This window comes from Styela clava, chromosome 1, assembly GCF_964204865.1.
Source record: "Styela clava chromosome 1, kaStyClav1.hap1.2, whole genome shotgun sequence".
Taxonomy (NCBI): Eukaryota; Metazoa; Chordata; class Ascidiacea; order Stolidobranchia; family Styelidae; genus Styela; species Styela clava.
This window is the reverse complement of record NC_135250.1, coordinates 29,928,679-30,066,631: the sequence shown is the minus strand read 5'-3', so window position 1 is coordinate 30,066,631 and position 137,953 is coordinate 29,928,679. Positions and strand designations below refer to the sequence as shown.

Below are 137,953 nucleotides of genomic sequence, written 5' to 3'. Positions count from 1 at the left end.
GCTGGCGTGTAGAATAGTAGAGAGCCGTTTTTCGCTCTGCTAGCTTCGAATTTTCCCGCCCTGCTACGCGTTGAGGCTTTCCCAATTATATGAAAAGGTTTTTCTAAAGCGGGGGCACGAGTATGCTCCCCCATTTTATGGAAGAGGGGCGTCCCCAAGATAAAGGCGTGGTAGATTTTTTCCTTTTGGCAATAAAATTATTTTTGGTACTCATGTAGTATGTGAACCAAGATGGCGGACACCGGAACATACTCGTAGTATGTGTACCAGATTAGAGTTAGGCCATATTTTTAATCCGATTTTTCCCTTTTTAGTTCTATTATGAGTTTGAGGACTAGCCAAGTGACTCCCGTAGTATTTGTACATGAAACTGGCCTAACCCCAACCTGGTACACACACTACGTTCCGGTGTCCGCCATCTTGGTTCACACACTACGGGAGTACCTTATTTTTAACTTGTGTTATGTATTTGTCTGACCAACAGATATATGGATATGTACATATGTACTTACCAATGCTAAAAATATTATATAAAAAGGACAATACTCTCAGAGCACAGATATTTTTGAAATAAATGAAAGTAATAGCCTTTTAGCGACAACAGCAAGTAAAATTTCTCAAAGTAATTGGTCCAGTAGTCTGAAAGAAAGACTGTGTTTTCATAACGATAACATTTTAACAAGACGATGCATAGGTCATGTTCAATAACTAGGAATATAGTACTCGTAGGTTGGTTTATATAATTCAACAATGTTCCAAGTACTATGTACCTATTGGGTAAAAGTTCTTAAACCTCGCAAGCTTTTCAAAGTTATGGGTGATCCGAATCTCACCTTTTCTTAAATTTCGAGTGCTAAGTTGAGACACTGTAATCTCGAGTCCTGTCGTGTTGCTGCAGTTTTGAATCACTAGGAGGGAAATGAAAACCTATCCATTGATTGGTTAAAGAAATCAACAATTTTGAACATCTTGTTATTTGACAAAACGTCGCTAGTGGGCACTAAAGAGTCGGTATGAACTGGGTTCTGGCAGAGAGATGTCAGAGCGAGTTTTAATATATTGTTTGTTGCATTGTCGCATTGCTTTGTGTTTTTTTTTTAATGTGCTTTGCTACTTCGGATGATATTTTACACTCGATGTGAGAGCAATCCGTTCTTCGTACCTCCTGTGGAACCCTTCTGAAGTTTGCATTTTGTTCATGTGCCAAATAAACTCAACTCATGACTTCTTTAATTCTATTACAAATTTCATCTAATTTTATTGATGACAAGTTTTTTTTATATTTTTCTTTGAGTTTTGACAATAAAATATAGTCAGTTCGATGAGAATTATAAACATGTAGAGCGAATTCAAATACTGATTTCTACCTTGAATAGCACTCTCAGGTTCCGCCAGTTCCCTCCAAATATTCCGCAAGTTTCCATTCAATTCCGAGAGTCTATATTGTTAGAATATATTTAAATACCCATTAGGTTTTTCCAATATTTTCAGGCTTGGTCCGATTTGAAAATGATTTTCTTCCACCAGTATTAGGTTTGTTGTATATTTATTTATGGTTTATACATTTTAGAAAGTAAAAATTACATTATTGCAGAGGATTTCTCGAGCCACTGGAATGTTGCTTTGGGGTTCTGCTTCGTCAAAAAGGACCTAAAATCATTGACCTAAAATTAGTAGGAGCGCATTACAAAATGGTCGGACTGTCGATGGTTGGTCGTATCTATCAGTATATTTCTTATTTAGGAAATTACATGTTTACTTGCTACTTATGAGCAAAAGTATTTGAGGATCAAGCTTAGCTTAAGAATCTATGCAACGAATGGTCGTCACACTTGTTTGGAATGCAATTCATAATACAGAGTTGATAATGTTGGCTTTCAAAATAGTCGAACTTTCAATAATGGGTTCTGATCTATCAGTACATGTTAATTTTCATGTTTGCTTGCTATACGCGTGAGCTGAACTATTCAAGGGTCAGATGGGTGTACAGTTCTGTATAGGTTACGAATGATCGTCACACTTGTTGTTTGGCATGCAATATATATATTTAATTAAGGAACGGTGGACTATTAGGAGAAGCAAAATTGAGGTTTTACTACTGCCGAGCCCAACATAAAGGGGCCGCGCAAATGTAATAAACTCTTTAAGCCATAGATACGGACTTATTCGCGGACGAATGTAGCCACTAGGGCTGGGCATTTCGAATCGAATTGAATAGTAAATTATTCGAATCGGTTCAGAGCAATATTTCAAATCGCCGCCATCTTGTTTTTTTTCTTACCGTCAATGGTCGACGTGCATTTTTTTTTTATATTGGGGCCATATTTTTTCAATGCAATTATGATATATGACTATTTTCTGTAGTGAGTAATTGATAAAACGTGTTTCTTATTGCGTGTAAACGCTCAGCAATCTATCTAAGTGATGTATTTTACGTTTTCAGTAATTCATATGTTGATAGGATTAATTACAATATAAATTCGATTACAATTATATATTTTCCAAGTATTCGAGTTGATTCGAAAAAAATATTCGATTCGATTATGAAATCATCAGGTATTCGAAAATGCCCAGCCTTAGTAGCCAGTAACCTATAGGGTTCTGCAAACCGTATGAAGACATGTGTAAACACGAACTCACCAGAAAGTAGGACTATAAATACGCGACATTATTATGAACAGTTCGTGCAAGTGACATCAACTCTTCTTAGCCCAAGGCAATCAGTATTTCATAAAATGTTAGAATACGACGTAGTACTCAAGATAATCAACTAATAGTATTATCACAGATCAACAAATATAATCATTCGCACGTAGTACAAGCAATGATAAAACTGCAATATTGACTCATTAGTCGACCGCTGAATTACTCATCGATTTTCAGCCTATGAACAATGACGATTGTGACATCATAAGAATGGTCGTGAGAACGAACGACCACCAAGCAAGATATTTGTTCTAGAAAATAAACTCATTATGTCGTATCAATACAATAAAGTCACAGCTATCAGCAATGTCGTAATGAAATTTATGAAACCTGATTACCTTAGGTTGTGTAAATACAAGAGACAGATAGTACCGTAACAAAGATTTGTGCAAACTGATTCCTACCCCTGATTCCACAGGTGAGCTTTAACAAAACTTCTTTTATTCTATATATGATTTTTTTTTGGGGGGGGGGGGGGTAAGCTCATTAAAAAAGATGTTGTCAATATCTTTAATATTTGAATAAACATATAAAATCGTGGAATTAGTAATGTGACATTATTAAAAATAAAGTCCCCAAACTTATCGGAAATTGTTAACTCGCTTATTGTGGATCGACACGCCTTCGCAGATTTCCGGGGCCGGATGTTGCTTTTAGTGATTCATTTAACCTCAACCATTTCAGGATTAAATAATTCATGATTTGACAAAAATTAAAAAATAAGAAAAGCTCATTTAAGCACGAAGTACTGATAGATTATCAAGTTGAAGCAAGAAGAAAATATCGATACACTGAAAATTAAACATTTTTCGAGTGAGCCACTACATTATATTTTTTATTTAAAGAACATAGATATGCGTTTCGATACATACTGAAAGTCTTCACTGAACGCGAATTAAGCATATTGATAGATTAATTGTTGTCAACTAATATCTTACCATAACTGTATCACCATGCTCTTTCCTGATAACTTTATTTGCACCTATTTGGAAGAATATGACCGGAAGGAAGAATATAAACGATAGTAAATTTACTTTGGAAGATTATCAATGTGGGACTATAAAGCCTATACAAAAAACATTTCTATTTCTTGTAATTTTTGGTTGCACTTATTTAAAATTAGTTAAATTTAGACAAGTCTCCTTACTTGACATTATTATTTCCCATCTCCCTGACATTCGTTGCTGACTCTGTCGATGTTTTTTTCTCAAATTCACCACGTGGACATTTTGACGATAAATTGCTCATCGAATCGAATACTTTGGGAAGCATTTAACTTTGTGTTTAAATATAACAAAACGTTCAATGATGTGTTGTATATTTACATTTAGTAAGCTGATCTTCTGTGAAGGCGTTCCGAAAACATCCGTCTGGCATCTTGGAAAAACAAATATTTAAGCCAAATCACATCAAATATGTGGCATTATAATAAACAATGTCAAAGGCTATTTATTCTTCGAGCAAATTATGTTTATATTTATGTAGCATTAAGTGGCTCGAGAAGTCAAGGTTAACATATTCAAACTGTCAGTCAGATATATAAACGAGTCACTGGGTCTAGACCAGTGGTTCTCAACCTATATTTTCTCGTGGCCCACTTTCGTTGCACTAAAATTCTGTGACCCACTACCTTTCTCATGCAATAGAAAAACTACAAGAAAAACAAAAATTTATTTCTGCAAAGATAGACTCTTTCACTCTAATGATAATAAGGAGAACACCTTGTAACAAAAACAGCAGCATACTCATTGCTACTACAATCGATATATTCAACCATATTCAATGGGTTCGTGTCTCTGTGAGCCATGGTCCACTGGTTGAGAACCAGTGGTCTAGACTAGACTAATTGAACGGTGTGAAAAAATGCGGTTGTATTCCAACCCCCCTGAATTATTTCACGATTTCGAAGCGCTTTTGTTTTATTTAACCAATTTCGGATCCATTGCTGCTCCCTGTTAAGCAAAAAGAGGGGATAAAATAAAATTATCAAAAAGAGATTTCTATAGTAAAAATGCGGTATCAGAAGAACCCGCAAGTTATTTTGAATATATAAACTCAACAAATGAAAGCGAAAGTATAAATACATTATAGACATTTTGCTTCATTATTCATTGTAAATAATACCCAGTAAAAGCCATTGCTCGTGGGCCATAGAAAAGCAGAGAATATTAAACAATACGTTAAGCACGTTTCTCGGACTAACGACAAAATACTTGTCGAAAATATTGGTTAATATCCTTGTAAGTGATGATGTACTATGATTTATTTTGAAAGTTGTTTATCACAAACAAACAGACGGATAGGTCAATTTATAATCCAACCCGAGAATTTGAACTTTCAATAGCTCACCAGTATTTACAAATGAGGTTAGGGATAAATAAGATGATGCACTTGCACTTTCGAGTTAATATGAGGTCACAATTAGATATAGTTACGTCACAATTATTTCAGAAAAATTTTCGTGACGTGTTTTGATTGTATACTCAATGCATTATTTTCGAAACTCATTAAATAAATAACGATAGAAACATTTTATTTAAAAAAGTTTCATAATTTGATAATAATACTTTTCTGCGAAACATGGTGATATCCGCGCACTGACGGTGGACGAAAACAGATTTACATAAACTGAAATGGCAAAAAATAATTTATAATTCTCATGGAAAACAATTGAATTGAGCTCCCATAGTAAATTTAGTTTAGGCCAAGCATATTCTGACTTTTCAAGTTGTTACCAAAGTTCACCGCGACTCTTAATCTTCGTTTACTAAACATTGAGCGTGACGAGATTTTTCTACATGCGGTCTGATTGCCGAGATCAGCGTGCTGGATTTCGCTAAATTACGACCAGATTACAGATTAATCTTTTTAATAATAAATAAAACATGGATCGGATATGAATAGGTGTGTCTTTTCCGATTATCATGCACCGCCATTTTGTTTTTGAAACCACGTACTAGTGTTGTTAACTCATCAGACATCAGACTGACCCCTTTTATTTTATGCCAAGTGTAAATGAATGCTTAGAAAGGAAACATTTTATTATTCTAAGACAGTGGTTCTCATGCGGTGGGTCACGCCTCGCAAAGGGGCGTAGACAATTTTCTGAGGAGGCGCGAGGATAAATATATATATACAGCTCAAAAGTAGGTATACAGTTATTTTTTATTACCTTCCAAGCAGCTAGAAAATTAATGTAAAATTCACACTAGATTTATTATCTAAGAAAATAAGCAATTTCTGTGGTACTTAACAAGTAACATAAAGTGAACTGCAAGTAGCTTCAAAGCATATAAAATAGTTTAATAACTGTATACCTACTTTCGGGCCACCCTGTATAGATTCCCGCCTTATTTTGAATATTCACATTTCTTTATTGTTTACATTTTTTTCAATATACACACGTATTTTGAATTAAACATACCTTCGTCCGACTATATGTTGTTTGTAGCTTATTGTTAGCTAGTTATTTTTAAGGTTAGGCGCGAGACTTGGAAATTATAAAAGGGGATGCGGCTTGAAGAAAAGTTTTGAGAACCACTGTTCCATGATGTTTATTTAATTCTTTTTAAATGCATCATGCAATGATTTTGTATGAAACAAGAAGACAATGTTCGAATAAATGGACATGGAAGTCGCGCATAGGTGCAGAGGTATGACTATAAAACGTATAGCTATTAGCGACTTTATTCATAAAATCGATCGCTTCATTAATTGTTGAGAAGTGCACAACTACAGTTGAGGAAATTTTCAAAAAATATTGCTATAAAAATTACAGCTATTAGCAGTTTCATAAATAACATCAATAGCTTCTTTTATTGTAGAAAAGAGCACTTTTTCGGGAAAACTACAGTTTTGAAAAACGATCCATCTTTTTTGTTCACAGCAACGTTCATATTTATAGGGCTGCCGCTGATCTCGGCAAAAGATTCGAACTTCGGACAAAAGTATGTTGCCACCACTCATAACTACTTATTCTTACTCTTGTTCGCAGATCGATATTGTTAAATTTCTTGTTGATAAATAAAAATTGCAGATAAAATTTATTAACCAATGTGGATACAAAACGAAGATGGTCATTAACACTAAACCTGCACAAAACTAAAATACTTACCAATGTCATTAGATGTTAAAAAGCTATAGTTATTATTAATCAATTACCAAGTTCGACATTTTTAAATAGTTTTTATGGTTTTTAGACAAGCATTGTTTCTTCATAGTAATTTTCTATCAAGCAAATCGTTTGTAATTTTATCTGAGATAATGGGTGTAAATTTTGGACAATTTATTTTTTTAATTGCTCGTGCGATCAGTAATTATTACTGTCTGCACTTATAACTGACGTTTCTTGTGGCCACAATCTATCATTATTCAAATATTGTATTTCACTCAAGCCAACACTAATAACAAATTAGCAAAGATTCCTTTATTCCTGGTAACTAGTAACGTGACAACGGCTATATTGTACATAATTACTTCATTGTTAGTTAACCAGATGCCAGTTTTCAACGACTTTTTAACTCCGTGTGATAACAATAGGTGTAGTGTGATAGGTGTAGTGTGACTTCCAGAGTTTTCAAGAATAATAAGCCCATTCTCTCCAAGCTATCTATTATCAAACAATTTTTAATTAAACAATTTTCATTTATTAAATAATAAACGTCAAAATATATTTAATAAATTTCTTATCTTTAATATCTAAGAAGAAAATTACACAGAATTCACTAAATTGTTATTCAAAATGAAAGATAACAAATCTTTATATATATAAATCTTACCAACGCTTCTCTATATGTTATACACAGATGGCTTCCAGAATACATGTTGTGGATTAAATCTCGGAATTACACTGCAGAAGGAGAAAATCAGGCAATTCTTGGAAAATCGAACAGGTGACTTGGTAGTAATTTTATTTTCTTTATTGTGTGGTTTTCCTCCTTCAAAAGGATCATAGGATTACATACGTATCGTTTTGTAATTGTGTTGTTTTTCTTGTTCTTATTTTTCTTGTTGTTTTTATATAAAAAAAATCGCTATTCATTAACTACCTGACCAATTGCTTTGACATTTTCAGTGGTCAAAGATCACTTTTATTTTAAAACTTTCTCTAGACTCGACGTGATTCGTTTTCAACTTCAAATTTTGTGTGATGACCCCCGTACCGTAGGGTAGACTAGGTAAAGTACTGTATTAGATAAAGTAGACTACCGCTTCACTTTGGTCTTCGTGTCCATTTATTTGAGTATTGCTCTCTCTCTATCCGAGTGAGGGTGAAGGTACTCAATCTTACATTGGTACATTAGGCGTGCTTATGGTATCAACCTCTTTTCTACTGCCTTGATAACAACTATACTTTCCAAATCGTGTCATCTGAACTTTTATATTTTACACTTCTGAATGTATCCTTTAATTTTGTTTTAAATAAGGCCTTGTGAAACGTTTCACTTGATAAAATATCCTGGAGAAAACGCCACTCTTGTGTAAAGTTTACCATATGTGTAAAATTCATCTACTGTTGTCAGTCTGAAAACATTGCTTTATTATAATTCGATAGAAGTAAAACAAAAATCTATTTTACGGCTTTGGGACCCATATGGTTGTCAGTTGCACTTTTATGCGTTAGGCTTCATTGTTAACGCCATTTTGAGCTCACCAAAACGGCTTGGTTTGAAAATATGTAACCATTCAATCGCTCAACGTTAAGGTAGAATTACGGATTAGTGTATATGTATATATTGTTTAAGCTAGCATTTCAGAAAAAGATGAAGGAATGTTGTAATGAAGTAAAATTTTGAGTATATATTGCGCACATTGATGGCAAATAGTAGATTTAGAATATTCGTTACATTTCCTGAGTGACTGTGAGGTACGTGACTCTCGTCAGAGCTTGTTAACCAAGCAAGTTGCCACAAACCTTCATTTGAGGAGAAGAAAGGTCTACGTGAATTTTACCATGCCTCAAAATTAATAACAACATCATTGGTTTCAATACGTTTTAATCTGTAAGTGTAAATCTTATCGCTCCGAGTCATTGATAACTTGTGGAAAACGCGGTTCTTTTAGCAAACAGTAAATTACTTTCGTAATGTGTTTTATTTGTGAGTTATGATTTCGTTCATAGGAATCTTATCTTACCACCTTCCCGTGTCTTATTAAACCGCCCGAGATCGTGCTTCCAATCTTATTATTGAGAAAATAAATGTCCAACAGGAAAAGATAGGAATATTGCCTACCTAAGTATCAAATTATAGATGAAAACGATTTCTAAAAATCAGCAATTACATACATTCTACATGATGCAATCACATTAAAGTTTATTTATCTTAATTCAAAATAAAATGATTTTGTTTAAATGTGTCATTTGTAACTGGCGAAATTTAGCAGGAAGTCCAACGCTCAGCAAATATCATGTTTTTGACGTAAATTTGGCGTTGAGTAAGACTCTCATCAGCAAATATCCAAATATAGGGACAAATGAAAAAGCATTTCATTGGAAATGTATCCAATTCAATTAGAAATTTTTCAAACCGGCGAGAATGAAATTTCAATAGAAAATATTGGTCAAGCAGCATGTAAACCAGTGGTTCCCAAAGTTGATTGACCAGTGACCAAAATTAGAAGCAGAGGGCTATTCGCGGGCCAGAAAAAGGAAACGACCGCAAAGGACTGATATACTGGTACCGGCACGTATAATCAATATACTGGTATATTTGACTTGTTACGAATATAAACGTGCCTAAACAGTGATAATGACGTGATAATTGGCGGTATGTGAAACGCAAAATGAAAAAAAAAAAAAAATTGTTGAGCTATTTAAGTTAAGTTCGGCGGGCCATATTAAATAGTCACACGGTCCGTAATTGACTCGCGGTCCGAGGTTTGAAAACCAATGATGTAAAATTGTAAATTATATATATACTATCAAAATATATATCACCAAATTTATATAGTGAATTACTGAAACAACCCCTTTATATAACAGTATCAATAGGGCTTCTGTTTAAATTTGCTATCGTTCTATACCAGAATTACTTTCTTTCTCAAAAGTAAAAGATGTTTAATTTCTCAGTAACTTACCAGAACAATGATGTTCTTATTTCAACCATTACGTAGTTAAATACCTGATCTCACTGTGGTGATTAGGTAAAAAATTCGCAAAAAAGAGCAATAGTAATTGCTAAATTAGTCTTCATTAAATATGAATGTCACTTGTCCATTTTTGTTAGTTTATTGTCACACCGCACGATTCGTAAGTATAACATATAGGAAGCGATGCTTCCGATTGGGAACCACGAAACATTTTTTATTCAGTCTCATTAAAATATTTTAATTCAAAATGTTATAAAAAAAAATATATAATAATCGTTCGCGTCTTAGAATTCGAAAACTGGAGAAGAAGTTGAAAACTCCACATTTATGACTCGAGTGTGGCCCACGATCGATTCCAGTCAATTCCAATACCTGTGTGAAAATTGTTAGGGCTTCATATTGGATAATATGTGAAAGAATTAATACGACAAGGTTTAAATATGCAACGAAACGACGAATATCGATTGATATAATCTTTCCAAATTTTCCTTTGTTATGGTTACCATACACAAAATGAGACTAGAATATTTTGTCATATAATTTCTGAGCACACTTCGTTCGCACTCTTGTTTTGCAAATTCATTTTAGATAAGATTCGAGTGCAGATATAAAATTATGACATCATCGCAGATTGCCCGTGACTTTTGGTTTTACCAAGCTTTTCAATCGTATAATTCAAAATTAAGTGCTTGGTAATTATAGATTAATTGAAGCAAGATAATGCGTATTTAGATAAATTGGAGAAATCTTGTAGATGCACTCCGCGAAATTGAAACTTGTAATTAACAGGCCAACGTGACTTAATTACCGCATTTGTTAAACAAGATTCTTCTTCCCGATAGTCGGGTTTTTCTTGGAATATTTTGAAGAAGGCCCACTGCAAAATTAGTATATTAGATAGAAATCGATTTGGACATGATGCCTTTGAACTGGCGCAGAGGAAAATTTTTGATTGTGTAAGTTTATCCAAGATGTGTCAAAATCGGGGTAATTTTGTATCATACGGCCTATTTTTATACGTGCACCTGCCCAAGTTGTTGACACACGTGCTACAATTGCACGCACTTTTATGTTTGCCGCAAACAAATTGCTGCAAAAATTATGTTTCGAATTTGTCGATCTCTCGCATGTCATTTGGGTTCTCACATTATTTTAGATGGTTAAATTACACTAAATTATACGTCTACGATAAATCTAAATTGCCAAGAAGGTACCAACAAGGCAATTTATTTCTTATCGCATCATCATATATGTAAACAAACATTGGCATTAGTATGTCAATGATATCGAAGCAATGTGAGCTTTAAAAACCTTCGTTTACAGATAAAACATGAACCATATTATTCAGAAATCAGTACAAGAGCTGATAAAATGCGCGGAATGTTAATTTCTCAAATTGATGTTTTGTACTTTTTAAGAAGGGTAAATTGCAAACAGGTTTTCAAAATTATACTTAATATTTTGCACCTGGAAAAACTCGAGTTCATATCTTACAGCAAAGTCTGTGCCTTTACAGATGTCTAATCACTAAAATTGAAAATAAACAAATTATATTCTAGATCAGTGATTCACAACCTTTTTGTTTCGAATGAGACAATTTTTTTTTCAAACTCGACGACCCAAGGACATGCTCAAATACTAAACGACTACTTACTTGATTACTAATATAAAATAATCACTTAATTTCATTTACTTACATGTAAAATAAACAATAAAATTCACTAGAAAATAAAATTAGTAATGTTTAGTTTTCTGTTGAAAAAACAAGCGACCCAAGAAAATTTGCAGGCGACTCAGCTTGGGGTCGTGATCCATAGGTCGGTAAACACTGTTACAGGTCAGATATGTTAACCTAAAGATATATTAAAATGTCAAAAAAAAAACATTCAATGAGAATTCCAGAAATATGACCTAATGAGCAGTTACGCATAGAAATTCGACGTTGGGCAGACTTTAATATTTTTTTAATTTATCAAATATATTAACGGTAGTGGGTTCAAAAATGTTTGAACAAATGCGGATGTTTGAACAAATCAGTCTTTAACCTGATCCAAAGTCAAAAATTCTATCGCTTTTAAGTCAGTACACCTCTTGGCATTCAAGTGGACGGCATAACGTCGCTCAGAAATCAGTATCCTTTATTTCTGAGTAAGTGCGCATGGCCTGAGCGAGGTATCTTGGCCATTTTGTCAAGTCAAGTACTGGGAAATTATAAGTCAAATATCGTCGAAACTAACAGGCTCTACAACAATTTTATCTCTATTTTAATTTCAGTTTCCGACTTCGAATTGCATTTATAAGTGGAATGTTACAGATGTGAAATATGCCAAATATTTACAGAAAATTTGAACAAAAAATGTTATCTACAAAATAGTCATAATTGGCTTCATTTTGGTTGAGTTCAGATATCCATCTGTTATATAATCTGAATAATTTTTAAGTGATTTCAAAAATTGGCTTATTTTAAGTGACATCTTGGGAAAAAAAACGAAAAATTCACTTTTGATAATATAATACAAAAATTGCTGGTATCAATCTGCGACAGCACCATATAAAAAAAATTCTTGGGTCATACTCTGTCCGTCTTCGTGTGGAAATTCAGCTTCACACGCTTGAATGGAATAGCGTTCAAAAAAGTTTGCGAAGGCGGCCATTTTCAAAATTGTTAAATCTGGTCTGCACATCCGTTCAGTTTTGTCATCGGGTCATTTAGACACTTTGAGCAGCATTTTATACGTCACCAAACCTAAAGGGGAAAACCCCTTTATTTATAACAAAAATTGCCAAATTAGTTTCATTTTCATGAGTATTCTAGGCACAGAACTGAAGAATTTTTGCTAATTCGAAGATCTTTTATATAGTTTCTTATTACCAAGACCTTTAGCTCAGCTACCAATTTTTATTTCAACTTCTATTATCAATAAATATACTCCACAACAGTGGTTCTCTAACGGTTGGGCGCGCCCCACAATGGGGGCATAGACAATTTTTTAAGAGGCGTCAAGCTATTTAGAAATAAAATTATTTGTCAGATTTGATTTTTCCCGCTTTATTTTGGATATTTACAATTCAATATTTACCTTCCACCCACGTATTTTCAGTTTTTTTTTTTTTTCGAATAAGACATGACTCCACCTTACTATTTGTTATTTGTTGCTTATTGTTAGCTGAGGAGCGAGACTCGACAAATTACAAAAGTTTGAAAACCACTGCTCTACAATATATTTGTTCGTTTGAAATGTTAAAGATGGCAGACAGGTCTGTCTTTTAATGCCATATGGGAGCGCAATATTCGTTAAAAATAGTACCATTTTGGATGGAGCGTCATAGGATACAGAGAAAATTTGATAAAATTTAAAAATAATAGCATTCTAGAGGCTCCAACCGTTTCCGAGTGCCCAAAATTTGAGATTGGTTATTTATTAGCGTAGAATAAAAGCGATTTTTATTTTATAAAAATTTGGCTATATATCAAGTTCAATAACTTTTAAATCTGAGATACAGCGTTTTCAAATATCTTGTTTATATTCCAAAAAAATTCTGAAGCGAATGGTTTGCCCATAAACTGTATATAATATTAAACTTTGGATGTTCAGAGTTTTATAATAAATCCTTGTATACTAAGGTCTGAAATTAATGGTTATGGCGTTGCACGCGAGGATATTTTCCAAATGTCATTACAGGAACAACACATATGTCGTAATATATTTGATAATCATTCTAACTAAACTGAATCGAACAAATTCGCGGGGTTTTCAACCCATTATCTTGATATGCAAAAATTCCGGCGCTCCAGAAGTGTATGTACCAGTATGCAGGTAACTAATTTTGTTCGCCTACTTTAGATCAAGTTTTGTAAAGCGACTGGAATCTATGGGAAGGGAGTATATTCACTTGGCTAACACAAAAAGTCCCCAAACTCGGAATAGAACTAAAAAAAGAAAATCGGAGTGAAATTATGCCCTATCCTTAACCTGGTACACACACTACGGGGGTACCAAAATTTCTACAATTGATAGTTGGTTGGGGATGTATGACGTCTATCAAGACAAAAAAAAACATCACGTGATAAACACAATTTAAGACAAAGGCGTGTCATTGTTCCGCTATTTAAAACATAAAATCGTGTCTGAATTCATTAATGACCTGACATTTTATTTGCGATGACAATTAAAATCATTGTCATTTTGGGCGGAAATAGTAACAAAAAACTATGGGCGGCATCTTTAATCAAAGATAACACACGACCGCCTGCGGTTAGTAAGGTAAACTACATAGCTACAGTGATTTTAAATTGATAAGGTGGCGGGTATTATAATTTATGTATGAAACAGGTTGCTAATAATATGCTTATTTAGCAGTTTATAAATAAGCTGTTTATTTCTTAATCAACCCGTCATGCAATTTCTGTTAAAGCTAAAAATGTTGCGGCCTCTTAGTCAAGCTGGTGCAGATTTTGCAAACTCAGAACTGGGCCGTTTTTTAAAAGAATTTGAAACTGGGCAGTATTTGCCTAGGAATGACATTCCTATTTTCGATGACAATTAAAAATCATTGTCATTTTGAGCGGAAATAGTAACAAAAAAGATGGGCGGCATCTTTAATCAAAGTTAAGACGACTAACTACATTGATTTTCAAATGATAAGACGGCGGTTGTTATAATTTTTGTACAAAACGTGTTGCTAATATTATGCTTACTGAGCAGTTTATCAAATAGACTATTTATTTACTTACCTATCCAGTCGGTGGGAAATGTTGACAGGTCTATGAAGCACTACTGACTCGGTAGTTGCGTAGATACGAATTTGTTAAAGCTACAGATTGTGCAAACTTTTACTCTGACTAGCGCAGACTCGTTATACTCGGATCTAAATTTTTATAAGTGGACGGTATCATCAAATCGTGCTAAATTCATCATGACATTTATATTCACAATGACGATGAAAAACATCGCAATTTTGTGCTGAAATAGTAACAGAAAACTATAGGCGGCATCTTTAATCAAAGATAAGACACGACCGACAGTGGTTATGTTAGTAAGATAAACCACAATGATCTTACATTTGATAAAAAGGCGTTTGATGAAGCTGTTATTGGGAAAGACTATGTCAACGCTACTGCTACGCTAGATAAACTTTTCCTATACCATGAAAGTAATATTAGGATAGGATTTACAAATTTATCCCGGGAGAGCGGAAAGTGGATAAGACGGCTTACTCAAGTGGCGAACCTCGACCTCTTGTCTGCTTACCAGTCCATGCCGGGTATGGGAGCAGTTAGCAAGTAATTTGTTTTTAGATGCATTTACTTGGTCATGGGGGAAGCCTTAACCGAACAGCGGTTACGTGAACCACCCTACGGCGGCGAGGAGTCCAGCAATCCTATCTTACATAATTAACTTATGGACTCGTGTATGTTACTCATTTATACATAATATTACCAAACTCATGAAATCGTTATTTATTAATGTGATTGCTGTATGATATAGTTACCGCTCCGTATAAACACGCCTTGATTCTGGTTTGTTACATGAAAATCCGGAAATGACATCAGAAAGTTGCCATAAATCGATGTATTTCAGCATGACACGATCTTTGGTTTACTAAGTACAGTACACAATAAGCGTAATACACAATATTTTGTACTTTATAAATCTTTCCTCGTTCCGTGCTGAAATGCATCGATTGAAGGTAATTTACTTCAGATGTCAATCATTTCCCGTTTTTGTGAACGTAACAAACCGGAATCGAGGCGTGTCTTTACCAAGCGGATACTCTATCATACAACAATATCAATATTAAATAGCGAGATCGTGAGTTTTGTTATATTATATATAAATGAGTGGTGATAATGAGTGAACAAATGTTGTCTCTATGAATATAGCAAATATAATAAATTGAAATTTCTTTAAAGAAATAATCCTTTTTCATCATGAAATGTCATGTCACCAACATTTACTCAATTTTGGCTTTTATTCTTAATAGTAAAGACAATAGAAAAGGGAAAAGAAGCAATTTAAACGCAGGAATAATATTTTCCTTTTTATAGTCTGATGCTTAGCTCACCAATTACGGCAGTGTTACCCACCTGTGGGTTGCGACCCAAAATTAGGTCGCCTAAAAATTTTCTTGAGTCGCTTGTTTTTTTTAACAAAAACCTAAAAGTTATTACTAATTTTATATTCTGGTAAATGTATACGTGGTAGTTTGACTGCATAAAAACTTTGCAGCCTTCATTTTGTTTTGTCTAAGTACAGCCACGCCACAAAAATCTCGTCGAGGGAAAACTAGCGCAGCTTTCTCGCTTTGTTTTATATTAGTCATTTAATTTTGTGACCATAAAATTACTACAGGCCCATGCCGTTCAGTATTTAAGTATATCCGCGGGGTCGCGTGATTTTAAGGGATCATTTGAAAAAAAGGTTGGTAACCACTGACTTACGGAATGTAATTAATTGTGTGGGTTATGCCGAATCAAACACATGCCGGCATTTCAAATCAACATAATTTTGTTTACCGGAGTGCTCGAGAATTTGATAACGCCTACCACGATACTTGATAAAGGGTGGAATTGAAAAGAAAATGGACGTTGCTAATTGACTATACACAATACCAGAAGGCAGGATTTGGTTTTAATTAGGCAACAACAATACAAAATATCTGTTTATTTATTGCCACGCCTTTCTTGCGTCTTTTCAAACAAATGCTCATTGACGTAAACCGGAGTTTGGCGTCGAATCGGCGCTTATGGCGTGGACCAGTCACGTTTACGGATACGCATTAAAATTGTTAAATTTTTCAGAAACGGAAGATGTTTCCAACAGGTACACCGAGACAATTGTTGTGCATATTAATGGATGGCACTCGTAAACAAACACAATATGTCTTTCACTATAAGTATATTACACGCCTATTTGCTGAACACGATTTCTGAAGTACAGGGTGTCTAAAAAGAGACTTCGGTAAAAATAAAATTAATCTGGTTAAGATATATTGAGAACTGACTTATTAGTAACAATAATGTAATTGTAACTCATAATTAAAATTATTTAGGTTGTAATGGATAAAATATCAAATAAATTTAATATTCACGTTTTGAGTTTCGAAAAGAAATTGTTTTGTTTCAATTCTGGTTAAGATATATTGAAATCTGACTTCGAAACAATAATGTAATTGTAACAACATCCATTCTATGAACACTCAGTATATATCATGATATTGGGACTCATGTGTCGATAATGGCCGTGAAGATATTTTGAAACGTTGCTATTCTTATTTATAAGTTTAGTGATTTGTACTATACACGCAAACACGTGACTCTAGGTCGTTTCTTGTATATTATCATTGAAGTCGGAGCCAGTTGTCCGTATTGAAATTTTACATTGTTTAATATTTAATGTGATGACATGTCCGCTACTCCCACCAACTATATCCATTTCATTGGCTCAATGTTCCCTAGAACCTGTCGGCCTCCGAAGTGGCAGGCAGTGCTTTCCGTGTTCATTCTGGGTATTATCTGAAATATATGGTATGATTTTCATTAGTAAATTACATGGCTTCGAAATTGTTCTTTGATCGTATTGACACGATACGCTTCGTGTGTCGCACCACCATATTTCAGCGCCTATCACCCTTTAATAATCGGATGCGTGTGACTGTTCTTTGGATAAGCCTGATAGAGATGTTCAAATATATGGGCACGATGTCCTAAAATTATACAGCGCCTTTTAGATGAAAGTATCAGATCTCACAGTAAATTTAGCAAAGTAAGAGTCCATGGCAAAAAATACAATCTTTAACCACTGTAAGTTTCGAAGCGATTGCAAATCGATCCATTAGTGAATTAGTTCTTAGTAGTAGTACAATCCTTTATGTAAAATACGAATAAGAAGCGGTACTGGTTCATTTTCATCATTGCGAATAGACTTTGGAGAAAGTAACATGTTCGTGAATTTCGCTCAGTTTAATCCACAGATAATTAGAATGATTTAAAGTAGCAATGGCGAAAATATCAAACAAATTTGATAGTCACATTTCGAGTCACGAAAACAAATTGTTTTGTTTATTTTGGGATCAAATTGTTCAGTCGTTTCTCCTGCTTTTAGACATAATATGACTGAATCAGATTATCATCACCAATTCAAAATAGATTGTTTAAATTAAGAACGCAATTCATAAAATTTGATCAACGCTATTATGAATATTGCATAAGGGTTTAGCCACACAAAGTATTTATTCAATGTATATATGAACATTTAAATATAAGTTTACGACACATCGCCGCATACTAGATTTCACTATAGATAACAAGTGCGGAATAATATCTTGAACAAATTTGAACGCTCGATCGAATGACCCTATTAATTACCTATTATAATTAATTTATTTGTAAAATTATTTATTTGTAAATACTGTATAATATGTTATTATAGGAATTTTAAATTAGAATTGATAAATGGCGCAAAAGATGAAATAAGCGCCATAAAATATATAACAACAACAAACCTATGCGCACGCTGTAAGATAATATATCTCAATATACACTGAATATACCTTCAAATAGTTTTAAGTTGGGTTAGGTCCAGGCCTTCCTATAGAACGAAATGGGTACGATTTAGCTGTATTATAAAAAATGCAATTTGTATGTAATTCTGGGTCATTTTTACGCAAGAGAAAATGGATAGCAAGAGATAGTCGCCAAGCACGGTCGATGCTATTAAATATTCAACGTCATCGCTCCATACATCTTTAGGTATTTCTGTAGTGGCGAACCAATATGGCGGACACCGGAACGTAGTGTGTGTACCAGGTTGGGCCATAATTTCAGGTACATACTACTGGAATCACTTGGCTAGTCCCTGAACTCATAATAGATCTAAAATAAGGAAAATTGGAATAAAATTATGGCCCAACCCTAACCTGGTACACAATACTACCATCCAGTGTCCGACATCTTGGTTCGCATACTACAGGAGCACCCATCTTTGCATATTAAGAATACTTATTTTGCACACTAGGTCGTCGAAAAACATTGTTGAAAAACATGTGTTTATAGTACAATTATAACCCTCCTATACTTCAGTAAAGAGGACCCTGTTGGAATTTTCCCGTGCCGACCGTTTTCTGAAAAATAACTTCTCTAAGTGCTACATACCAGCCCCAGGGCCACGTGAAAGAAACCTTGAGGCTCCAACATTTCATAACACCAAAAGTTTGACAAACCTTGCTAAAACATGCATGATCTGTGTATGTGTGAAAACATGGTAGAATTAATCTGCTCTTGGACACGCAGTGAATTGTTTTGCTGAATTGTTGTTAAAATGGCGTTTCCGTAGCCTGCGAGCCAAAATGGCGGACACTTGAACATAGTATGTGTACCAGGTTAGAGTTGGGTCATGACTTCATTTCAATTTTCCTTCATTTTAGTTCTACTACGAGTTCGGGGACTAGCCAAGTGACTCCCGTAGTATTGTACCTGTAATTGTGGCCTAACCCTAACCTGGTACACATACTACGTTCCGGTGTCCGCCATCCTGGTTCCCATACTACAGGAGTACCGAACAAATAGTTTGTATGCTCCACTATGAGACCAGCAGATTTCAGTTATTTAGTGGGGAAAAGTCGCTATACGAATATTACTTCTATTTGTTTTAAATTTCGAATCACAACTGTATATTTCACCAAGAATGTTGTAGTTTCATTTGTGATCGTGGAAACACTTTTCATGACGAATAGGGTAGGGACTCTATTGTGAGTCTGCCGATCATCAAAATTGATGCTCATCGGCAGTCGTTAACGATATGGATGTGCGCCATTCACGTCATATATTCGAATAAACCGGTTTTGGAGAGTTGTTATTAAATTAGTCTTGATAAGCAGAAATACGACACATATCAATCAAAGTCATTTCTATGTGAAAAGCGTACTTTGTATTGTTTGATGACGATAGAGATTTGTTATTTATACTAAAGCAATTCTTACTACCGGAACGCAACTTTTTCGTGGGACTATATATTTATTGGTAGGAATATACAATAAATTTGTTTCTGTTTGCCTATTTGCGTCAAAGGAAAGTGAAAGTTTATTGCTTTCAAATTAATGTAAATATGCCTAAATATTGAGGTATCGAATTCGAACGATTGTGAATAACGGCTCCGCTACATTGAGGTTATAATAAGTGCTATGAGCCGGTTATACATCTTGGAGAATTCTAAAGACAGGCCGTAATCGTTTGCAACTGCCATTCACGAATTTGAGGTGGAATCAACTATTCAAATGTTTGATGTTGAACCCTAATAGCATACCTTGCATAACGAAAGGATCGAAAGGAAAATGTATATTCTAAATCGTCTAATTTATCGGTGCTCAACCAGTAGGCCATCCCCATAACTGGGCCACGAAAACATTTTCAGGTGGGCCACAAACCTATTTAAAATTGTTGGAGTTATTGCTTGATATATCAATTAAATTTGATTGTAGTAGCAATTAAGGATGCCAAGTATGACTACTTACAACAGGGGTCTCAAACTCGCGGCCCGCGGGCCAATTGCGGCCCGCGGGATAATAGTTTGTGGCCCCCGCCTTGGTATTAAAGTTTAATATTAGTGCGGCCCGCAATTCACTTAGCTCAGTTAGCACGATTAATGCTTTTAATATAACAGCATTTCCCAAACTGTGTTCCGCGGAACATTACGCGAGCATCTCCCGGAAGTTGCGCGGAAAAAGAATCGAAAATACATCTAAATTGGTTGCAATGGCGATCTGAGAATCATGAAGTTGTTGCCCAACTGACCGTTTAAGAACGCGTCACCGTCGGCCTAAAGTGGACTAACTAAGTTAGGGTGGTGGCGTTTTCGTTAACCGTCGGTTTAGCTTTTTGACTGTTAATTTCATTATCAAATTTACAGTACTTCTTTTGGTTTTGTTAATGACAAACAAGTAAGTCTAAAGAATAAAGACCAACTGTTCTTCCTCCATCTCTACCTGGTTTTACTTTAAATGCTGAAAGTTTGTCGCGCATTTGCATCTCGCCACGGTGAAACCATTGGGAACCGCTACATTGCACCGTTTTTCTTTAGCAATTTAATCCTTTCATTTTTTGGTGTTCCTCGAGGAGATATAAAAAGTGTAAGTGTTCAGTGGCCGAAAAAGGGAAACTCTCACGTAGGGCAAAACAAAATATTTTATAATCAATCCCCTGAAAGGAATATGCAGTGCGGTAAACTACCAGTACCATACCTGTAGGCCTGATATTCGATCGCGGGGCCGTCTGAAATAATTTAAAAACAGTGTTCCATGATTTTTGACGTCACAATCACTAACACTTATGTAACCATGTTTCCCATGCGGCGAAACATCACTGTCCATCGGCTAAATGCTTGATTGAAACATCAGCGCAACAGTTATTACAAGTACAACAGTACATTTACTCTGCCCTAGCGGCCCCCAAGTAAATTGAGTTTGAGACCCCTGACTTACAAGTATTCGATTCTTATCCGATTACTAAATTATTGATTCCGAATTATATAGATTCCTCGACATATCTTACCGAGAAAACATACTCATCTAAGCAATACCATATGAAATCGAACGAGAGATCGATGTTCGAATATATAGACGGACAAGAAGGCAGAAACAACAGTGTCGTAACAACTCTACATAGTAGTGAAGCAGTTTATACATATTTGTAAAGGAATTGCCACAAAACGTTACACATTGTTTGCAATCCAAGTTTTAACCTCGAGAATCGATTCTAGTCGATTCCACGAAGAATCGATTTTGTAATCGAATCCGGGCTTGATTTCGCCATCCCTATAGTAGCAATGAATAATGATGCTGTTTTTTATTTAAATTATTCAAGTGGATGTGTCTATCTTTGTGAAAAGAATTTTTTTTTTCGCAGTTTTCTCCATTGCATGAGGAAGTTAATTGGCCACAGAATATTCATGCAACGAAAGTGGGCCACAAACGAAAAAGGGTTGAGAACCACTGCGTTAGCCCTACCGCGTTAACCCTATTAGATTCAGTAGCATTGAAAGCCTTATTCTCAGCGGCGACCTGAGAAAACACCAGGCAGAAAAAATAACTCATTTAATATTATTTTGATAGAAAGTAGAATACATTTATTTATAAGAAAGTGGTTATAAATGAAATGCAAAATTGCTGGTAACGGAATATTTATATTTTGATTTACATTTCCAGTGTGATTCATCATTCAATATTTATTGTATATATATCTGAGGGCGTGTTTGGGCGATATTTCCTGTTTTAACGATTATTTAATATTTGCGGTTTTGTAAGTATTACATACGTAAAAATAGTAATTTCGGCGCGAAGGAGAAAACTTCAGGAACCAATAAACATTTAATGAAAGATGAAAGCCGTTAAAGAATTTCCGGCCACATAATTATCAAATTGCGACTCCGGGCACATCTGCAGTTATGACCAACCTATATGGTTTTGGTCCATTGCCACGCAAATAATAGTTAATGTGCAATTTAGTTAGGTTTATGAGAGTTGAGTAAATATTTTGAAATGGGAAGAATGACGACGTGACTTTACGTTATATAAATTCATAAATATTGTTCATTTTAAAGATACGGAATTTAGGTAACATCCACAGTGCGTAGTTTTCAAACAATTCGCCAATGACGAACTACAGCCGCGTGTGACAATTTATTTTATCGGCTCGGAAAATAGTATTTGTATTCAAAAATTTCATAAAAGTAGCCAGATGTATTTCGGATCATTTGACGGAAATGGCGCACAGATCATTAACTTTTTACGGTAAAATGTCAGGTTAAGGGATGGTCAAAACATATTTAATGACGCTAGTGAGTTTGGCTGCTGTGTAAACTTCAATATAATAACAATATAAAATTCCTATATTATTTATTGATCATTTCAAGTTGAAAATACACGCGTAAAAGTTAGAAAGTCAAAAACGCTTTTGAAATTATATTTCTGAAATTCTTTTGTGCGCTTACGCATCAGGGAGAATCTGATTTGGGGTCAATGGTTATGTACGTGTCGAACCACGTATTTGTGGTTCATTGACATTTCACAACAAAACCTAACCGGTGGTGTTAAATCTGATAACGTCGCTTATATCGGCCATCATTTATAAAAGGTGACGAAAGCTAGTCAAGCGATGCAAACGTGACGTAGGACATCCATTCTTTAGTCATAATATGAATGAGATATCAGATTAAATTGTGTCGTTCACCGTACAATATGACGTCGTCTGTTTGCACTGTGGTCCATAATAGATCGCTAAGGGATTTAAACCCACTTAACATTCTAAAGTTTAACGTTTCTCCACCACGAAAAGTGCTTAAAGTAATTTTTATTCCAAGTGATACCAATCTCGAACAAAATTCCAAATTTTGATGACGAAACACGGTTAGGAGAGGATATATTAGGAATGGAGCATTATTGATATTGATTGCTTTTAAAATGTTATAAGTCTGCGGTTCTCACTTCCCATACTCACATACTTTGTACACACGAGCATTCAACTTTGTGTTTTGATTACGAGGGGGTTGCGCTGACTGCACGGTACATGGTATCGTAGCTGCAAAAATTTGTCTCAGCGATAAGATTTTTTTGTGTTTTCCTTGACTTATTTTGTAGTTGTTTCGTTAAATTTTCCCTTCGCTTATTTTGGAACTATACCTCTCTCACTATGCATAAAAACTATTTTATTCGTCCAATTACCAATACATCCTTAGGTAGTGTTATGCTTGAGTCGCAGATCTGGTTTGGTACAGTTGAAGTAGTTATATTGTATGCATAAATTAGTTTTATAGTAATAATAAAGAACTAAAGAATGTTAGTACCACAGTAATTAAATACGAAACTCCTCCCCAATAAAAACAAAATTCTTCCCACGCGAGAATTCCTCCACGATAGGAAAACGTGATTCCAAGTGACTCAGAAGAACCATTTCAATACTGGAATTTTTCAGTTACCGACAGACGCGTAATGTGTCCTACACGGAGTTAAAGAGGTTTCATTGTTTTTACCTAAATTATGCGAACAAAGACGCTTGAATTTATTAAAATAGTGGTTTTCCCCTCCTGTAGTATTCGTGCACTTTACTCATAGGGCCACCAGAGAAAAGCATAGAAGAATAAGTCGTTCGTCTACCCAATAATTAAATGACCCAACATTCTTAAAAGCCACGGCATTCAATTCAAATAACATTCAAGAATGTTTAATCATTGCGCCTTGCGCGAATTGTTAGAAAATTGAACGTTTTTGTTATCCTCCAGTATTCTTGTCTTATAAATAGCGCTTAGAATGAAATGAGGCGATTTCTTTAAAATAAAATAACTTAAATTTACTATATTTACAAATAACTCAAAGACATTTTGATCATATAACAGGAGGTATTTTGCGATGATCTAGCGGAACAATATTTAGAATATATTGCGTAACCGCGATATTGAATTCCCAAAAAAATTTATTATTTATAATTTCGATTCTGTTATGAAGTCAGTTCTTAATATATATCTTATCCACATTTGTCGATGTTTAAGTATTTTTACTTTATTTATTACATCTGCGTGGGCCAAAACAATATATATATGGTATATATCAATAAATTCCCTTTACCATTTTAAATTTTCTTAATACCCAATGGACACTATATTTCAAGCAGGTGCTACTGGAACAAACTTCGGGGCGAAACTCAAATAATAAGAAATTGAATGGTCCGTCATTTTTATCACTTCGATATCGTACAAATACACAATTTGACCAGTTACAATTGTATGTATTTAAGTAGCTCATTTTTCTAACATACTGAAAATAGACTTTGCGAAAACCGACTACAAAATGGGCATTTTAAGGTGAAGGAAGGGTCAACAATTAATATCAGCCTAACATTAGAATAAAACAAAACGGGGATGTAAAATGATATTTCGGAGCAAAAACAATACTGGTTCTCGAGCAGCGACGCTCCCGAATAAGCATAATAAGAGTAATTAACCATAGATTAGTAAAAAATCGAACTATTCGAAGGTTTACGTCAAAGTGTCCTATATCACAATTTCATTGTTCGGAGTGTCTACCAAGTGATATAGAATATTCAAATCGCAATAACGTACCAATTCAAACCTAATATATACTCTGGAACATGAAAACAATGTCGCGCGAAAAATATGTCTATCGGATATGTTGCTGTCAACTATAAATCGATTCTTGCCTCTTTCTTTTACATACTCTCTTACGTGTACCGGGCGGAATAGCAAAGCTTGAACTCATCTGGGGATATAGTGTCGCAATTTTATTCCCTTCTATCTAGCAACCGCAATCTTCTTTGTTCAAATTAAAAGACAAAAGTTCACAATGTTCGACTGCGACTCGACTCTGAGATCAACCCGTACCTTTTTTACGTTCAGAGGAACCAATTAGAATAATAATCACACTTACGTCAAACAACAACAAAACAAGTCGAAGGAACACGGGAAATATCTTATCGCTAAGACAGACACATTCGTGCTGCTGCGATACCGTGTAATGTCTCGATTACGCATGATTAGCAGTCAGCGCAACCCACTCACAGCCAAAACACAAATTTGAATAACTCGCATGTAAGAAATATGTGAATATGTGTGTAAAAATATGTGAGTATGTCCAATCGCTTTGAAAATCAGACCCAAGTCTACATGACAGAATAAAAGCCCTGCACGTGAGAGAGCATTCAATCGGCAATTGTGGCCATTATATCCATTCAACCCAGGTCAATATGTCATTAAGAATTAACATCAAGAAAAACGTAAATATCAATCTTGTATATCAACACTACAGACGTGAAATAAAGATTTACCTAACGTCAGTCGGCAGAAGATTCCGCCCAAAAAATACTCTCGCTCCTATGCAACTTGCGTGGACATACGGAAGCGTCTGCGCTGACAAAGAAAAGCATTAATAGAGGTTGCACATCATCGCTCGTACGCAAACGAATTTTAAATCGTCCGATTTGAGGCTTGTTGTTTTGATGCGCATGCGATATTGAGAGTGTTGTATAAATAGTTCGATCGAAAATGAAAGTTTGCCAATCTAATTTACTAATCAAATTTAATATCGTAATGCGAAATGTCGCAAATATAAACTTATTAAAATCACTCAAAATATAATTTCGTGTATTAGATTAGGAAGGCAATACCAAATGAAGATGATTGCTGCACAATGTCGCCAATATTAAATTGTTTCAATTTACCAAAATATAATTTCGTAATAATGCCGAACCCAAAAGATTCCGTTTCTTCCAAAATATTAGCATTTTACAGATCAGTAAATGATTTTACTGGGCCGTGTTTGGTGGTTGAAGGCGTGAAAATCCGTATAAAATATATTATTCCGAAGCGGGCTATAAAGTTAAGAATTTGCAATGATGGCCTTATTAAGTTATCAAGTTTTCTGAAATCTGTTCGTTCCTTCCATAGCCCGATAAATAAGTTTCTCCTTCGTAGTTTCCTTTGAAAAATTCCCGTATTCAACAAATGTTACAACTCATGAGTGTCTCGAGAATGTCGTATCGTATCTCTTAAGACTCCCTTCCACTCAAAAACAAGTATGGGGACAAGGAGACAAGGATATTACAAGTTAGACAAGTCCAAGCAGATAGGGCAAATATGGCAAAGTGGGTCATGAGTCACGTCATTTTTGGAAGACAAAATATGTACTCAAAAGCTTATTGGAATAAACACCTATTGTTCCCGCAGTTGCTTATTCACTTTTCTTCGCAAATTATGAGGAAACAGAACATCTGGAATAATTCCCACCTGCCTCAGTAAATGTATTTATTATCCTAGTTGTACTATATAGTCGTATGACAAGGGTTGGCACTATCAGTGATGGCCGCAGTTATTTGAATTTTCTTGAAATGATTGGAAAAATTTACATCTTTCGTCAGATTATGGTGGCCTTTGGTCTGTAATTATTCAGTCGAAATATAGACGTAACACACGAAGCCGAAATTGATACACATTGAGAACGAGCCTTTTACAGTTCATGATAGAAAGCATGATTTTCGATATGAAAATACTAGGGGACTTTTTATTTTTACCGAACAGTTTAAATACAAAATTTTCATTTGAAAAATAACAATGAGCTGAACAAAACTGAAACACCACAAAAACAAATTCAACAAATCATCGTTAAGTTCAAAGGGGAATTTTCCGAATTTAAATGAGACATTTTTATCGATAAAACATTAAAAACCGGCGTCAAAAATTATATTATAGATAATAAAGGTTTTATAAAAAAATTTGTATGGTATTCAAACTCAAAACTGAACCACAAATTCATGTTCCGGCATACAATTCAATGATTCAGTAGCACGGTAAAAAATGTAAGATTTGTTTGACTTTTATCAGTAGAATATTAGAAACCGACATAAAAAATTATCGATAATAATAGACTTCTATAACAGATTTTATAAAAGAAATTTTGTTATTCAAACTCAAAACTGAACCCGAAATTCCTGTTCCGGCGCACAACTCGATAACTCAGTCGTACGAAAAAAATTTATAAGATTTGTTTGACATTTGTATTAGTAAAATATTAAAACCCGGCGAGACTTTATGGAAGTCGTCAAGTCAGGAGGGGAATTCACTTTGCTAATTGATGAAAGTATTACGTAGGTCGATATTTGAGAAATAGTACCCAATTAAAAAATATAGGTGAACTCTAAACACTTGTATTATTCTAAGCATTTTTATGTTACATAGTACATACATTTCTATATTTCAGTGCGTGTATTTGTTTTATAACGCCCTTCAATATACATACATCCAAAAACGTTTTTATAAAAGTGAGTGAAAGTGTAGAATATTCAAAAAATTGTGCTCAATTGAAAGTATATGTAAATTCCGAATATTTGTATTATTTTAAAGTTGTTCATGACACAAATGACAAGCGCTTACAAAACAGAACTCATGAAGTATTTAATTGCTTATCCGAAAAGGAAATAAATTTATTTGTTACTCGAACTTCTGTTTATCTATGATTGTACCCGAAAGATTCAGTAATCTACGACGCTATGCACAAAAGTTTTGTTCTATCCAAATGACCCGGATGCTGTTATTTGGTCACCCTGTATATATACATATTTATGTTTTGGTTTAGTTATTTTCTTTTGATATTGAATACACATAAATCTATAGCTTTACACAAAATTACACATATATATTTATTATTATACACCTTGATTGACACATGTCAATAGTTTCTCCAAACGTCAAAAATTACAATGTTTGACAAACAATTCCAAGAAATGAAGACCTGACGCCTACGCTAAATGCTTTTATTGTATTGTGATTAAGAAGAACTATATTGTGAACAGATTTTATACTGTAGTTGTTTGTTTATTATATAACACAAAAAAGATTAACTTCTACTCATGAATTGCTCAATTGTTGTAATAACTAGAAGAATACGAAAAGTGAAACCCGCGTGGAATTATTTATGTTCTAAAAGTTTGCCGATATATCAAATTTTTATATTTTAAAGGTAAATCATTTGAAAAAACGCACCATTTTGAGCAACTTAAGTGACAGTTGTAGTTATATTAAATATGCATGTTGTCCGTTTAACAATTTCATAGACAATATTCAAGGTATTAGATATTCGAAATCAATTGTACGGGATGTATTTGAAAGAATAAATTATTCCGTATTAGAGAAAAACACATGGTAGCTACTTAAAATATGAAAGAAAATGGAAATTATCAATTTTGTCAATTTTCTTAATTTAAACTTCATTACAGTCCGACGCATTGTAACGTTAAACAAGCTATTTTCTTGCTTTATTGATTTCTTTACAAAAAATGACTAGACTAGCTACTTAAAATATGAGAGACAGTCTTAAATCGTCCATAGAATGATGATCTAAAACAGTGAAGGTATTGAGACAACGCTAAAACTCTTACGTAACGTTTATGATAACAATTTTTTGAGTAAAAGCTTTGAATAGATTACTTACAAAGCTAACATAAAGAACATTTGTTTGTGTGTGTTAAAGAGCTGTCGAAGTGTCAAGAAGGCATTGACGATAATCTAATTAACACTATTAGTCGAAAGTGATAGCCGGTCTACGCTAATGTCTAAAAATACCAATTGCGTATTCGTTTTCTAATGAAGCTTTATTCTATTCTCTTGTACGTGAAAATTAACACGATTTTACCTATGATAAGAACTAATAACGAAAAAAATATGCCGGAATCATATCAAATATCACGCTGCTCAAAGCCTAAATAAACGTGGCATTACATACGCATATATCGGCGAACGAAATCTGAGAGTGACGCTGACAATTAATGTTGCATAAAGTATAAAAATAGAAATTTCGCTCTGTTACGGCTCGTTGCCGACCAGACACACTGTCTTGAATTAAAGGTTACATCACTTCTATTCGTCGTTCACAATCACCTAGGGTAAATTTAGGGCGTGAGGCAACATGAGAAAAGAAGTCCTCGCTTTAAGAATGACAATTGACCTATCACATACTTAAAAGAATTAACTTATTCGTTTAAATTATCACATGTAATAATGGCGCTCCAGAAGTGTGTGTACCAATATGGAGGTAACAAATATTGTTTGACTACTTCACATCAAGTTGTGTAAAGAGACTGAAACCTATGGGCAGGGGGTATATTCACTTGGCTAACACAGACACTCCCCGAACTCGAAATAGAACTAAAATAAGAAAAATCGGGGTAAAATTATGGCCTAACCTTAACCTGGTACACACTCTACAGAAGTTTCGTAATAATAATGTAATAAATTATATTGAAATATTAAGAAGCGTGTGTTTAACAATTTAAAAGCGACAGACACGATGAAGAAATCCCACATATTTTTCTCGTTCAGAAACTGATTTCCAACATTGACTCAATACTTCAGGGTGTGCATAAACTCTCTTTGCAATTTTAATTTTTTTATGAAGTTATTTTTTTGTTGTTTTTTAATCAGTGATTGTTGTTTAAGTATTTCTACTTCATTTAATACATCAGTTAGAGCCAAAACAATATATGGTATCGATAAATTTCCTTTGTAATTTTAAAAATTATTAAGACTTCGTGGACACCCTATTAATGTCTTAAATAGCAATTGTCATCACGAGTATAGTTTACAAATACAGATATTTACAAATTAAAATATATCACTGAAAATTAACTAAATTAGTGTACGTAAGCTCAAAGCTCATAAAAAGCTTTGAAATTTGGGGTATTTCACTGTACTTCAATATTGTTTTTGCTTATTGTGTTTTGTTTATCGGGGTTACAAAATACCAAACAAAATAACTTGTCAATTATGTTTCTCTGTAATCATTTGCGTTTTCAAAAACCAAACAATTTTTAAAATAAAATAAATTATTTCCGCGCACAATTTCTCAACAACCTTCACCACATTTGATTACAATTTCTGCAAGCCGGCAAATTTTGCATTCTCAAAGCTGTCTTTCAATTAAATCATTGTTCGCTGCGAAAACGCCGGACACGGCTAAAAGTTCGAAATTGCGCGGAACATGACCACCGGCGCCGATCCCATGCATGACATTTTACGTATTGTTATAAGAAAGATAAGGCAGACAACATTGATAAGGCTAAAATCAGTGATAAATTTTGCCTTTTGGTTTTCGCCTGTGGTTATTTGGTCGATTTCAAAAAGTAAATTTCGAAAGAATATTTATTGAATGTTTCAACTAACACGAGGTTCAATTAAACGGTTTTTATTTTACCCTTCGTGTTTTAGGTTGTACCATACGGCTATGATATCAAGTAGTTGAATTAGAGAAATAAAAACTATAAAATGGGTAATATACATTTCGACATACATTTTTTCAAATCGTGAAATGAGATCACGCTATTTTGTCACAATTCAGAATGTTTAGCGTTCAATATCACATTGGAAAACACACGCCCAGTCAGGAATATAAGGTGGGGTTTGTGTCTCAAAAATGTGTGAGATAAGTGTGCCAAAAAAGGGACTTGCTTTGAATAATTGTGGGATACCTGGGGCGGATTAATATGACCCCAAAAGTCATTTGAATATCCCCCTAACATGGACACGGGCGGCGATACGGTAAAAAGCGTCTTGCAATTTTATATTTTCCTGTATTTCGTAATAGCATGTTTTCAAATAAATCATGTTGTTATGGACACTACCATAGAACCAAAATACCAAAAGTAATGGCACACCCGCAGTGTGTGTAGCAGGGTATGATTAGGCCATCATTTTATTCCGATTTTCCTTATTTTAGTTTGATTACTAGTTCGGGGACTGTTTGTGTTAGCCAAGTGAATATACCCCTGCCCATCCATAGGCTTCAGTCCCTTTACACAACTTGATGTAAAGTAGGCGAACAAAATTAGTTACCTCCATTTTGGTACACACACTTCTGGAGCGCCAAAATATTGTTTACAAGAAATTATATAAAAAAAAAAACGTTATTTTCAAGGGAAACTACCGTTGTACTATTTTGAAATTTTGCTGTAAAGGTAATCCTAAAAATACATCCGCCAAACAGTGAACGATTACATCACAGATTAAAGGATTAAGTTTCCCGTAATGAGCCATGACTAAGTTGTTCTGATAACATCGTACAAACAACAAACAAACAAATTTATAAATTAACCTATATTTTGTGGTAGATTATGTAATCATTTATTGAGTGAGTGCTGTGACACGAATGATATATCAATTATAAAGAACGTTGTGAAATTATTCATTATTCGTGAATTAATATATACTAAACGTACGGCAATGAGAAGAATTGATTTTTATATCTACAAGTGTTATATTTACACCCTAATACAACGAGTTTATCGCGCCGTTATTATGCAATACAATACTATCTGGACAACACAATACTGTTTAATAATTATGACTACATGAACAGTATATACTATATCTACAAAAAGTAATGTTTACACAATAACGCAATACGGGGTTTCATGTCATATTATACACAACACCAACTTGACAACACCGAAAGAAATGCAGGAATAGGAACCATCGTATCGAAATTAATTGGCCAGAATAGTCATTGCGATACATACCGTGGTTATTAGGACGCTCCACGGGTTGGCGACGATTAATATTTCGAATATGCTTTTGCTAGTGAAAAGATAAAATAAACGCATTACTGCAATTGTAAATTTATAAATCAATGGTTGGCACTCCCAAGACATTGTCACGTTCTATTTAAATTCTTGTAGTGAAACTGTTATATTTACTGAAAACTGCAATATTAGCGCATAAAAACAGTTTCATAAAACATATAAACTTGTAAGCTAACTCAGCACAAATTTAATCACGCAACGAGCTGCGTTTTATTTCAACTAAGACACAGTATTTTAGTTAGAAACGCATTATTTTTATTTCGATCTTTTATGATTTTGATTGACGAAACAAATAGAAAATTATACTCGAAGTTTTTTTCCAATGTTTTACTTCAGTGTTCGCCCGTAACTTCTCTCAGAGATCAATCTCCCGAGTGAGTGCGCGCGCCTTTGCTTGGAGAAAATGTCCATAAGAAAAAAAGCCGAATAATAACCAATATTAACGATCATTGTATGAAAAGCTATCTCAATATGGCCAATAAATTCTTAAGCGACTGGAATGACTTTATATGTTTGAAAAGAAATAGAATCTAAAATAATTTGGGTCAATTTCTACGTAGTTTTCGATTCGTAAATTAATCTTAATTTCAAAAACGACAGTGAACAAATGTTAACACATTATGGCATCAAGAAATAAGCGTTTTGATAGAAATTCATATATAAACGTGCGACCTATTTTCACATCAATTCAACTTCGATTCAATACTTATATTTCCTCAAATACTTATTGTTTGAAATTATTTTTTAGTTTATAAGATTTGAGTTTGATAAAAAGATTTGCATATGCAATCCGAATCTCAAAATACTAAAATGAAAGTATTATAGTTACCAATTCTTTTTACGATTCAAATTAGAGTTTTCTAAATTTAGTTTGAATATACAATGTTTATTTGATCATTTGTTCTTTTTATATTTCGACGCGATGTTCAAGAGAAAGTCGCAATAAAATTGATTGGGGTCGCATTTTTCAAAATAAATAAACTAGAAACAATATCAATTTCATGCCCTGGCAAGCGATCTAAATTTAAAAAGCTTTATTTTTAGAAACGAGGTGTATATAATCTGACAAATAAGCTCAAATTGAGCGATAGCGTAATCGTTTGTGTGCGCTTATCCGTAAATTTGCACGCTGAATTCTCTCGTTTCTAGGCCGAAAATCACATAGAACTTTAATCAAATATTTTTTCTCGTTTAGTGCGATATGATCTACGAAAGTGCGATAGTATAAATGTGACGGACAATCCATTGAAAGTCATATTATTGCAAAAACAGCGCAGTTGAATCGCATTGGAGAGTATCTGAGAAATTCCAAAGCGCAAATTATTTATTGATTATCATGAATACACGTACACAAACTATGGAAAACCAAACAGAAACCAGCGACTCCTGTGTGGGAGGAAATACTACCACGTTTTCAAGCAAACGTTTCGTTATTTCTAGGAATTGGATATTTATTATTGTCACTGTTCTACATTTGCTCGCATTATGTGCTGAAGCAAAACCAGCGAATTACTGGAATACAGAAGTGTCAAGAAGGTAAATATATCACATTCTTGAATTTAATTTCCGAATGTAATAGGACTTTCATTAAAAGAAGGTTCGAGTTGATAGTAACTAGCTGAAATTATTTTCACTCATCGCATTCTGAAATTTTGGGTGATAAAGATCACGAAACAATTTGGCCGTTTCAACTTTGATTGTGCATCTAGTTCCTTTCTGAAATTGGGACGTTTTGATTCGCTGAATTCTGTGAAACGAAGCATTCGACATATTTGTGTTGTTTGAAATTCACGATTTAGAAACAATTATCCAAACAACATATTAGTTTTAAAACTGAGGTCAGTTTTTATATTAATTTCAAAACGTGCAAAAATACACCTATGGTCGATAAAATACTATACGAAAATAAGATGATTCATCATACCAAATAAACATATAGTAATACGCCGCTCGGTGTAAGTACATTGACCTCTCGATCAAAACACAAGTTCAGTAGTTTGAAAAAATAGAATTACAAAAAAAATTGTAAAGGTCTTTGACACTTTCGATACAAACTAAAACTAGGGTGGTTAAAGTCTATTCCATTCATTTTCATTTCAATGTCTTACTGCTTACTATCGAGTTTTTGAATGAAAAATTCTTTTTGCAGGCGGCATCATCCACAATACATTTGTACTGGTAAACTAAGAAGAGCGTGTGCAAGAGTGGCAACAGAATGTCTCATCCCTGTTCCAACAAATAAAAAGCAAGAGATCGTTGATTTGGTCAGATCCGCAGCAGCTGAAATCGGTAAGTTTCGAAATTACTTTCGTGTAAAATACATTGAAAACTCCTCAGCATTTAATAGGAGAATCAGCGATTCTCGATTATTATATCGCTCACTTTTGTCGAAATGGAGTATAAACCGGGCGCCATAGTTTGTCTATAGTTTCGGAAGAAGTGTACCGTATTAAGGTTTGCAGCGCTAGGGGTGTAGAAACTGAATTTTAATATATCAACAAAACACTTGTCAAATTACTACATGCTAATTTCATATCATTGAATTGATCGTCATTCTCGGTATGACATTTAATATCAACGATAATGTAATAAAAAATATTAGCGGAAATGATAGGATCTTTTTATTACCTAACCATATCCGCAAACATTATGAGTTAATAATGTAAAACGATGACACGAGAATACATTTGAATGAAATCGATAGTACTTGAGAAGCGAACCTGCTTATGTTTGAAAAAACTGATGCTTATCTAGCTTTTCAAAAAACTTGTAATTTCCAAACGTTTCGAGAAAAGATGATATGATATATAATAAAAATGGCCAAAAAGTATGGAGGTATTATTAAGCTTAACTTTTTAAACTCAAAGTATTGTAAATACAAGTACAAAAATAATAATTATATTTTAATATTTATTCCAGGCGAAGCCGAAAGACGACGAGCACATCATGAAATTATTACAAGCGAAGTCGAATTGTCGCCTCTACTCATTCACCGTCTCCACCAGCTTGAGAGAGAGGCAAGACATATCGCACATGATCATGCTTATCATGTCAAAGTGTCATGCAAAAGATGCGACCAATTATGCTGGGTGTGAAAAAGACCCCACGTAGAATTCTAAGCAAAAAGAATCGCGAAATTAGCTCATTCTATTGACAATTTTGCTGATAAAAAGAAACGAAAATGTCCGTTTCACAAAGAAAATGTGTTTTCACCGGGAATGCATCTCATAAAATACGGCGTCGCGAAGAGACGTCGGCGGAGAAGAATGATTGAGTATCGAACCAGTAACCGGACGATATATTTCAATGCATAAAACTACAGGAACATACAAAGTGATCTGATGAAACTGACATAAACTCTGGATTTAAAATCGATTCGGAAATAGTCATTTGCAACCTAAAAATCAAACAAATTGGAGTTCCTATTTGTCGCATGTTTTGAAGAAACTTTTGTCGCAAATACATGAATTGGTTTCGTTGTTCTGCCAATATCAGTATGAAAATGCTACAATTTTGCGCCAATGTCAAAAAAGCGAAACCTAAAATTTTAAACTTCATAAATATTTATTTTACTTTAAATTATCAATCATAATTAATAGTATTTTCCACATTTATATTAGCGCTTATGCTTTTTTCAGTTTCTATAGCTTCAATACTGACAAAAGGTTTCCTTGCCTTAATATTTGCGTTTTGTTTGTTATTTATGTTTCAAATGCGTCCAACGCAACTAGTTACTAATCTATATATTATATACTGTGAAATTCGCTGATGCTTTTAGTCTAATAATTTTTATTATCCTAGCTATGTATTTATTATTACTATTTAAGTTATTTTCACTTTTATACGCAGCACTGTGGCTTTTGTATGCTCCATCGTCGATATCAATAAATTATACTTTTACAAATTGTATGTGGTGTTTTTTAAACATTCAAACCCTGAAGAATGAGATTATTTTATTGCGATTTTTCACAACCTACTTCAGAACAAGTCTCTGAACAAGAATGTTCTCATATGAAATGTGTTGATATTTTCAAAAATATCAGAATCTATGAAATTTGGTCATGCCCACTCAATTTATTACACCCGGGATAATGCGGTGTAATCTGCAATGCCAGAATATTTAAATAGAACGGTCAAATTCGCGGGTCCTCGGCCTAACAGGGAGATAGATTGTTAATGAATGTATCATTGGTAGATAGATAAAAGGGAAAAGATTAATCAGTTCGATTTTTTGGAAGTCAACTGCAACAGATTTTGTCATTCCGGAAACGATTTATAGGGTACCTCCCTCTAAAACGAACCTAGGTCATTTGGAACATATTCTACGTCTTCTGTTTTTAAATTTTAGGTCACCCTGTACCTGATATAATTGATAGATAATTTAACATTGATTAATTTTTCAGAGTGCGACCTAGTCAATGCCTAATAACAAAAGCAAAAAAAATTTCTAAATTTTATTCTTCATATATACCAAGTTTTTCGCCAAAAAACGAGGTTCTATATTAACTTGAAGAAGCCTTCAAACCTGAAGTGTATATGTATGAATGTATAACGCATAAGCTTTTATTGTACAATTTGCGACAAATGTAGCAAATCAGCACCTTCACAGGCGTCATGACGTGGCGAAACTATACTACTGCAGAACGCGAAAATGTAATTCAATTCCTGCAGTAAACAGATTGGTGCTTTGTATAAGGATTTGTACTTGAGTCATACCTGACTCATCATACCACATAAATGAAAATAATGACGTAATTTCGATTCGTGGAACTCTCAACTTGCAATGCTACGTTCAACAATCATTTAAAACATCGGGTTATACGCCAAAATATAAAAGGTAGATAGGACACGTTATTCAAACATGGGTAACATGTGCCCATGCTTTCCGATGTGCCAATTCGAAAAAACATCCATTGCATTGCATCATTCGCATTTTTTTAGGTTTAGGCTGTTGATGGGCGCCAGATGCTTCCAGCTGCAATCCTAGTAGTAACATAAAAATAAACAAAGTCAGAATCCTAGGAGACGCCCTTAATATTATACCATTAGAAGGGATACGCCATTTAAACATGGGTCACATATGCTCATATAAAGCCCATAATGCTTTCTGGCATTCCTATTTCCGAACGTCCATAATCTGCAAGCTGAAATCCTAGCAGCAAAGAGTGAAAAATAAACAAAGTAGGAATCTTAGCAGGAGACGCCCACAGAACTATGCCGAATTTCCACAACAATATTTTTTGCTGCATTTGAATTTTTTATTTGAATATTACTATCAGTCCATTACTTTCAAAACCTGTCATTTAAAATAGAACACAACAAGCCTATAAACAAATATACATGATGAGGTAGATAGCAAATTGTGGAATAATCAATTTGTAAGTTTCGAAATTACCGGTAAGTCATTTTCAATTACTTGATATATATTCGTTTCAAAATTAAGATGATCGAAAATATATAATGTTCTATTTTTATTAAACCAGAGATGAGTATTGGTAATATTCAATTAAAACTTCCGATTCATCTAATAAATAGAAGGTCGTTATATGCCAGTGGCTGATTATACATGACCTTATTCGAAGCAATCAGCGTATAAATATTTTGATCGTTATGTAACTTATGCTCATCTATCAGATTGTTTCAAGTTGACCCATAGCAGCGCATAAAATTTTATACTTGCTATAAAAAGTACGATCTCGTTGCTCAACTTAATTCAAATTTATGATATGGATAATAGCCAATCGGAGATGGCTTTCCAATGAAGTTCAGTAAAACCAGTTTCTTGTAATCAAAAACAAATCTCATTTTTCGGAAGCTGCAACTTGAAAATTGTTATGTTTATAATTAAGCGGTAATACAACAAGATATTCGTGTTTACGGATGACAAATCTATCTAAACAGTCGTGGTTACTCATCAAGGCTTGTTTTTGTTCTCAAGTTTGAGACTTGTAGCTTTGTTTATTGTCCAAATCCGGTTGATATCTAGCTAATGCTACACGTTGCTCATTTCACAACGATACTTTTGTAAGTGATTGATCTTCAGATAATACCGGATCTTGCCAAGAAATCGTAATGATTGGATAAAATCGTTAAATCCATCAAAGATCCGATCATATCGTGGGACAGTTAAGAGCGATAACTCGAAACGCTCACTTTTATTCTGGTGGAATTGATAACCACTGATTGAGTTGTGATCATTTCAGTTGTGTGGTATCCAATTGATGATAAAATAATTCAGAATAATTTACGGACATGCATACCAACTCTCCGAACGAGGCGAGCTTTAGAGACGTTTAGAGCTCAAAAAATAAAAATGTCTGGAATTTTTTACATTCGGCATAACAATTCCATAGACTTTTGACTATAATAAGAGGCTATGAATAACTTGAGTTATTTTCTATGTGTGCATTTCAACGGCAACTGATCCCAAGCTTTATTAAAGTCATTGTACTGATAATAAAACGAAGGAATTGCCACGCCAATCGGGGGTTTGTATCCTACCCGAAATGTTTTAAACACCATAAAATACGTACGGAAGCAGTGCTCGGTTGTGGCAAATTTGGTAACGCAAACGTAATTTAGTAATTATTTAAAAACATCACTAAATTATTTTCGAGATGGCATAACCGGGAATCAAACAGTTATGGATAGACAAATTTAAACAGAGATTAACTGAATGATATACGCGAGATTACCTCAACTGTGGAACCACCCGCCCCCCCCCCCCCCCCCCCTTGAAATTAAAAAAGAAATTCTGTAACATACATAGCAATTTTACATTGCTTGAAACGCTTTTTAGACCCCAAGGACTCAAATAGGCTGAACCTCCATAATATAGAAACGCAATGATTAGGTAAAAGTTCAGAAGCCGCTATGATTTATATAATAATACTTTCCTCGTTTAGAGATCGTGCGAGATGTGGTCGCGTGGTTGCTCAAAAGTAATGCGATAAGTCTGCCAAACGTCGATTTATTTATCCGTACTCTTCAAAAGTGATGCCGTAATCTGTTGGAATTAAATTCGCTTGAGTTCATTAGCTTATCAGAGTAAAGTAGTTTATAAACTACCGCGGGCGTTCAATTCGTTGTGAAGTTTACATGACATTTAGGATTTATGGAATACTAGCTGCAATTTGATTGTCATATTTATAACATAATCTATCTAGAGAAAGCATAACTTTTGTGCGAAACGTCCTAGATTACTGGAACTTTTCGGTACAATCATAGACAAACAGAAGTTTGAGTGTAAACAAATTTAAGTAATTTAATCCATCTTAATAGAAGTAATTAAGAAATTTACAGGTTCTGTTTTTAGGTCACCCTAAATTATCGTCTTCCGGTGTGTTGTGGCTCATTGATTGGTTAAAGAGCCTGTGTAACAAATCGGACATCGTAAGTATGTTATGATTTTTACATTTTTAATCTGAAATTGAGAATACAACGCTGTTCCTTTCTAATCCTAGCTACTCGTCGCACATCCTATCGTACTTAGAAGCGAAGTCGCGAAAAACTTCAATGTCCTGCGTGTATTGTTGGACAATCACTGGTGCTCCAGAAGTGTCTGTACCAATATGGATGTAACTAATTTTGTTCGCTTACTTTACATAAAGTTGAGTAAAAGGACTAAAACCCAGGGGCACGGGGGATATTCACTTGGCTAACACAGACAGTCTCTAAATTAGTAATATAACTAAAATAGGGAAAATCGAAATAAATTTATGGCCTAGCACTTCCTTGTTACACACGCTACGGGAGCAACCAATCACTAAGCCAGATTCTCGATGCAAAAAACGAATATCTTGTATTACATCGAATGCTATAATCCATGCTGTCACGCGCTTCAGATTGCGATGAAAATTCAAATTTTCATATCATTCCTTACCCTAACTAGATAAATACTAATTTGTTTTTAAAAGGATGGCGGGGGTGTTTTTCTCAATTCTCACACTTTTGTATTAGTGGTGGGGGCTTTGTACAAAAGATCCCAAAGAACTAATAATATACAACGGACAAAGGTAGACTTAAGTTTTCTTCAACTTTTTGAAATCGCATACACAAATGAGAGTTTTAAGTAATTTTCTTTCGACTGTCTGTAATATCGACAGCGACCTGGTAATAAATAGTTTATAAACGTGGACCATAGGTTCTCAAAGTGCTCCATACGTTTTACATATGAAGATACTGACTTGGCTAATTTTGTAACTTTTAAAAGAAGCAATAACGGCAATAATAAATATTGACAGCGGTAAATACATCCAAGCCAATGAATAAAGTAATTTTAATTTACTCATAAACATTAATCGGTAAGTAACAATGTGTTTTTTTGTTTATATTTTTTATAAATCTATTGTGGGCTCCGTAACTAAAAGTCTACCTCCTCAGGGGCTCCATAACAACGAAAGATTGAGAAACCCCGACGTAGGCAGCAATGTTTTCAACGACCGATGCCAAAACCTTTGATATTGCAAATGTTTACAGATTTTTTTCACCCAAATACAACAAATCTGGCGCGAAAAAGATGCTTCAGAGGCTCTTGCAAGCAATCGCTGTTAAAAATCTCTCAAATTTTCTTAAAAAAAATCAATGCTCATTACTGACACTTTGCGGATGAGATTGATACCATTTATACTGAAGTGTTTACCAGGACTATGAATTCGGAGTTTCGCATGTTTTTATTAATATTGGACCCATAACGTGTTTTTCAACTCCCGAAAAGTCAATTTTTTTTTTTGCGGAGTCGGAGTCGAAATGCTTTTTGATCTGAGACCGAAAATTTTGTACCTCCGTTCGCAGTCACACTTGTTTGTATTCGTGTTTGTGGCAACGTAATAGATCAGCAGACCACTCTTATTTAACAACTAGGCTATTATCGACTCATTTCCACCTAAACACACAGTATAAAACTAAGTGTCGCACAAATAACTGATGTAAACAGATAAGACTTCGTGAAGGATACTCCCGAAGTATGTGAACCAAGATGGCGGACACCAGAACGTAGTATGTGTACCAGGTTGGAGTTAGGACATAATCTTATTCCAATTTTTCTTTTTTAGTTCTAACACGAGTTCGGGGAACAGCCAACTGACTCCAGTAGTATTTGTACCTGAAATTACGGCCTAAACCTAACCTGGTATACATACTACGTTCCCGTGTCCGTCATCTTGGTTCACATACTTCGGGAATACCTCGTGAAGCACAAAGAGGTCTAAATAATAATAATACATTAGTAATTTAAACACCACGTTTAATGGAAGAATAACAAGGGACTAGTTAAATAAATTAAAAGGCACAACGCATTTGCAAAAAATGTAATGTTGCCAAATATTATCACAGCGAGTATATTTTCACAGAATCCACAGTTTTGTGCGCTTTTATCTGCAGTAGACGTAGGTACTGAGTTCTGAATAATTACGTTATTTAACATAGATTTCCCATCATTTCACCGATGTATGAGAGTCTTTGCTTGCCTGTGCTCTTGACTTCTCTTGCCAGCATGATGCTCAAAAATGTAATCTTCAATGTAGTCAGGTATTATATAATGCGATTAAATTAAAATGAAACGTAACGCCTTGACTCGAACTGCAGTTTGAGCGTATTTTCCCATCAAAACCACACAAGCCGTAGACCTATCTTTCTAAAATTTCTTATAGTAAGATCACGCGAACCCACTCAGAATAAAAAAGTATCTGCCTCAGAAATATTATTCATACCAACCTGTGCGTATTTTACTGGTACTCTCGTAGTATGTGCACCCGGTTAGAGTTAGTCCAAATTTTATTCCGAGTTTTCTTATTTTAGTCCTTTTACGAGTTCGGGGATGTTCTGTGTTAACCAAGTGAATATACCCCCTTCCCACAGGTTTCAGTCTCTTTACACAACTTGATGTAAAGTCGAACAAAATTAGATACCTCCCTATTGGTACACACACTTATGAAGTGCCCGTTTTTTACCAGTACTTCGCTGCTTGGGGTCCCGATGTGGGCACTAAATTACCGCGGTACCCGGTACAAATTAGACTAAATAATGACGTCTGGTAATCATTAATACTAAATTACTGGCGAAATTCACCTCGGCGTGGCAGGTAAGAGTAATAACAGGTAACGTATTAGGTATGTGTTTGCCATCTCACCTCTAAGTATCGCGCGCAGATTCCGCATACCGCGAAAAATAATTATATGCGAGGATGGCTGGCTGAACTTCTCGCCATTGTAGGGTTGGTTCACGTAACCGCTGATCAGTTACGGCTTCCCCCACCATCAAGTCTATGCATTGCAAACAACCTGTTAACTAATCCCATACACGACATGGACTGATAACTAGACGAGAAGATGCCTATTTCTTTGTTCTCCTCGGGATAAATACAAAAATGTTATTCTAAGGTCGCGGATGTTGCTATTTTTGGGGTTCAACTCGAATCGTAGACTATTTTACTATAGTTGACTGGATAGACCAGTGGTTTTCAAACTTTATAAGTCGGGCCTCTTTTTATAATATTCTAAGTTTCGCGCCCCACCGCAAAAATAACTAGCTTACATTAAGCTACAAAATAGCCAATATGGCGAAATGGAAATTACGTGAATGAAACCAAAATAAGATCAAATCTGACAAATATTTATATTATTAATTAACTTCACGCCGGCTCAAAAATTGTCTACGCACCACTTGGGGAGGCACGCCCAACCGTTTGAGAACCGTTGGGATAGACCTACTCGTACCATGGACCTTTCCCCGACCTTTGATCCCCGAAAAATTCTTCCTATACCTAACCATTGCAAAATTTTCGGGGCTTATTTTGAGAGTGGTTTCGCGAGTTGGGGCCTGTCAAATGGAGTATATGTTTCAAACCATCATTATGATTCATCGCATACAACAATTTGTTTTTTAAAAGTACCGGTAAATAATTCAAGCCTAGTCTATCACAGCTATTCTACACTAATTTTTTATTACTGCAATTAAATTAGAACTCCTAAGAAGACTGATTTATATTTAAATTTCCGAAACTCAACTGAAAACTAACGAATAGAATTCAAAAACGCCAAAACGAGGAAATGTTTACGATCACGCTTGACAATCTGTCTGAGTAATAAAAGTGTCTGAGCGGATGCCAAAATGGGGCATTGTTACGACACTTTTTGCATCTTGCTGATTGGTCAATGTCATGAAATAAACAAGGAAGTCGATGTTCGGGGAAAGGGAGGCGCAGTTCTCACCGTCACCACTTTATGGTAGCTCCTGCCACGAACGAACTGCGGCAGCTCTTGCCATGGTTTTGTAGCGCTGTTCAGTCTTCAGTAATCGGTATTAACGGTATATTCATAAATTAATGTACCAGATTTTATTTGATCATGCGGAATTATATCTACTTAAACTTAACCTAACCCAAAGTCCGTCAAAACTGTATCCACAAGAAAAACGTTCCAATTTACCCAATATTTGTCACCATAAGGGACAGCTCTGTCTTTACGGCCCACCTGCCGTGGTTACGGCAGCAAAATTTTTACCTGCCATTGGTTTTCAATTTGCTGCCGCGGTAACGGCAGCTCGTCATTGGTTTGTGGCAGCTAAAAAGTCAGTCGCAATAGGTTTGGCAGTAGCGGCCATGCTATGGAAATACCGCCTTGGTTTTGCGGCAGCTGCAGACGCCACAGAATACATGAACTGCACTCGGGGAAAGGTCCATTGCACCGGTACTAATTTAACACAGCGAATAAGCGCAGCGCAGTCACCATATTCAGCGAAATATCAAATAAAAGCTAACTCACATGACACTCATGTACTTTTTCACGACCTGTGACTTCTAATGTTTGCATGTGGACGAAGTAATCAAAAAAATATCCAACCTTACTAACTGCCGAAACAGAGAAATAATGGCTGCCTGACTGAGTTGATAATATAAAGAATATAGATGCCATATTACACACGATTTGGAACATATATTCAGGATAAAATTAACACAGTTTATGTTAATGTTAGAAATATGTTACGTACAATAGAAATTTAAAGTTTCAAAATCAGATATATTTTTATATGTATGCTATTCCTTAAAATATTATCGATTAACTGATGCAAAATAAATTACTCCATTCAATCTAGCAACATGCAAAATATTATTGAAAGTCTTCATTGTGACACATTGGATTATGACGTAATAGTAGATATAACGCCACTAGCAGACGGTAGAGATATTCAAATGATTCAGGTCGTATTGCGTAATTTTCTAATTACAACGCTTGAAATATCATAATATATTCTTGAATTTGTGCATTAGTATATTAGTGGTTAGATTGTTTGACTTAACTTTTTGTCGTCGCAGGTTAAATATATCAGGTCCAAACCGCATGCCACCACCTAACTCAGTGTGTGGAGTCATGGAGCTGTGACATTTCGGTTGAGCTGAGCTTACCACGTTAAATGAAGCGACAGGCGACAAAATAATTGACAAGGTTAATTGCAAAATCAGGAGGAGACAAAAACTCGGACAATGATTAAAAATCCAGAATTGAACCAGAAATATTTAATAGGTCTTATGTATGCCTAGGACGTTACAATGCAACTAGCCTTTGTCTGCAACAACTAGAAAGCCTATGTTAAATAATGGTGCGACCCTCGGTTTCACCCAGTTATTTGTATCTGGCTTTCCTGAATTAAAGGTTGCAAACCCATGTAATAAATGAAATATTAATTCATTCCACTAAAATATAGAGCACACATATATAAGGCAAAAATAAAACAATAATGAGAATTAGATTCAAACAATTTGTCAAAAACTACAATACCGTACTGGAGTTTCACAATTTCTCAAATCAGGGTAGATTTCTATCAATTGAACGAATGAAAAGTCCTCAGCTAAGTGTCGGATAAGTTAATGATAGATAAAATGTTAGATGTCTCTAAATTAATATATGCGATGTACAAAAACGAATGAATAACGTAATTCAAATTTTAGTCTGTGACGGGAAATAATGTATCAGTATAGCAGAACAGAATACTAATAAGCAACCCTTCCACACTGGTGCTTTCAAGAAACGGATTGCCAACTGCTTCATAATTGGTAATATAAAATTTAATATGGCTACAATTCCAATAGCATTTACTAAATGAATCGAACCATTAGTGATATATTTTGAAGATTGGTCCAAGTTTTTTAACCACAAAACGACATGGTAAAAGGGGCCTATCATGTGGGCGATCAGTAAGGTCGGTTTTCGTAAGTTACAATCAGGTAAAACAATCACGCAATAAGTCAATGTTAGTATCACATGTACGATGTAAATTTTCAACATTTCCAGCTTTACGTTTGTTCTGTAGACAGTTCCATTTTCGTGTTTCTAAAATTAAAGATCATAATTCAACATTAAAATTATCGGCCAGAACACTTTTTTTCACTCTCCATATTTCCTTTTACCGCAAAGGAATTGTACTGGTACAAGCTGTCCTATTTTGGGGACACGAAATGGACCTATTGATCGTTATGTTATTATGTTGTTGTATCATGCATATTGTGCATAATATATTATGCATATACCGTATATGTTAACCAAAGAGCAATGCCCAAATATGTCAAAAACAATCATCAAGTTGATTATCCTGAATTTCGAAGAGATTTTCATCACATTTAGATGTAAACGAAGAAAGTTATTGGCTATTGTGCAAAAAGTTTTTAAACTGTAGAAACCTGTACTGGGACTTCCGAGACTGAAACTGGAACTTCTTCAAGTAAACGGATAATTGTCAAATTGGTCCGAATAGGATTCCGATTAGCGGCTGTTATGGCGGGATGAACTTCACGACAAGTTGGACATTTCGTGCTGTAAAGAGACAAGTATTTAATCAAATTTAATAAATCTCGAATATATAGACACAAATGACAAAAAACGGCCGATAGAATGATATATACAACCAGTGGTGTGTGTTGTCAGAATCTTTTGAAATGTATTCCATAAAAGTAGTTCCGATCCGGGGACACGAATTGTTGGAACCTAATGGAATTACGAATCTATCACCTAAAACATTGTAAATACCCTTGTAATGATAAACAGGGGAGGGGGAATGGCTAATTGTAATGACGGGGGCACGTAACTTTTCTCAGAGATGAGTCTACCTTACTTCTGAGTGAGTGCGTGTAGCTTTACTTAGAGATGTGTCTCTTTTACTTCTGAGTGAGTGCGCGTAATTTTGCTCAGAGATGAGTCTACATTATTTCTTGGTGCGTCCGCGTGACCTTTCTTGGGGCACCAGTAAATATTGGTAGTCGCGAGACTTGAAGATACGATCAGGCACTTTTTTCATAAGCTGTATGAATGAGAAAGTAATGTCTCACCTATCCGTTCTGACGAGTTTAAAGATGCACACTTTGCAAAATGTGTGCTGGCATGGGAGCACTTGTGGTTCTTTTGGACCAGTCGTTTCAAATTTCGTTCCACAAGAACAGCACTTCAATATTTCATCCATAGCTAACTACGAGGCTTGGAATTTATACGTAATATTCTAAAAAAATACATAGTTTAGGTTTCATGGAATCTGCCAATACTAGATGTACACTTAGTCGCAGTGGCGCGTTGTAAGCGTACAAATTTATTACGTAACGTAAAGAGTGTGTATCTGCGTTGCTTCTCTCGTTTTTGCGTCAACGTGGTACGTCATTTACGTCGGCACGTAGTTATCTCGTTTTTTCGTTGGAGCTATGTCGAGAGTCATTATTAGTCTATTACAGTGGTTTCCAAACTTTTCAAGCCACTCCACCATTTTAGAATTTCTCAAGTCTCGCGCCCCACTTCAATAATAATAATGAAAATAAATTACGAACAGATAGTAAGGCGAAAGTATGTTTTATTCAAAAAACACGTTGAAAATATGTAGATGGAATGTAAATATATATCCAAAATAAGGCGGGCAAGATCAAATCTAAAAAATATTTTCATTTTTTTTAGTTTAACGCTCCCTCAAAAATTGTCTACGCCCCTTGTGGGGCGCGTCCCGCCGTTTGAAAATTACTGGCCAATTACAATGATTGCATAACCAAATATCTGTTATCAAAATTTGATTTTCTTGTAGGTGGAGTGGGAGTCGAAAGTTTATACAACCGGGGGTTGTGGTCGGAGTCAAAATGCTTAGGCTTTGCTGTCAGATGAAATCATATACATACAAAGCCTTGAACGTTCTCAGCATCTGATAAGCGATAGGGGTACATCTTATGTAGCTTCATTTACATTTACCCTGGATACATGGATGCCCGGTAGCCCGCTATATATGGGGTCATTCATATGGCAATGGGAACATATAGGGTGTCCATAGAGTAGTCCCTTTACAATTTCAATTTTGGTATGAAGTCAGTTCTTAATATATCTTAATCAGGTTCGTTGTTTTTTAATCAGTAATTTGTTTTTAAGTAAGTATTTTTACTTCCTTTATTACATCTGTGAGGGACAAAACAATATATGGTATCGATAAATTCCATTTGCATTTTTAAAAAAAATCAAGACTCTACAGAAAACCCTATGTATCTATCCTAGATCCCAAACCGCTCCAAATGGTGATATGCGACCATATATCCATTCCTATTCCTAACCAGGTGTTTATTTGGCAGACCAATAGTCCTCTGTAGAGGAGGCCATTAATTAAAAATGGCGATTGGGATCCATTCTTACTAATATCAACCTGCTGTCTGTAAGATAGCCCATTAGTCCCCAACTAAAGAGTTCATTTAAATGATAATTGAGATCATAAATACATCCCTCTTACTAACCTGCTGTCTATATAGCAGCACAATAGCGCTCCACAAAGAAGGCTACTTAAATGGCGATTGGGACCACATACCCATCCCTATTCCTAACCTTCTGTCTGTATGGAAGACTAATATCCCACAACTGAAGAGTTCATTTAAGTAGCAATTGAGGCCATAACTACATCACTATGCCTGACTTAATGTCTATATGGAAGCCCAATAGCACTCTACAGAGGAGGCCATTAAAATAGTGACTGGGACCACATATCCATTCCTATTCCTAACCTGCTGTCTGTATGGAAGCCTAATAGCTCACAACTGAAGAGTTCATTTAAATGACATTTGAGGCCATAAATATATCCCTATTTTTAACCTGATGTCTAAGTGGCAGTGCAATAGCGCTTTACAAAGGAGGCCACTCAAATAGCGATTGGGACCTATTCCCAATCTGTCCTTAAAATAGCAACATAATAGCACGCTACGGAAAAGGCCATTTAAATGGAAGATGTGACCATATACCCATCCACATAATCTGGTATTTATGTGACAACCCAGTCTTTTCTAATGCAGAAACACTAGTCGCGATATGTTAATGTTTGACTCTTGTGCGAATTGGAGATGAGATTTCAAGTCGTACTTGCTTATGAAACAAACAAACGGCGTAATAAAACAAATATACAGTGTAACAAAGGTAATGAAGGATAGAATAGAATATACCTATTATTGTTACATCCTTGGGGAGAAGAAAGGCGATAAGACGGCTTAATCATATGGTGAACCACGGCCTCTCTTCCGGTTATCGGTTCTTGTCGGGTATGGAATTAGTTAGTCAGTTATTTGTTTTCGGAAGCATGGACTTGATGGTGGAGGAAGCGGTAACCGACCATCGGTTACGTGAACCCCCTACGGCGAAAGGAGTCTAGCAATCCTCTCTCACATAACTATGCTTACATGAGATTAGAGCGGGGTTTCTGTGAGATCTGGTATTTCATCTAGAATGCAGTGCATAATTTTTAATTATAGGAACACCTTTTTATGATATCGTGATGGCTGTCCTCTATGTTTTTATGACATCGTGACGGTTAATACCGGTAGTGTACTGTGACAGATTGCACGCCTCCAGACATTTTCGAAATAAATAAAAGTATTAACCTTCTACCTTGTTTCCCTGAAAATGGAACCTAGCCTGAATTTAATTTTAATAAGAAGCCCCCCCCTTAAAATAAGACCTTGTCAATAGCGCGAAATTTTTCGACCTAGTCGATAGCAAGAAATATCTTCTACACGTTTTTAAATTAATTGATTAATAATCTATTTTTTTTTCAATAAAAACGCGACATTTTTAATTTATTTGTATGTCGTTTTTCATATTTTGTATAGAAGAAGTTTTCAATTCAATTCGGTAGGTGCGAGTAATTTTAATTCCTTTTCAATGCGAAGCCTTCACCTGGGTCCAATTTATTATCTATGTCAATGACTTTTAATGCCTTAACAGCAAGCTTCTGCAAACCACTCATGTCCCAGGATCAATAACCAACATTTTTGTGCCTGCAACTACTAGACAGCCTATGTTAAATAAAGGTGCGGATCGCGATTTGACCCAATTATTTGTTTCTGGCCCTCCTGTATTAAAGTTTGCTCCACCCTGGTATAGTATATTATTTCAATTTCCGAGAAAATATCGAATCCCCGCCATCTTGTTTATTTTTGCCCGCCAAAAGGTCGGAGTGAATCCTCGACTGTACAGACAGCGATATCAGCGAAATTTTCTGGTTCTGCATCGCCTACACAAATCATCACAACCTGGGTAAAGTGGTGTGCATGGGATTTGAACCCGAAATATCTAACTGGTCTGATAATATGCTGAAAATCATTAATTCATTACACTAAAATAAAAATAAAAACCCAGCTATATAAAGCAAAAAGAAAACTGAAGAAAAATATTTTATTTTTCAATATATTTGACATAAAGTAAAATATTAGACTGGCGTTTCATAATTTCCCAAATTTTGGTAGTTTTATGTCAGTTGAGTGAATGCAAGCCTTCAGCCAAGTGTCGAATAAGATTATGATAGATAAAATGTTAGAGCCACTAAATTAATAAATGCAATGTACATAAACGAATGCATAGCATATTTTAATTCTTAGTCTGTGACGGGAAATACTGTAACAGAATAGCAAAACAGAGTAATAATAAGCCAACCTTCCACGCTGGTGCTTTCAATAAGCGGATTACCAACTGCTTTATAGTTGGTGATATGAAGTTTAATAGTGTTACAAAGCCTATGGCAGTCACCCAAGACAGTAGCTCTAAAATAATCATATTTGGCGAGTTTTTCATGTCATTTTTCCACCTAATGAATTTGTAAAAGGGCAGTATCATGTATACCAACACTTGAGACGGTTTTTGTAATTCCACCACGTTATAATTTGGCTGCAACAACACACATATCATAATTGTCATTATCAAATAAACGATGTAAATTTTCAACATTTCCAGCTTTATGTTTGTTCTGTAGACAGTTCCGTTTTCCTGTTTGTAAAATTAAAGATAATAATTATTACTAAAATACCAGAAGAATTCACACGATTTAGACCCTCATATTGCTTCTTAAAGAAAGGAAGGGGAATTGTAACACGAAATGGACCTATTGATCGTCTTGTTATTATGTTGTTGTATCATGCATATTGTGCATGGTATATTATGCATTTTCCGTATATGTTAACCAAAGAGCAATGCCGAAATATTTCGAAACGATCATCAAGTTGAGTATCCTAAATTTTGATGACATTTTTATCACTTTTGGAAGTAAACGGAGAAAGTTATTGGCTATTGTACAAAGCTTTTAAAGTGTAAATACCTGTACTGGGACTTCCGGGACTGGAACTGGAACTTCTTCAAGTAAACGGATAATTGTCAAATTGGTCCGAATAAGATTCCGACGAGCGGCTGTTATGGCGGGATGAACTTCACGACAAGTTGGACATTTCGTGCTGTAAAAAGACAAGTATTTAATCAAATTTAATAAATCTCGAATATATAGACACAAATGACAAAAAACGGCCGATAAAATCGTATCTACAACCAGTGGTGTGTGTTGTCAGAATCTTTTGGAATGTCTTCCATAAAAGTAGTTCCCATCCGGGGACACGAATTGTTGGAACCTAGTGGAATTACGAATCCATCACCTAAAACACTGTAAATACCCTTGTAATGGCATACAGGGGTGGGGGGATGACTAATTGTAATGACGGGGGCACGTAACTTTTTTCAGAGATGAGTCTACCTTACTTCTGAGTGAGTGCGTGTAGCTTTACTTAGAGATGTGTCTCTTTTACTTTTGAGTGAGGTCCCGTAACTTTGCTCAGAGATGAGTCTGCGTTACTTCTGAGTGACTGTGCGTAACTTTGCTCAGAGATGAGTCTGCGTTACGTTTCTGAGTGACTGTGCGTAACGTTGCTCAGAGATGTGTCTCTTTTACTTCTGAGTGAGTTTCCCTAACTTTGCTCAGAGATGAGTCTGCGTTACTTTTCTGAGTGACTGTGCGTAACGTTGCTCAGAGATGAGTCTCTTTTACTTCTGAGTCAGTGCCGTAACTATGGTCAGAGATGAGTCTCGTTTACTTGTGGGTGATTGCGCGTAACTTTGCTCAGAGATGAGTCTACCTTACTTCTGAGTGAGTGCGTGTAGCTTTACTCAGAGATGTGTCTCTTTTACTTCTGAGTGAGTGCTCGTAAAGTTGCTCAAGAGATGAGTCTGCGTTACTTCCGAGTGACTGTGCGTAACGTTGCTCAGAGATGATTTTGCGTACCTTCTGAGTGACTGTGCGTAGCGTTGCTCAGAAATGAGTCTGTGTTACTTCTGAGTGACTGTTCGTAACGTTGCTCAGAGATGAGTCTGCGTTACTTCTGAGTGACTGTGGTTAACGTAGCTCAGAGATGAGTCTGCGTTACTTTTGAGTGACTGTGCGTAACGTTGCTCAGAGATGAGTCTGCGTTACTTTTGAGTGATTGTGCGTAACGTTGCTGAGATGAGTCTCCAATACATCTGAGTGAGTGCCCGTAACTTTGCTCAGAGATGAGTCCGCGTTACTTTTCTGAGTGACTGTGCGTAAGGTTGCTCAGAGATGAGTCTCGTTTACTTGTGAGTGAGTGCGCGTAACTTTTTTCAAAGATGAGTGTACTTTACTTCTGAGTGAGTGCGTGTAACTTTGCTCAAAGATCAGTCTATCTTACTTCTGGGTAGGTCCGCGTGACCTTGCTTGGAATACTAGTAAATATTAGTAGTTGCGAAACTTAAAGCTACGATCAGGCAGCTTTCCAATAAGCTATGTAAATGAGGAAGCAATGTCTTACCTATCTGTTCTTACGAGTTTGAAGATGCAAACTTTGCAAAATGTGTGCTGACAAGGAAGCACCTGTGGTTCTTTTGGACCAGTCGTTTCAAATTTCGTTCCACAAGAATAACACTTTAATATTTCATCCATAGCTAAGCTCAGACTTAGAATTTATACGTAATATTCTAAAATAAATACATAGTTTAGGTTTCGTAAAAACTGCTAATACTAGTACGTAACGTAAAGAGTTTTTCTCTGCGTTGTTTCTCTCGTATTTGCAACGTCTTACGTCAGTTACGTCAGCACGTAGTTTTCTCGTCGGAGCTATGCAAATAAAGGTTATACCAGAGTACGACAGTATAAGCCAGTGGTTTTAAACCTTTTTTTCAAGCGACCCAAATTTTTTAAAAAATAAATTTGTAAAATCTTTCGACCCAAGGAAATGCTCAGTATTTTTATGGCTACAAAATTAAATTATTGATACAAAAAGTATCGTTTTTACAAAATATTTATTCTACCAAAAATTGCTTCAAAGTGAGAAATTTACGCTCGTTTGCTATCAACGAGTTTTTGAATACGTAGCGTGAATTTGCTTGAGCGAAATAGGGCTCTCCCGTAGTATGTGAACCAAGATGGCTGACTCCGGAACATAATATGTGTACCAGGTTAGGGTTAGGCCATAACTTGATTCCAATTTTCCTTATTTTAGCTCTATTACGAGTTCGGGGACTAACAAAGTGACTCCCGCAGTACCGGTATTTTTACCTGAAATTATTCACATATATATATATACTACGGGAATACCCAGAATAGATGCTTTCAAGTTTTTATAATATGATACCTTCCACATTTATATAAAATTGAGCAACACTTCAATACCGAATGAAAATCAAATAAAAAAATATAATTTAACGTTAAAATGAGAAAGGAAATAAAGTTGTGTAAAAGGCAAGCGATCCAGTTTTGGTCCGCAATATCATCGAATAACTGATGATTTCAGAATTAAATCGAATATTGTCTTTGAATCGAACCGAATCTCGAATACTTGGGAGATGTAACTTTCTTATTGTATTAGGTCCTCCTGACACATAAATTACAGAAAACATACATCACTCAGGCAGATTGCTGAGCGTTCACACACAATAAAAAACATGTTTCATCAATAACTCACTACAGAAAAGAGTTATATGTCAGAATTGGTTGAAAAAATATGATTTCAATAAAAAAATTGAGATATTTATCTCGGACCATTGGCGGAAAAAAAACAACAAGATGGGGGCAATTCGAAATTTTGCTCTAAAACGATTCGAATAATTTAGTATTCGATTCGAAATGCCCAGCACTACTCGAACGTTCTCCGCATCTGATGAGTCTTATGTAGCTTCATTTACATTTACCCTGTTTACATGGATGCCCGGTAGCCCGCTATATAGGGCGCCATTCAAATGTTAATAGGAACATATAGGGTGTTCATAAAGTCCCTTTACAACTTCAATTTTGTTATGAAGGTAATTCTTAATATATCTTAACCAGGTTCGTTGTTTTTTAATGAGTAAGTGTTTAAATATTTTTACTTTATTTAATACATCTGTGAGGCCCGAATAAATATAGGGCATCGATAAATCCACTTCGCATTTAAAAAAATTCAAGACTCTACAGAAACCCTGTGTATCTATCCTAGATCCCAAACCGCTCCAAGTGGTGATAGGCGACCATATATCCATCCCTATTACTAACCAGCTGTCTATTTGGCAGTCCAAAGCCCTTTGCAAAGGAGGCCATTCAAAATAGCAACTATAATCCATTCTTTTTAATGCCAACCAGCTGTCTGTGTAGTAGCCCATTAGTCCCCAACTAAAGAGTTCATTTACATGATAATTGATACCATAAAAATCTCTATTCCTAACCTGCTGTCTATTTGGAAGCCCAATAGCGCTCCACAAAGAAGGCCACTTAAATGGCGATTGGGATCACATATCCATCTTTATTCCTAACCTGCTGTCTGTATGGAATCCTAATAGCCCACAACTGAAAAGTTCATTTAAGTAGCAATTGAGGCCATAAATATATCCCTATTTCTAACCTGATGTCTAAGTGGCAGCACAATAGTCCCAAACTGAAAAGTTCATTTAAAAGGCGATTGGGGCAATAAATACTTCCTTATTCCTAAACTGCCATCTACGAGTATATGCCAACGCAATATCTCTCGACAGAAGTACCCGGTCGAATGGTGATTGGCGTCCTTTCCAATTCCTAACTTGCTGTTATTAAAATAGTAACTCAATAACACTATACGGGTAATGCCGTTCAAATGGCAAATGCGCCCAACTACACGTCCACATGAGCAGGTATTTATGTGAGGTATTGCTGATGCAGAAACACTAGTCGCGATATGTTAATGTTTGACTCTTGTGCGAATTGGAGATGAGATTTCGAGTCGTACTTGCTTATAATGCAAACAAACGGCGTGATAGAACAAATATACAGAGTAATGAAGGATAGGATATACATCCCGGGTGATAGTAAAGGCGATAAGACGGCCCAATCACATGACAAACCACGGCCTCTCTTCCAGTTACCAGTCCATGTCGTGTATGGAATTAGTTATTCAGATATTTGTTTTCGGAAGCATAGACTTGATGGTGGAGGAAGCGGTAACCGACCAGCGGTTACGTGAACCCCTTACAGCGAAAGGAGTCCAACAATCCTCTTTCACATAACTATGCCCGCATAAGATTTGAGTGGGTTTTCTATGAGATCTGATATTTCATCTATATTGCGCTGTATAATTTTTGAATATAGGAACACGTTTTTATGATATCGTGATGGCTATATTCTACGTTTCTACGACATCGTGACGGCTGATACCGGTAATCTACTCACTACTGTGACAGATTGCATACCCACAGAAAGTTTCGAAATAAATAAAAGTAATAGCCTACCGTGATTCCCAAAAATAAAACCTAGCCTTAATTTTAAAAACAAGCCCTCCCCTTAAAATAAGACCTAATGAATAACGCGAAATATTTTGACCTAGTCGATAGCAAGAAATACTCCTACACGTTTCAACTAAATAATTACCTGGTCTGATAATATGCTGAAAAAATCATTATTTAATTACCATAAAATAAGAAGCACAGCAATATGAAGCAAAAATAAAAACGAATATTTTTTTTTCATATATATTTAACATAAAGTAGAGTGTTAAACTGGCGTTATACAATTTCTCAAATTTTGGTAGATTTCTGGTGCTCCCGAAGTATTGGTACCAAGTTAGCGCACATCCTGAACATAGTACGTGTAGGTTTGAGTTGTTCAGTTTGTGCGTCATCTTGGTACAAATACTCCCGGAGCGCTGATTTCTGTAAGTTGAGTGAATGCAAGCCTTCAGTCGAATGGCAAATTTGTTAATGATGGATAAAATGTTAGATTCCACTAAATTAGTATTTGCAATGTACATAAACGAATGCCTAAACATATTTTAAATTTTAGTCCTTGACGGGAAATACTGCACAACAATAGCGAAACAGATAACCATCATGCCAACCTTCCATACCGGAGCCTTCAAGAAGCGAATTACTAACTGTTTTATAACTGGTGATATACCGTTTAATACTGTTACAATGCCAATGGCATTCACCCAAAGAATTAGATCTAAGATAATATTTTTTGGAATGTCTTCCATGTCTCTTTTCAATATAATCGCAGGATAAAAGGGCATTATAATGAAACTCAAAAAATTCGAAGGTTTTCTTAATTCCATAACGTTAAAATTTGGCACAAAGACCACGCATATCATGATTGCCATTATCACATGAGCGATGTGAATTTTCAAAAATTCCAGCTTTGCATTTCTTCTATTGACGGTTGTATTTTCCTGTTTGTAAAATAATAAATCAAATTTAGTTTAACGCAAATACTTGTTCTCTTTAATACTTGTTCTCTAAAACTTTTTAAAAACTCTGGATTCTAAACAGTTTTGTAATATTTTATACTAAAAAATTCACGGGTAAAATTTATATATTTTACAGGGTATATATTGTATCTCCTTATTCCCGCCATGGTAGTGTTGCTTATTTGGATGAGTATTTTCAAATTTGATTTGAAGTCTTTACAATAGCCAAAAAGATCTATATGTCCGTATCGTGTTCACAAATAGCTACTCTCGTAGTGTGTGTACCAGGTTAGATTTGGCCATAATTTCATTCCGATTTTCCCTATTTTTGTTCTATTACGAGTTTGGTGACTGTCTGTGTCAGCCAAGCAAATATAACACATGCCCATAGGTTTCAGTCCTTTTTCACAACTTGATGTAAAGTAGGCAAACAAAATTAGTTACTCCATATTGGTACACACACTTCCGGAGCGCCCAAAAATATATATTTAAGAATCTCACCTTAAGTAAACTGAGAACTGTCAAATTGTTCCGGACAGCATTGCGATTAGCGGAAGTTATTGAGTCATGGACCTCCTGACATGATGGGCATTTCGTACTGTAAACAAGAAAGACAAACTTGGAAGAAATGTTAAAATATATGGACGCGAAGATCGCCTATTGGTAGCGGTAATGGCCTCAGCTTAGCATAATGTTTGCAGATAAAGCGGCAAACAAGCAGGAAAAAATGTTTCCACGTTACATTAAAGGAACCACACGTAGTAAAGTGTTACCATAGGACTAAAAAGTGTTCCCATGAAAAAAATTACTAAGCAGAAAAATTTTGGATGAAATTTGATTCCCATAAGACTTGAAGTGATATTGACAAATGAGAAAAATTAAACCTTTTTAGTTTTCTTTCAATAGACAGGTTGGAAAGTTTAAAAATTTTGTCGATGTTCTGTAGTAATTTTCACTTTGATTATTATCATGAAAGCACTGGAATTCGATTTCGTGAAATTCAAAATTTCGACTGCGATTTCCAAGTGCAAGACAGGTATTTTGTGGCGTCTAGAGCTGCCGCAAAACCATGGCGGCATTTCCAAACCACGGCCGCTAAGACCAAACCCACGGCGACTGACGTTTTAGCTGCCGTAGTTACGACAGCAAATCGAATACCACCAATTTTGCTGCCGTAGATGGATTTGGGATCAGGTTTAGGTTTGTAAATATACCGGTAATAGCGCCATAAAATCATGGCAGGAGACAGCGTGGTACGTTCGTGGCAGGAGCTGCCATGAAGTGGTGACAACTGCGCCTCGTGATTTCTATTTCTACTACAAATTTGAAAATACGACACCGACTTCGATTCTGATGAAAAAAATGTCCCTGGCTACTATAACGCGACCCCAATATCTTCCCTTTCCATTTGCAAACATAAATTGGGTATTTGTGTTGACTCTGAATTAAATGCTCCTGTTATCTACTGTATTCTCATCAGTGAAGGATGGCGAGTCAGTAATTTTTGACTTTCTAATGAGAGAAATTTGTTTTAAAAAAATTGTAAGAAAAAAAAGCAAACAACAAACGTGATAAGAAAAGTCTTAAAAAAGAATCAATATTTCACCTATCTTGTCCTATGAGTGTCGAAATGCAAGCTCTGCAAAATGTGTGCTGGCATGGAAGCACCTGTGGTTCTTTTGTCCCAGTTGTTTCAAATTTCTCTTCACAAGAGCTGCATTTCAATATTTCTTCCATCGTTTATTTACCGACAAGGCTAGGATTTCTCTGCAATGTTCAAAAACAGATAACTTTTAATAATTAAAATAGTAGTCACGTTCAACAGTGGTAAACTACAGCATGGAAGTGAAGTTACTATTTCCCAAAAATTTGTTATTAAAAATTCAATTCTTGCAAACATCTATTCCTTCAAAACCACATTCTCACAAAGAACATACAAGATAAGGCGACGCAAAAAATGCTTCAACGGGCTCTAGTCTGCCCATCCCTGTTGTAATACGCTATCACATTGGTTCTCAATCTTTTTAAAGCTGCGCCTTGTTTTTAGAATTTGTCAAGTCTCCCGCCCATCTCAAAAATATCTAGCTCACAATAAGCTACAAATGACAGATAGTAAGGCTAAAGTATTTTTTATTCAAAAAAACACGTTACAAAACGTGGATGAAACGTTAATGTAAATATCCAAAATAAGGCTTAAATTTAGCTTCAAGCCCCCTCTCCACTTTTGGGCGCACCCCACCGTTTGCAAACCACTGCGCTGATGACATGAGTGATGATCCAACTTATAGGAAAACGGCGAACCATTACGCACAATCCTTTGGTCCCAAGGTGACCTGGGCACCGTACAAAACTGCAAGCAACAAAGCATATATCGAAAACAAAGCCACATATACAGTTACATATCGCGCTTCTTTCACGGGTATCGCATCACGCCAGGCACTTTTAAAAATACTAGCAAAGTTACCTTACTTGCGAGGTAAACGGATAACTCAATAAGCCCTATTCTACATAAATAATTTTCATAGCAGCAAGATATGTATTACAGTGTTATTCCCAAATCCACCAAACAACGTATAAGGTTTAGTCTAACCCATATAACTGTATAAATCACGCAATTAGCATACGGAATATTCTTGTTTTCTATTATTAGTAATGATGCCTCGGTGATTTCGTGCATTCGTGGATTGGACAATTTTCTCTTTTAAATGAATATACTTTGTCTACACCATGGGGCTTCATGCAGAATGAGCGTTTGTTTAAGAAGAGCGATTAGAATTAATTTACAGAAGCTTGCAGGGTATTTCGAATCTCGAGTTTTGAATGAAGTCATTATTTGGAATAGTCCTGCCTGAATCCGATTAGATTAAGAATGATAGTAGATTTTTATTGTTTAATTTTTTGATATAAAACTTTAGGTACAAAAATTCGCCAGAAAATTTAGTTATATGAAACGGACGAGAATGAATGGTGATGAGTATGGATGGTCCCGATCGGCATTTTCCATGGCCTTCTTCATGAATAGGGCTATTGTGCTGCTATATAAACAGCAGGTTAGAAATGGGGATGTATTTATGGTCTCAATCGCCATTTAAATGAACTCTTCAGTAGTAGGCTGTTAGTCTTCCATACAGACAGCAGGTTAAGAATAAAGATGGATATGTGGTCCCAATTGCCATTTTGAATTGTATTCTTCATAAAGAGGGCTATTGTGCCGTCATATAGACAGCAGGTTAGGAATAAGGATGTATTTATGGTCTCAATCGCTTTTTGACTGAACTCTTTAGTTGTGGACTAATGGGCGTCCATACAAACAGCAGGTTGACATTAGAAAGAATGGATCCCAGTCGCTATTTTGAATGGCCTCCTTTGCAGATGGCTATCGGACATTAAGTCCTATTTTTTTTTTAAATTGCAAAGGGAATTTATCGATACCATATCTGGTTTTGGCCATCACAGATGTATTAAATGAAGAAAAGTTACAACAATTACTGATTAATTAAAGCAACGAACCTGGTTAAGATATATTGAGAACTGACTTTCATAACAAAATTGAAATTGTAATGGTTCTCTATGGACACCCTGTATGTTCGTTTCTGTTGTCATTTGAATGGCACGCTAAATATTGTCTGTATTGAATGAAGCACATATTCAGTTACATACGCGACCCTTTCATGGGTGTCGCATTAAGCATGCGGTCTCACATTAAAAAATAATAATAAACTTAGTGTGATTTCGCGGTTAAACGAATAAAACGAATAGGCCATATTCTACAGAAATCATGCTTATAGCAACCAAATAATTAATAAATTTTTTTTTTTCAAAATCCACCGAACACCCTGGTAGCGTACAAAATTCAGTCTATCCTATGCAACCTTACGTAAAATCGCATATGAACGATACGTGTTTTTTATTAGCAAAACGCCTCAGTGATTACGTTGCTTCATTTGTCTTATTGTGGCTCTTCGTGTAGAAAGGTTCCGCTCACGAATATTTCGTCTGATGCAACACGGCGAATAGAATTAAAACACACAGGACAGCATGCAGGGAAGTGTAATTCTGGAGTATAATACCACAGTCCTGAAGGAGGTTATTATTCAGTCTTGGACGCTCCAGAAGTATGTGTACCAAGATGACGCACAACCTGGACCCTAACCTGGTACAGTACACATACTATGTTCAGGTTGTGCGCCATTTTGGTACACATACTTCGGGAGCACCCAGTCCTGAAAGAGGTCATTATTTAGAAAAGTTGGGCCCATCTCAATCAGATTAGATTTGCAATGATAGGAAAGGATTGGACTTTCACATTTATCCTTCGGGGGGGAAAGTCGGTAAACTGCGAAAACGTCTATCAAGAATTTGATACTTCAGTCAAGTTTTTTTTTTGCAAAGACGATTTCCGGTCGGACCCGGTAGTTGTTACGGTCTGACTTGGCAATTGAGTATTTAGGCTTGACAAACTCCGAGTCCACAGATTTGACTGAGAATGAAGGCGTGAAACCACAAAACCACTGAAAATTATTTTTATTCAAAATAGTTTACCGTAAAACGTTAGAATTCAAGTAATTTTCACAAAAAAATGGACGCAATATTGAAGTGTGAATTCTGCCAAGAGTTGTTTGGAAGAACGGGAGATCGGGAGCCCAAGATGCTTCCGTGTCAGCACACGTTTTGTAAAAGATGCGTCATGAAAATTGTGGATCCTGAAGGGTGAGTTTCATCTTTATATTGAGAGAATTTTGAGCCAAACGAGATTTTAAGTCAAAATACAGCTGAAACTTTCCAGACACGCAAGCAGTGGTGTATATAGGGTATGGCAACCATGGCTCGTGTCATGGGCGCCTTTTGAACAGGGCGAGAAAAGGGCAAAAAGTCATCGTGAAATGCTTCAATGAAAGAATTTCAAATTAGAAATAATTGAAATTTGTCTTTTTACTCAAACAGTAACATGCGAGTATCTCATTTCAATAACATTCATTTTAAATTGTCAAAAAACGATCAAGTGGTGGCCTTTTGAGACTTTGCCATTGGCGCCATTTTACGTAGATACGTCATTACCCACAAGAATATTAATGGCAACATAACCTACGACCACCAATTTAAAGCAATTTGGCTCCAACTTCAGTCTACATTAAATAAGAAAGCGATGCTCAAATATATGAGCACGAAATAAAAAAAAACGCCGTGTTACGGGTATGCAATCTATCACAGTACAGAGTAGACTACCGGTACCAGCCGCCACGTTGTCATAAGAAGGGGGAAAGACAGTAGTCACGATGTCACAAAACGTGTTCCCTTAATTAAAAATTGAACAGCGCATTTTAAAAGAAATATCAAATCTTACAAGACATTTAGGAACAAATAAAAATAACAGCCTCTTAGCAAATAATACAATCTTCGACAACTGAAAATTTCAACGCAATCGGTCCAGTAATTAAAGAGAGAAGCAATATATTTCATAACAATAAGAAGAAAAATTGTAACAAACACATAAAAACAAAACGATTCATATGTCCATTTCGTGTCCAAAATTGATTGAAGTATTAGACTTAACAGTATTAGCCCCTGAATCCGTACTACTGCCCTTGAAAACTTGAAGTCCTATCTCAACTGCTTGTTTTTACTCTAGAACTGTTTGCCCAACTTGTCAAGTGACTCATACCGACATAACGAGTCCACAGAGCAACTCCATCAAGAATAACCTCGCCATCTTTCGTATACTCAACGCTAAACGTGCTGGACAGGTAAGCTTGTGGTCTGAATTTAAAATCATCTATAAATGCAGGACAGACAAAAACAAAAAAGCCCTGTCTATTTCTTAAATTAAAACACGTTTGTAAAGTCCAACTATTATTTGAAGATAAATTAACTATAATTGGCTATACCATCGAGTCTGGATTGAGCTAGAATTAAAGTATTTCAGGTCAAGACTTCCAGAGATTCTTGTGTGGGCGACCGACATACGTTTTTCCAATTTGAATTTTCCTTGGTCGACACACTAGCTCGGACATCGTTCCGAAGTCATTAGGTATTAACATATAAATAGGTTTTGGAGTCTTCGCTTGTGTTATCCGGGCCATTTTTTATTTCTAAATAATAACCGGCTCTATTAATTAACATGGAACTGAAGAAATATAATATGTAACACTTCAACTTCTGTTTTTATATGAATGTACTCAGATGTTTCAGTAATGTTCGATTCTTCACAAAAATTATGTTATTGGCCTGCGTTTTGTTTTTTGGTCTACCACTAAGTATTCCCCCTTCTTGTAGCAAACGGGTAAGAGTTGTTCAGATTTTGGCCATATGCATCACATTTTGGCAAATTGATTGGTATTTCTGAGGTGCCAAATCTACCCCTAATCTATTTGGGAACACTCCCTAAAATGAAAAGCTGAGGAAAATACTGAGAAATATCAATTTAGGTCAAGCACTTCAGTCTCATAAATTCTTTTTTTTTTAGGTTGAAGTTGAAGATGACGAAAACAGAAGCCTGTTCTCATATGGTGGAGAAATCGTGAAAATCTACATAATCAACGTCATGCTTTGGGCTGTTCGTACAGTGAACCATACGGCACCTTTCTCTCTTCAGTTCAGATACAAATCCGTGGGGGATTTCGTTTGGGAAATGGCAAAAATGCCGGTCGCGGTTTTCTTAAAATCAGAAATGCACCAAGACGAGATCGAATACGGTTACTTATTCTGGGGGCTAGCGATTGTGATTGTGGCTGTAGTAAACTACACGTGGCCTACTGTACAGAAAGCAGCGTTATACCTGTTACGTGCACCCGTATGGAAAGCTGGCTTAACTGCCCTACTGATTTCGATTCCCTTCGTGTTACAATCCCCAGCCTTTAGAAGCAGAGTCGCAACACTATTTCCGAAGTAGTCTCCCTCGATTATTTCCGCAAATTTCTTCTTTTTTTTTTAATCAGTAATTAGGATTTTACTTTTTTATTGTCGCCTTCCAATATATAAAGTGTCTATAAAGTCTTTTTACAATTTCAATTTTAGGTGTTCCCGAAGTATGTACATCAAGATGGCGCACAATCTGAACATAGTATGTGTACTAGGTTAGGGTTAAGGTTGTGCGCCATCTTGGTGCACACACTTCCGGATCGCCCAATTATGTCATGAAGTCAGTTTTTAACATATTTTAACCAGTTTTTTTTTAATCAGTAATTGTTCAAATATTTTCACTTCATTTAATACATCTATGAGGGCCAAAACAATATATGGTATCGATATATACCAGGTTGCAATTTGCAAATATTTTAAAATTCTAAGGCTTTATGGACACCCTTCATATCCAACCTTTTTTCGGTTTTACTTTGGTATGCGATCTAACCAATTGTGTAATTTCCGTGCTTTTAGTTAAAGTTAGAATGTAAATTCTATGTCTTCATGGGATCAAATGCATATCCAAGTGACACGAACGTAAGCTTGAGCTTTCCTATATCAGTGGTTGTCGAACTTTTAAGTCACGCCTCTTTTTAGAATTTACCAAGTCTCGAGCCCCACCTCAAAAATAACTCGTTATCAATAAGCTACAAGGCAAAAGGCAAAAGTATGTTTTATTCAAAAACACGTTGAAAATACGTGGATGGAGCGTAAATATTTAAAATAAACAGGGCAAAATTAAACCTAACAAATATTTCTATTTAGCTCCACGCCCCTCAAAAATTGGCCACGCCCTCCTCGTGGGGCCCGACCCATCGTTTGAGAACCACTGTTCTATATGAAGTACTGTATTATATCATTATATTTTTCGTGTTTTTGAAATGTATTTTATAAAGTTTTGTGGGCTTGATATTATATTCACTCATTCATTAAGATTCACATTTTTATTTATTATTTCATGGGGGAAAAGAAAAGCTGATAAATAATCAGATGGTAAACAAGGCCTCTCGTTAGGTTACCATTCCATGTCGGGCGCAGTAACCATATAATCGTTTCGAGTACGCTCACGTAATGACAGAGGAATTTCCGACTAATGGTTGTAGGGGGAATGTAACACACGGCCCACGGGTCATAATCCGAACCGCTGATGTGACCCGTAAGAGACTTGGTACTAATTTGAAAAAGGATGCATAAAAAAAAACTTCTCTTTCGGCATCACGAATAACTGAAGCTGTTAGGAATCAGCTTACACTTGAGTAAGGACTTACTTATATAGGCAACGCAGGTTTGAATTCTTGAGTTCAAATCTCATGCCTACCACCTCGCCGAGAGTGTATTGATTGGTTGGCGATGCGAAACCGGGAAAATTCCCGATTTAACACAGTGTTTCCCAACCTATGAACTTCAAATATGTGAAACCTAATGTGTTGTTTGATGGTCCGGCCCCCAAGGTATCATATTTCTTTGTTTGGCCCATTGCGATAAACAGTTGCGAATCCCTGACCTTAAACTATACGAACAATTTTTGGGTCTAGCGTACCACAAGTACTTCCAGTGGCGTAGAATAAAGATTTTTGCATATGTTATTCCTAACTCACACCTGGCTATGCCATCCAAAAATGACGTTACTAAGACGTCACAATCAAGTAAAATAAAAGCTACGATTGCCGGAAAGGACATCTGTGCCGACGATAACAAACTCACTAACGACAGCGATCTTTTGATATCGGATTCAATGAAACGATAAAACGAGAGAAATAGCTTTCTCGATTTCGGGTGATCGCCTGCACGTTTTGGACGACATTGCGTATACTTTAGACTAGAGGGTCTTATTACATCACTGTGACGTCGTAGTTACGTAATTTTGGAATGACGTAGTGAGGTGGGGGTAAGGAATGACACATGCAAAAAACTACTAAACTACACCAGACCCGAATTCTCCGGGGTCAAAAGTCGTAAAAACTTCCATCGTGGTAAACCAAACAAAAATACGAAAGCGTTATCTCCGTGTTGAGGGTTGTTTATTCACGTAGTTGAGTCAAATATTAATGAATAAGCTCAGTGTCTGAGCTACGCTGTTGACAAACAGTTAAATCGTGTACGAAATTATTCGAGTCGCGATCGGTCGATGGGATGTCAGCTAGCGTTGGCACCAAGATTTAGGTGAAACAAATGAGGGAAAGGGGGTATTCTGTCGAGGTGAAAAAAGTTGTATTAGAAAAGAAACTCTCCAAAAAAGCTGTGTATTACCTTGATATTTCTCTGCCCCACATTTTTTTGATCTGTTTCCTAATACAGCTAGGATAAACAGAAATGGTTGTTTGCAGTAGGTACATCTTTTATTAGGAATAAAACTGTTTGTAACTTATAGTGTGTGTTGTGTATTTACCTGATCATCCTCACCGGCATATGAGGCACTTTCTAAAGATTAAAATACAATTTTATTAACGTTAAGAAGTAAAGTATGGTGTCACATCTAAAGATTAGAGTGGTGTTTGAAATTTTAAGAGGGGGTTCACACCTGTATAGGGAAGGGGTAGGAAAATCACCGGTGAGAAGTAACATGAATCAGCTTATTCTACTAACCTAACGCAAAATAAGCAAAATAACAGGAAGCAAATCAGGAAATTAGTATAAGAACTTACTACCTAAATGTTTTCTTTGGCTCTAACTTCTTCTTCAAGTTGTATAAAGGGACTGAAATCTATGGGCAGGGGGTATATTCTCTTGGCCAACACAGACAGTCCTCAAACTCGTAATAGAACTAAAAAAGAAAAATCGGATTCAATTTCAACAAATAAATGAGTTTTGTGTCAAAATTCGGAGCTATATTTAAAAAAAAATGTATTTTGAGGAGTTTTTGCTTGTTTTTATATTTTTTTTTAGTTTATCTTCATGTCTTCTTTTGTGAAATAGCATTAAGATCATAGCCTGGCAAGTAAATAAACTATGGATGAAATATTAAAGTGCTCTTCTTGTCAAACAAGATTTGAAACAACTGGGCCGAGAGAACCGAGAATGCTTCCGTGTCAGCACACGTTTTGCAGGGGTTGCATTGGTGATATAATAGAACCGTATGAGTAAGTACCACCAAAAACTGTCAAAAGCCACAGAAAATCTTGCAAACACGTGAAAAAACATCCAAAAACCATAAAAAACACCAAAAAACGTGAAAACGAATTTTCTTTCAAACTACTATCATATCATTTTTACAGAGTAATATGTCCAGTCTGTCGCAAAGTTCATCGTCCGGCAACACCTTCTGGAGAAATTCAAATGAATAATACAATTATCCGGTTGCTTGATGCTCAGGTAGTTGTTTTCATTCATATTATTTAAAAACTGTCCACCTAAAAACAATTATCATATGTATTCTTGGGAGAGGGGAGCCGATAAGACAACCCGGGCCGGGAACACTAGGGGCCGGGAACACTAGGGGCCTCTCATCATTTACGATCCATCCTAATCTTTAGATTAGTTCATTAGTTGCTAAGTAAATCGCAACCAGAATTTAATAGAAAGAGCCACGTGTACAATGTGAAATTGTTGAACTTATGATTAGGTATTTTTTTTTTTCAGAAACCAAATATAGTTGAGGACCTCACAACATTCTATTTTATCAATGTATTGCTTTGGATCATTCGTACAATAAATCACTCAACGCCATTTTACCTGAAGCTCAGATATAAATCAGTGGCAAAATTTCTTTGGAAAATGTTCAGAAACCGCTTGCGTTTTTCCCCGAACCAGAAATGTCTGAAGACGAATCGGGTTGTATTTTCGCTTTTTGGTTCCTTGCTCTTACAATTTATAGTTACATTTGGCCAACTGTAAAAAAGACTGTTTTAAACTTCTGGTCTCTACCCTGTTGGAAGGCTTGTGGGGTTATTATTGTAAATTTTGTATGGGGTTTTGGTTTAATAGTGAGTTGTTCCAAACTTTTCCCAAAGTAGATCGTATTCCGGTACTCCCGAAGTATGTGAACCAAGATGGCGGACACCGGAACGTAGTAGGTGTACCAGGTTAGGGTTAGGCTATAATTTTAGTTACAAATACTATGGGAGTAACTTGGCTAGTCTTTGAACCTGTAATAGAACTAAAATAAGGATAATTGGAATAAAATTATGGCCTAACCCTAACTTGGTACAAATACTAGGTTCCGGTGTCCGCCGGACTTGGTTCACATACTTCGGGAGTACCCGTATTCCATCAGGTAACTTTGTCCTGGACATAACTTATTGAACTATTTGGGGGATATTTAATTTAGTTGCAGATTCACACAAGCTTCTAAAAAAATACAGAGTGTCTAATTAGCAATAGCAATGTGTCAAAATATCATCCAGGTCCATTATCCGCACATGGGCCCAAGATTCTGATAAATCTTTTTTCACTTATTCTTTCCTATTCTTCTTATTCAAGCTCATAATAACGTAAAGCAGCGGTGTGCAACCTACGCCTGGTGAGCCAAATGTGCCCCCCCCCCCCATGTGTGATACCACACTGTAATTTCTAACTCAAGTATAATTGTATTCTAGAAATATAGAATATGGCATATTTATAAGTGTAGATTGTCTGTCAAATACATAACGCGTAGGTTACAAATAGTTTTATCGCCAATAGAAAAGTAATTAAAACCCCTCAAATTTCGAAATACTTTCGCCCTGACCCTCAAATGGAAAGGCAAGAGAACATACTGTAGATGTTGATATACTGCACTCAGCAATTTTCTTACACCACGGCATATATATTAGTAGTAGTATCTGTATTATATCATTATATTTTGCGTGTTTTTAAAATTTATTTTTGTGGTTTTGATAATATATTCACCTATTCATTAGGATTCCGAATTTTATTTATTAATTCAGGAGGACAGGAAAGTAGACAAGATGAATTAATCATATGGTGAACTAGGCTTGCACGTAATTTACGGATTTACGGAATTACGGAATTATTTCGAGTTACGGAAGCGAAGTTACGAATTACGTAAATTCGTAATTATTGGTGGAGCGCTTTCGCGATTGAAACGAGCTCTCTTTAGAGCAGCCGATTGTAAAAAATTAAAGTTTAATCGGTAGAAGAAGTTAGAGTTCCGGTATTCGCAGCCGTTTTTATCTCTCTTGTTACGCAGATGGAGAAGGCATAACGCGTTGCCATTTACTAACCTATTATCAACTTATCTAGCATGGCAAATGTACATATTAAGCGTAGATATGGGATAGAATTGTGTTGAGACCGATGGACGCCAACACACCTGGTTTCAACTTCTTCGGGTGAAATGACTAAAGAATGTAAGAGACAACTTACCAAACATGGTCTATTTGTAAATGCCGTGATAATTAATGTCGCGCTTATCAAACAGCAATATGACGACGGAAGAGAAATTGCGTAATGAACCAACGCAACTTAGTCTTTTCGGCATCGGTAAAGCGATTCAGACGGCAGAGAAACAACAAAAAGTCGGGATTCCCATGTTCATTCTGCGCGAGATCCATTTTCTATTACAAAATCTTGATGTTCTGTTACCGCTTTTATCGTTATATATCTGTCCGGACTTGGCCTTGTTTTCACAATGCCTCGCACTATTTCGGCCAAATATGTCTTTACAATATCTTTAAGTCTTTACCAAATGCGGCAACTTATTTTGATTTATCGTCGACTCAAATACCACCGGCACTCGACCAAACTTGTGTCAATCTTAGCCGATAGGATTGTCGACTTGAGTTAGAAAAGTAAATTAATATTTTCGAGAGTGCAAAATAAATGTCACCAAATGCATTGTTTTGCGATATAACTTTGTATTTTCGGAGAAGGCATGTCATATAAGTACGGTATTTAAATTATGCGCAAATAATGTTATAACATTTAGGCCGCCAAATGATTTTATGTAAAATGAAGCATGGTAATCGGAATATCGTCAATAAGTCGGCATCAATAATTATTATAAAATGCTAACTAGGTAGTAAAGTCGGATAATGTAAAAAAACGGTACAATAACAAGTCTTCGTTGCGAGGCAAGCGCAAGTATAATCAAACGAGATTTATAAATTAGAAACCCGGAATTTTTATTTAATACGAAACTCGTATTAATACGTTAATACGATTTAAAAAAAGTCAACTTTCGTTTCATAAATATATTACCACTAACCAGTGTTGGTAATGATAAAATTGATCGCATAAAATTGGGTGATAAAGTTGATAAAGGAAAATCAAAGCTAACACAAAAGATAAAAATCAGAATAAAATTAATTTGAATTCACTCCTTGATATTTGTCTTTAGCATCTGTCGCCGGCGTGTAGTACTGGCGGAAATATGAAAACCAAACTGTCCCAACTGTCGATGTCCCATTCGGAATAGAAGTGGATTAAATTGGTTGTTATGATAGGTTTAAAAGTGTGAATAAAATATCGCAATTACGGGGTCATTACGTAATCGATTTGGCCGTAATTACGGAATTGATTTTTGTCAATTACGTGCAAGCCTATGGTGAACCCTTCAATCTCGTTCGGTTACCAGATCATGTCGAGTATAATATTAACCAGTTAGGTGTGAGCCAGGATTTTAAAAAAAGGTTGTGGTATAAAATTGGAAAATATAAATAACAAATTCTTGTGCTTCTGAAACAGAAGCCCCGATTACTCACCACTCGTCAAACAGACGGGCGAAGATTCCAAACATTAAGCGAGAAAGGCAACCAAAGAGAATGCGGCTATTGCTTAGCCTCAGAGTAATAATTCCATCGGGCATACCAGCGAAAGATTTAACACAGCGACAAGAGAAAAAAACATTGTGTATTTTTATCCATGTAAGCGCCTTTTCAAAAATTGCCTATAGAATTAGGATTTTATGCTTGAACGAAAATTCGGAGTGTTGACAAGGGCCGCACAAAATGGCTTGCCGGGCCGGGTTGTGGCTAGGGCTGGGCATTTTCATATACCTGATGATTTCAGAATCGAATCGAATATTTTTTTCGAGTCGAATCGAATCTCGAATACTTGGGAGTCAATGAGAGATATGTTATTATATGCTACTATTTCACTGTAATTGGTCCTGTCAACAAATGTATTACTGAAAACATGAATAAATTCTTAATTCACACACAATGAAAAACACTTTTTTATCAATAACTCACTACAGAAAATTGGCGGAAAGAAAACAACAAGATAGCGGCGATTCGAAATTTTGCTCTGAACTGATTCGAATAATATACTATTCGAATATTCGATTCGGAGTGCCCAGCCCTAGTTGTGGCCCGTGGGACGTCGGTAAAACACCTCACAGTTTAGATTATAATCCAGGGATGTGCAGAATGCTCTGTTAGTGGGCCATATAAACAACTTCAGACACAAATATTTTGTGGGAGAGACAAGAAGACGACAGCATGCGGTTATCGTTCAGCCTTACAGTAATAATTCCACCGGGCAAAACTGGGAAAGATTTAATTAACGAAGCGACAAGAGAAAAAAACATAATGTGTTTTTATTCATGTATATGCCATGTATATACGTACGTATATGCTTGTTTTACCGCCCGATCTTAATTAAGGGCCCGTTGGAATGGCCGCCCGTGTGAACAGGACATAAAAATAAATAAGGGCCGGTGCTTGAATACCCGCCTGATGTAAAAGCTGATTTTTCAGTGGTAGAGAACAATAGGAAATAAGAAGCGCTTTTGTCACAACGCTGTTGAATTTTAAGCGCTGGTAGATAACACTCACGCCTTAGGCGTCCAAAAGTCAAAATTTTCGTTATTCTCGTTTAAATCATACTTGAGAACTGGAAATGACAATATATTTTGTGTATAATTTTACTTTAAAAATAACAAGCGCCCGTGCTTGAATAAGGGCCGGTTTGAATAAGGGCCCGATTAGTGAGTTTGGTTAAGAAATATATGGGCCCGGGCTACAAAACGAGCAAATACGGTAAGCGCTGTTTTAAATATATATATATAGGATTAGGATTTTATGCTTGATGAGGTAAAGCTGAATGCTGACAGGGGCCACACTAAATGGCTGGGCAGGGCGGGCTGTGGCCCGCGGGTCGCCTGTTGCAAACTTCTGTTCTAAACAGTCAAACAGGGCAATGGAGACACAGAAAATTCACGATCTATCCCAACTCCGGGTTGTAAAACTCTAGCTCGGACGATGAGAAAAACAAATTTTGATGACGAAAATTCAACAGGTCATAAACAACGTTTGCTCAATTTTTGTGGGAGATTTTTTGACCTCAAAAATCTTTATAAAAAGTCTGGGGTCAAAAAGTTTGGTGCTCCAAAAGTATGTGCACCAAGATGGCGCACACACAATCTGAACCCAACCTGGTACACATACTATGTTCAGGTTATGCGCCATCTTGGTGCACATACTTCTGGAGGTCAAAATTTTTTAATTTTCTGTTACTTTTCATTTGGGTATAAAGGATTGACTAATTTTACTTAACAAGCCCTATTTGTTGTGAAGTCATGCAATATGATCAAAATTATACAAGAATACAATTTGAAATGTCAAAATTTAATAAATTACGCTTAGAATTAGCGGGTCTCCCTGCATACAGTGGCCTCAGACCAACGACGCTGTTCTGGCTATAAGCACGTGCATTTATGGATAGAATTTATTGAATAACGTTACAAGGATTGCAATAAAGCATGAGCAAGATTCCCAAACTTTCACGCGAAAAAACTACCTGCGACCCCCGCTAGGTCGGCATTTTATGCAAGCGTGGCGCCTCTCTGCTCCCACGTATTCTCTCAAAATCGTGAGATTAGTGTTTCGCAATAGTTTTAATAATTGTGTCATTCGGAGCAAGAGTCCAAAAAAGTACAATCGATATTTTTGATATGTTGGTGTACTTTTTGCGACACATAAAATTCGTTGTGCGCTCCCATGTGGAGTTGCAACCCCCCTTCAATGTATGTATGTATGTCCACAAGAAGTGAGGAAATATTTTTTTCGTATATTTCCGGAAGCAATCCTGCGATGGAAAAATGTTGAGTCAAAGATCCAAAAGTAATCGAACAAATACGCAGATAATTTTGGTGAAATGCAGAAATATAGAACCAACAACGTGAAATTTCGGAAAACTGGCCTCATGTTGTTAACGTTAACCGCAAAGATCCAATATAAAATAACGAGCGCCACCTCTTTTCCCGACAATTGTATTTCAAAGCAATATGCCAACGGCATTCTTGTCATTTTCCAAACAAATCCAAATTTAGACTCGTATCTGCTATAAAAGTGTTCTGGGGGTGTAAAAGCCACTTCAGCGCACGTCCAAATCCAGACGTTGATGAAATAAATCCTTACGATATTGAAGATTAGAGAAAGTAGCCTTTGATTTTCCTGAAAAATATTTCATATTAAATACTGAGTAACGATAGATTTTTAAAGCCTATAAAGGGGGCTCCCGAAGTATGCGAACCAAGATGGCGGACATCGAAATGTAATATGTGTACTAGGTCAGGGTTAGGCCATAATTTTAGGTATAAATACTACGGGAGGCTCTTGGCTAGTCTTCGAACTGATAATAGGACTAAAATAGGGAAAATTGGAAAGAAATTATCGACTAACCCTAACCTGTTACCCATGTTACGTTCCGATGTCCGCCATCTTGGTTCGCATACTTCGGGAGCACCCTATAAAGCTAGTTATTTTTGAGATGAGGCGCGAAACTTGACAAATTCTAAAAAGGAGGCGCGGTCTAAAAAGTTTGAGAACCACTGATTCAAAAGATATGTAATTGTAGGTGATTTTTAATTGTAATGGGTTCTCTCAACTCATGAATTACTAAAATATAAAATCCACCACTCAAGCAGTTCGCTGAATGTAAACACACAATAAAAAAAAATATTTTCAATAACTCACTAGGAAGAAAAAAATCGTATGTCAGGATTGCATATTAAAAATTAAAAAATTAATTCACCTCGAACCTTTGGCGGGTAAAAACAAAACAAAATGGCGACGATTCGAAATTTTCGTCCGAACTAATTCGGATAATTTACTATGCCAAGCCCTATTGCCAGGCTTGTCCATGGAACATATTTTTTTGTCCCATTCCCATTCCATTGGAATATAATTCAATGAAAATTGTTAAATTTAGGTTTATCGTCCACTAAATAGGAATACATCTACGAAGAGACATGCAAAACAACAATATTTTCGGACTTTGTTAACTTTATATTCATATCTGTTATACATGTGACCATCAGCCCATTCACGGAGTCTGTTGTTAAGGCTGAATATATTTTGCTCTTTAAAACTAACAAGAAAAATCATGCGGTATTTGTGTCCTACGTGTCCAATGGGAAATCAAATGTATGCTATCCCATCCCCTTCCGTGGGACGTTTCTCATGAGATTTCAACAGCGATCCCAAATCCCGCGGACGAGCCTAACGATATCCAAAAGCCAAAAAAATTGTGCGTGACATAAAGGGTTAGTAATGTTATTGGTTTCCTATAATGAAGTAGAACAGGGGTGTGCAACCTGCGTCCCGCGGGCCAAACGCGGGCCACAAAGAAAAAATTGGGGGCTCAAAAAACGAAATTTTAGTTCAGTTCAATCTGGTATGTGCGATCAATTCCAACCCTTAGGCGTTGCAAATTATACCTGAGTCCAATTTATCATCTATGCCTATGATGTTACAATGTCCTAACATAGCGATTCTCGAAGGATGGGAATTGCTAAGTGCGCCCCGAAAATTAACAGAATTGTGTAGAACATAAATAATATTAATTGAATATTATAATATTTGTATTTATTATAAATGTTTTATAAATATGTTAATCAATGAATTCATTTTACCGTTCTATGTCGTTTACTTTTTGTTACGTATTGTATTTTTTTCGTGTAAGCTTGCCATGAGTTTTTTCCCTGATAATTTGGCGTCGCACGACCAAAAAATTTGGGAATAGCTGCCCCAAAAGCTAAGCTTGTGTGAAGCAATCAACGCATGTCATAATTTTTTGTGTATACAACCACTAGAAAACCTATGTTAAATAAAGATGGGGCTTGATTTCACCCAGTTATTTGTATCTGGCTCTCCGGTATTAAAGGTTGCACACCCCTAAAGTAAAGTATATTTTGTGTAGGCAACAGTTGAATACCTGTTCTTTCCTCTGAGCATCGAGAAAACGGATAATTGTATAATTAACTTGAATTGCATCGTGATCATAAGATGTCACAGAATGATCGGTTTTATTACAAACCGGACAATACGTTCTGTAAAAAAAAAAAGTACGTCGATTCAATGTAATAAAAACTAAAAGAAATAATATACCTATGCTAAACAAGAGAGCAATGCTCAAATATTTGGACATGTTAACCAGAGCGAAGTAGTTCTTACTCTTGACGCTACCGGTACCCTCAAAAAAATTCAGAGTTTCGCGTAGCAAGAATTTACAGTATCAACCCGTACAACCAGTGTTCCCATGGATGAAATAACACAACGAAATTTTGAACGAACTATCAGATTTAATACGAAATTTAGAAATAAATGAAAGTAATAGCCTTCTAGAGAAAAAACCCAACTTCAACAACTGAAAATTTCAAATTGGTCCAGTAATCAAAAAGAAAAGCGACTTTTTCATAACGATGAAATTCCGTGTCAAAGAACAAGAACAAGGATAAGAACTAAATACAGATCGGAGACCGCCGACTTATCGATCTTCTGAAACTGCTGTTTCGGTTCCTTCGCTCTGGCTCAATAGCGACACCGCGTGTCCCATCACTAATTAATTAATAACTCGCTAATTATACGATATAATACGATATGATACGCTTCTGGTCCGAGATATGATGTACAAAATTTGGAGCAGATTCAACCTCGCTTTCGTGAGATATCGCGTAACATATGAATGTGTCTAACAGACAAACAGACAATTATCTATCAACATACTTACCGATCGAGATCGATAAGTAACAAACAGACAGACAAATACCTATCAACATACTCACCGATTGAGATCGATAAGTAACAACAACAACAACATAATATTAAATCCACCAACGTGTCCAATAATATTCAAGTTATCCCCGCCTCGCTAATATATGAAAACTCATATTAATCAGTTAAGGTCTGGGTTAGGGTTACGAATGCAGATTGCGATAGAATTGCAAATATCGAATCATTTCCAACTCTAACCCTCACCTCAACTGGGTGATTACTTTGATGATTTTTTAGTGGGAGGACGGGGATAATTATTCATAATAAAAATATAAAGCGGCATGAAAAACCTACCCATATGGTTTTATTAGCTCGAATGTGCAGACTTTACAAAATGTGTGCTGGCATCGAAGCATTCGAGGTTGTTTCAGTCCAGTTGGTCCGAATTTCGTTTCACAAGTAGTGCACTTCAGTACTTCATCCATGGTTTAATTATCTGTTAGACCAGTGTTTCTAAAACTTTTTATGCAGCGCGCCTTTTTAGGGTAATCCCGTGTGTACCAGGCTAGGATTGGGTCATACTTTTGTTCCGATTTTCCTTTTTCAGTTCTATTTCGATTTCGGGGACTGTCTGTGTTAGCCAAGTGAATATACCCCCTGCTTAAAGGTTTCAGTTCCTTCTCACAACTTGATGCAACTTGGCGAACAAAATTAGTTACCTCCATATCGATATTACACACTTCTAGAGCGCCGGAAATTTTACATTCGACGGGTACGTCATTTTATATCTATGCTTAGAATAATTCCGTCGACTGACTGACATTCAGGCTTGAAATTTATAATCTACGGCGACAAAAAAACAGGCGAACTTTCATATCGCGAAGTCATTACCCTTAAATATCTTATGCTACAATCCTTTAATTCAGGAGTGTGCAATCTTTAATACAGGAGGGCCCTATACAAATAACGGGGTGGAATCGAAAGCCACAATTTTATTTGTAAAAAGCTTTCTAGTAGAACAAGCACAAAAATATTGGTTTTTGATCTTATGACATGCTCTGTTAGCTTCGCACCAGTTATTTGTAAGGCATTGCAACGCCGCGGGCATAGACAACAAATTGGTCTTAGATATAGGATTTGCATCGCAAAAGGATTAGCATTAGTATATATAGCACGCACCACATTAAGTTGAATTAAAAACTTGCTTCGTGGGCAGCACTCTAGTTAAAATTGGCACTTCGAGTCGTATTTGGCCTGCAAGCCGCTGGTTGCAAGCTCCTGTCTTAATTGCCTCACCACTCAAATTGTTTGATTCTACTTATCTTTTGCTCAGTTAGCTCGGCTGGGGGTGTATTTACTTGGCTAACATAGACAGTCCCCGAACTCGTAATAGAAGCAAAATAAGGAAACTTGGAATAAAATTATGTCGTATCTCTAACCTGGTACACATACTACGTTCCGCTACCCGCCATGTTGGTTCGCATACTTCGGGAATGCCCTTAACTCTACCATTCTCATTCTAATCAGCTTCCTTATTTCAAACTCTCAAATTCAACGACCGATCGCGCGCCTCGAATAACTTCTTACACCTTTGAACTGTTAATATTTGACTTAACAGTGTATCTGAGTAAATAAAACCCACATGGTCGGAATACCGAGATATTGCTCTCGCATAGGCATAGTAATATTAACCAATTGTTGTCGTTAGTTTGGTCCGCGGGAAAATTCCAATTTGAAATGATGTGCGACCGTGCGGTCAGCGAAAAGATTTATCTATTACATACCAGTAATTCCAAAGTCTATACTTGAACTTGAGCGCACAACGCATGTCATAAGATCAATTACCAAAATTTGTGTGCCTGCAACTACTAGAAAACCTATGTTAAATGAAAGTGCAGTCGTGCTTTTACCCAGTTATTTGTATTTGATTCTCAAGTATTAAAGGTTGCACACCCCTGGTTTATGCAATACAGACCAAAAACGTTAACCAATTTATTGTTCCTCGAGCTTCTCAACCTTTTTTTAAATTTTGCAGTCTTGATAATATACTCATGGCTCATCGCGTTAAGCGTTAGGAATACGCTCGCCACCTCACTTCTGATTACTCTTCGTGGGTTCGCAGGTTCGAATCTCATGCGGGGATGATTATGTGCAAGAGAATTGCTGGACTTTTTGCCGTCGTAGGTGAAAGTCTATGATTCCGAAAAAAAAATAACCTATCCTATCCCCGATATGGAATGGTAACCGGACGAGAATTTGTGTTTAACCACATGGTTAAGCTTATCGGCCTTCTTCTCCCCGGGATAAATATGCAAATCTCATCCTATTAATCCAGGGGGGTAGGAAAGTGGTCAAGACGTATTAAACCTCTCTGGCCCGGTTACCAGTCAGTATGGTGTGTATGGTAACCAGAGTTAGGATTAAACAATCATACTAAACATATGGTCTTCCAATTTCTAAAAAACAAGAACTGGTCATCTGCTTTTCACGATATTTGAAAAACGGTATGGCCTTACCCTAACCTGGTGCACACTTTACGGCAGTACCAAATACAATCCAAAAATAAGCATCAAAAATCCTGCAATAGTAGTGAGAGAGGAAGAGAGATAAAGATAGAGGAAATATGCTGCATTTGTTTAATCCGAAAACAGAAACATACGTAACAAAACAATAGAATAGAACAATGCTCAAATATATGGGCACGAAAGCCAAAACGAAATAGTGCTGGTATGCAATCTGTCACACTATACGATACCATCGTCGTCACAACTTTGCCTGGTCACGTAGCGTAATGGATGGGATAGGATTTACATATTTATCCCGAAGAAGAAGAAAGCCTATAAGACGGCCTAATAGTATAGCAAACCATGACCTCTCGTTTGTCTGGTTACCAGACCATGTCGGGTATGGGATTAGTTAACCAGTTACGGAAGCATGGACTTGATGACGTAAAGTGCAGGAAGATTTTTTAGGTCTAGTGTAGTTTAGTACCAGTTGGCGTAGCATAACCCGAGTTTTTGTTTGACAAGCTTTATGACGTAGTTTGACGTCATAGTGACGTAATTTTCGGATGAAGTAGTGAGGTGGCGTTTGAGCATATGCATTTAAGTTTAATGCACAAATTTATGAGCCATGCCAACTAGAAGTACATGGTACCAAACTAAACCAGTACAGACTGAGGTTAAAGGTCGAGGAAATATCCATCGATATATAGAGCTAAAATGAAAGCAAAAATAAAACGATGCCGTTATCTCGGTAGTGCGCGTTGTTTATTCAGTTACGTAGTTGAGTCAAATATTTGTCTGGGCCCTTAACGAATGGTTCATCAGTGTACGAAAATATTTGAGTGGCGATCGGTCGTTCAATTTGAGCGTTTAAAGTCGTGGAATAACTGATTAGATTGTAAAAAAGTTCAGTGTTTTTCAAGTAAAGAATATTAGAATAAAAATGCTAGAATAAAGTTATGTACCTTCCTGATATTGCCCTGCCGCTGTTTTTTTCGCACCTGTTTTTTTTTTTTCAAAGGTTAGGTCGGGTTAGGGATGGAAGATGAGTCAATATTCGATAACATCCAATCCTATCTAACACAATATAAGCGTAATCGGAAAATTTCCGGTACTCCTGAAGTATGCGCACTAAGATGTCGCACAACCTGAACCTCAACCTTGTACACAACATGAGTTCAGGTTGTGCGCCATCTTGGTGCGCATACTTCAGGAGGTTTATATATTTTAGTTATATTACGAGTTCGGGAACTGTCTTTGTTAGCCTAGTGAATATACCCCTTGCCCATAGGATTCATTCCCTTTACACAACTTGATGTAAAGTAAGCAAACAACGGTGCTCCCGAAGTATGCGAACCAAGATGGCGGACATCAGAACGTAACATGGGTAACAGGTTAGGGTTAGGCGATAATTTTTTTCCAATTTTCCTTAATTTAGTCCTATTATCAGTTCGAAGACTAGCCAATAGCCTCCCGTAGTATTTATACCTAAAATTATGGCCTAACCCTAACCTAGTACACATATTACATTCCGATGTCCGCCATCTTGGTTCGCATACTTCGGGAGCCCCCAAACAACATTATTTACCTCCATATTGGTACACACACTTCTGAAGCGCCGAAATATTAATAAGTGATCGCAGGTTTATAATATCGACAGAACAGAATTAATAGTAAAGGAAGAAATGGAAGAGGTATTGTTTTATTTTATCTTTATGTATTTATTGTAAAATAGCATTTAAATTACAAGCCTAGCAAGTAAATAAACCATGGATGAATTATTGAAGTGCTCTTCTTGTCGATCGAAATTCGAAACAACTGGACCGAAAGAACCGCTGATGCTTTCATGTCAGCACACATTTTGCAGGAGATGTATTGAGGACTTGATAGGGCCGTATAGGTAAATAGAGTGTCTATCGCGGGTATGAGTATCACAAAGGTATATTCACAAAGTCATGCACCAGATTTTAGTTTATCATGCGGAATTATAATTACTTAAACCTGAAACCAAACCCAAAATCCATCAAAACTGTATCCATAAGAAAAATGTTCCTACTTACCCAATATTTTTCACCATAAGTGCAGCCCCTACCATTACAGCCGACATGCTGTGGTTACGGCAGCCATATTTTACCCGCCTTTGGTTTTCAATTTTGCTGACGTGGTACTCCAAGGCAGACTCCACAATTCCACAAAATATTTGAAACTGCACTTGATCGATTGGGTTTCTGCGAGACTAACTACTTATCCTTCCTCTATGCTTTTGCGACGGTGTATCCGTATGCGTATAATGCAAGGATGCTGTAGCAAGAGTGAACACAACTATCCTAAGTGATTCAAGAGTCTCGCTGCACACTAACACAAATATATTTCTGTAACCTTTCGACTAACCAAAATCAGACTTCCTCAGATAAGCAGTTTACAACAATGACAAGAAAAGAAGAATGGTCAAACAAAACGTATCAGAAATACAATTGTATCAGTGTGCAGCAGGACTCTTGAACTGCATAATATACTATTATATATATATATATATATGGTTTTTGTAGAGCAATGTGTCCAGTCTGCAATGAAGTTCATCATTCGGAAACATCTCCTGGCAAAATTCAAAGGAATAATACAATTATCCCTTTTCTCAGAGCTCATGAGAAAGAGGTAGTTTTCATTTATCTTATTTGAAAATTTGGTACTCCCGAGCTATGTGAACCAAGATGGCGGACACCGGAAGGTAGTATGTGTACCATGTTAGGGTTAAGCCATAATTTCAGGTACAAATACTACGGGAGTCACTTGGCTAGTCCCCGAACTCGTAATAGAACTAAAAAAGGAAAAATTGGAATAAAATTATAGCCTAACCCTAACCTGGCACACATACTACATTCCGGTGTCCGTCATCTTGGTCCAAATACTAGAGGCGTACCAAATTGTAAATTGTGGTTTTCCCATTTGTAAGTGCTGATAATTCGAAATTGAAAGTTCCATTAGTTGCGAATAAATCCCAGCAAACTTTGTGAGTACTCCCGTAGCATGTGAATCAAGATGGCGGACACCGGAACGTAGTATGTGTACCAGGTTAGGGTTAATCCCTAATTTTATTCCAATTTTACTTTTTTAGTTATATTACGAGTTCGTGGACTAGCCAAGTGACTCCCGTAGTATTTGTACCTGAAATTATGGCCTACCCCTAACCTGGTACACATACTACGTTCCGGTGTCCGCCATATTGGTTCAAATACTAGAGGCGTACCAAATTGTAAATTGTATAGTTGCATCGAGTTTTTAATTTAAATTTTTTTTTGCAGGACGGAAATATAGTATTTCGTAACGCTCTACATTATTAACGTCATACTTTGGACTATCCACACGTTGAATAACTCAACACTTTTCTACCTTGAGTTGAGATTCAAGTCAATGGGGAATTTCGCTTGGGAAATGTCAAAAAGACCGTTTGCACATTTCATCGTAGCAGAAATGTCTGAGGACGAGTGGGATAGTGTTATTGTTTTTTGGTACTTTGGGAGTGCAATTCAAAGTTGTATATGGCCAACTGTGAAAAGGACTATTTTGAACTTTTCATCTCTTCCCTTTTGGAAGGCTTGTTTGATTATTTTTGTAAATTTTTCATGGGGTTTGATTATAATTAGAGGTTATTACAAACTTTTCCCAAGATAGAACCTTCTTCCTTTCTTTTTTTTCGTACATATAGTACGTTCCGATGTCCGCCATCTTGTCTCATCATTATAAATAGTATGGCCATGTATAATTTCAATAAAAATAATATGCAAAATTACTTCGCTGTGTACAAGGCTCGCTGAGAAAATTTATTTAATCGTGTATCGCTGGTACAAGGTGAGCCCCACCCCCCACAAAACAAAAAATGAACCCAAATCAAATATGCTCGTCAGGTAAAAATTCATTCAATGCCATGTTAATGTATAACTTACGTAAGGACACTACATATATTTTCTAAAATGAGGGCGCACGTGTTGCCATTTCCGTCTTTATTTCTAATCTATTGTTGTTGTTTGGTATTATATGTTATAAATCAGGGATGAGCAAGGTTTCCGGATCAGGGACCAAAAAATTTTCCCATGTAGACTGGCGAGCCATGTAAGTGTGACGTAAAATGTTACATTTTATGAACAATATTTATAGTGTTGCAAAAGCAGAAGTGGAAAGCAATAAGTCTCCTGACAAAATTAAATTTAACCGCACTCTCAACAATATCCTTGAGCTATTTTTAGCTAAAACATGAAAATTTGGTTTTATTTTGGTTGTGCAGCATCAGGCGGGCCAGATTGAATAACGCAAAGGGTCGGATTTGGCCCGCGGGTTGTAGTTTGCCCATGACCGTTATAAACCAAATTCCTTTTCTAAATCTGCTGCTGTAATTCAGCATACAGGTGTCGCTGACACGATGACTTGATAGTCTTCCACGATTTTTCGTTAATTGGGAAACATTGTGTGTCTTTGTTTATTTTAATTTAACATTATTCCTATTTGTTGACAATGTTTCATGCATGACGAAATAAAATATATGTATATTATCATCGAGTTCGACAATGAGCAAGAATTTTTTTTGTGGGGAGGGGGGGGGGGAGTCTAGAGTAGTTTGGTACAATAAGTACTTCCAGTTGCTCATCCGAACTTTTTTTGGCAAGCTCTATGACGTGATTGTGACGTCGTAGTGACGTAATTTTTGGATGAAGTAGGGAGGTGGGAGTCAGGCATATGCATTGGGGTTTTGACCAACTATAAGTACCCGAATTGTCTTGGGGTCAAAGGTCGTGAAATCATACATCGTATTTAACCAAACAAAAATGTGAAAGCATTGTTTCGGTATTGGGTATGTGTGGCGTTGTTTATTCAGTTACGTAATTAGGTCAAATATTAATTAATAAACCCAGTCTTTGCGCTACACTCCTGACAAATGGTTCATCAGTGTAGGAAATTATTTGAGTCGCGATCGGTCGTTGAATTAAGATGGGCAGAAAAACTGGTTCAGTGAAGCAAAAAATTAACACAGAAAGGGTGTTTTTGAAGTGAAAATATACCACGTATACTATTGAACGAAACTTCAATACCAATATAATTGAAAATAAAATATTTAACAGACTTGATCTTGCTCGTCTCATTTTGGAAATTTACATTTTATTTTTATTTTATACGCGTATTTTCAACGTGTTTTTGGAATAAAACATACTTACTACGCCTTTTGTTATTTGTAGTCTATTGTTAGTTGGCTATTTTTGAGGTAGAGCGCGAAACTTGACAAATTCTAATAAGGAGAGCGACTTAAAAAGTTTGAGAATCACTGTAGTGGAGGTAGATATTTGATAGAGATTTTTAAAAATACATCAGAAAAAGTTTTACTTCAGCCCTAACAAAGACCTAACACTAGGACAGAACCCAATGAATTTCGAACGCTTTTTCACTGGCCTATAATTATGTTAAGACACATGAACGAAGTTTTGAAGTCACAGTAAACAGAAAGTTGAATATATATCAATTATAATATAAATTAATACCGTCATTAAGTTCAAAAAAGGTAATTTATGTATTTTTTGTGAAATAGCAATTAATTATCGCCCTGACAAATAAATTAACCATGGATGTAATATTGAACTGTTCTTCTTGTCGATCGAAATTTGAAACAACTGGACTGAAGGAACCTCGGATGCTTCGATGCCAACACAACTTTTGCAAAGTTTGCACCCTCGAGCAAATTGGGCCAGCTGGGTAGGATTTTCATATTTTTCCCGGGTACTCCAGAAATATGTGCACCTAGATGGCGGACACCGGAACGTAGTATGTGTACCGGATTAGGGTTAGAGCATAATTTCAGGTACAAATACTACGGGAGTCACTTGGCTAGTCCCCGAACCAGTAATAACACTAAAATAAGGAAAATTGGAATAAAATTTTGGCCTAGCCCTAACCTGGTACACATACTACGTTTCGATGTCCGCCATCTTCGGGCACATACTTCTGGAGCGCCCTATCCCGAAAAATTAATAAAAACAACAAGCCACAAAAATGTGGTTTGGGGTGGCGGTTTTTCGACAATAGGTTTGTACAGGCTTGTCCGTGGAACATATTTTTCTAGGTGCTCCCGAAGTATTCGTACCAAGATGGCGCACAACCTGAACAATGTATGTGTACCAGTTCAGGGTTCAGGTTGTGCGTCATCATAGTACGAATACTTCCGGAGCGCCTTTTTCTGTCCCATCCGATAACAATTTATGCCTGTCACATCCAATCACATGGAATCCAATCACATGGAATGCAATTCAATAAAAATTGTTAAATTTAGGTTTAGCGTTTGCTAAATAGGACAACATGTACAAAGAGATATGCGAAACAACAAAATTTATTGACCTTGACAACTTTAAATTCATAACTAATATACATGTGACCATTACCCCACAAAGTATTTCTAATGCTAATATATTTGCACTTCATAACTATCAAGATAGTTATGCTCAAATATATGGACACGACACGATATCCATAACCAATGTTTTACCATCGATACACCAAAGTCATACGTTACTTTGTGTCCCACGTGTCCCATGGGAAGTACAAATTTGAGCTGTCCCATAGCATCCCACGGGGCGTTTCAATTGACAAGCCTGTGTTTATGATTAAACTACCATCCCCGAGCAATATTCGAAACTATATTTATGCTGTGGTTAGGATGAAAATGTTAGGTTTGGTTACGCGAACAAGCCTGCGGCGGCGAGGAGTCCAGCAATCCTCTCGCACAGAACTATCACCGCATGGGATTCGAACCTGCGGAACTACTCAAGGTAATCAGAGGCGCGGGGGCGAGCATATTGTGAACACTTAGCACGATGCGCCACACTGCCGAGCTTTTTAGCCCCCTCTTTCTGTGTCCATGTATTGGACATTGCCCTTTCCTTATCATTTTTTATTATTATGGTTTGAATTACTTTCAATCGACGTCTTTTTTCAGCACGTATTGTCCAGTTTGTAATGTAATCGATCCTTTCGTGACATCTCATGACCACGAAGCAATTCAAGTTAATTATACGATTGTCCGTTTTCTCGTTGCACAGAAGAAAGAACAGGTATTCAACCGTTGTCTATACAATATACAATTGACTTTATTATCAAGGGTCCTAGGACAGTGGTTCTCAAACTTTTCATGCTGCGCCCCCAGGCTATAAATAGGCTATAAATAACAGATAGCAAGGCGAAAGTATGTTTTATTAAAAAAAAGACAAGTTGAAGACGTTTTTTATTGTGTGTGGAACGCTCAGCAATCTGCCTTAGTGACGCACTCTATGTTTCAGTGATTTATGTGTCTGGAGGACCTAATATAATAGGAAAGTTACGAGATTCGATTCGAAAAAAATATTCGATTCGATTCTGAAATCATCAGGTATTCGAAAATGCCCAGCCCTAGTAATCAGTTGTTTATCTTCTCAACGTACATAAAACATACGTTAAATGAATTAGGAATTTGTATTGCCAGATTGGCACGAGACTTGAAGCAGTTATAGTCAATAAGACAGCTGTGTATACAATCACGGCACATAGTCTGATTTCAAAATAAGTTTTTATTTTTTTATCAATTACCTTATCGCCTTTTATGCTGATTATGGAGTCGAAATAAAGTTATCTTATCTATTATAGGCCGTAGTGATATATCCTCCCCTTCCCCGGTAAAACTGTAAATCATCAATTTCTCGTAATTACTGCTTGAAAAAAATGACCTGCTTACTGTCTATCTTAGTACTGAATTCAAAATGAAGTATATTTTTTTATAGGATAAGAGAGTTCCATGGCTGCGACCCTTGGCTTTCAATATCGTAAAGATTTATCTCATCACAGTCTGGCTTTGCATGTATCGCACATTGAAGATCACAACTACAAACAACCTCCTGCGCAAATACGAATCGAAATGGGATTTTATTTATGAAATGTCGAAAATGCCTTTTGCCTATTATTTGGGTATGCAACTTCCGGAGTTTGAAATGGTTCTTGTTTTTATATTTTGGAGCTTGTCGGCTAACATAATTAACATGTGGCCGTCTTTGCAAAATTTCGTATTTTGGTTTCTTTTTGTTTCAGTTTCAGATGAGTTCGATAGGTATTTGTTCGGAAGACCCTAAAACTTTGACTCAACCTATTTCGATTGCAGGCAGGGCTGTGCCAAACTTTTGTGCTGTCCTGACGATTTTCTGCTAATAATACATATCCCCTATACCTAACTTTAAAAATAATTCGATGGAATTCGACCAGGGGTTTGCAACCTGCTGCTCGCGGGCTAAATGCGGCCCTCATGACAAACTTATGCGTCCCTCAAGGAAAACTTATGCGGCCCGCGGAGTAATGGTAATTTTGAATGATGTGCGCCCGGGAAACAAGTTTTCAATTTAATTTAATTTGGTATGTGTGAGTAATTCCAATCTTGAGTCCAATTTATCTATGCCTATGACGTTACAATGCCCTGACAACTAGCTTGTGCGAACAACGCATGTCATAATATCAATAACCAAAATTTACGTGCCTGCAACTACTAGAAGCTTATGTTAAGTTGCGGCCCGCGGATTCACCCATTTACTTGTATCTGGCCCTTTTGTATTAAAGGTTGTACACCCCTGGACTAATGTATTTCGAATTTTCAGCGCATTTGAATTGGAAAGCCGCTGGAAAGCTATTTTCTATTTTTGGACACGTTTAGTGGACATAACGATCGTTTTGTTGTTCTTGTTGTTCTTGGACACTTTTTGGGCACCTAGTGGAAATAATAAAATAACCGCTTCTGTCTTTGATCACTGGACCAATTGCTTCGAAAATTTCAGTGGTTGAAGATAAAATTTTTCTTCAGAAGGCCATTACTTTTTTTTATTTCAGGTATTTCTGTTAGCTCTGTGAAATTTGTTTTTGTTTGCTATGACGTCACTGAACGTTCTGCGGACATCGGACGCTATTTTGTGTCTGACTGTGAATATATTTGTAGACTGTGATCTGACGGTACGGTAAACCGTATGGTACTGCGAACAGACGTGTCCATATATTTGGGCGTAGCTCTCTTGTTTTTTTATCAAATTTCTTTCGAGCCCTCCATGTAATCAACATTTTTTGTGTCTAAAACTACTAGATGGCCCATGTTTATTAAAAGTGCGGCCCGCGGTTTCTCCAAGTCATTTGTAACTGGCCCTCCTGTATTAGAGGTTGCATGCCCCTGGATAAAACCTCCAAACTAGAAACAAGAGAGCTGTGCTCAAATATATGGACACGTAACAAGGTGTCGCTATTTTTTATTCTGACACATAAAAAACGAATCTCCTGAAGTCCACAGAAATTTTCGGAATAAGTACAAGCCTTTAGGGTTCGGTCGACATTGTTGACCTTGCAGTCTTGCCCGCCCACTCCCGATTATATTCTATAATTGTTCTTTTCCATTTATTGTAATTTTACATTTTTTGATATATTCGGAAATAAATCATTATCTCTCTCCATCTCTCTTCTGGCGAAAAAATCAATCTTTAACCACTGAAAATTTCAAAGCAATTGGTCCAGTATTCGAAGAGAAAAGCGATTTCAACATGACGAAAGAGAATAATAATAACAAGAACATAATACTGAAACGATCGTTATGTACACTGACGTGTCCAAAAACAAACCTACATATTTAGGAATTAGAATGTTGCTCCCTACAACCGAGTGTTGACCGAGGCAGCTGCCCCTATGGCCCTCCCTTGATTGTAGTCTTCCTATATATTTTTCTTATTTTATGATTTTTTTGTTTTTCTATTTGATTTATGTTTTTACTTTTTATCTTAATCAACGTTCGAGAAAAGTATATTTTATCTGTTTGAGGACATATATGCAAAAAAAGAATCAGTGGGGCTCCTGAAGTATGCGAACCAAGATGGCGGCCATCGGAATGTAATATGTGTACTAGGTTAGGGTTAGGCCATAATTTTAGGTATAAATACTACGGGAGGCTCTTGGCTAATCTTCGAACTGATAATAGGACTAAAATGGGGAAAATTGGAAAAAAATTATCGCCTAAACCTAACCTGTTACCCATGTTACGTTCCGATGTCCGCCATCTTGGTTCGCATACTTCGGGAGCACCGAATTAGTTCTCATACTATATATTATTATGAGCCAAGAGGCACGGTGACCTAACCGATCTTGTATACCGACCCTCACAAATAACAATCGACCAAATATTGTTAAAATTATATATTTGTTTGTTGTTGGTTGCTGACAAAAACACGTGACATTGTATCATTGTGTTGACATTGTTTGTGATAACGAAATCTCTCTCTTTCTCTCTTATTTAACAAGCTCCATCCATAAACGCATTTTCCCATAGCCTGACCGAAGTCAGACCAAGCCAACTCCAACTTTTGTGACTAGAGTGGCTTTCAAACTTTCATAGACCACGCTAATTCCATGTATATTTGTCTACATTTTACCATTATAAATTTTAATTCTATTTTATAAATTGTAGAATTGTGATAATATATTGTACGACATACAAGACTCGTCGAGTAAAGTTACATATGAGTCATATATGTCAAGTGAGTTACATATATTTCTGAATGGGAGTACCCGTTGTTTGTAAGTTTGATACAAAGGGAACCCGTTTATAAAAAAACACTCTCACCGCCGGCTACACCCACTGAATCTTTGAAAGGTTAGCGCAGACAAAAAGTGTTTCAAACGTTTTTCCCGGTGCGTCAACATAAGCGTAGTCCTTTTCTCGGCATCACGAATGCTTCTGTGAGCTGTATATATTTCAAAACTGACGGAATCAGCTTACAGTTGGGCACTGGCTAGCTTAACTTCGAGTAGCTGCAAAACCTATAGGTTGTTCGATGATCCGGCCCTCAGTCCCACCATATTTTTCCGTTTTGGCCCATTGCGATAAAAAGTTGCACACGCCTGCCCTAAACTACAGGACGAATCATTCCGGGGTCAAAGGTCGAGAAAAAATTCATCGTTAAAATTAAACAATTAGGCGAGAGCATTTTCTCGGTATCGAGCGTTGTTTATTCAATTGCATAATTGAGTCAAATATTAATTAATAAACCCAGTGTGTCTGGGCTATGCTCTTTACAAACAGTTCATTAGTGTACGAAATTATTCGAGTCGCGATCAGTCGTTGAAATGTTAGCGTTCAGCAAGTATGTTCAAAGTAAAAAATGATGAATGAAGGTTATTTTGTCGAGGTGGAAAAAGATATAAATATTTTATATCAAGGGTGGCCAACACGTCGATCGCGTCTGATGTTGGTAAATTCAACAACATACCTCCAAAATTGCCTCGTATCCGTTTCATGTATCACCTGTTGAGTGTCTTAAAACAGGACGATTAACAAATGAATGGAACATGAAAAATACAAAGTTTTGTGTCTATTCAATCAGGAATGTGGCCACAATGCCGAGGTTATTGGCAGCGGTGGAATTTTTTGTATGCGTGTGTACAGTTATCTGCATATTCAGTACCTGTTCATTTTTGTGTATTACCTTATAACCAATCAGTCGATCGCGAGTTATTTGGAAGATTTTAGTCGATAGCGGACGAAAAAAGGTTGACCACTCTTGCGATATACTAGAAATTATAGGGGAAAAAAGCTAGGAGATAGACACATATTAAAGCAAGCGTGTATATGCATAAATACAATTCACATATATAACTCCTGTGCGTTTTTGCACTTGCACTTTTGCGTACATGCATGCACACCCATATTGAAGTCCACAGTTCGTATTCAAAAGTGTTATCTGCCCCTCAGCGTCACCATTTTTTTTGTTTGGCCCATTGCGATAAAGAGTTGCACACACCTAACCTAAACTATATGAAGAATTTTTCTGGGGTCAAAGGTCGAGCAATATCCATCGTTAAAACCAATAAATTAGGCGAGAGCATTTTCTCGGTATCGAGCGTTGTTTATTCAGTTGCATAATTGAGTCAAATATTAATTAATAAACCCAGTGTGTCTGAGCTATGCTCCTTACAAACAGTTCATTAGCGTACGAAATTATTCGAGTCGCGATCAGTCGTTGAAATGTTAGCGTTCAGCAAGTATGTTTAAAGTAAAAAATGATGAATGAAGGTCATTTTGTCCAAGAGGAAAGAGGAACGTAACTGTTAAAAGCGTCAGTCGTAAAATGTTTAAATGGCATTTTATCGTATTCCAATACTGTTAAAAAGTGGCAGTCGTTAAATGTTTAGAATGGCATTTCACCGTAATTCCATAGTGCTAAAAGTTGTCTTTCGTTAAATATTTAGAATGGCATTTCACCGTAATTCAATACTGTTAAAAGATGTTTGTCGTTAAATGTTTTTGGTAGCATTTCATCTTAACTTCTGTTAATTTTGCATTACTTTTGAAACACCCTTTATAATATATATAACAGAAACTATAGGGGGAAATGCTAGGAGGTAGACACATATTAGAGCGATGTTCCCCAATTTTTTTTTCCTCAACTCTCTCCTGGATTACTTTTTGACTAATAAACTCCCCCCCCCCTCCCCGCTAGCTAAAACTTTGAAATAAATTTATTTTCTATTTATCACTAGTGTAGTTTAATACTCTATCCTTTAAAGTTAATAGTTTAAAACTTTATTTATAATTGCCCAATCCGACAGTCAGCGCCCCCCAATTTCTCTTCAGTGATCGTACAGTTATCGAAAACGCCCACCAAGGGGCGTTTTGCCCACTTCAGGAGACGCTTTATTAGACCAAGCGTGTATATACATACGCACAATTCACAGTAATCCCGAAGTATGTGAACCACGATGACGGACACCAAAACGTAGTATGTGTACAAGGTTAGGCCATAATTCCAGGTACAAATACTACAGGAGCCACTTGGCTAGTCCCCAAACTCCCCCGAACCGTAAAAACATACGGCCTAACCCTAACTTGGTACACATACTACGTTCCGGTGTCCGACATCTTGGTTCACATACATACTTCTGGAGTACCCGTATTCCATTCAGTAACTTTGCAGTCGCAGTGACGTAATTTTTTTATGAAGCAATCAGGTGGGGGTCAGGAATGATATATCCAATAATTGTTTAGCCACGCAAACTAGAAGTTATTCAGGTATGTAACAGCACGAGACCCCGTCCTGATTACCCTGTAAAAATTGCCAAAATTACCCCTCTGGTTTGGAATCACTGATAGCAATTAATTTCTGTCCGAATAGATAAATAAAGAATGGATGAAATATTGAGTTGCTCTTCTTGTAAAACAAGATTCGAAACAACTGGACTGAGGGAACCTCGAATGCTTCGATGCCAGCACACCTTTTGCAAAGTTTGCACTTTCGAGCAAGTAGGACCAGATGGGTAGGATTTTCATATTTTTGTCAGTTAAGGAAAAATCGTTGCTTATGACTAGCAAAAGTGGGAAGTTTTTTTATGGGGAACGTTAGACATTGGTACCTAATCGGTAATATAAGAGTGACTCGGGTCCGTTGGTATTAACTTGGTATTACTCAATCATGGATAATAATTGATGATCCTCACAGGACCTGGAAAAGTTAGGACCTCCGCATGTTCATATATTTGAGCATAACTCTCTTGTTTTATTATAGTTATACGCCTTCTATTTTTATTTTCAGAACGTATTGTCCTGCTTGTAATGACACTGACTATTCCCAGACATCTTATGATCACGATGCAATTCAAGTTAATTACACAATTATCCGTTTGCTCAATGTTCAGGAAAAAGATCAGGTATTCAGTTGTTGCCTACAAGAAATATAAAATAGAATTTAAAAATTTATCCCGGAGAGAAGAAAACCGATAAAACGGCTTAACCATATGGCGAACCACGGCCTCTCGTCCGATTACCATTCCATGTCGGGTATATGGGATTAGTTAGTTATTTGTTTTTCGAAAGAATGGAACTGATGGTAAAGAAAGCGAGGCGGCGAGGAGTCCAGCAATCCTCTCGCACATAAATATCCCCGCATGGGATTCGAACCTGCGACCCCGCGCAGGATCATCTGAGGTGCGGTGACGAACGTATGAACGCTTAGTACGACCTAACAGGGCTTGTATATATATATAGTACTAACACGAAGCATAAAGAATACTTAGTATACGCCTTTCAATATATTTATATTTGCTAAAGTACTAAAGTAAGGAACTAAAGTAAGGAAAATTTGAATCAAATTATGGCCTTATCCTAACCTGGTAGACATGCTACGTTATGCTGTCCGCCATCTTGGTGCACATACTTCAGGAGCGTTGAATACTTTCATTTCTAAATAGTTGTTGAGTCATTTCACGACTTCTTCTGACATATATTTATTAATAGGCCGTAAAGAACTATTCCGTGGTTACTCAGTATTCAAATGGAGTATTTCCTTTAGAAAAAGGGGTGGATTCCGTGGCTGATCTCGTTGACCTACAATTTCGTAAAGGTTTACCTCATCACCGTCTGGTTTTGTGCATGGACTACGTTGGTGAACACCCCCACAGCCGACCTTCGTCTCAGATACGAATCTAAATTGAACTTCGTTTTGGTTATAACAATGACGCCTCTTGCCTATTTCTTGGGAATAGAATTGCCGCTAGGGGAGAGATTTGGCATTTTTATAAATTGGCTCATCGCGGCTCACTATAACAAAGGGCGAAATACATTCCTACATCTCGTATGTTGGTTGCTTACTTTGACCGCTATAAATAATTTGATTGGGCTAGTTTCTCGATTTATTTTCGAACTTTGACTCAACCTTTTCCGAAGGTAGGAATGCTTCCTAGTCTAACGGATAAGAGGTAAAATCATGCACTTTTGGATGCAAGCATGAAACTTGGCACACATGTACAGTAGCATATAAAATTGCTTATGCTTTATATCGATATTTACCAAGTCGGGATCAACCCGATGCCACTGTAGGGAATATTAGTAATTATAACAGTAACCATGAAAATGATGAATCTAATAAATCCCAACTGGTCAAAAAAAATTTTCTAATCCGGAAAAATCGCTGTAAATTATAACACGTTGTTACTAATTGGGCCAAAACCTACATTGAACCAAAAACTGAATTAACGTTTATGCAACATGTCACAAGATGTAATGGTCGTGTCGATCCTCTCTATCTTCATGTATTGTGTGTTATAAGAACTCATCTTGGTTTTTCAACTTGGTAGATTGTTATATTGAATTAAACTCGTTACAATACAACAATTGAAATGCTTATTTGAAATAGGAGGAAATAGGCTACCCAAACCAGAGTTTCCCAAACTGGGGTGCGTGATGACTGCACAGGGGTCCGCAACGATATGAAAAGAGTCTGATGGATTCAAACTAAAAATCAATTCTTTTTTTTGGTTGAGCGTTGCGGACGAAGATCCATTGCTGTTAGAAAAACCAATTAAAAATTATATTGCTTTTTGCAACGACCCACATGTGCGAGGCAGTATTTTCAGCTCTTACCAATATATGAAGACAAAATATACCCAGAGACTTGACCTAAAGTCGCCCTACGAGTTTGTCACAAATTGCCACAAAATGGGTTAGGGTTAGTATGGGTTCAAATATCCGTAGGAACAAATTTCCATAGGTCCAATTGTCGTGGGTTCAAAGTACGGGTCGAAATGTAATGGAACAATCCTTCCACCAAATCAACCAACGAGGATAGATGGAAAGTCACGCTTTTGTAGGTTGGATAAGTCGACAGCGAAGTACGTCTGTATGGAGATCCTTTAAGATATTGTAGATATCAGTGGTTTCATTTATCTAGCCTTGTTCGGACTTCGGAGCAAAAGGCAAGAGTAAGCATAGTATTATGTCATTATTCAAAAAAAAACGATCCGGGTTACCGGGTCGCTTAACGGCGTCTCAAGTCCGGCTTTTGTTAGTATTCTAGGTTTGACTTCTTTCTCATTATGATTTAATATTAGACTCACTGCCTCAAAGGTGACGCTGCTCGATAACCATCTCTGGTTTATCGCGTCTCCCTTCACACTGAAATGTAATTTTTTTTATTTTTTTCAATTTTGTTCGTCAATGTTTACATTCGGTTTGTGATAAAATAACCTACTGACTGACTATCAAAAATGTTGGGCTAGCTATGTACGTTTTTCTGCGCCGACCGTCGCGTCAATCCGTTACTGAACTGAAATTTACAAACGTGACAACCTTCAAAAATTACAAGCTACAATTTCCAATAATTCGATTTCGAAAACAATTTACAACAAAAACTAATAACAGTGCTTATTCACCAGCTCGTTAAGAAAAAATGAAATAAAACACAGTTCAAAACATGGAAAATTTACACAAAAAAAGTAACGTTTAGGACATTAAAAATACGATGTGAAATGAAGGTGTAAGATGGTCAGCATATGTTCGTAAAAATATTTGTAGCAATATTATCCCATCGGAGAGGAAAGCCGACAAGACGGCTTAATCATATGACGAAGCATGGCCTATCATCCGGTTACTATCCCCATGTTGGGTATGAGATTAGTTTTTTGCATTGTCACGTTTCCATCAGTTCTGTTGAATACGCTATGTTTAATAATATAAACGCTGTCAAACAAAGCAAAAATGGTACCTAGCAAGGGCTTTACTTTACTTGATGGAGGAGTCGGGATTTAGGAACCCTGGCTTGTGGGTGCTCTTTTGGGAAAAGTCGACAAAACGGTTTAATTATACCCTGAACCAAAATTCCCAAATCGATAAGGTAAAATGGCCAGTAAAATTACACGGACGCATGGCCTTGTATGCTGTTTAGTTTGGGTGCAAATATGTTCAAATAAAATAAATAAAAACTGATTATTTGAGAGGTAATAAAAATTAAAAGTACCGTAAAACTAGGATGAAGAAATACTGCAAATTGTTAACAGATATGAAGTGTAATACCACCCCCAGAAATAGCAGATATCAAACAATTGACTGGTCACTCACTGATTCTCTCATGATAACAGTCAAGCAGCCATTGATATGTAAGGATTATAGTTATTTAAAAAAAAAATGGAACTTTCAAGTTGGCCATTTCCTACTCAATTATATCAATAGCGTCATAACAGCATAAAACTTAAGTCGGAATTTAGCAACTTGAATACTAAGATGGAATTGGGAGTCTGAAACTTTTGTGTGCAAACCAAGAGACGTACGCTTTGATGCCCTTTTAGAGTAATATTTTTAAACAGGGTAAAAATTCAAATTTTTGATCGATTTACTGAAAACTGACTTTTCCTGTCAATATTTTTTTCTCCAAATGAACCAACCGAGACAAATGGATAGGCGCGCTTTTGCAGGTTGGATAAGTTCGACAGCTAAGTAAGTCTGTAGAGAGACTCTAAGATATTATTAGATACCAGTGCTTTTAGATACCAGTGCTTTTATCTAGCTTTGCTCAGAGCAAAAGGCGTCGTATTACAAAAAAAATGCACCCTCCCCCTCATTTTTTTTCCAAAATATATATTTTTTCAAATGCAATTTTACGGCGTTCGCATCGAGTCATAAATTCTTACGTCTTTGTCGCCCTTCCTCCCCAAAATAATGTGCTGGCTACGATCTCGTGCGCCAATCCGTCCATGAACTGAGATTTACAAACGTGAAAAACTTCACAATCTACGATTTCCAATATTTTATTTTGAAAACAATTTACAACAAAAAATAATAACAGTGCTTATTCACCAGCTTATGAAGATAAAAATGAAATAAAACACAGTTCAAAACATGGAAAATTTACACAAAAAAATAACGTTTAGGACATTGAAAAAACGATGTGCAATGAATGAAATGTATAAAATTGAAACCTATGTAAGATGGTCAACGAACTTTATTTGAAGTGGCTTAGAGCAGTGGTTTCCAAACATTTAAGAGCTGTGACCCCTCTCAAAGATTCCACAACGCTTGTGACCCCTGCTGTTATAAAAATTTTGATGCAGATTTCTTTTTTATTCCGACGGAGAGGAAAGTTGTTAAGACGACTTAACCATATAGGTTACCAGTCCATGTCGAATATGGGATTTGTTTTGCTTCTACCAGATTTCCATCAGTTATGTTAAATGCGATATGTTTAATAATATAAAAGCCGTCAAATGGAAGCAAAAATGGTAACTAGCGAAGGGTTTTACTTGTTGCCCCCTAGAGAACAGTTTTGGCCGAGGGGTCAGGGTTCAAGAACCCTTGCTTAGAGTCAAAGTGGGTGCTTTGTTAGGTAAAGTCGACAAAACGGATTAATTATACCCGGGACCAAAATTTATCGATAAGATATGAGTCAGGGAAAAATAGGCCAATAAAATTCTCCAGATACATGGCCTTGTATGCTGTTTTGTTATAGTGCAAATTTGTTAAAATATTATCAATAAAATCTGATCATCTGAGAGGTAATAAAATGTACCATAAAACTATAATGAAGAAATACTGCAAAGTATTAAACATATGAAGAGTAATAACGCCCCCTGAAATGGCAGATATCAAACAATTAACCAATATGGACCTGTCACTCACTGATTTTCTTATGATGTTCGTATTGGGTTAGGTTGAAAAGGTGGGACATCAACATAACAGGCATTCGCAGTCATTGGTATGTAAGGGTTATAATTATATCAAAAAAAGAGAAATTTCAGGTTGGCCGTTCTCTACTCAATTATATCAATAGCGTCATAACAGCATAAAACTTAAGTCAGAAGTTAACTTGAATACTAAGACGGAATTGGGAATCTGAAACTTTTGTGTGCAAACCAAGAGACGAACGCTTTGATGCCCTTTTAAAGTAATATTTTTAAACAGGGTAAAAATTCAAATTTTTTTTTCATTTTTCTATATTCAGTCAGAATTCCCATTATTTTTGATGAGAATGCATTCAAGCCTAACACGATTTTGTCGCCTGCAACTTAAACTATCGCAAATAGAATATAGGACATTATGAAACAACTGAAACTTATTTAAAACATCCTTATATCAACGAGTCAATAATTTAATTCTGGTCATTTCCGGGGAGAAGCCATGATTGAAGGTGAAATACTGCTGGAACAAACTAAATGAATTTCAAAACACAGTCATGGAAATAAAACGGAAACATAATATGGTTATCACAGAAAATTTGATAAAAAAAGTATGAAAATATGAACGAATAACACTGATAGAGACACGACAACACCTATTTTTATTGAAAATATTAATTCTGTACAGAGAAATGAGGTAAAAAAAAAGATATAAGTCAGTGGTTCCCAAATGGGGGCCCGTTCCCCCTCCCCTCAAGGAAGTGCCCCCGTAGTGTGTACCAAGTTAGGTTAGACCATAATTTTATTCCGATTTTCCTTATTTTAGCTCTATTACGAGTTCGGTGACTGTGTGTGTCATCCAAGTGAATATAACCCCCGTCCATAGGTTTCAGTTCTTTTACACAACCTGATGTAAAGTAGGCCAACAAAATTAGTTACCTCCATATTGGTACACATACTTCTGGAACGCCCCCAAGGATGCCACAGAGGGGTTGGGGTTGGAGGGGCCACAATTTTAGACGCAAAATTTGGTGAACATAATAAAACTTGGAATCTAACAATTAAAATAACACTGTAAATACCACAGAAATGATAACAGGGGGCCATTGGTGATGGAAGCCTCCGGTAAGGGGGTCACGAGTCTAAAAAGGTTGGGAACCACTGATACAAGTGATGTGTAGGACTGGGCAGGACTGGCTTTAACTGTGCTGATCTAAACTAAGCATTAGACAAGCATGTAATTCATCAACAAACAACGGTTGCTGTTTAGATAGCAAGGCCTGTTTGTCGCCAGTTGGGAGACAAATTGGAGCTCCCGAAGTATGTGCACCAAGATGGCGCACAACCTGAAAATAGTACCAAGTTAGGGTTCAGATTGTGCGCCATCTTGGTGCACATACTTCTGGAGCGCTGACAAATTTAATACCCAGGGTCGTCAAAGTACGACCGAGATCGTCATGACGACCAATTCTTAGCAATTCAACCAATTAGTCGCAATTCTGATCCCTGTTCGCTTCAAAGAAGCTCGCAGAACAGCAGTTTACTGTGGAACACAGTTTGAGAAGCGCTCCTATGGAGATGCCCATAATCTAAATAACATGCGAGAGTCATCTATGCGCAAAGTCACAAGCACCCTCTCAAAAATAGAAAAAATTTAATTTTAGCAATTGTCGCAAATCAGACTTGCCCAATCTTATCCATGTCAAATATATGATAGGTAGAACTTTCACTGAGTTACCCATGGCTAATCTAAATAACAGGTGAAACCAGCAATAAAAAACAAAGTCGGATCAGGTAAGTATAAAAGAGTACCAAGCAATATAGTGCAATATGAGAAAAAAAGTATGAAAGATTGAAAAGCACGTTAATTAAGGACGGTTAATTAATTTAATTGAGCAATATTTACACAGTAGGGTAACGCTATATATGATAAACAAATATGATTCAAAATTAAGATTTTATTTGTACATTGTTGGTTTAAAAGTATTGTATCATACTTTATAAATTTTCACAGGTACAAGTACAACAACTGTTGTAAACTGTTTGTCTGAAGAAGTCTGACTTTGGTCAGAATAAAATCCGTAAATCGATACAGAATAAAATCCGTAAAAGTATGATGTTTTGATATTTGAAAAATTCAGTATAGCCATTTATGATTCTTTCTGCATTATCCTTAGTCAGTCAAAAGGCAGATAGGAAGGGGCGGTAGTCAGGCATGATTAGGACGACATTTTCAATAATGATTTTCATCATACAGGCAAAGAAAATTTGACGCTACTTCAATAGCGTTCGCAAAAACACTTTCAGTTTCATATTTTATAGATTTACAGTCACAGATAAAACACCTAGACATATGTACCGCTATTCTGATTGATTAAAAATGAGGTAATCAATATTCATTTATGATAATCAATTATGATAATTGGCTGAACAAAATCATTTCATGGCTAATGTAATGCAACATCTCGATTTGTTTTTGAGTGTTTTAAAATGTTTACTCTGATCAATACTCTGCACAAAACAGCTAATTAAAAACAAGAACCACTATTTTTTACTTTAAGGACCAGTTCCTCCCGAACTTGACAATGCCTGCAAAATTCATAAGGCAATTAAAAATAATAATTGCCTGGTCAAAATCATTCCACGACTAATGTAATGTGACATATTTGATGCAGAATTAATTAAGGCATTGCAAAGCTCCGATCCAAATGCGGAGCGGCCAACGATTTGTAAAAAGTTAGAAGACTGGTTTGGCATTGCCCTTCTGGGGTTTCCAAAACTTAAAATATCACCCCTTTTAATATATTAAAATTTTCCGCAACCCTTGTTTATGTTAAAAATGCTAAACATTTAGATGCAAGTTCGCCGTTTTTCGGGTCTTACGATTATAGTCGACATTGTTATGCAAAGGCGATGTTTCCCTGATCTCATGTATTCTTTCGAAATCGTGTGATTTATGTTTTCCACTAATAATTAAGAAAATACATAAAGGACTGGGATTTACTATTTGGCATTGTCCAACTTATTTAATACACTACAGGTGAGGGGGTAGGGAAAAATAATTTTTGAATCGTGACCCTATATTTGAGCATTGCTCTCATGTTTAAGCAAATACTAAAAACAGTTTTGTTTTGTACCCTGAATAATCCTTGCTTATTCAAGCGTAACTCATGAAATTCTGTTTTATACCTTGCTCACTGAACCATAAATTCTGTCGATAAAAACACAAAACAACATCAGCAACATTTCTTCTTTGTAGAAGAGTCAATATCATCACTTTGGCTATATACAGGACTTGGCAGCAACGAGCACTTCACTCCTTCCCAGCCATCTTCAGCTGTGATAACTCCTGACTGAAGCTGCCTGAAGAAAATGGGATACAGCTTTAATATTTATCCCAGGGCAAGAAAAGTTGGTAAGATGAGAAAGTCGTTGAAACGGTTAATCATAGGATTGGATTTTTATGGTGACCGTACATTTGAACCCATTACAACAAAAAAATTTCCATAGGTGCAATAGTATGCAGGTGCAATTGTCATGGGTTCAAATATACGTGGATTCAAATATAATAGGATTGGATTTTTATATTTAACATGGGGAGAGTAATGTCGATAAGAGGACCTACTCATGGAATATGATTTTTATATTCATGCTGGGGGGGAAAAGAAAGCCCATGAGACGGCTTAATCACAGGATAGCCTTTTTAATTCTTATCCCGGGAAAGGAAAATTGATCAGACAGCTTATTATTATGGTGAACCACAACCTCTCAAAAGTTCCGACTTATTACAAGTCCAGTAATGAAAACAGTAATGGTTGACAAGTAATGGTTGACAACTCGATGGCGAAGGAAGTCATAGCCAACCAGCAGATATGTGATTCACCCTAAAAGAGTGAGGAGTTCAGCGTTCCTCTGGCATCCTCTTGATTAAAAATATCCAATATCAGAAACTGTAGGATTCGAAAATTTAAAAAAATCTTTGAATTAGATTGGGGCATAAAACCCGATTTTCTCCAAATTTAGGATATGATAGAATTTATATATTTTTCCTGGAGGAAAGGGAAGGCGATAAGAGAGCTTAATCATATGACGAACCGTCCATTCACCAGTCCATGTCGGGTATTGGATTAGTTGGCCAGTTATTTGTTTTCGGAAGCAGGAAGTTGATGGTGGAGGAAGTCATAACTGACCAGAGGTTATTTGAACCACCTTACGGTGGTGAGGAGTCCAGCAATCCTCTCGTACATAACTATCCCCGCATGGGATTCGAACCTGCGAACTCACGCAAGGTAATCAGAGGTGCGTGGCGAGACAATTCCTAATGCTCAGCATGATGTGCCACACCGCCGAGCCTATTATACATTCAGTTTGTTTTTATAACAAGTCACTGATATACTGAATATGAGATAGAAATAAACTTACTAACTTGCTAATATATCCCATAACTTACCTATATATACATTCAGTTAACACATGGAAAGCTTCCTCCACATTATATCCTGTCTTTGCAGACGTTTCAATGAAAGGCATTTTATGCTTCCGTGCAAATAATGCTCCTTGCTCTTGTGTTACCTGTGATAAAAATAAAATAAATTTTATTAAAAAAGCAAAACACGAGTCTTTTATTTGTGAAAATCATGCCAAGGTCAAGGAATTGGATAGGCCATGTTAGAAGTAGGGCTATGGAGTCAGGATCGGCATGATTTCATCAAAGTTTGATTCGTCTTTTCAAACTTTCTGAAGTCAAGAATTCAAGATTCAAAATTTAAACTTTAAATGGTGATAGAAAATTTTTTTCTATATAAATTACAAAAATCAAGTCGACTGAGTGTTCCAGACAGCCTTATAATGATAAGAATACCACATGTCTGTCAAGATCCAAGCAATTCAATTTCATTTATATAGGCCCTCAGTGCTGGATGGATGCTGTAGCAGGAATAAACATGACCATAATATGCAATTCATGAGTCCAGCTGCACACTAAAACACAAACCTATTTCTGTACCGTTTCATCTGACAGAAATCAGACTTCCTCAGACAACATTTTAAGTTCTAGTAAACTACTTGTCTTTTTTTTTGTCAAACGTCACCTTACATAAATACATTTGTGAAAGTGTGCTGCAAGACGCTTGAATTGCTTAGCATGTTCACATTTTGAAACCCTTGATACATAAATTCATTTGTTAACGGACTAGTAACATGTCGAAGACTGACATAAGTAGTATTCTCAAGGGATAATGATGGCACCAAATAGCCATTACATTATTGACAAACTGGAAAGCTGAACAAAAGTTAATCAACTGTTTAGTACCAATCAATACTTCTAGTTCACACTACTCTGGTCAATATGAGCTAGGCAAAGATGGGTAAGGTTTTGGGGCCAGGGGCCAAAAATTTTGCCCGCCTAGACTGGTGGGCCATGTAAGTGTGACATAAAAAGTTTAATTTTATGAATATTATTTACAGTGTTACAAAAGCAAAATTGGACAACAATAAGCCTCGTGCCAAAACAAAATTCAATCGCGATCTCAACAAATTCCTTGAGCTATATTTTAGCCAAAACATCGAAATTTGGTTTTAGTTTGATTGTGGCAGCATCAGGCGGACCAGCGTGAAAACCCAACAGACCAGATTTATCCCACAAGCCGTAGTTTGCATATGTCATATGGGGTTAACACAACTTTAAGGTGTGCCTGAATTGGATAATCAAATATAATTTGAATTATTTATGTTTGACTGTGACCTACTTTTATTGCCATTTTTTTAGAACCACAAAGAAATGTTAATAATATAAAAGAAAAAAATCAATGTATCCCCAATGCAATTTACTATTTATGCAAAACCTCAGCTTGCATATTGGACATTATCAGATCATTTCGAAGTCTACCCGAATTCAACAAATTACTTATCTGCCTATTATCCTATCTACACTCTCTTACTCATCTGCCTATTAGCCTATCTACACTCTCCAACATGTAAGGGCGCATACTAAAACTATAAACGAAACACAACAAACAATTCTAGGTGTTAAGTGTTATTGTTACGTAATGATAAATGCTACAATTTCCCGAACTAATTGAAAACTGTTTGTAACATTTGCAAATGAGTCGCCACCTACTGAAGTACTGGCATATTGGATATAAAATATCACCTTTCTTTCTTCTTCCAAGTCTGATTTTTGTCCGATAAGAATAAATAAAATCGATCTCGGAGCGACGTGAGCACTGGCCTCCTCCATCCACCTCTCTATGTGAGAGAAACTTGCTGAACTTGAAACATCGTAGACTAGGACACCTCCTACGGAGTTGCGGTAATAAGACCTTGTTATTGACCTGTAGAATAATACAAGGTGTTCACAAAGTCTTGACATTTTTTTAACAGCAAGGGAAATTGATCGGAATGAATAAGTAATCCAATCTTACAGATATCATATACAGTTTGTTGGCCCGTACAGATGTATTGATTGAAGTAAAAAAACTTCGGTGCTCCTGAAGTATGTGAACCAAGATGGCGAACATCGGAACGTAACATGGGTAACAGGTTAGGGTTAGGCGATAATTTTTTTCCAATTTTCCTTATTTTAGTCCTATTATCAGTTCAAAGAGCCTCCCGTAGTATTTATACCTAAAATTATGGCCTAACCCTAACCTAGTACACATATTACATTGCGATGTCCGCCATCTTGGTTCGCATACTTCGGGAGCCCGAAAACTTCAATAAACACTGGTTAAAATACTAAAAATTTGGTTAAGATATATTGGCTTGGCAGTGTGGCGCATCATGATGAGTGTTAGGAATACGTTCCCCACCGCAACTCTGATCACCCTGCAAGAAGTTTGCTGGATAAAAAAATCATGACAGGCTTCAAATATGTAGGGGAAAGTGGAGAGGTATGGGCCACCAAACTTTGGAGGGCTACAACGCTTTGGCCCTTTGAACTAAATATTCACTCTTTTACCCACTGAATGTTTAACAAAACAGCTAACTATTCCCAGCATTGTTTTGGAGTTTTCAAAAGTAGTTTTGGAAAAAAATGTATTTTTCCACAAAAATATAATTTACACAAAATTTTTTTATCATTTGAGGTATGGGCCAGGCAGTGTCAAGTATGGGCCACCATCAAAAAACTAAAACCCAGTGCTTATTGTGAAATACAACTTTACTCAATCCCAAACCCCATAAGTAAACATAGTTTCTACAATCAATAAAGCTGTTTTTTAAATAAAACATTGGTAATATGCAACAAAATTATCACCAATCATAGAATAGCCAGTATTCATATATATCCTGGAAATTTGCAGCACAGCTTTGTCTCATTTGCATTCACAGTCCCCATAAATTTGTATGTCACTGCTCTGTCTCTAGTGAGTGCTGGATCTTTAAAACAGCAGACAACATTATCCAAATCTATTTCAAAGATGTCACTTTCCGAGCTGTCTAACAATGCTACTGTTAAATCACTGTTAACGAATTATATGATTATTCCTGTCTTCCCGCTTTTTTACCTTGCTTTACTTTTTTTCTTAATTGCTTCTTCTTAATTAAAATCTTTTCTATCTGCTTTTGCGAGAGTTGTACTTTTGGACGGGGGCTTTTGGCAATGACGTATAATTTCTGGGGAAACGACCATTCGTGATGATCCAGGCAGGTCATCTGATTTGGCAGAAGATATACATTGCATTGCAGAAACACGAAAGAATGGCGAAAACTAAAGACATTCTCATTAGATACTACATTTCCCTAGGTCACTATCATCGTTTATATTGATTAACACGACTACCGACATGGTATGGCAGGCCCATACCTAAGCATCCAAAATGGCCCATACCTCAGGCACCCTTCCCGCCATGTTTTCAGACAAAATTTGATTACAAAAAAAGATGAGCTGTTTCATCCAACACTTTCTTTAACAGGACCAAGACACAGGTTCCTAGGCCTTTGACAGATTTTATTAAAGAACCACAACTGATCGTGCTATCCCAATTATTCTAATTTTTCAAAAAAAAAGCTTTTCTACGAGAAATCACTTAGTACCTCATAGCTGAGACACCTTGTAAGCTGCTGACCTGCAAATAACATGTGTTATTTGGTGGGACCTATGCAATAATCACACCAAGTTACAGGTGATTGGGATATTATAAAGCTGTTGAACTTCCAATGGCCCATACCTCAAGGTGGCCCATACCTCTCCACTTTCCCCTACTTACTACTGTATTATTCAACATTACCTGAATCTTTCTTGTCCAGCAGTGTCCCATAACTGTAATTTAATCCTTATTGAAGGAGCAATTTCAATCAATCTGGCGTAGAAGTCGACACCCACAGTGGGGTCGGAGATCTAAGAATTTAAATTACAAATATCATAGCCTATATCAGGGGTGGGCAACATACGGCTCGCGGGCTGGGTCCAATCAGCGACGAGATTTTGACCGGCCCGCTGACTGTACATCAGTACATTATGATATTACACTTTTAGTAGATTATGATAAATTCATTATGTGTTTTTTGGTCTCTATTTTTTCGTGAAGTTTAAACTTTAAACCTGATTTATAAATTTCTCTCTTGCAATAGCGAATAAATATATGATTAAAATATTGAATACTATTCATGTAAAAATACGGCCCAACGTGGACTTCTTTTTCCCACATCTGGCCCGCCGACTAGAAAAGTTGCCCACCCCTGTCCTATATGAATCAAAAAATGGTCACTTTCTCACGTATTCAATGCTAACCTACATCATTCCAATCAATATTCTACAACTTTTATTTTTAAACCAATTTCAATTTGCCCCTTTCTCTATGAAACAACACGAAAACAATGACAGGCAAAAACGTATAAAGGGGGTTTAATAGCATACAGCTTTACGGTACAATATTATAGTACTGTTATCAGTGGATTCTCCTGTTCAGCCACAATCGTTTTTAGAGTGCGAAAAAATTGAAAACAACGCACCCATGCAAATTTTCGGGGTCTAGTATAGTTTAGTAGCACAAGTACTTCCAGTGGGCGTAGCATAACAAATTTGGCATATGTTATTCTTAACCCCCACCTGACTATTCCATCCAAAAGTTATGTCACTCACTACGACGTCATCATCACGTCATATGACTTGCCAAAGACAATTACGATCGCCCAAAATGATATCTGCGCTGCCGATAACGAACTCGCTAAAGTTCGATAACGAACTCGGCGATCTCTCTCCTATTGCCTATCGTGATCGTTGTGAGGAGAAAACGAGAGAATAGCTTGCTCCATTTCGGGTGATCATCTGCGCATTTTTGACGACCATTCGCATTCTTTGGTAGGCAACATTACGCCACTGTGACGTCGAAAAGACGTAATTTTTCGGTGACGAAGTCAAGTGGGGGTTAGGATGGACATATGCAAAAATTGTTGAGCCAGGCCAACTAGAAGTGCATGTCTGCATGTGGTACCAAACAACACACCAATGCGAATTTTCGCATCAAAGTATTATTCAAATTGGGGACCTTTATACACAATCAATTTACCTCTAAAAAATCTCCATCGCTAAATCTCCTTAACAGCGCTGATTTTCCTACAGTAGAGTCTCCAATCAATACAATCCGAAATTGATAAGACCATATCGTTTCCCCTCTAGACGGGGACCCATTCGGTTGCTGCTGCACGTCTGCCATCGAAAAAGTCGGTCCACAACAGCCTAAACTAAGTCTTTGTGCCGCCCTCATGCACGATTATTCTTTATTTTAAAGAATTAATAAGTTTTATCGGCGCACACAAACAGGTAAAGCAGCGCCACTGATAATACGTGACATGTTTTACCAATATCTTACGATAAATCGTTTCATTATTGATGACTGCACAAACTACACAGATGTTGGACTTTGCGTTGCCAGATATTTGAAAGCGATTGCTCCGAATAAAATCCTCTAGTATTAGATATTAGATATAAAATTTAAATATGAGTGTTTACTGTAATTTATGACTGACATACTACTGAATAATATATTTATGGAGTTGGATGATATACATGTAATTTGTAGTAATGAAACACTGTTGAAAATCTTTTATACTTCTGGCAACTTGAATCTTTGTTATTGATTTTCAGTTGTGGAGTTGAAAATGTGAATGCCAAAAAGTTTTGTTTTAATGTAGAATTCTTTGCGGTAGAATATGAACTGAGATTAAACCAGTGCAAAATAGCATGAACGTCAATTAAAAGTCTACATAATGTTCAAGATTGAATAGTGTCTGTTCCCCTAAATTAAAATTTGCCACCTTGTGGTGGTTCCGTAAAAGCATATCGGCGGATCTCGTGCTCTGCGAACGTCGATGGACCGCGTGCAAAAGTTTTTTATGAAAAACGCGAGACTGCAGTACCTGATCTGGTAATACAGGCGTGACTTGATTCAAGTATTTCAATTCACGCTGGAACAGAATCATGAAGGATGCATCATCGCCACATGATCTGGAAAAGCTACGACAGTCCTCGTACCGTTACTTCTATCCCTGGCAATCGAGTTGTCTCTGGTTATTTAGCCGTGTAGTCGAGTTGTTAGTTCTCCGATACGGCTACTGGTAGCGGTCTTACTACTTACTGAATACAGCGCGAAACACCGCAAAGAGCGCAAAACAGAGGGAAACATCGCAAAACAGTGGGGGAACAGCGCAAAACAGGAGCGAAAGAGCGCAAAACAGAGGGAAACAGTGTGAAGCAGAAAAAAATTTTGCAATGAGTTCGGGGCACCTTGTTTTGAGTTGGAGTACCACGGCAGCAAATTAAAAACACAAACCAACGTATGTAGCCAGTAATGCTGTAATGGCAGGTCCGCCCCTGCTGGTGACACATTTTGGGTACCATAATTTAGAACATTTTCCATATGGATATGGTTGGCTTTAGGGTTAGGTAGAAAGGGGCCTCCAGAAGTATGTGCACCAAGATGGCGCACAACCTGAAAATAGTGTGTGTGTGTGTGTAGCGGGTTCAGGTTGTGCGACATATTGCTGCACATACTTCTAGACTCTAGAGCAGGGGTTCTCAAACTTTTAGTGTTGCGGAGCCCCTGAAAAGGTTGATTATTATTCGCGGAGCCCCAAAAGAAATGTCAAAATTGTAGCTTTCCGATAAATATTCCTGAGTAAGTTAAAAGTACTTAACTTAATTTAAATGCTAAACCTTTTTTTTAATGGGGTTAATGCAAGTCATAAATAAATCAAAATTTTAAAGATAAATTATATATACTCTTACTAAAGCTGTAAATTTGACACTTGACAAACATATTGATAAACTAGGGGTCGAATCTTTTCCCTTTTGAAATTTTCGGAAGACTCAAAAGGCCGCTATTAGCGTGCGCGATTGCATTTTGTTACAATCACCGATAGTTTTCGTCAGCATGGCATGTTTTTAAACATCTTTACGCCGGTGTTCATTCTCCCTAAATCAAAAATTTTCTTCGGCATATACATGTTTTGTTTCACAATGACGACGATAATTGCTTTTTTGTCCTCGTGGGGAATTATGAGTTCAATGTGAAAAATTTGTTACCATATAGTCATCGGCGACGAAATGCTAAAAATAATAATTAAGAATAAAGAGGTAAATCCGCAACTCAAATTTCTTGATTGAAAAACGGCATTCTAAAATATTAAAACTTAAAATAAAAGATCACACTATAAGTTTGGTTTTAGCAGACTCACGTCAGATTAAAAACGCTCTTATAGGCATTGTAAATCACAAAATTTGGTGTTATGTTGGGTTTTCTTTGGTTATTCATCGTATATATAGTACCTGCGAAATCGAAACACAGTCAATTGTGTGCGCGATTTACCTTTTTTTATTCTGAAACTACCGACGGAGCCGCATGCAAAATAAATTTCAATCGTATTTTGCCCAGATCTTGTGATTTTTTAAACGGCGATATCTTGCTTAATAATAATCTCGAGTGCAAAAGAACAAATCAAGTTTGACAAATTCCAAGATCGCAAAAATACGACTCCAATTTATTTATAGTTGGCAGTTTATCACGTATTTTATGTTATTTTAGAATAGTATTCTTTCATTTTAGTAATCCTAATAGTAATCTCGAATGAAACTTGTGTAACTATGAGTACAATTGAATTATTACGACAAGACACTTTAAATGCTCGCATCGGCCATACATTGAATATTTTACGCAACACAAATCTCGTTATCCATTTTTTATAATCGCAAAGAATGGTGCGCGGAAATTTCCGATTCAAATCCCCACCTCTTGAGAATCCTGGCTGCGCTCCAGCTTATAAATAATGTCATTTTTTAATTCCGCCTCTTTGCCATATTTCGAGGCTATATTGTTGTCAAATTTTATCAAAGCTGTTATTGCTTCTTTGAACAGTTACAAAACTAGTCATTATTTTGAAAAGTAATCGAATAGCTCGCGGAGCCCCTGGGTTTCTCTCGCGGAGCCCTGGGGCTCCGTACGGAGCACTTTGAGAACCTATGCTCTAGAGCAGGGGTTCTCAAACTTTTGGTGTTGCGGAGCCCTTAAAAAGGTTGACTATTATTCACGGAGCCCCATAATAAATGTTAAAATTGTTACTTTCCGAATAATATTCCTGAGTAAGTTAAACGTACTTTTACTCAATTTAAATACTAAACACTTTTATTAGGGTCAATAGAAGTCATAAATAAATCTCGTGGGGAATTATGAGTTCAATGTGAAAAACATGTTACCATATTATAATCATCGGCGACGAAATGCTAAAAATAATAGTTAATAAAGAGGTAAATCCGCAATTCAAATTTCTTGATTAAAAAGCGGCATTCTAAAATATTAGAACTAAAACTTAAAATGGAAGATAACACCATAAGTTTTTGTTTCAGCAGACTCACGTCAGAATAAAAACGCTGTTATAGACATCGTAAATCATAAATTTGGTGTTATGTTAGGTTTTCGGTTATTCATCGTAGTAACTGCGAAATTGAAACACAGTCAATTAATTATGCGCCTGGTGTACCATTTTTCCTTTCTGAAACTACCGACAGAGCCGCATGCACTAAAATAAATTTCAATCGTTCGTATTTTGCCAAGACCTTGTGATTTTTCAAACGGCGACATCTTGCTTGAAAATAATCTCGAGTGCGAAAGAACAAATCAAGTTTAACAAATCCCAAGATCACAAAAATACGACTCCAATTTATTTATAGTTAGCAGTTTATCACGCAGTTTATATTATTTTAGAATAGTATTTTATCATTTTAGTAATCCTAATAGTAATTTCGAATCGAACGTGAGTAACGATGAGCACAATTAAATTATTACGACAAGACACTTTAGAATTTAGATGCTCGCATCGGTCATGAATTGAATATTTTAGGCAACAGAAATCTCGTTATCCGTTTTTTTTAATTGCCAAGAATGTTGCGCGTAAATTTCCGATTCCAATTTTGAACCTCTTCCCTCTTAAGAATCCTGGCTGCGCTCCTGCCTATAAAAATAATGTCATTTCTTAATTCCGCCCCTTTGCCATATTTCGAGGCTATGTTGTTGTCAAATTTCATCAAAGCTGTTATTGCTTCTAGGAACAGTTTTAAATTAGCCAAGTCAGTATTTTGAAAAGTAATCGAATAGCTCGCGGAGCCCCTGGGTTACTCTCGCGGAGCCCTGGGGCTCCGTACGGAGCACTTTGAGAACCTATGCTCTAAAGCACCAAAAAGGTAGATAAAATTTCGCATGATGACCTATAATCCGGTACATAACCTTGTAAATTTACCGGAAATAGCGCCATAAAACCATGGCGAATGGCGCCGTGGTTCTTTCGTGGCAGGAGGTGGTAATGACTGCGTCTCCTGATTTGCGCTGTTCCCCTCTGTTTTGCGCTGGTTTCCCTCTGTTTTGCGGTGTTTCGCGCTGTATTCAGTAAGTAGTAAGACCTCTACTGGTAGTTACCGCAAATAATTTTTAGGAATTTATGATAAAGTATTTAGTTAAAATGAACGTACTCACTTACTTTCTTCTGACTGTCCACATAATTGAGCATAGCTTTTTTGTTTGTTTCCAGATGCAGGGCCGGCTGCTTTTCTCTTGTGCCTGTTTTTTTTTTTTGATGTTTCGTGTATTGAGTTGCCGTTTTCAATAAATAACTTATCTGAAATTCTGGGTCTTCTGATCTAACAAACACAGTAAGGCCCACAGCAACTGTGAAAGACGCCATAGGTAAGGATAGGGTAGGATTTACATATTTATCCCGGGGGGAAAGGAAAGCCGATAAGGCGGCTTAATCATATGGCGAACCACGGCCTCTCGCCCGGTTACCAGTCCAGGTCGGGTATGGGATTAGTTAGCCAGTTACCGTATTTGTTTTCGGAGGCATGGACTTGATGGTGGAGGAAGCCGTAACCGACCAGCGGTTACGTGAACCACCCTACGGCGGCGAGGAGTCCAGCAATCCTCTCGCACATAACCATCCCTGCATGGGATTCGAAGGGTAATCAAAGATGCGGTGGCGAGCGTATTCCTAACGTTTAGCACGATGCGCCACAACGCCGAGCTAAAAACTATTTGGAGAATTAGACTACATACAAACAGCTACACAAAATGAGTGAAATGACGCCTGATTATCTCTTTCTTGTACATGAAGTGGACCAATGGATGGTTTCGTTATTATGTTGTTGTTCTTGTTTGTATTTTTGTTCTTGTTGTTACCGCATGAAAAGAATAGCTTTTCTCATTAACCACTGGATCAACTGCTTTGTCCGGCTTCAACCAATACATGACCTCTCAAAATCCTAAATAGCCCTTAATTAATAATAATACCCCTCATAATACCATTAAATTATCGACTCATTTCTTTATCTTATTTATATGTTATATATTTATATTTATTCTCGTTTGCATCCACCTGTGGTACTATTTTATGCCATGATAGGCTTATATACACAAGGGTCGGGAGCCTAGATGCCTTTAATCGGTCTTGCACACTGACCCGCACAAAGCAATAATCAACCACTGTTATTACTGCTGAAATATTTTCGTTATTGTATTATGTTTATAATAATGTTGACTTTGTTTTGTGGCAATAATTCTCTCTCTCTGAAATTTTCAGTGGTTAAAAGTTGTATCTTTCGCTAGAAGGTTATCACTTTTATAATTTCAAATCTTTCTGTGGGCTCCAGTGTTTCCTCTAAGGTGTGCGCGCACACAGCTTTCAGAGGCTGCGCACACGCATAGATTTACTGCGCACAGACGTATTTCGATGTAATGTAAAAATGTTTTTTTGTTCTTTTTTCAGCCTTTATGTTTATTGTTATCTACTGATAACATATAGCCTTCACTAAAGCATTTACAATCTATAGAAAAACTTATTGAATAACCAAAATTTTCTTAATAAGCACACTTATTACCCGGTTAAAACGCCAAAATTTCTTCATTGGTTTTTGCACAAATATTAGTCAGTTCCAAAAAAGTGCGCACACACCAAAATTTCTGCGCACATATATCACAAAAAAAATAGAGGGAACATTGGCTCTATGTGATTCGTTTTCCGTTCTAAATTTGACGTGATGTCCTCTTCGAAATTATTATAATTTATTTGTCGTGGTTCAGCGACCTCCCTCATGCCCTCTTTTGCTATAGGAAAATCGGAAGTATTTTGACGGATACCGGTTATGTGAAAAGTAAGGTAGGGTGCTTTGTTTTGGTTTTAGTGTCCATGTATTTAAACATCGCTTTCTTGTTTATTACTGCCCATAGATAACTGACTGTGTAATCTTAAAGATCACGTATACACATAATTTGCAACTTCACAAGTTTAATAATAATAAAAGAATGATCGATATAGAATATATTTAAATAAAACAAATGCAGAAGAAATTTACAGCATATAAGGTACACAGAAAATCAACACATTAGCTATTCCTAGCCTTATTGTCGGGCAGGCATATTACAAAGAGTAGTGCACAATACATTTAGGAGCTATTAGAACTAGGGTATTGTGCATTAAACTGCAGGTCCGTATATTTATATGGCATTTGCCATAAAAATGCTTGAACGAAAGTAAAGCCTGATGTGAATTTGCTATGAATTGTGTCTTAAATAGAATTAATATAATACACATAAAAATTTCATGTTGCATTTCGAATTTTATAAAAAAAAATCATAGTGTAGGAATTTGGCAACGGTCGCGTAGGCCGTAAAGTGTTAGCTCGCGTTAGGGAAAATGATATATCACAAACAGAACAAAAAGGAACCTTCAGAGGTATGCGCACCAAGATGGCGCACAACCTGAACATAGTATGTTTGTACCGGTTAGGATTTAGGTTGTGTGACATCTTGGTGTGCATACTTCTGGAACACCACAAAAAGAACAACAAAAGATAACTTGTCCAAAGACGTAGCCAGGGGTGGGGGATGATCCTACATAGCATTTTTATAGCTTGAATCGATCTTTAGACCCCTAAGACTCTTGAAAAGCTACGTTTTCCAAACGCGCTAGCTGTTACGGTCTAACTTGTCAATTAGAAATTTCGGACCTCCTGAAGTATGCGCACCAAGATGGCGCACAACCTGAATTCAGGATGTATACCAGGTCAAGGTTCAGGTTGTGCGACATCTTGGTGCGCATACTTCAGGAGTACCGAAATTTCAAACCCCTCCCCCCCATTTGAAAATTACTGGCCACTTCCCTGTACTTCCGATCAATTCATTTCTGCGGGCCAAGTACTCGTCCTTCTTCTATGCTGTTCCGGCGAATATGTACGCAAATGATTCTATAGCAAGAGTAAAGATAGCAGACCAAGCCTTACAGAAATATATTTGCGTTAGTGTGCGGCATGAATCACTAAAATCAGGGGCGTCTCTAGAGGGGAGCATATGGTCGGCCGCTCCAGGCAGCACGTTGTAGCGGTGAGTTTGTTACTTAGTTTGATAATTAAAATTGAAATAATACAAACATTTTTACTCTTACTTGACCTTTAGTTTATTAATTCTCATGTATAACAACATCTATATTTTGTTTATCTCCCAAATTATTTTTGGAGTCAGGTATAGGGGGCATCAGTATCACAAATTCGCCCCGGGCATCAGAAAAGTTTGACACGCCCCTGCAGAGAAACTAAAGACATATTCCTAAATTTCGTCCGGAGCAAGTGATAACCAAGTCTTTAAACATTGAATTCTCGCCTACTGTAGGATGGATAATAATTCGTTGTTACTGTGTCGTATGGTCCTTGGTATTTGAAGCTGTCAGCTCTCGTCACGTGACTCGATACCGTTCTCACGAAAGGACGAGGATCTGAATATAAAATAATGTATATAAAGTCTTGAAATCTAAAATTGCGAAGGGAATTTATCGATACCATGTATTGTTTTGGACTCACAGATGTATTAAATGAAGTGAAAATACTTAAACAATTACTGATTAAAAAAACAACAAACCTGGTTAAGATATATTGAGAACTGACTTCATAACGAAATTGCAATGATTTTTATGGACACCCATATGCTTAAACTCAATTTGGGGCATCTATTCATAATCAGAGGCGTCTACTTAATTTCTGACACAACGTTCAGATTCTATCATAACGAAGGCCAAATCGTTCGATAGATCTGAGAAATATTCCATCGTTTCCATAAAGCATTTGTGTATGCAGGAAACAAAGCAATGAAAAGCAGGTCTAAAAATGCTTTAGAAAAATTTCACACAGTAAACACAGTACCATGACATAACTTTTGTCGCTGAATTTTTTTTCTCTCGTTAATATAGGGGTATTAGGGGTCGAGCGACACTACAGTTTTGCCCGCCTGCTCCCGAGTATATTTTCCATTAAATGTTTCTATTTCTACTGCAGTGAGTAGTGAGTACCTTAAAATGTATTGGAAAATGAACAAAACAGAACAGCAACGAATACTTACAATTTAGTCGTATTTCTGTGTCTCTCATTTCTCTCTGAAATAAAGTAGGGTATGCTTACGAAAACTACATATATATACAAATTTTTGTACTCCCGTAGTGTGTGTACCAGGTTAATTCTTCTGATTTTCCATATTTTAATTCTATTATGAGTTCAGGGGACTGTCTGTGTTAGCCATGCAAATATTCCCCTACCCATGGGCTTCAGTCCCTTTACACAACTTGATGTAAAATAGGCGAACAAAATTAGTTACCTCCATATCGGTACACACACTTCCGGAGCGCCCTAAAAAGATAATATTTCGACATAGCAGTCTCTTAAGTATGAATAATTCTAATTCAAAATCCTCACAAATAGAATTAGCATCTTGATTCTTGAATATGCCACTTTGGCACAACTCATACCGAAAGTCGACAAATACTGGTTTAAAAGCCTTTTGCTCTGTCTTTGGCAGTCGATGTCATAAACCGTACGCGGACCAAAGCAGCACGGCTTGGATGTCTGAACTTTGTGCTTTATATGACAAAAAATACTTAGCCTGGACCTGACATGGCCAAAATACAGCCTGTTGGGTATTTCAATCTGGCCCGCCAGATGCTGCCATAACCAAACTAAAACCAAATTTTGCTGTTTTAGCCAAAAAAATAGTTCAAGGAATTTGTTAAATTAAGTTCAGTTTTGGTACGATGCTTATTGTTTTCCATCTTTGCTTTTGTATCACTGTAAGTATGACTCATGAAATGTTTTCATGAAACCTTTTACGTCACCCTTTCATGGTCCGCGAGTCTAGATGGGCAAAATCATTGGATCTTGGTACAAAAATCTTGTCCACTCCGGGTCTGTCAACTTCAGAAATCGTATAGCTAGCACTAACCTTCTGTACGCAGCAGAAACAAGTCCTAGTAGCTGCACAACCAATCCCGAAATGTGTGATGCAAAGTATGAGCTCACAGAACGAGGCGGCAACCAGTATCAACAGTGGAGGAATAAGTTTTGTGTCTTCATCATACATCGATATAGCGATCGGTTTCTGTCGAAACAATGAATTGATAAACTGTATACCCGTGTCGATAAGACGGCTTTATCAAATGACAAACCACGACCTCTTGTCCAATTACCAGTCCATGTCGGGTATGGAATTAGTTAGCCAGTTATTTGTTCCAGATGCATGGACTTGTTGGTGAAAGAAGCCGCAACCGACCAGCGATTATGTAAATCACCACCTTACGACGGCGAGGAGTACAGCAATCCTCTCACACATAATTATCCCACATGGGATCCGAAATGCGAACACACTGAATCAAGGTAAACATAGGAACCATTTGTCTAACGATATTCTCATTCGAAGCGAAGGTGTATCTCAATAATTATTACTATCTAACATTAACTATTTGGGTACAATTTCCATTTTCAAGTTTTGAAACAACGCAGGGCATCAACTCTATAATTATACTTTAACACAATTGATAACTTCCTGCGTTTTTAAACTGTAAGCATGTGTTAACACTTCAATACAGTACGTAATTATAAGGTTCGAAATAATTTAGTAACTTCAGGCAAACTTATGTTGAAGCCGTGCAAAGGTTATATATGACGTTTTTAACACGGTATAGTATTTCTCCCATAGCTTCTAATTTTTCACAAATTTTTATAAATTAAGTGGGGAATGGGGGTCTTTTGTACTAAGACCCCGCCACTAATCCAAAAATATGAGATTGAGAAAAAAAACACGTTTTAAAATAACAAACCAGTAATTATTCAGTTGAGGTTACGAATGATTTGATAACTTGAGTTTACAGGACGATCTATATTCCTAACCCAAACCAACTAGATAATCTTTAATTTTCTTGTTTTAAGCGTTTTACTCCGAGCTATATGAGTAATAACTACTAGAGATGTACCGATGTATCGGTATCAGCAATATCGGCCAATTTTTCGGTATCGGTATCGGCTAAGTTTAGACCGATATTTCCGATATATTTAGCTTCTCAATATGATTCAGAATGTTTTAAAAAATAGGTTAGAATACTATTCTTGAAATTGATCCGAAATAATGTGCACTATTAATAATGCTCAAAGACTATTGTTTTAAACCGTCTGCCCTGCACAATTGAGGTGATAATTACATAGTATCGGAATATCGGTATCGATATCGGAATATCAGTATCGGAATATCGGTCGTTTTCGGATATCGGCGTATCGGTATCGTTTTTTTTAGCTGGTATCGGTATCGGCAACAAAAGTGGTATCGGTACATCTCTAGTAACTACAAGGCAAGAAGCTATATTTATTACTTGGACCGAAATCTTCGACATTGCCTGCCCTCTGTGAAATTGGCGGGTATAGAAAGTGATCATTAAATTTTTAGCCTACACGTTACCACCAAAGTTGAGTCTAACGCATGGTGGTCCAAGGTTGTTAGCTCCGCGGGCCACAAAATCATTTTGGCATTGGTCGCGGGCCACAATTGTACCAGGAATAGGTAAACAGTGCAATACAAGACAAGAGAGCTATGCTCAAATATATGGACACGTAGCGCCACCCAATGGCAATAATTTTGATGACGTCATAGCGAGAAAAAAAGTAATAGCCTTCTGGAGAAAAATTTTATCTTCAACCACTGAAAATTTCAAAGCAATTGGTCCAGTATTCGAAGAGAAAAGAGATTTTTTAATGATAATGACAAAAAAAATAACAATAACAACAAAATTTTGAAACTAAACGTGTCCAACAAGCACTTCCATTGTGTAAACACATAGTTATCAGACATTACCAACTTAGGCTAATGGAATCCGCATTCAATTTTTAGTTTTCTATCATGCCTATATTGTTAGCAAATATTCCCGACCAAAACGATAGAAATTCAGGTAACAATTTAGACTGCCCATCACATCTTTAACTTGCTAGTTGCTTCAGCTATAGCCATCATACTAGTCAATTCAGTCACAGTGGTGATAACAACAATACGTCAAACGATTTTTCTGATTTATTTTATGGGAAGCAATTTAAAATACGATATTTTGATTACTCTCCGAATGCGGCGCGGGCCAAATATAATGAAGCGGCGGGCCACATGTGGCCCGCGGGGCTGGGTTTGGACCACCCTGGAGACTCTAACGATTTAAGAACATGTTTATCATGGCAAAGAAATACCGTGCACATTACGTGATCTTATGACGATTTTGTATCGATTATCCCATAATTTGTCTAATTTTTGGCATCGTGTAAATGGCAACTTCGTTCACACTATTGATCAAACAACCAGCAACGAATATGTCTAGATTAAATTGTGCTGACCGCTTTTTTTGAATCAACAGTAGGGATTTTTATTCGACTTCAATTAACCTCGAAACGTATTATATATGTCACCATTAGAAGTAATGAGTCGGAATAAAATGCTTGTTACTTGTTCTACACGAAATGCATTCATTGCGAAGTGCTTATGATATATAAATATTTAAAAAAAATGCTTCAATGAACTGATTTTGCACACTGGGTCAAAAAAATGTTGTCATATTTCTACATTCTTAATGTAAAAAATGGTAAGATATTTTTTGCTCCCCCTGTGTATACCTGAAATGTATGTGTGGAACAACTTTCGTACCACCGTTTCCATGACAACCTGAAAATTCAAAGTCTAATCATACGCTGAAGCAGTCGCAGCCTTTTTCTTTCAAGCGACCCGAATTTTTTTTTTAAATGAATTTTATAAAATCTTGCGACTCACGGATAGGCTCAAATACTGGCAAAGGAAATTCCCTGGCGACCCATTTTGGGTCGCGACACATGGGCTGAGAAACACTGATTTTGCATTATCTATAACCTTTTCAAAAGAGAAAAGTAGGGAGTGCACAAAAAATTCACAGATAAAAACAATAGCATATTCACCATTCTCTCGATCATAAACAATCTTGCAAAATAGGCGTTGCAGCAGATGACAACAGATCCACCGAGGAATGATAAAACTGCGAACACCATGCTGGCTATTACCTGGGAAGTTGATAAAAAAAAAAATTAAAATTAAAAAACAGCCTACTTCTACAGTGCGAGAGTGAGAAACGAAAATGAATTGGTGATTTGGGTTATTGGAAGATATTGTGGATATCTAGACGAAGGTATGTCATAATTTTCGAGATATAAGTTACTGGGTAAGGTGATGCTGGCTATTACTCAGAATGTTAAAAAATGAATTTAGGTTCGAAAAAAGCACCCCGAGACTACCAGTTATACTGTGCGATATTGGAAAACGAAAATGAATTATTTGGTGATATGGGTGATTAGAAGATATTGTGAAAATCTAGACAAAGTTAAGTAATAAATTTGAGCAATAAGCTGTTTGGTAAGGTGGTTAAAGTATCGGGCATATGTTAGCTATTTAAATTAACATTCGGTCTTCCGAGCATCGATTTCCTTGTTTATATCCGTGTCAATGACCTATCATCAATAGGGTCAACAAAAACGACACGTGGTTGTATATTTATAATGAAAATGATGGTTTTGAACATGTTGACCTAAACCAGTTTCGAAGCGCCAACTCTCCATAACACTCTCAAAAGTGGTATCGGGAATTTTGCAATGGTATAGTATAGGTTGGATTGTTTTGGGGTCAGGGGTAGGGGAAACAGCGCTACTCTCGGAGTGCGCATGTGTAGTCTCACAGGTACACATACGTACTTAAACTAGGGTCACCATATTTGAAAAAGCAAAATTCCGGACAGTTCATGACTACTTTCATGACCTCGTAGTAAAAAATATGCGCACGGTACGAAATAACAATGTTCTTTATTAGCAGTGTGCACAGTACGATTGCAGATGCAGTAAAATTCCGGATTTCGGGCATTTGAACATTTTTTAAATTCTTCCCGGACGCAAAATTTAACCCTAAATTCCGGAATTTTCCGGACGGTATGGCAACCCTAAGTCTTATACAGAAGTCGAATTCTTATTTTTCAGTGGAAATATTGCAATATTCTAGAAATGTGTAATACATAACTTACGTGGCAATATTTTCCAGTTCCCGCTGATAAAATTGCAAATATTCCAGCAAATAAAAACTGTAAAAGAACAGCAATTTATAAAACTGAGTATAGTGAAATAACTGAAATGTTTTGAATCAGCTTGCGTTGGGCTATTTACTCTTAATTTTGTTAGTAATTGACAATTCACTCGTAAACCATCATATTTTATGAATTTATTCAAGAAAGTTGAAAGGTTCAAACCACAGTAGCTATCAATGCTTATACGCCATATATATGATATGCGCAGTATCGATTTTCTTTTCCTTCGGAATAAATCCTTGTTTGCGTTCGCAACGAAAAACGTTGAAATTCATGCTTCATAAAACAAATACTTGGCTAACTAATTGCGTGCCCGACATGTACTGGTAACCGGACCAGAGGCCAAGGTTCGTCAAATGATTAAGCCGTTTGATTAGTTCTCCTTTCCCTCAGGATAAATCCTATCCTAAACAAGTCGAATAAAAAAGTCTAGATTATAGACTTACCAGTGCGCCCGCCCATATTCCTGGAGCGATGCTTGGATAATAAGCCATCCTGTTGATGTAGAAGACGACCGCCCCTCCTTCAATCACGATTGAGATGGTGGCGATTATAATATGAATGAACTGAAATTAGAAAAGAAGAATAAATATGGTTGTCTGGTTTACTTTTGTGTGAGTATTCGTAAATCCCTTTAGAGTCGTTTCCGAGTCAGTAAATGTGACGTAAGTATATTCATGGCTACGCCACTGATACGTAACAAAACGTCGTACAACCATATAGCAGGGGCGTGCGACATTTTTAGTCGGTCTGCCATATTACCAACTTCAGATATCTACTTTGGGCCACACAAAAAAAAATATTAGCAGGAGTGACAAAAGAAGAGAATTCAGAACGACGAAAGCATTAACGCATCGACAAGAGCAACTGAAGCGTTTTTATTCATGCGAGCAAGCGCCTTTTCGAACATAAAATGTTGGATTAGGGTTTTTATGCTTGATGGAAAAAACAAGGGACACACTAATGGCTTGGCGGGCCGGCTTGTGGCCCGAGGGACGTCTGTTACACATTCATGTTCCACTTAGATTCCATAGCTTTGGAATCAAAATGGTCGACCATAATTTTGCACAGAGATGAGTCTCATTTCCCTATTTTTAGTGAGTGAACGCAACTCTTGAAATTTCAGGGTTTACCCAAAATTTGTACGAAAGTAAGCCTCCTTTACTTCTGTGTGAGTGCACATAGATCTTGGGATTTCAATGATTGTCGGTAACTTTGCACAAAGTCGAGTCTTCGTTCCTTCTGAGTGACTGCGCGTGACCCGGCTTCGATCAAATTCTCTTTGAAATAGTTTATTTTGACTTTTTCGAATTCCACAAAAGATCGATCTAAATTCTGATTAGATTCAAGGTCGCACAGCTGTGAAAAAAAATCTTTTAAATTTAGAAATAATTGTGTTTTTTTAAGTCACAAATTGCGCGAAACCAATAAGAATGCGAAAGTGATTATGTCGTCGCATCGAAACCGCAGAAACGTTATCAGTTCCGGTAATTTGATGAAGCGTTTTTTTGTTTGCTATGACGTCACCGAACGTTCTGCGGACGCACATCAGCCGATTTCGTGCTTTGCGTTTGCCGGTGGATCTAGTCTAGTGCTTACCGAAAGTGGGAAGTTTTTTATGCCGAAAAGAAGACTATGCTATGATTTTCGGAAATTGGCAAAATGGCTCTACGTGTCCATGTATTTGAGCATAGCTCTCTTGTTTTTCAATGGCATTTATAACAGGTGTGTTTTGTGCACAGTGACTAAAAATATTACGCGTTTGCTGTCCAAATGTTTTTAATCGTTGTGAGGACTTGACGAAAGATATAATTTTGAGATTCGTTTGCAAGTTGATAATATTCACGGGGCGTATATTCAGTTCTTTGCATTGATTAATTGGAAACGTTTAGTGGCCATAACGATCGTTTCAAAATTTTGTTGTTATTGTTATTTTCTTTCGTCATTATCATTAAAAAATCGCTTTTCTGTTCGAATACTGGACCAATTGCTTTGGAATTTCCAGTGGTTCAAGATTGATTTTTTTGCCAGAAGGCTATTATTTTCATTTATTCCTGAATTTTCTATGAATCTTATGAGATCTAATATTTCATCCAAAATTGCGCTGTATTAATTTTTAATTATGGGAACACGGTTTTTAATCCGCCAAGCGTGACGGCTGACTGTGAAAATTCTTGCGACTGAAAACCCGGAACTTTTTGAGGGTACGGTACCGGTAACGTCAAAGGTAAACCCTGCTTCGCTCTAGTCCACGTGTCCATATATTTGAGTGTCGCCCTCTTGTTAAAACGATCCTGGGACATCATACCGGGGACAATATATTATGAAATATTCGACCATTTCGCTTTACAAGCAAGTCTCGTATGACGGTACCCGAATATTTCAGTAATCAAGGACGCTTTGCACAAAAGTTATGCTCTTTCTAGAATATCAATTCCAATTGACCAGGAATATTTTTTTACTGAGATCACCCTGTGCAAGAAGAACAGACTTTTTGGTTAAGGTGTGCCTCTCAAACTGGGGGCTTAAATCCCCCTATAGGGCCACGGCCAAGGACCTCCACAAAGTAGCATTTGCATTGACCACATACATTTAACGTGAATAAGCTATAATACATTTATTTTTTTTGCTTACGTTTGTTGTCTTTTGATTATCTATCGCGGCGCATAAAATACCTGAAACTAAATGATGAAAGGTTCCATTACATTTGAACCCACGTACATCTGAACCCACGACAATTGCACCTGCATACTATTGCACCTATGGAATTTTTTTGTTTTACGGATATTTGAACCCATACTAACCCTAACCCATGGGTTTTAGCACCCGCATATAGATTGAACCCGCGGGTATACACATGGGTTCAAATGTACGTGGGTTCAAATGTACGGTCACCATGATGAAAACACCAAGGGTTTTTCGGATATGATAGGATTTAAGGATTTACATATTTATCCCGGGGATGAGAAAAATCAATAAGACGGCATAATCAAATGTCGAATTACAGTATTAGGTAGCCATTAATTTGTTTTCCTAAGCATGGACTTGATGGTTACGTGAACCACCCTACTCACGCACGACTACGATCCTCTCGCGTATAACAATCTAGGCATGGGATTCGAACCTGCGAACTCACGCAGGGTAATCAGAAGTGCGGTGGTGAGCGTATCCCTAACCCCTAACACGATGCGCCACTCCGTCACATCTTTTTATAAAACCAGGGCCTTTATTCACATATTTGAGCCCAACTTCAAAATCTATAAATTAACTTACCCCGATGGCTTTAAACTTCACTGTATATTTATCCGAAATATTCTTCGGCAAATAAAGTCGGTAAACGTCCACGGGTGCAAATAAAGGCATTTTGTGTGTTTAACTGTTAAGTTTATAGGCTTTACAACTGAATAAAAATATGGAAGCATATTGTTGTTGAATATAACAGAGGTTCCAAAACTGGGGCTGGCTTGGCCCCCAAGGGTGTCACAAAGCAGCCGAAAGGGCCCACGATGCTGGTCACAAAACTGGGTGCTCTCGAAGTATGCGAACCAAGATGGCGGACATCGGAACGTAACATGGGTAACAGGTTAGGGTTAGGCGATAATTTTTTTCCAATTTTCCTTATTTTAGTCCTATTATCAGTTCGAAGACTAGCCAAGAGCCTCCCGTAGTATTTATACCTAAAATTATGGCCTAACCCTAACCTAGTACACATATTACATTCCGATATCCGCCATCTTGGTTCGCATACTTCGGGAGCCCCTAAAACTGATTTTACTTTTTTTCCCTTACAAGAAAACTTCTTGATTTTCTAGTTTCATTGGTTGAAAAGGTTATTTCAAAGAGCGTTCTTGCTTTGTTGTTTATGAATTGTTTGAACATAATGGGATTTGGAATCTACCAATCAAAATAACACTTTAAATACCACTGGAATGATAAACAGGGGCCATGAGTGCTTAAACCCTCCGGTAGGGTGCTACGAGTCATAAATAGCGATGGCGGAATCGAGTCCGGATTCGATTACAGAATCGATTCTTCACAGAATCGAGTAGCATCGATTCTTGAGGTTAAAACTTGGATTGAAAACAATATTTAACGTTTTGTGGCAATTCCTTCACATATATGTGTAAACTGTTTCACTGCTATGTTGAGTTGCTACGACGCCGCAAACTTCACTATGTATTTATTTTTCGCTAAAAGGCCTTTACGTTTGATTATTTTAAAAATCTTTGTGGGTTTTGAGGGATTCGTTTTTTGTATGATCATGTCTCTTGTGACAAATTGGATACAAATACTACTTAGTTTTGGCTTTTTTGTCCGTCCAGATTATGAACATCGCTCTCTTGTTTGATTTCATATGGTATTGCTTAGGTGAGTATGTTTTCTCGGAAAGATATGTCAAGGAATCGAGATTCGGAATCGGAATCGAAAATTTAGGAATCGGATGAGAATCGAATACTTGTAAGTAGTCATACTTGGCATCCTTAGCCATAAAAGGCTGGGAACCACTGCGCTAAACCATCGGATCTTTTTTTTCCTTTCATGTTAGCAAAACAAACGCAGAATTGGTCTGACAATTGTTATTATCCGATATTTAACGACAAAATGAGGGTAATTAGACGAGAATTATAAAAATCAGCTTTTATGGTTCAATTAAAAAAGAAAAAACATTTCAAAAGGGGCGTGTTGTGGGCTGAGACAAGAGTGATAAACATCATGCATGGCCAAATATACCCAATAATTTCTTTCAATTTCGATTTCTTGATCTACAACCTAAAGAACTCATAACTAGAAATGAAGGAAATATAATTTTTTTTAATTGAAACTGATGCTTTATCTATACGAAACCCTTCTGAAAGATCGCTTTTAACTCTCTTAACAACTTTCCTTCTACGTTCAGTTTATATGTCTCCAGACTGCTTTTAAACAAACTTGCCTTTGTAGGGTATATATTACAGATCGGATATTCTCGAACTGGGATCGCGACCCCATAGGGGAGCGTACAACGAACTTAGGAGTCGCAGAGAATACACAAATTTCACATGAAATACTTTATCTCTTGTACTTTTTGAAATTGATTCGAAACACAATTATAAAAAAAGGGGGAAATCTCACGATTTCAAAAAAATAAATAGGATCAGAGAAGCGACACCCTTGCATAAATACGCCGACCTGACAGCTGTCGCAAAAAATTTTAATATATTAGAAAGGGTCAAGAACATAGAAGTTTGGGAAGCCCTGCTGAAGATGATATACTCCATACTCATTGCATTATCTGGTAAAACAACAAATTCTCGTGTAGAACACATAAGTGTCTCATAACTCACACCTTCAAGGGCTCTTGAAAAATTTTTGAAATTTGTTACATCAATAATACCATCGGTATGAGTGTGCCAACTTTATACATGGAGGTCTTTTCTTATAATATTGTTTGAAGCTTTGATTCAGAATAAGGCTTTCTACAAGCAGCTACTGATATGCAAGAGCTCGTATACCTATAAGGGTACTCCCGAAGTATGTGAACCAAGATGGCGGACACCGGAACGTAGTATGTGTACCAGGTTAGGAATAAGCCATAATTTTATTCCAATTTTTCTTATTTTAGATCTAGTACGAGTTCGGGGACTAGCCAAGTGACTCCCGTAGTATTTTTACCGTAACTTATGGCCTAATCCTAACCTGGTACTCACACTACGTTTCGGTGTTCGCCATTTTGGTTCACATACTTCGGGAGTATACTTATAAGGGCTGGGCTAGACCATATTCACACACGCAGAAGGCTTGTTCAAACGACGATCAGGAATGTACATCCCTCCCGATTTCTAACCTGTCTATATGCCAATATCCTAATACGAAGAGTTCTTTCAAATACCATATATACATTCATATTCACAACCTACTATCTATATTTATATAAAAGACCAATAGCCCTTCATGAAATACTATTTAAATTGATACCGGATATTCACCTTCTCATCCTAACCGCTTCATTGTGAACATTATTATCTCAAATAATTACTGTTTAACAACAGAGCGTTTGCTTGTCTTACACTGGTCTTGCTTGCATCCCACTGGGCCTGTTTGTCTTATACTTGTCCCACGTTTGCCACACTTATCCTTGTAGTCGCACACTTGTCGGCGTTCCAGAAATGCGTACCAATATGAAGTGAACTAATTTTGTTCGCCTACTTCACATCAAGTTGTATAAAGGACTGAAACCTATGGACAGGGGGTATATTCACTTGGCTAACACAAACAGTCCCCGAACTCGTAATAGAACTAAAATAAGTTAGGAAAATCAGACCAAAATTATGCTCTAACTATAACCTGGTACATTTGTCTACCGTCTGATTGCGAATTATTGCGCTATTCAATCAAAAAATCATCGTTGAACAATGAATAATCGCTACTAGCATGACACATCCACTCACGGTCACAAACACATTTTATTATCTTAAATACACGGCGCTCCAGAAGTGTGTGTGTACCAATGTGGAAGTAACTAGTTTTTTTTTACCTTACATTAAGTTGTCTAAAGGGACTGAAACCTATAGACAGGGGTATATTCACTCAACTACTCACTTAACAGACAGTCCACGAACTCGTAATAGAACTAAAATAAGGAAAATCGGAATAAAATTATGGCCTAACCTTAACCTGGTACATACACTACGGAATGACCAATTTGTCTTCCGTCTGATTACACTTTTTTTTCAAATAATCACCGTTAAACAATAAATCACTACTAACATGACACCTCTGCGCACGGACACAAACATCTGTACATTTCTCATTCAAAACAACAAAATTCCTTAGTCAGCCAAAGATAGCGTTTACTTAGCCCAGAGAATCGCCTCAGGCCTTAGATAGAAATGCCATAAGTATCAATTACTAAGCAATTTTAACTCCTCAAGTTTCGAAAAGGTGAAATTTAACACTTAAGGTTTTCTTATCAGACTTCTATTTGGTTTAATCTTACGTTGTAAAGTCTGGGGTTTGTGAATTGCGATTATTAAATATACATTCTGTTAACGCTGATATAAAAACGATTTCGACTACAAAATTAAATTTTCTGAAGTAGAAAATTAAAAAAAAAAGTTAGTCATTGCGTGCAAACTCCTGTGGTCGAACTAAAAATTATGTTCTTCCTCTAAGTTAGAAATTTTTTTCATTTCACTTTTAAAAAATTATAGACTTTTTTCTGAAAACAGTTAACAGTTCGAACTTTTGTAGATAGGTTATCGATTTTGACTTAATACCAGCGTGTGAGGGATTCTACCCAACACTGAATAGTATAATGAGCAAATGAAAATCTCAAATTAAAATGATTGCTCGATTTGACATTGCATGTGACAATAAATGAAAATTTATCCACTGAAATCGTACAGAAGGAAAGCTGAATGATATTGTGAACTATTTCCAGAACTACTGTGTGTCTATTGGTTTTCCCCGGCTTTTAGGTTTTTCTTGTTTTAAATTCTATGCAAAGATTTTATTACTTTTTTTTCTCTTAGTTTAAACTTATTTAAAATCTTGTGCTGCAGACTCATGTTAGTTTTTGTTTTGAATTTGTCTTGTGATTTCTTAAACGACAATAATAAACTTATTAATTATACATCTGTTAACGCTAAATATAAAGCGATTTCGACTATACATTAAATATTCTGAATAATGAAATTTTAAAAAAATTCTGCAAGTTCACAACTACAGGTTCAAACTGCTGTGGTCGAAATAACAATTATTTATTTTTATCTTCCAAATCAGAAATTTTTAACCTCAGTTTTCAAAAAAAATAGCTGCCCCGGCGAATTGAATTTTATGTAATTTCCGAAATTATAAACTTTTTCCTACAAAACGATCAACGGTTTAAACTTTTGAGCGATAGATAAGCGATAATACGTTGAGTGTACAACTGGTTTTTATCTTACAAAATTGAAGATGCTTTGCACCTTTGGAAGTCTTCTGTAATTTAATATTTAAAAACAACTTAACTGAATTCGAAATTCCAAAATACACATTTTGTGAATGCTAGCTAGAGATACCTCATGTTATGAAAAGCTATTTTTTTTTATGTCACACTGACTACATTTTTTTGCTTATAAAGTGTGACTGTTTGACACAAAGTTGTTCATTTTACTGAATTTTTATCCTTGTTGTAGAATCGCCTCTTCCTCACTGCGCGATGGAAAAAGTTACTAAAAACTATCGCTTTTGTCTCTTTATTATAAATTGTATTTAAAGCCAACTGGACCTCATTTAACCCAAATTATTAATGTTTTACTCGAATTCATGAAAAAAATGTTTTACCATTTTTAAATTCGTGTACATATATAAGGAGTCAGTCAACCTTGTTAAAAACCCTCTCTCTTTCTCTTCCTCTCTCTCTCTCTCTTCTCTCCGTTCTCTCAATAGCTATAAAAACGATTTTGACTAAGTACGGGTGCGTGGGGGAATTCTATCCATTTAACGTTGAATAGCTCGTGATCATACCAAGCCAATGAAACACTTTAAGAAGATGACCAACTACGATTTACACCCAAAAGACGTTTCCACAGTTTGACGAACTACAGCCCAGAACCAATAAAAAAAAACGGTTTAACAATATGGCGAATCACGGCCCCGAACCCTCAAAAACGGTTCAACGATATGACAAACCACGACGGAAACCAAAATGACGGTTCAACAGTATGACAAACCACAGTTCAAAACCAAAAAAACGGTTCAACAGTATGACAAACCATCGACCAAAACCAAAAAGACGGTTCAACAGTATGACAAACCATCGACCATAACCCAAAAGACGGTTCAACAGCATGACAAACCACAGCTCAAACCCAAAATAACGGTTCAGCAGTATGACGAACCAAAACCCAAAATCAAAATAACGGTTCAACAGCATGACAAACCACAGCTCAAACCCAAAATAACGGTTCAGCAGTATGACGAACTACGGCCCAAAACCAAAAAGACGGTTCAACAGTTTGACAAACCACAGCTCAAAACCAAAATAACGGTTCAACAGAATGACGAACTACGGTCCTAAACCGAAAAGACGGTTCAACAGTATGACGAACTACGGCCCAAAACCAAAAAGACGGTTCAGCAGTATGACGAACCAAATCCCAAAACCAAAATAACGGTTCAACAGTATGACGAACCACAGCGCAAAACCAAAATAACGGTTCAACAGTATTACAAACCACAGACCATAATCAAAAAGACGGTTCAACAGTATGACAAACCACAGCTCAAAACCAAAATAACGGTTCAGCAGTATGACGAACCAAAACCCAAAACCAAAATAACGGTTCAACAGTATGACGAACCACAGATCAAAACCAAAAAGACCGTTCAACAGTATGACAAACCACAGTTCAAAACCAAAAAGACGGTTCAACAGTATGACAAACCATCGACCAAAACCAATTTAGACGGTTTAACAGTATGACAAACCATCGACCATAACCAAAAAGACGGTTCAACAGCATGACAAACCACAGCTCAAACCCAAAATAACGGTTCAGCAGTATGACGAACCGAAGCCCAAAATCAAAATAACGGTTCAACAATATGACAAACCACAGCTCAAAACCAAAATAACGGTTCAGCAGTATGACGAACCAAAGCCCAAAACCAAAATAACGGTTCAACAGTATGACGAACTACGGTCCAAAACCAAAAAGACGGTTCAACAGTATGACAAACCACAGCTCAAAACCAAAATAACGGTTCAGCAGTATGACGAACCAAAGTCCAAAACTAAAATAACGGTTCAACAGTATGACGAACCAAAGTCCAAAACCAAAATAACGGTTCAACAGTATGACGAACCAAAGTCCAAAACCAAAATAACGGTTCAGCAGTATGACGAACCAAAACCCAAAACCAAAAAAACGGTTCAACAGTATGACGAACCACAGATCAAAACCGAAATAACGGTTCAGCAGTATGACGAACCAAAGCCCAAAACCAAAATAACGGTTCAACAGTATGACGAACTACGGTCCAAAACCAAAAAGACGGTTCAACAGTATGACAAATCACAGCTCAAAACCAAAATAACGGTTCAGCAAGTCCAAAACTAAAATAACGGTTCAACAGTAGGACGAACCAAAGTCCAAAACCAAAATAACGGTTCAACAGTATGACGAACCAAAGTCCAAAACCAAAATAACGGTTCAGCAGTATGACGAACCAAAGTCCAAAACCAAAATAACGGTTCAACAGTATGACGTACTACGCCTTTGGTCTAACTAGCTTTACTCGAAATTTACCGCATTTTACGATAAAACCAATAAACAGCATTTAACAACTTCCTGAATAGCAATTATAAAAATTAAAACGTTACGGAATTGGTCGTTAGTAATGGTTAATTATACGGTATGTTACTGCCTCTCTTATTTGGAATGGAAACGGTGTGTCCGTGATTTATAGAGTCTACGATTTATCGGCGACACAAAGCACCACCAAGACTTCATAGCCAAGCGTTAGTAGAGGCTATAGATGGCCATAACCCAGGGGTGTACAACTTTTAATGCAGTAGGGCCAGATACAAATAACTGAGTGAAATCGCGCACCTTTATTTAATATAGGCTTTCTAGTAGCTGCAAGCACAAAAATTTTGGGTATTGATCATATGACATGCGTTGTTCGCTTAGCAAAAGCTAGCTGTTAGGGCATTGTAAAGTCATTTATAGTAAATTGGACTTAGGTATAGGCTTCACAACGCGAAGGAATTGAAATTACTAAATTACTAACATCATTCAAAATTGACACTTCTCCACGGGTTGCACAATTTGTTTGAGGGCCGCATTTGCCCACATAGACTATTCTCTTGGGGATACAGACAAAAACATGTACAATGTACCATTGGCCATGAGCAGATAAATTTAAAGGACAATTGGCGGTACTCCCGAAGTATGCGCACCAAGATGTCGCATAACCTGAACCCTAACCTCGTACACAACCTGAGTTCAGGTTGTGCGCCATCTTGGTGCGAATACTTCAGGAGGTCCCAATCGGCTGTGATTTGTTAGTTAATTGAATTAATTTAAACGTTTGCTGATGCTATTATTGTTTTTTTACATACGTGGCAGATAAAATAACTTGTCTAAATGCGATAAAAACAAATCAAGTGCCCACAAAAACAAATAACTGGCTAACTTATCCCATACCCGACATGATTTGGTAACCGGACGGGAGGCCGTGGTTTGCCATATGATTAAGCCGTCTTGGCTTTTCTCTTTCCAGGGATAAATATGTAAATACTATCCTATCCTTAACACTAAAAGTCAGTATTTTTACGTAGAAGCGACAAGTGTTGATAGTATTTAGATTGGGTCATATGGGAGGTTGAGAAATCTGCCCTATTTGGGCTGGCATTCCCATTTCACTGAATGCAAATCATTTTATTGAAATAAAAAATTCGCCAAGAACCAAATTTTGTTTTTTAAAGTCTAAGCATGTTAAACATATAGGGTGTCCATAAAGTCCCTTTACAATTTCAATTTTGTTATGAAGTCAATATATATCAACCACCAGGTTTGTTGTTTTTTAATCAGTAATTGTTCAAGTATTTTACTTCATTTAATATATCTGTGAGGGCCAAAACAATGTATGAAATCGATAAATTCAATTTGCAATTTTAAAAATTTTATGACTTTATGGACACCCTATATTTTTAAAACGGAATATCTTTAACAACATTTTGCAGATGGAAGCTTCCGATTTAATTGGGTTTAATAATAAGATACAAGACAAATTACAGAGTAGAATATGTCAGAGGTCGGGATTACAACTATATTTTAAAGTTCGCGTTTAAGTATTGAAAACCGGTAAAATTATTGGAATTTCAATAATAGTAATAAACGATAAGCAATGAGTATATGGACACGAAAGCCGCACATCGGCGCCGGTGGGGTGGGATTTAAGCTTAGCACCACTTTTTCTGGAAAAATTGTCATACAGCCTGGATTATTATTCGCGTATTAGCATGCACCCGGGGTGGCCGACCTGCTTTCGACCGCGATGACTGATCGTTAATAAGGTCATACACAAAAACGAATAAGTACTGAATATGCAGATAACTGCACACATGCATACAAAAAATCATGTTATTAAATTTACTCAACATCAGACGCAATCGACTACTCGAGACGTGTCGATAGACTTGTTAGCCACCCCTGGTATACGCCGACGTTTCCCAGCAAGGGAGGGAGTTTGTCTTTCTTGGGAACAAATTTTGCTTTGTATTTGCTGTACTAATATTTTCACTTTTTTCGCTGTAATACGTATTATGCATACATTATAAACTACTTGAAATGTACAAAAGCGGGAGTGTGACTTGCGCATAAAATGAGACAAAGATTCAATAAAATATTTAATGAACAAACTACTTTTCATGTATAGGAAGTAATACAGGGTTAGGCTATACTATGGTCTTTTATTTTTATCTCATCGTTATAAAAAAAAATTGCTTTTCTCTTCAATAATTGGACAAGTTGATTTAAATTTTTCAGTGTTTAATGATTGTATTTTTCGCTATAAGACAATCACTATTTTTTTTATTTTAAAAATTTCAATGAACACTATGAGATTCGATTTTTTTTTGTACACAATAAAATATTGCACACCTCGTGGCGGCTCTAGGTTCGCGTTAGTTGTACCGGTAACATCCCCGTGCTACGTCGTTTTGGATTTCGTGTCCATATATTTGAGTATCGCTCTCTTGTAGTTCAACTCTGATTATGTTATCACAATGTATCCATAAACTAGGACTATTAAGATGCCGTAGTTTATAATAAACTATTACCAATAAACAAACAACTCAGCCTCCCGTGTACTTTAACTATTGATGTAATCGCGATGGTAAGCCCATCCTTCCAAGCCTCAGCAATTCAACTACATTTAAATTCTCCAATCTCTTTGTAACCTAGCTGTAAACACTTCTTATGCACAGCTGAATATAAAAAACATATTACCAGTGTACAGCTATTTCCGCTTGGCTACGCATGCAAAAAATCAGGTATTTTGAGCGTTCTAGTTGAATGGTTGTATTTGGCAATAGGCCGTAAACAATTCATAATATCTGGCAATCTTATTTACGCGGGGCGGAGGAATAGTAAAATGTTTTTATCACATTTGTACGTCATATGTCGCTACAATGTCGTCCAATTGTCATTGTGGCCCTCCACGTTCTGGAGTCTTCATTCAATCCACGTTGTGCATGGGTTTGAGAGTTGAGCCGCCAGCGGTTACATTGTTCACACTAAATTTAATTACATTTTAATTATTTGCTTACACATATTTACTACTTTTATATGCAAATATAATTTTATTTGCATATTCATCCTGAGAAAAAGAAGCCTTAAGAAGAAATAAGTTTATGGGGAACCATTCTCCGCAGACTTTGAAGCTGTGAATTCACACATGGATATCAGCGGTGTCACCCCAAGCGAAATTTCGTATGTCTCGCACCGAGAAATTACCATCCTGGTAATCGTTCGAGACATGCGACCAATTTGCAACGGCGAAAAGTCCTGTAAGTTACTTGCACGTAGGATAGGATTTACATATTTATCCCGGGGGAGAGGAAAACCGATAAGACGGCTTAACCATATGGTGAACCACGACCTCTCGTCCCGTTACCATTCCATGTTGAGTATGGGATTAGTTAGTTATTTTCGGAAGCATGGACTTGATGGTGAAGGAAGCCCACCCTACGGCGACGAGGAGTCCAGCAATACTCTCGCACATAATTAGCCCCCACGGGTATCAAAACTGTGAACCCACGCAGAGTAATCAGAGGTGCGGTGGCGAGCGTGGGTTCACAGTTTTGATACCCGTGGGGGCTAATTATGTGCGAGAGTATTGCTGGAATTCTCGCCGCCGTAAGGTGGTTCACGTCGGTTACGGTTTCCCCCAACATGAAGACCATGCATATGAAACAAAGACCTCCTGAAGTATACGCACCAAGATGGTGCACAACCAGAACTCAGGTTGTGTACCAGGTTAGGGTTCAGGTTGTGCGACATCTTGGTGTGCATACTTCAGGAGTACCGAAACAAATAGATGGCTAAATAATCCCATACCCGACATGAACTGGTAAACGGACGATACGCCGTGGTTTGTCATATGCTTAAGCCGTCTTATCGGGTTTCCTCTCCCCGGGATTAATATGTAGCCAAACCTATTCTATCCTAATTTAAACGATTTTTTATTCCACCCCCTGGCATATAGCTCTACAGCCCTATGATTTTACGGGTCGAAATACCCCCTCCCCCCACTTTTGAAATCATTTTTCTTTATCATAGATAGCAATTTTCCGTAGCTTGGAATGCTTTTTAGACCCCCAGGACTACTAAAAACTAGGGCTGGGCATTTTGAATCGAATATTCGAATCGAATAGTAAATTATTCGAATCGGTTCAGAACGAAATTTCGAATCGCCGCCATCTTGTTTTTTTCCTTTCTGCCAATTATCGAGATAAATTTCTCAATTTTTTTTTTATTGGAGCCATATTTTTTCAACGGAATCCTGACATGAGACTCTTTTCTGTAGTGAGTTATTGACGAAAACGTGTTTTTTCATGGTGTGTGAACACTCAGCAATCTGTCTGAGTGATGTTTCCAGTAATTTATGTGTCTGGAACACCCAATACAATAGGAAAGTTACATACAATTATATATATCCCAAGTATTTGAGATTCGATTCGAAAAAAATATTCGATTCGATTCTGAAATCATCAGGTATTCGAAAATGCCCTGCCCTACTAAAAACACGCGTATTCCAGCGTTCGATCGGATCCGCTAGCAGTTTCGATGTAACTTGGTAAAAAAATTCAGAACCCCCCCATTTGGCTACGCCCCTGCTATAGACATAAACAAACTGGTAAACCACACGTCTTACGGCCTGATAGAATAGGTATTTATTTCAAAAGCATGAAATACCAAAAGAGCCAGATGAACAATCACAAAACACAAAAAAAGTTGTTTGGATCTAAATTAGAGTAAGACTAAATGGTTTAAAAAGTGAATAGTTTGTCGCAGTTATACACAAATAATAACACTTGACGTTACAATTCAGTCATAATTTAGACGGAGACAAACGAGAGAAAACTTCTCTCTCCTTTAACATTGTTAATATAGAGGACTTGCACTGGTCACGTGACTTTGTTTACTGGACGGCAAAAAAAAACAACGTCCATTTGGCTCCTGTCAATTGCAAGTCGGATTATAAGTTTCCGTTTTGTTTGGCTGTTGAAAATGGTTATTTCGTATTGTTCCGTTGGCTGTACGTATAGTATAGACCAGTGATCCCCAAAGTGGGCGATATCGCCCCACGGTGGGCGATAACGCTACAGAGGGGGGCGAAAAAGCCGAAGGGGCGATTTCTAGAAACCTGTCTTTGTTCGTCGCATCGTGCACTTGATTACTGTACTCTGCGTGCTTTCGTGTGTTTGAATCACGTAGGCGATTATCACACGCGAAAGGATTGCTGGACTCGTCTACGCAGTAAGATACGGTCGTTTCGGTATCCCAGTGGTCGCCAAAATACGGCAGCCGAAGTAAATCTGTTTTTTGAAAGTACCAGTCAAGAATTTTAGCCTAGTCTATCAAAGATATTTCTACACCAAATTTTTGCCTACTGTAAATAAACTGAAACTTCTGGGGAGACAAAGTGATCATTGGCTTATTTTATTTATATTTCCGAAAAACAACTAAAAACTAACGAATATAATTCATAAACGACAAAATGAGTTAATTTTCACGACCACGCCTGAAAATCTGTCTGAGTGAGAAATGTGTCAGAGCGGATGCAAAAAGGGGCATTGTTACGTTTATTTTTGCATCTTTCTGAATGGCCAATGTCACGAAGTAAACAAGGAAGTCTATGCCCGGGGAAACATCCAAACGGCGGTTTTGGCGATGAATTAATTTTATTTACAATCTACGCTCGAGGAGTAAATTACATTTTTTTTATATAACAGAATCTATCGTGAGGCACGTTTAGACAAAATTTTATTATATCCTCAAAATTTTATTAAACAGCTTCTCGTTTAACGAGCCTACAATTCAATTATAATTAGATAATAGGAAACACGCAGAAAAGTTGATGCTGAGTGCAGGGGTTCAATTGCGCAGTAAATATTAGAGTATATTGCAATGCAATAAGAAATAATATTCATATTCTATTTGAGGGATTCATCACTGCTTAATTTTTGTAAGAGTGTATCTTCTTAAAGAAAATCTGTATCAAAATTTGACAAACCATGCGATAACATTCATTTCGATGTTTGGAAGTACATATGTGTGCGAACAATTATTTTCGAAAACGAACATTACAAAGAACAAGCTAGAACTAGGATTAGTGATGCCCATTTAGAAAATCTTCCAATCTTGGCGTCGTAAAGCTATCAAGCGTGATGCAGCAACAAGACAGTGTCACATTAAATGTCATTGTAATAATTTTTTAATAAGACGACTGAGTTGAGTTCACGAATTGTCGCGGTTTTTGCCCGATGTTCCGTTTTTTAACTTCAAAAAATATATGCGACCCGCAAAAGATTAGCAATCCTAAATGAAAAATGGGGTGAATTTAGAGAGTTAAATGCTATAAAGCAAGAGTACATGGCGTTTTTTTGAGGAGGTAGAACCCTAGATTCTTTCATTTCCGACCGCTAATATGATGAGGGGTTTTCAGCTGTGCTACTATTGCTATCAAAACAACGAAATCGCCTTTCCATCAGTAAACAGGGTAATTTTAGATATTATAAAAAACTCGCTGAAGAACACCAAGCTCATCCATCTCATTAAAAAATACTATAAACTATGATTTGTCTCGTTATTCGGTCTGTAATATTTTCGTTCCAGACTTTACATTTTTTTCACAGTGGTGGGGGGGGGGGGGGGGTATGGGGGGTCGATGGACTTGTATGTATGTATGCGATGTATAAACTACTGTTTGGGGGCGACGATACAAAAAGTTTGGGAACCACTGGTATTGACAACGAAATGGATCTTCAGTTATATTCCAGTGTTTTCAAAAGATCCGGAACGTCGCGCAATGTGGATATCATCTATTGGCAGGACTGCTTGGTGTCAAGTCCAGAAGTCATCTCGCTTGTGTTTCACTGTTTACGGACAGCACTTCGTTGATGGTGAGTGATAATGTACTGTTATCAATTTCTTTAAATATTCATAAACTCCTTCACTCCAGTGGAAAGCAGATGACAAACTACTGTTATTGGTAGGCCTAGGCGTAGACTTGCCTTGTGTGAGGAATTAATCATCAATTGCCATAAGGCAGTGTTTCCCAACCCTGAGCGTTTGAATGAGTCCGCATCGACCGAGAAATTTAGCCACGTTGCGATTTACGCTAGAATTTACATAAAACATCAAAAGCAAGTTTAGTAACATAACATCAATCGAGTCAATAATTATTGGTTACTGAGTATATCTGGGCATATATTCGAATATTCAACTATTAGAATAGCAATTTACTATTCGAAAATTTGGTAACTGGTGACGCGATAGGTCACTTGCGCTCAATCTGACGATTGGATTTTACGGTGACCGTGCATTTGAACCCACGTACATTTAAACCCATGTGTATATCTGCGGGTTAAGTCTATATGCGAGTTCTAAAACCCATGGATTCAAATATCCGTAAAACAAAAACAAAATTTCCATAGGTGCAATAGTATGCAGGTGCATATGTCGTGGGTTCAAATGTACGTGGTTTTAAATGTAATGGAACCGGATTTCACAACTCACTTGCGGATTTCCGACGAAAACACGAATCTGCACACGCTTCGATAAATACCTAAGTGGTGTTTCTTGCGAGTTCTCACAACGAGGAATATTTTTTTTTCTGGTTGGTGTCAATGGTGGCAACCCAAATTTTCTAAATAGAAAAGCGGCAATACAAAATACCAAAAATAAAACGAAGAACACCATAATTTTTGTTTTATGATGGTCCGCGCCCGATTAAAAACGCTTTTTAGACATTGCAAATCGCGAAATTTTGGATGCTACCGTACCAGGGCATTTTCCCTTAGGATTCTTTGCTTTACTGCCTCTACATTGGTACGTACAGTACTGCCGTAGGTGTTGTACGAACAGCTCAGATTTGACGAATTCACAAAAATACGAATCAAAACAAAATATAATTGGGTACTTTACCACGCATTTTAGTGTTCACGGATTGTCATCATATTTTCTGAGTACTATTGCTTTTATTTCGTCAACACAACCGCAGATTAAAATGACCACAATAAAATTAATAATAAACCATGGCGATGAACATGTATTTTTGATTTACTAATATACTTCAAATAAATTTTTAAGAAGTACTAAATCAAGTTGTACTTTCTAAAAATTTATAGCAGATAGTAGGATTTTTCTAACGGCGATAACGAACTCGCAAGATCGCAAGAAATATGCTTCAAAACTAAGTATAATCGGACAATATATTCTCACATTATTATGTTCACAGATTGCAATTGAATTTTAGAGAAGTAATGCTTTCATCTTGTCGTAATTTAACGCAACCGCGAATTATCATGAACACAATTAAGTTAAAATAGGAATTCATCTTAAATTCTCGCCGTTGTCATGTATTGAATATTGTGCGAAAGAAAAGGTCATTGTTGAAATTCGTTAAATTTTTGTTGTGTTCGGTTTCAATGCCTGTTCACACATAGTATACGGTTGCAATAAACTCACAGTGAGTCGGCAAAGGGTTTTGCCGGTGAGAAAATAGTCCGCGACCAAAAAAGGTTGGGAAACACTGCCATAAGTTATTGTTTCCCTAGTTAGCAGGTAATCTATTAGTAAGTGTTAATAGTTGAATAAATAACTAAAGTTTAACGGCAGTGCTTATGCAAAAATACCCAAAAATCAATTGAATTCGCCATCTAGGAATACGCTCACAACCGCATCTTTGATCACCCTGGTAATTTCACAGGTTCCAATCCCATGCGGGGATGGTTATGTGCAATGAGGATTGCAGCTCTCCTCCCAATGAGGGTGGTTCACACGACCGCTGGTCGATTACGACATCCTTCACCATCAAGTCCATGCTTCTGAAAACAAATAACTGGCTAACTAATCCCGACATACAATGGTAATCGTACGATGTTGCACCTTGCAATCCTCCCCATGATTGTCTGATTGTTTCGTTAATTAGCAGGTAAACTATTACTGATCTGATACACTAACTTGACACTGTCAAATGATGATTAGTGTTTAATTTCTTTTCAAGAAAAAGGAAAGATAACCCATTATCAGCTGCTTATGTCCCATCAATATTTGAATTTTCGCCATCTCCAGAGAGAAAAAGAATAGCTAGAAAAGGGGGATTTTAAAGAAAGGAAAAAGGCAGGACCATTTCAACAAATTTG

The 137,953-nt window shown here is 36.6% G+C and overlaps 7 protein-coding genes and 2 long non-coding RNA genes across 9 annotated transcripts; 4 read left to right on the top strand and 5 right to left on the bottom strand.

Annotated features, from left to right (window-relative positions):
• Window positions 1-33,196: 33,196 nt before the first annotated feature.
• Window positions 33,197-35,808, top strand: LOC120334806 (uncharacterized). Its single transcript, XM_039402311.2, has 3 exons — window positions 33,197-33,463; window positions 34,077-34,216; window positions 34,847-35,808. Exons 1-3 carry the CDS (start codon window positions 33,264-33,266, stop codon window positions 35,020-35,022), a joined length of 516 nt encoding a protein of 171 aa, XP_039258245.2. The 5' UTR covers window positions 33,197-33,263; the 3' UTR covers window positions 35,023-35,808.
• Window positions 35,809-49,712: 13,904 nt separating this feature from the next.
• LOC120334794 (uncharacterized) lies at window positions 49,713-52,169 on the bottom strand. The gene is made up of 3 exons (XR_013476706.1): window positions 52,008-52,169; window positions 50,519-50,645; window positions 49,713-50,184 (listed from the first exon to the last, which is right to left on the bottom strand). It is a non-coding gene; the product is annotated as an uncharacterized LOC120334794 (long non-coding RNA).
• Window positions 52,170-55,379: 3,210 nt separating this feature from the next.
• Window positions 55,380-57,645, bottom strand: LOC120335053 (uncharacterized). The gene is made up of 3 exons (XM_039402556.2): window positions 57,490-57,645; window positions 56,385-56,481; window positions 55,380-55,865 (listed from the first exon to the last, which is right to left on the bottom strand). Exons 1-3 carry the CDS (start codon window positions 57,618-57,620, stop codon window positions 55,470-55,472), a joined length of 624 nt encoding a protein of 207 aa, XP_039258490.2. The 5' UTR covers window positions 57,621-57,645; the 3' UTR covers window positions 55,380-55,469.
• A 2,779-nt stretch (window positions 57,646-60,424) lies between these two features.
• Window positions 60,425-63,710, top strand: LOC120334789 (uncharacterized). Its single transcript, XM_039402296.2, has 3 exons — window positions 60,425-60,593; window positions 61,513-61,627; window positions 62,347-63,710. Exons 1-3 carry the CDS (start codon window positions 60,463-60,465, stop codon window positions 62,770-62,772), a joined length of 672 nt encoding a protein of 223 aa, XP_039258230.2. The 5' UTR covers window positions 60,425-60,462; the 3' UTR covers window positions 62,773-63,710.
• A 2,039-nt stretch (window positions 63,711-65,749) lies between these two features.
• Window positions 65,750-66,613, top strand: LOC144424442 (uncharacterized). Its single transcript, XR_013476718.1, has 3 exons — window positions 65,750-65,863; window positions 65,999-66,095; window positions 66,363-66,613. It is a non-coding gene; the product is annotated as an uncharacterized LOC144424442 (long non-coding RNA).
• A 4,602-nt stretch (window positions 66,614-71,215) lies between these two features.
• Window positions 71,216-75,555, bottom strand: LOC120335052 (uncharacterized). The gene is made up of 3 exons (XM_039402555.2): window positions 75,014-75,555; window positions 73,881-73,995; window positions 71,216-72,118 (listed from the first exon to the last, which is right to left on the bottom strand). Exons 1-3 carry the CDS (start codon window positions 75,142-75,144, stop codon window positions 71,684-71,686), a joined length of 681 nt encoding a protein of 226 aa, XP_039258489.2. The 5' UTR covers window positions 75,145-75,555; the 3' UTR covers window positions 71,216-71,683.
• Window positions 75,556-90,259: 14,704 nt separating this feature from the next.
• On the top strand, window positions 90,260-92,269 carry LOC120334811 (uncharacterized). Its single transcript, XM_039402316.2, has 3 exons — window positions 90,260-90,504; window positions 90,780-90,894; window positions 91,536-92,269. The coding sequence occupies exons 1-3, from the start codon at window positions 90,374-90,376 to the stop codon at window positions 91,890-91,892; spliced, it is 603 nt and encodes a 200-aa protein (XP_039258250.2). The 5' UTR covers window positions 90,260-90,373; the 3' UTR covers window positions 91,893-92,269.
• A 2,463-nt stretch (window positions 92,270-94,732) lies between these two features.
• Window positions 94,733-105,519, bottom strand: LOC120334785 (ras-related protein Rab-39B-like). Its single transcript, XM_039402292.2, has 5 exons — window positions 105,138-105,519; window positions 103,857-103,966; window positions 101,780-101,960; window positions 100,079-100,200; window positions 94,733-98,991 (listed from the first exon to the last, which is right to left on the bottom strand). The coding sequence occupies exons 1-5, from the start codon at window positions 105,333-105,335 to the stop codon at window positions 98,865-98,867; spliced, it is 738 nt and encodes a 245-aa protein (XP_039258226.2). The 5' UTR covers window positions 105,336-105,519; the 3' UTR covers window positions 94,733-98,864.
• Window positions 105,520-111,404: 5,885 nt separating this feature from the next.
• On the bottom strand, window positions 111,405-121,960 carry LOC120334786 (uncharacterized). The gene is made up of 7 exons (XM_039402293.2): window positions 121,828-121,960; window positions 119,001-119,120; window positions 118,495-118,551; window positions 117,386-117,487; window positions 114,372-114,527; window positions 113,499-113,532; window positions 111,405-112,878 (listed from the first exon to the last, which is right to left on the bottom strand). Exons 1-7 carry the CDS (start codon window positions 121,915-121,917, stop codon window positions 112,748-112,750), a joined length of 690 nt encoding a protein of 229 aa, XP_039258227.2. The 5' UTR covers window positions 121,918-121,960; the 3' UTR covers window positions 111,405-112,747.
• Between the last annotated feature and the right edge of the window lie 15,993 nt (window positions 121,961-137,953).

Bases quoted from the DNA above. Each gene is read 5' to 3' on its own strand.
- LOC120334806 (XM_039402311.2), top strand. From the start codon at position 33,264: ATGAATACACGTACACAAACTATGGAAAACCAAACAGAAACCAGCGAC. The intron at 33,464-34,076 runs GTAAATATATCA...TTCTTTTTGCAG, and splicing joins AATACAGAAGTGTCAAGAAG to GCGGCATCATCCACAATACA. The intron at 34,217-34,846 runs GTAAGTTTCGAA...TATTTATTCCAG, and splicing joins ATCCGCAGCAGCTGAAATCG to GCGAAGCCGAAAGACGACGA.
- LOC120335053 (XM_039402556.2), bottom strand. From the start codon at position 57,620: ATGGAAGAAATATTGAAATGCAGCTCTTGTGAAGAGAAATTTGAAACA. The intron at 56,482-57,489 runs GTGAAATATTGA...TCTTGTTTACAG, and splicing joins ACACTCATAGGACAAGATAG to TACGAAATGCCCATCATGTC. The intron at 55,866-56,384 runs GTGAGATTCTTA...TTTTACAAACAG, and splicing joins CAGTTCTCAGTTTACTTAAG to GAAAATACAACCGTCAATAG.
- LOC120334789 (XM_039402296.2), top strand. From the start codon at position 60,463: ATGGACGCAATATTGAAGTGTGAATTCTGCCAAGAGTTGTTTGGAAGA. The intron at 60,594-61,512 runs GTGAGTTTCATC...TTTTTACTCTAG, and splicing joins AAAATTGTGGATCCTGAAGG to AACTGTTTGCCCAACTTGTC. The intron at 61,628-62,346 runs GTAAGCTTGTGG...TTTTTTTTTTAG, and splicing joins ACGCTAAACGTGCTGGACAG to GTTGAAGTTGAAGATGACGA.
- LOC120335052 (XM_039402555.2), bottom strand. From the start codon at position 75,144: ATGGATGAAGTACTGAAGTGCACTACTTGTGAAACGAAATTCGGACCA. The intron at 73,996-75,013 runs GTAGGTTTTTCA...TTTTTTTTACAG, and splicing joins GAGCTAATAAAACCATATGG to AACGTATTGTCCGGTTTGTA. The intron at 72,119-73,880 runs GTATTCAACTGT...AATATTTTTCAG, and splicing joins ATGCTCAGAGGAAAGAACAG to GAAAATCAAAGGCTACTTTC.
- LOC120334811 (XM_039402316.2), top strand. From the start codon at position 90,374: ATGGATGAAATATTGAGTTGCTCTTCTTGTAAAACAAGATTCGAAACA. The intron at 90,505-90,779 runs GTAGGATTTTCA...TTTTATTTTCAG, and splicing joins GAGCAAGTAGGACCAGATGG to AACGTATTGTCCTGCTTGTA. The intron at 90,895-91,535 runs GTATTCAGTTGT...TATTTCCTTTAG, and splicing joins ATGTTCAGGAAAAAGATCAG to AAAAAGGGGTGGATTCCGTG.
- LOC120334785 (XM_039402292.2), bottom strand. From the start codon at position 105,335: ATGAGGGCGGCACAAAGACTTAGTTTAGGCTGTTGTGGACCGACTTTT. The intron at 103,967-105,137 runs GTAAATTGATTG...TTAAATTCTTAG, and splicing joins GCGATGGAGATTTTTTAGAG to ATCTCCGACCCCACTGTGGG. The intron at 98,992-100,078 runs GTAAGTTATGGG...CATTTTCTTCAG, and splicing joins TTAACTGAATGTATATATAG to GCAGCTTCAGTCAGGAGTTA.
- LOC120334786 (XM_039402293.2), bottom strand. From the start codon at position 121,917: ATGCCTTTATTTGCACCCGTGGACGTTTACCGACTTTATTTGCCGAAG. The intron at 119,121-121,827 runs GTAAGTTAATTT...TTCTAATTTCAG, and splicing joins TGAAGTTTAAAGCCATCGGG to TTCATTCATATTATAATCGC. The intron at 114,528-117,385 runs GTGAATATGCTA...TTGTTTCGACAG, and splicing joins TGTTTATGATCGAGAGAATG to AAACCGATCGCTATATCGAT.